This window comes from Amblyomma americanum, chromosome 10 (genome assembly GCF_052857255.1).
Source record: "Amblyomma americanum isolate KBUSLIRL-KWMA chromosome 10, ASM5285725v1, whole genome shotgun sequence".
Classification (NCBI taxonomy): domain Eukaryota; kingdom Metazoa; phylum Arthropoda; class Arachnida; order Ixodida; family Ixodidae; genus Amblyomma; species Amblyomma americanum.
Window position 1 is genome coordinate 111559482 of NC_135506.1, and position 144179 is coordinate 111703660.

A 144179-nucleotide genomic window follows, 5' to 3' on the forward strand; every position below is an offset into this window, starting at 1 on the left:
CCTGCTACTGAACATGCGTTCCTCAGGCGCAGCGAAGGCTTCACGCCGCATTGATAGTTTTTTTTCGCCCACAAAGCCCTACTTGCTCCTTCCTCCTCCTACAGTGTGTAATCCGAACAATGGTTAACCGCCCAACCCAACCCCGCAGCATTGCGCCCTCCCATCTGCCTGCGTGCGGCTATGCGAGGCAGGAAAGGAGAAAAGAAAAGAGAAAGAAGGAGTTCAGTGTGAAGCAGCCCGTGGTGGCAGTTTGCCGAACTAAACGGCCATGCCCCTGAAAGCTGGGCTTGAGGCAGCAGAAAACTTGCGGCAGAAAAAAGTTCATTATCCCAGCATCATCCACGAGCTGTTGTGGCACGGCTCCAACGCTGGATTCGGAGGCGTCGGTCATGAGGCGCAGGGGTGCATCACGGCGCGGATGGGCAAGGAGAGCGAGGTTGGATAGTTTCGCTTTAGCAGCCTGGAAAGAGTTCAGAGCAGCTGAAGACCATGTCAGTTGTGCGGAGTTTGTTTTCTTGCCTTGAAGCATGCCTGTAAATGGTTTGAGGAGTGCAGTACAGTGAGGGAAGAAACCTCGAGAAAAATTGATAAGGCCGAGAAATTCACGGAGCTGCGGATTGAGGCAGGCTGCGGAAAGACTTGAATGGCCTGGACTTTTGATGGGAGAGGCCGGATGCCGGAGTTGTTGACACGGTGACGAAGGAAGTCGAGCTCCGACTTGCCTAATTCACATTTTGCTCTTTTGGTGATCAGGCCATAACCAGAGAGACGTTGAAAAAGCTGCCGGAGGCGGTGCAAGGGCTGCTCCGTATCGCGGCTGAGTACGAGGAGGTCATCGATGTAGACCATGCAGAAAGGGAGACCCCTTGTAATTGTGTCCAAGAAGAGTTGAAATGTCTGACCAGAATTACGGAGGCGAAATGCTGTTTGGGCAGTAAGTTGGAAGGACAGAGAAGAGAAGGGTATTCTTCCGGGACGATCTCTTAGGCCGACTGGTGTGGGCTGTGTATACTGGCAAGCGGTTCTCGAAGACGCATGCCCTGAACAGAGAGGTTCGTCGTCCCATACACGAGACACTTGCTGTGCATGTTGACCAGCAGATTGTAGTGGCGCAGGAAATCAGCTCCCAGGATAGGGTAACCTGTGTCCGCGACGTGGAAAACCCATCGGAATACACGCCGGATGCCCAAATTGAGTGTGAGAGCATGTTCGCCGTACGAAGCGATAGGGGCGAGGTTTGAGGCTTGTGGCGATATGCCATTGCGGCGAGAAGGTGAGGATGTAATTCTGCAGGGGAGGACGATCACCTCTGCTCCGGTGTCGACGAGAAAACGGAGGCCCGAGATGTGGTCGCGAGTGAAAAGAACCGGCTGGTCTTCGGGGTGACACCACTTGCCGCTTCTAGTGGTGTCGTGAGAAGTTTCACTGGAAGCGAGAGGGAGGTGTACACAGGCGCATTGCTTCGCCAAAGCTGCGGTGATAACAGCACTCGCTGGCTTGAAAAGGTGGTGTAGCACTACGTCGGCGAGGTGAGGTCGTGCGACGGAAAGGGAAGAGATAGCGGGAAGTCGACAGTGCGGTGATTTGGCTGGAGAGACGTGTGATCTGGGCGTGGAACTCGTCACGGAGGCTCTGAAGGTCCACTCGGGAGGGAAGAGATTATGGCTGGGTGGGAGGCTGGGATACTGCGCCGAGATAAATTGTGGAGCAGGAAACGTCCACGACGGAGTCCGCCAGCTTAGCGATCTTCTCCAAAGATAACCCCTGGGCGGCAATAGCACCGTGCGGACCGACGGCGGAAAGCGCTGAAGGAAAAACTCACGCCGGAAGGCTTGGTCGAAGGCCTGTCACCTTGTCACCCTGGGGTAGCAGTAGCCGCCGCAGTAACTGTGCAGGCTTGCGGTCCCCCGGTTCTTCGGAGGTGAGCTGCTGCAGGCGGCGATGTTCAGAGACAGCTGTTCGCTTGATTGGCTCAGCAGCCAACGTGTCAAACGGGGACGAGGCAGAGTTATGTGGAGGTCGCGGACTTCCGCGGCAATCTCAGGTGGGAGCGACGCAGCGACGTGATGAAACTGCTGCGTCTGGGAGTCGATGCGGCCAATAGTGAAATGCCTGTGGACCTCAGAGAGCCAGTGCTGAGGGTCGGCTGCCGAGAACTGTGGAAGGCAAAGGGACAGCGCAGAGACGGCGCTGGAGGGTCTGTCACCGGGCATGGCGGAGGCGTTGTCGTTGGCGTTGGCCATGGTGGGAGCGGGTGTTCCAGCGAACGTCCGGAGTCGCCAGTTTGTTGCAACAGTCAGTAAGAGGCCGGCACGATGAAGGAGAATGATTTACTGGCTGTAGTGCTAGAACGTCTGATGGCGCACAGCCGAGCGGCGCGTGACGCCGGCACATGGTAGGTAGGTATGCCTCAATCAATGCTGGCACATACCCACTATGGGGGAGGAGCCAAGACACAGGCGATTAATATCTTGATACAGGAACGTTTTGACGGAAAAAGGAGTGGTAATAGCATGCAGGCTGATAGATTGGAATACGCAAGGACAGGGGTCCTGTTAACTTAGAGATCGAAGACGGGACAGTGGCTTAATGTGCAGAATAGTATACAGTGCCTGTAATGTTTCAGTGTCGTACTGACTGAAAGCGGGAAACAGAAATTATAATGGGAGTCGGTGTGTTTCTTGAAGGAAATTTTGCACAGCAGAGAGCACACTCCTGTCGCTTCGCCCAGGCAAAGAAGCGCCAATGGAACGAACAACCGCGGAGGACACAGGCAAGCCCAGTTGATGAAATAGAATTTGCTAAAGACGCTTCCTCAAATGAGAGAAGCGGCGGCAGAGCAGCAGGAAGTGATCTATTGTCTTAGGTTTGGCACAAAAAGGGCACAATGGGGAAGCCGCCAAGCCAGATCTGTGAAGGTGGGAGGGAGCTCAATCCGGCTGCATTTCGGCGTCTTCATCTTCGGCGACTGGTGCTGCTCCTGCGGCCGGTGTTGCTGCTACAGATCTATGAATGTGAAGGGGAGAATGACCTCCTGTATATATGGGAATTAACTCATTACGCTATCGCGTCATGCTCTTAACGCGGAGCTTAAGAGTTTCCTCCAATTTTTTTTCTTTTACAGCTCTCGCTGTGAAAAAATCCTTACGTGAGCACGCCGTATGTGACCTTGTTCGCGAAGGAAAGACAGTGCACGGCTCTCTGTTTACGCCCCTGCTTTTCTTCTTCTGGCTGCAGATACGCCGCTTCGTGATCCCGCTGGACGACAAGGTGTTCAGGCGGGTGGGCTGGGCCTTGTTCGACCTCGCCTACGAAGTCTACAACAGCAGCGTCTGCAAAGTCAAGAATGCCATCCGTAATAACTTCCCGCGGTTAGTGGCCGCACAAGCGGTTTTGCAAGAAAACAGAAACCGAAAATTTAATGGTTGAGAACAGCAGGCGCTCTGCTATGCTTAAGGGATGGAAGCAGTTGTTTATACGATGGTAACAATGACTGAAATGTATGTCAATAAATGAACAACGTTGTCCCCGCACCACGTTCTTTCCAAAATAAGGCCAAGAGACTCAGCGAAAAAGCTCCGAAATGTAGTATCGAATGACTTTTTGGAAGAGCAAAATACGTTTAACGAAGCCTAGCATGGCTCCCGTTGAGCTTCATAATGCCACACAAGTGATAATTACACCGACGAGATCGCTAAGTAGTTATAAGACGGCTTCGAGATTCCGTTATACTAATGAAGTTTTCATACCCAGAAATTCGGACACACGCATTTTTCAATGGGAAATAGTTTATGAACATAATTTTTTCTTAGTGTATGATTCGACTACAACAATCAATATATACACAGATCTCTTCCGCCGGCTTGAATTTTTTGTGCTTTTAATGTTTTCGTTGTCCTCAAAAACATTCCCATTGGTTTTCTCTGGCGTTCTTAACTGTTAGTTGCCAGCAGTGGGAAAAGTTTAAAAGAAAGGCATTACTACGCATCGGAAGATTGTAGAATTACCTTCAATATTTCCATAACTCAACCATACAATATTTCTCAGCGGTTTCACAATTAAAAACGATGTTCGAAAATCACGAACTTTCAAAACTAACTTGCAGCATTTTTCAAACAAGGTTACCAGCAGAGTGATAGTTTTCGCTTTTCCTTTTATATCAGTTTCGGTGGACTTTTTTTGGCGTTATGAATATAGTTTTTGTTGTTTTCGGCGAATAGTTCCTATTACGTGTGAATTACTTGCATTTCTCGGTGATTAAACGTCATATTCCTGCGCTCTAAAAACTCTCTTAGAGTTTCATTATCATCATCTCACTGGAGGAGAAAGGCCTCTCCCGTATCACTAATTAACCCGGTCCTATGTTAACTGCGGCCACCTTAACCCTCCCCGCCAACTTCTAACTCTTTTCTGCCCACCTAATTTCCTACTGTCCTGCCTTCCCTTTCTTGGAATCCTCTCCGTTACCTTTAGGACCATGGATTATCTTGTCTTCTCATTAAGTGCCCTGTGCAAGCCCATTTCTTCTTTTTGATTTCGAGTAGGATGTCATTAACTTAATTTCGTTCTTTGTCCCGCTCTGGTCTCTTTATTTTAACGTTACACCTGCCATTTTTTTTTCTTTCCATAGCTCGCTGCGATGACCTCAGTTAAAGTTGGGCCCTTTCCGTTAGCCTCCATGCTTCTGCCCCTCGGAGCTGACGTTGTCCTCTTTGTCGGCACGAGCGGTCGATTTAGAAGAAATTAACGTACATAATACAGTACTTACAGCTGTGCGTATTGAAGGACGTGCTGTCGCCAATTAAAAAAATAACCTTGCTTAAGTGGTGGAGCCGTCAGACAAGAAAAAATTCCGGATAATTCCTGCATTCAGCACAAATGCGAAAAACTTGCTCTAACACTTCGGTTTCACGTCGGTTCCGCTGCTCCGATCTATTGTTGACGGGTGAAAGTTGTTCGAATAGCAGTTGTGGATGAATGCCCATATATGCGAAATTGGCCATTCTGTACTTTCATAGATCGCTGAGAGTGTCCTCATATCCCTCCTGGCGCAGTCGTTAAGCAATGCGCTACTGCCTTGCGATGGCAGGTGTTGTCATCGGTGGGCCTTGTGAGACACAGGTCGCTCTTGCCGAGCACCTGTCTGAGAAAAATGTGATGAAGCAGCCCGCTAACAATTGGCATTTATTTGTTTTATACAACCTCTCGTGACACCAATCGTTAATATATATATATATATATATATATATATATATATACATCAAGGAAGCCAACAGTCACCAAACACAAGGTGCATAGGGGAATGTATGTTCCTATTTTTTCTATCGATAGCCACAATACGGTGGCATTTCGAGCCTTCAGCGTGGCGGCGGTGCCACATTGTGGCTGCGCCGCCACGTGATTAGTCACGTGGTGCGGAGCAGCTGCCGGCGGCGTGGTACCGTGGCTGATTACGTGGTGCGTCACGTGGTTGGTCATGTCACCAAGTTCCACTCGGCCAGCTGTAGCTATCGCGTCACTCGAGGTTTAACGAGAGCTAAACCCCCGCCAATTGTTTTTTTTGTAGGCTTCCTTCATATGTTTGTCAAACGAACCGCTCATTTCCTATATATATATATATATATATATATATATATATATATATATATATATATATATATATATATATATATATATATATATATATATATATATATATATATATATATATGTGTAATATTATAAGGCGGGGGTTTATTTAAAAGGGCTGGGAGGAAGGGAGCAGCGGCGAGAACAATCCGAGGGCAACCAGGTCGGGCACAGACACACGTGGCGATCGCAATACGGCTGACGCGCAGGGCCATCTTCGTTTTCACGATTTATCTGCTTTGTCTGGGTCATCATCTTCACAATCACCCCCGTGGCTAAGAGGAGCCATCCTGGCGACTTACGACGACTGCAATATGGAGGGGTTGTAGTAAGGCTTGAGACGCTGGATGTGAAGTGTCTCGCGGCCGCGGCGGCGGAGATCGGGAGATGGCGTGAGGGGTTCGACGACGTAATTAACTGGAGATGTGCGCTCGAGGACGCGGTAGTGGCCGTGATACATGGCGAGAAATTTCGAAGAGAGTCCAGGTGTACTTGATGGTATCCACAGCCACACAAGCGCACCAGGAGAGAAGTGCGATGTGGTGTGAGCGTTGTCGTGGCGGAATTTCATCATCATCATCATCATCATTTATTTACCCTTAAGGGCCCCAGGGGGCATTACATAAGGGGGGGGGGGCGAACAGTAATCATGTCACAAAGAACAAAATTGGAACATAAACTTAACACATGTAGATACAACTGTGAACACTTCAAAAGAAAAACAAGCAAGTAAGTGAATAAACAAAAAAAAGAAAAAAGGGCCTTCAACAGGAATTAGTTGGGGAATAAATCAATTAACATCTGTTTAAATTTTAGGGAATTAACTTCATTCACAACACTGTCTGGAAGGACATTCCACTCGGCTATGGCAGCTGGCAAGAACGAGGAATTGAACGCATTGGTTGAACCATGAATGCGTTGAATACTACGGCAATTATGCAAACGTCGCGATGATCTTAAAGGGGGCATAATTAGGCTCTCACGCAGTTGGGGAAAATTATAATAAAGTTTACGAAATAGACAGAGTCTTGCTATCTTACGACGGGATGCCAAGGAAGGTAAACCAACAGAAGATTTGATATTAGTAACACTCGACCGAGAATCATAATTTGATATTATAAACCGAGCGGCTCGATTTTGAATCGCCTCTAACATATGTGTTAAATACTTTTGATGAGGATTCCAAATGCTCGATGCATATTCAAGTTTAGTGCGGATGAAAGTTTCGTATGCGATTAGTCTAACCTTAGCGGGAGAAAAAGTGAGCGATCGTCTGATTAATCCTAGTGATCTAGAAACGCTAGCAGCAAGGGACGTTATGTGCTTCGACCAGTTAAGATCACTTGTTATTTCTATGCCGAGGTATCTGTAGGATTCAACTTCAGATAGCGCGGTCCTGTTTAGCGTGTAAGAAAAGTGCAGGTTAGATCGTTTACGGGACACGTGCATAAACTTGCATTTAGTTTCGTTCAGTTTCATGAGCCAGGTCGAGCACCAACTTTGTATCAAGTTCAGGTCGTCCTGCAGCAATGACTGGTCGTTCGTAGTGCTAACACGGCGGTAAAGAACGCAATCATCTGCGAACAAACGGATGGATGATGAAATGCCGACAGGAAGGTCATTGATAAAGACAAGAAACAGGAGCGGCCCAAGAACTGAGCCCTGAGGTACTCCAGAGGTGACTTTAGTTACGGTAGAAGGATGGTTGTTGATGACGGTGTATTGCGAGCGATTAGTTAGGAAACTGCAAATCCATGATAATATCAGCGGGTGCAGTGAAAGGGAGGAAAGTTTAGCCAAGAGGCGCTGGTGAGGAACTCGGTCGAAAGCTTTCGAAAAATCGAGGTAGATAATATCTGTTTGAAACAAGGAGTCAAGGTTTAGGTGGAGGTCAGTCGTAAATTCGAAAAGTTGAGTTTCACATGAGTAGCCTGAACGGAATCCGTGTTGGTTTGGAAAGAAAAAAGAATTTCTATCGAGGTGATTAGCTACTTGGGAGTAAATAATATGTTCAAGTAGTTTGCACGCAATGCATGTTAGCGAGATGGGACGATAATTTGATGGATCAGAGCGGTTACCTGCCTTAAAGCAAGGCACGACTCGGCTAATCTTCCACTCAGACGGGATTTGGCCACTAGAAATGAATTGCGTAAAAATGATTTGCAGGAAATAACTGGATATTACTTTGGTACCTTTAAGAATTTTCGCAGAAATGTTGTCGGGCCCAGGAGCACTTGATACCTTTAAATCTTCAATAAGTCTACATATTCCTTCGGCTGAGATACTAACAGGTGGCATTTCAGATACATTTAGGCTCTGTGATGTAGGAATGTTTACGGCTGGTTCGTTGGTGAAAACAGATGAGAAGTACGCATTCATTACGTCCGAGCGAAGCTCATTTGGAACATGACAACCATCTTGATCTAATAAAGATATATTATGTGAACCGCTACGACCTGGAGTTAAATTAGTCCAAAACTTTTTTGGGTTGTTTCGAAGGATATCGAGTAGGTCATTGTTGTAAAAGTTTTGTTTAGTGCTCTTAAGCAACTTGGTATAATTTCTCAGACAGCTAAAGTATTTCTCCCATTTAGACGCTAAGTTGGAGCTCTTAGCTTCTCTAAATAATCGTTTTTTCTTATTGCACAGACTTCTTAAAGAGTTGGTAAACCATGGTTTTACGGCATCACCACGAATGCAAACGAGGGGCACATAAGATTCAGTTAAAGAGGTGATTTTTTCTTTATACATGGACCAGTTGTCATCAATAGACCTGAAAGAAGCAGTCTGTTCGAAGTAGAGAACAAATTTGGCTAGTTCCTCATTGATTGTAGAAAAATTGGCTTTTTTGTAGTCACGTATGTGTTTCACTGAGCGTTGTCGTGAAGTAATGCGAACTGAAAAGTTGAAACACACTATGCTATGATCGCTAAGACCGGCGATGGATGACAAAGACTGGATTAAATCAGGATTAGATGCAAGAGCAAGATCTAGGATGTTGGTTCCCCGAATCGGTATTTTCACTGCTTGAGAGAGGTCAAACGAAAGAATAAGGTCCAAAAATTCTCTGGAATGGCGGGAAGATGCGGTTAGATTATCCCAGTCGATGTCTGGGAAATTAAAATCGCCGCTAACTATGAGGTTGGCATTGGGAAACTGTTTATTTATGTCGAGCAGAATGATACTTAAGTCGTCGATGAAGGAATGATCGGTGTCAGGTGCTCGGTAACATGCAATTATTATATTAGTGCAATGAGCAAGAGAAACGTTCACGCAAATGATTTCGCTTTTACTATTGACTGCGATAGCAGAAGAGACCAGAATACTTTTAACAAGAACCATCACGCCGCCTCCCCTACGCCCTGGTCTGTCACGACGGAAACAAGTGAAGGATTGCTTATCTTGGAAAAGTTCGTCATTCAGTATATCAGGTGTGAGCCACGTTTCAGTAAAGATGGCAATATCTGTGCTGTTGTCTTGCAATATAGCTTCAACGGCTTCTTTCTTTGGAAAATAACTTCGGATATTTGTTAGTAAAACGGAAACTGATTTATCGGTTGGGGCAGGGGCCGCACGCGTGCGATTCTGGAAACATTGGTGCATAAAGGACCTGTGTGCCTGCGGTGAGCGCTATAAATTTAATTCAACCACAGAATCTTTAACAGCATCGTACACAAACTGTTTGTTGTTCATGATGAGCTTATCAAAACGGATTTTAAATAACCCACCTCGTTGCTGACCATACGAAAAAAGTTTCTTCCTTGCCATGCGAACGCGTGCAGAGTAGTCCTCACGGACAGAAAAGGAAGAATTCTTAAGCTTGGAACTGGCAAAAAGGATACGCCCTTTGTCTTTAAATCTCATAAAATTTACAATGATAGGGCGGTTTTTTTCTTGTTGGAAACGGCCAAGTCTGTGAACACGCTCAATATCATGGCTATCAATTGTGACATCGAGCTCGTCCGCGCAGAATGAAATAATCCGCGATTCAGACTCGGACCATGATTCATCTTGTGGATCTGTGATTCCAAAAAACAGCAAATTGGACCGTCGGAGACGGTTCTCAGCGTCATCACATTTATCTGAAAGTAGCTTAATGTCGGATGAAAGTTTAGCCATATCCGGATCGGCTGATAAACTCGGGCTACTTAACTGATTAGAGCTCGTGATTTGTTCCAGGGCGTCAACTCGCACCGAAAGGCTGGATATTGAATCCTCGACCTTCGACTGAGCAGCCCGAATCAACGCTAGTTCACTAAGCATAGTTTTTTGAGAGCATTCAATGCGGGATATAGCCAAGGCAATTGACTCGAGGGAGGGTTAGGGGCGTTATTCTCTGGGGGTCCTGGGTTCAATTCCACATCCCCGGCTAGCACAAGCATTAGGCAAACGACATAGGCGTTTATACACTGGAAACATGAAGTGCACAAGAACTTTCGCAGACTGCAGTCAGCGTCGATGGGGCACGACACCGCAACCAAAAACGCGTTATCAGAGCGAATGCAAATTGAATTTGGTAAGTAACCAACCTGCATGAAAAAGGGCATTCGTGTGACCTGCATCGTTGCGGTGGCGTGCCCCGAGTGATCGCAGTGTGATGGCGGTATTTGTACTCCAATCAATGCGGTGGCGCTGAGCGCAGTTCCTGGTTGCCAGATGCGGAAACGGTTCGCCAGATGGGGAAAGGTTGAAACAAGCGGGTACTGCACGGCGTCGCTTTCGTTGTCCATGAAGTCAGCTTGCTGCCAAATGTCGGAATCCATGTCCAGGTTGTAACAGCTGCCTTGACAGCCCGGCAGCGTGGTAATCCATGTGAGTAAGGCCTGCATGAAAAAGGGCATTCGTGTGACCTGCATCGTTGCGGTGGCGTGCCCCTCTGGCGATACTGAGCGTCAGTTGTGAGTGACCGGGCGATTTGGCGACAATAGTCTGCGTGTTGCGCGGCTTCGGAAACAGGGGTATAATCGGAGGCGTCAGGTTGGTAAGGCAGAATGGTGTCTATGGTAGCAGATGGATGACGGCCGTAAAGAAAAAAGAAGGGAGAGAAGCCAGTAGTAGACTGCTGGGTGGTGTTGTAGGCGAAAGTCACATAAGGGAGGATGAGATCCCAATTCGAGTCGTTGGATGCGACGTACATAGAGAGCATGTCCCCGAGGGTGCAGTTAAATCGCTCGGTGAGGCCGTTGGTCTGCGGATGATAGGAAGAGGTGGTACGATGGATTATGTTGCACTGGCGGAGCAAGGCGGTGACGACATCGGACAAAAAGGCGCGTCCGCGGTCGCTAAGCAGTTCTCGAGGTGCACCGTGACGAAGGACGAAACGTTGCAAAAGGAAGGAGGCAACGTCTGTCGCTGTGGCAGACGGAAGAGCGGCGGTTTCGGCATATCTCGTGAGATGATCAACCGCAACGATAGCCCAACGGTTGCCGGCCACAGTGTACGGAAGCCGGCAGTAGAAATCAATTCAGATACGGTCGAAAGGGCGTGGTGGGCAAGGGAGTGGCTGCAACTCTCCAGCAGAACGATGAGGAGATGGCTTGCGACGTTGACAGGCAAGACAGGCGCGCACGTATTTAAGTACGAAGGTGTACATGCCGCGCCAGTAATAGCGCAGCCGGATGCGGGTGTATGTCTTGAAAACTTCCGCGTGACCGGATTGTGGGTCAGCGTGGAAATAGGCGCATATGGTCGTGCGCAGGTGGCGAGGAACAACTACTAACCACTTGCGGCCGCCGGTGCTGTAGTTCCGGCGATAGAGGAGGTTATCGCGAATCACGAAGTGGGAAGCATGGCGGTGGAGAGCACGGGATGGAAAAGCAGCCGTGGGGTTGGAGAGAAAGTCGAGAAGAGAAGCGATCCAGGGGTCGGTACGTTGCGCTGAGGGCATGTCGCTAATGTGAAGGGACGACGGGGAGACGTCAGAGGTGGAAAGGCTGGCGATCTCGGCTGGAAGTGGGCAGCGGGACAGGGCATCAGCGTCTTGATGCTTGCGGCCGGAACGATAGACGACGCGGATGTCATATTCTTGCAGACGAAGAGCCCACCTGGCAAGGCGGCCGGAAGGGTCTTTCAAGGAAGAAAGCCAACAAAGCGCATGATGGTCCGTCACAACGTCAAAAGAGCGGCCATGGAGGTACGGGTGGAATTTGGCAAGGGCCCATACGATGGTCAAACACTCTTTTTCGCTTACGGAGTAATTAGTTTCAGCCTTCGTAAGTGTGCGGCTTGCGTAGGCAACAACGTATTCATCAAAACCACAGATGCGCTGGGCGAGTACGGCGCCGAGGCCGACACCACTGGCGTCCGTGTGGACCTCGGTAGGAGCGGTAGAGTCGAAATGGCGCAGTATGGGCGGGGCTGTGAGGAGGCGGCGCAAGGTGTTATACGCATCGTCGCACGCCGGAGACCACATCGATAAGTCGGAACTGCCGGACAGTTGTGTTAAAGGCCCTGCAATCGAAGCAAAGTTGCGAATAAACCTCCGAAAGTAAGAGCACAGACCTAAGAAGCTGCGCAAGTCTTTGATGGAAGTGGGTTTGGGAAAGTCTGCGACAGCGCGAAGTTTAGCTGGGTCGGGACGAACGCCTTGCTTAGAGACAACGTGTCGTAAATTTGTCAGCTGACGCCCAGCGAAACGGCATTTCTTCAAGTTGAGCTGCAGGCCAGAGTCAGAAAGGCAGGTCAAAACGTGCTTCAGGCGGGATAGATGGGTTTCAAATTCGGGGGAAAAGACGACAATGTCGTCGAGATAGCATAGACACATTTTCCACTTGAGTCCACGCAAAATGGTGTCCATCATCTGTTCGAAGGTTGCAGGGGCATTACAAAGGCCGAATGGCATCACAGTAAATTCTTACAATCCGTCGGGTGTCACAAAAGCAGTTTTGGGACGATCAGCCGCTTCCATGGGTACCTGCCAGTACCCAGGAAGTAAATCGAGGGAGGAAAAGAGCTCCGCCCCTTGCAAACAGTCCAGAGCGTCATCTATGCGGGGGAGCGGATACACATCCTTGCGCGTTATCTTATTAAGGCGGCGCTAATCGGCTCAGAAGTGTATGGAGCCATCTTTCTTTTTCACAAGGACAACAGGCGATGCCCAAGGGCTACTTGAGGGCTGAATGACGCCGTTTTGAAGCATTTGGTCGACTTGCTCTGTAATAGTCTGGCGCTCGGTTGGAGACACACGATAGGGGCACTGCCGCAGCGGCGCGTGGGCACCAGTGTCGATGCGATGGGTGACGGTGGAAGTTCGGCCCAAGGAAGTCTGGTGAGCGTCGAAGGAGGAGCGAAATTTTTGAAGGAGGTCGAGAAGCTGTGTTCTATGCGGCGGGGGAAGATCGGCGTCGATGGAGCGCAAGAACAATTCGGTAGAAGAGCGATCTGGCGTACAGGCAGGAGGGCTGAGCGCGTTCATGGCGAGGAGCGGTGTATTATCGGTCTCCTCGCAGATGAGCAGAGGTGCGATGGGCTGCACACTGCCGAGGCATTCACCAAAGCGCAGAGCGGTAGGGCAGGAAAACGGGTTAGAAACCAAAAGTATCGAAAGGCAGCGGACACATTCAGTACGGCGTATAGCAGAGGGAGACACTTGCGGTGCAGAAAAGTATGGCCTGGAGTAAAGTGGACAGTGTCATCACCGATAGAGTCGCAAGACAAGTGTACAAGAACGGAAGAGCACGGGGGAATGTCGATGTCTTCGGCGGCTTTAACACAGGCAACAGGAGGAGTAGCGTCCAGAAAAGGATTGGGCAGAGAAGAGAACGCGACTTCCGCTCGAGCACAGTCGATGATAGCTTCATGGACGGAAAGGAAATCCCAGCCCAGAATAACAGGATGGGAACAGGAAGGCAGCACGACGAATTCTATCGTGTAGAGGGAGTCCTGAATCACAACTCGAGCGGTACACGCTGCGGACGGCTTGATGTGCTAAGCGCTGGCCGTACGCAGCTACAGTCCAGCAACCGGCGTCTTTACCTCCTTCAACGAGCTACAAAACTTTTCGTCCATAACAGAAATAGCAGCACCGGTGTCCACAAGGGCCAAGACAAAATGCCCTCGACAGAAATTTCGATCAGATTAGCAGGGGATATGTGAGGCCTTGGAAAGTTCGACGGGGATGCAGTTCTCGCCTCAGGAACTGCGGCACCTAGTTTTCCTCCTGAGGGAGATTGGGGCGACGTCGCATAGGAGAAACGGAGCGGCGCCTCGGTGAAGGTGAACGGCGTCTAGAAAGGGCTGAACGGTCAGGAGAAAAAGGATGACTAGACAGCGGCTCAGCAGATCCGGAGTACTGACTCGTGGAAGGCCAGTACGCGGGAGCTGGAGGAGGTGGCGCGTAGACTGGGAGACGGTGGCGGCAAAGCCGGGCCACATGACCAGGCAAGCCGCAATTGCAGCAGATAGGCCGGTTGTCGATGGTGCGCCAGGGATCGCTGAGTCGCGGAGCCGGCCGAAGAGAAGGAGCCACCGCTCGCGCAGGTGTTGGAGGCAAAGCATAGGTAGGCGGTCGAGGTCTGGCGACGACGTCCGCGTATGTCAGCGGAACGGCCATAGGGGGCGGTGTCTGGGCGACAACGTCCGCGTATGTCAGCGGAGCGGCGACAGGTGGTGGCGGATGGGCGGGCGGAAGAGCCTCGGCAACCTGCTCTTGGATGGCGTGTCGAAGGGCCGGAGCCAAATCTGGAGCTTGCCCTGTAGGGTTCGGCAGAAGAGAAAGCTGACGCGCCACTTCTTCCCGAACAGTCTTTGATTTGTTGCAGCAGCGATGAGGTGTCAGGTGCTGGTGTCAGTCCAGCAAGCGACTCAACCTGTCGAGGGTGCTATCGAGTCAGGAGCCTCTGCTACCGCAGCTCCTCGAAGCTTTGGCAGAGGGTGACGATTTCAGCAACGGTGCGCAAGTCGCGCGCTACCAGCATCTGAAAGGCGTCGTCGTCAACACACTTAAAAATGTGTTTGATCTTGTCAACTTCTGACATGTTGAGGTTGACACGCTTGCATAGGTCAATGACGTCTTCGATGTAACTGGTAAAGCTTTCGCCTACCTGCTGAGACCGTTCACGCAAGCGTTGTTCGGCGCGGAGTTTCCGAACAGCAGGACGACCAAACACTTCGGAGAAGGTTGTCTTGAAAGCAGACCAGGTGCGAATGTCCACCTCGTGGTTCCGATACCACAGGTTAGCCACGCCGGCGAGATAAAAAATTACGTTATTTAGTTTGGTGGCATCGTCCCATTTGTTGTGAAGGCTCACCCTCTCGTGAGAAGTGAGCCAATCTTCGACATCCTGCTCATCGGTCCCACTGAAGATGGCCGGGTCCCGTTGGCGAAGGGAGCCGGCGCAGGTAACAGCTGGGCCCACTTGCACGACTTCATGTTCAACGTCGTGAGGCATCGCAGGTGGCGGGAGAGTGCGGTTGCGCAATTCCAGGGCTTGTACCCGGCTCCTCCACCAAATGTAAGGCGGGGCTTTATTTAAAAGAGCTGGGAGGAAGGGAGCAGCGGCGAGAACAATCCGAAGGCAACCAGGTCGGGCACAGGCACACGTGGCGATCGGAATACGGCTGACGCGCAGGGCCATCTTAGTTTTCACGAGTTATCTGCTTTTTCTGGGTGATCTTCTTCACAATGTGTGTGTGTGTGTGTGTGTGTGTGTGTGTGTGTGTGTGTGTGTGTGTGTGTGTGTGTGTGTGTGTGTGTGTGTGTGTGTGTGTGTGTGTGTGTGTGTGTGTGTGTGTGTGTGTGTGTGTGTGTGTGTGTGTGTGTGTGTGTGTGTGTGTGTGTGTGTGTGTGTGTGTGTGTGTGTGTGTGTGTGTGTGTGTGTGTGTGTGTGTGTGTGTGTGTGTGTGTGTGTGTGTGTGTGTGTGTGTGTGTGTGTGTGTGTGTGTGTGTGTGTGTGTGTGTGTGTGTGTGTGTGTGTGTGTGTGTGTGTGTGTGTGTGTGTGTGTGTGTGTGTGTGTGTGTGTGTGTGTGTGTGTGTGTGTGTGTGTGTGTGTGTGTGTGTGTGTGTGTGTGTGTGTGTGTGTGTGTGTGTGTGTGTGTGTGTGTGTGTGTGTGTGTGTGTGTGTGTGTGTGTGTGTGTGTGTGTGTGTGTGTGTGTGTGTGTGTGTGTGTGTGTGTGTGTGTGTGTGTGTGAGAGAGAGAGGCAAAACATACATACTCACGCGAGCAGCAGATTGGACAGGCGTCGCCGTAGCTCAGTTGGTATAGCACCGGACGCGGTATTCGGAGGTCGTGGGTTCGGATCCCATCGGCGGCATGGTTGTTCTTTCTGCTGGTTAGTAAGGAATTTTCTTTAAGCGACAGATTAATCCAAATGTTAGCCTCCAATTGACCAGCGCTACAAATTAAAAGAATAATATAAACATTCCCCTGTGCACCTTGGTGCCGGTGACTGTTGGCTTCCTTCATATATATATATATATATATATATATATATATATATATATATATATATATATATATATAGTGAAAAGGTCACAACAAGTACGATTATCTGGTTTATTTACCATCGGTTTCAGACGGCGGACCGTCCTTCATCAGGGTTTTCATCATCATCATCATCATCAGCCTTACTATGCCCACTGCAGGGCAAAGGCCTCTCCCATGTCTCTCCAATTAACCCTATCCTTTGCCAGCTGCATCCACCCTTTGCCTGCAAACTTCTTAATCTCATCCGCCCACCTAACCTTCTGCCGCCCCCTGCTAGGCTTACTTTCTCTTGGAATCCACTCCGTTACCCTTAAGGACCAGCGGTTATCTTGCCTTCGCATCACATGCCCTGCCCAAGCCCATTTCTTTCACTTGATTTCGACTAGGATGTCATTAACCCGTGTTTGTTCCCTCACCCACTCTGCCCGCTTCCGATCTCTTAACGTTACACCTATCATTTTTCTTTCTATGGCTCGCTGCGTTGTCCTTAACTTAAGCTGAACTCTTTTCGTTAGCCTCCACGTTTCTGCCCCGTAGGTGAGTACCGGTAAGATTATGCTGTTGTACACTTTCCTCTTGAGGGAAATTGGTAAACTGCCACTCATGATCGGCGAGAATTTTCCATATGCGCTCCACCCCATTCTTATCCTTCTAGTTATCTCCCTCTCATGATCCGGATCAGCTGTCACTACCTGCCCTAAGTAGAAGTATTCCGTCACAATTTCTAGGCTCTCGCTGCCAATTGGGAACTGTTGTTCCCTTGCTAGGCTGTTGGACATTACCTTGGTTTTCTGCATGTTAATTTTTAGACCCATCAATCTGCTCTGCCTGTCTAACTCATTGATCATGATTTGCAGTTCACCTCCTGAGTGACTCAGCAAGGCAATGTCATCAGCAAATCGCAGATTATTTAGGTATTCTCCATTTATTCTTATTCCCAACTGTTCCCAATTCAGGCCTCGAAATACCTCCTGTAAACATGCGGTGAACAGCATTGGCGAGATCGTGTCTCCTTGCCTGACGCCCTTCCTTATTGGAATTTTATTGCTGACTTTATGGAGGACTATAGTAGCTGTGCAGTTGCTATATATATCTTCCAGTATTTTGACATAAGGCTCTTCTACCCCCTGATTACGCAATGCCTGTATGACTGCTGAGGTTTCCACTGAGTCGAATGCTTTCTCGTAATCAATGAAAGCTATATATAGAGGTTGGTTATATTCTGCGCATTTCTCTATCACCTGATTGATAGTGTGAATATGATCTATTGTGGAATATCCTTTACGAAACCCTGCCTGATCATTTGGTTGCTTGAAGTCTAACGTTGCCCTGACTCTATTAGCGATTACCTTAGTAAATATTTTGTAGGCAACGGATAGTAAGCTGATTGGCCTGTAATTTTTCAAGTCCTTGGCGTCTCCCTTCTTATGAATTAAGATAATGTTTGCATTCTTCCAAGATTCTCGTACAGTCGAAGTCATAAGGCATTGCGTATACAGGGTGGCTAGTTTTTCTAGCACGATGTCCCCTCCATCCTTCAACAGATCTGCTGTTACCTGATCCTCCCCAGCTGTTTTTTCCCTTTGCATTGCTTCTAAGGCTTTCTTTACTTCATCTTTCGTTACTGGCGGGATGACACATTGCTGTGCACTGATGTCTTTCTCATTAACGCTCTGATTACATTGGCTACTGTACAGGTCTGTGTAGAACTCTTCGGCTACGTTAACTATCTTATCCATGTTGCTAATGACATTTCCCTGCTTGTCTCTTAATGCATACATCTGGTTTTTACCTATGCCTAGTTTCCTCTTCACTGTTTTTAGGCTACCTCCGTTCTTTATAGCATGCTCGATTCTCTCCATATTAAACTTCCTTATGTCGGCTACCTTGCGCTTATTTATTAACTTTGATAGCTCCGTAAGTTCTATTCTATTGGTAGGGTTAGTTGCCCTCATGTTTTGGCGCTTCTTAATCAGATCTTTCGTCACCTCAGATAGCTTCCCGGCATCTTTTCGAACTGTCCAACCGCCTACTTCTACTGCGCACTCCGTATTTATTTATTTATTTATTTATTTATTTATTTACTTATTTATTTCAGTACCCTCAGGGCCCGAGGGCATTACAGAGGGGAGTGGGGTACAATTGACAAAATAACAAAGGAACAGCAGTCACAAGTAACACAAAAATGTGAACAAAAATATGGCTCGCGCAAATCAGTAGGTTACAGCAAATACAATCAAACAAATTAACAGTCATTTAACACGAAATTATGAGCAAAGAATAAAAGTAAGCATAAAAGTAAGCATACCACGCAAACAAGCATACCAGGAACACCAGGTCTGTTTGAACTACCACATAAGCTGAAAAGAATAAACGGCAGGGCGCAAGAATTACATGTACTATGTCACCATCAAGTTTGTTAAAGCCGATTTAAACACAGAATGGTCACTTATTTCGACGACCGATCGGGGAAGGTGATTCCGTTGTGCCGATGTGCTGGGGATGAATGAGTTGTAAAAGTGGTTTGTTTGGCATGAAAGAATACCAACTTTATGACAATGATCGATCCGAGCTGAAACGTAGCAAGGTGGCGTTATAAATTTTCTCTTACGGATGGGGTTATCGTAGTAAATCTTATGGAATAGACAAAGGCAGGATATATTTCTACGTTGCGACAGTAGTGGGAGTGATAAGCTTGATTTGATGGCACTGACACTAGAGTTACGGTGATAATTCGAGAGAATGAAGTGATAATTCGAAGAGAATGATGTCAGATTATCGTGCATTGAATGAACATCAAGATCATCTTCCTCAGTTAAAGCCGAATATCTGTTTTGCAGCGCTATCCTAAACTCCTGTGCTTTCCCTCTTACGGCTAACTCGTTAATGGTCTTCTTCTTCACTAGATTCTTCCGTTCCCTCTTCAAGTCTAAGCTAATTCTAGACCTTACCATTCTGTGGCCGCTACAACGCACCTTTCCGAGGACGGCCACATCCTGAATGATGCCAGGTTTAGCGCATAGTATGGGGCACTGGGGCTCTTCCAGGTCCACTTCCTGTTTTCTCGTTTGCGGAAGGTGTTCATGATCCGTAAATTATTTATATCCGCGAATTCGACTAATAACTCTCCCCTGCTATTTCTAGAGCCTATCCCATAGTCACCTACCGCGTGGTCGTCAGCCTGCTTCTTGCCCACCTTCGCATTGAAGTCGCCCATCAGTACAGTGTACTGCGATTTTACTGTATTCATTGCCGATTCTACGTCCTCATAGAAACTTCCAATGGTCTGGTCATCATGGCTGGATGTGGCTGCGTAGGCCTGCACCACTTTCAGCTTGTACCTCCTATTCAGCCTAATTACTATAGCTGCTACCCTCTCGTTAATACTGTAGAGCTCCTCTGCGTTGTCAGCTATATCCTTATTAATGAGGAATCCCACACCTAGTTCTCGCCTATCCTCTAACCCGCGATAGCACAGTATGTGTCCGTCCTTTAGTGCTGTATACGCCTCACCTGTCCTCCTAACTTCGCTAGGCCCTATCACATCCCATTTAATTCCCGCTAGTTCCTCAAACAGCACTGCTAGTGCTAGCCTCACTAGCTAAAGTTCTAGCGTTAAACGCTGCCAGGTTCAGATTCCAATGGCGGCCTGTACGGAGCCAGAGATTCTTAGCACCCTCCGCTGCGTCACAGGTCTGACCGCCGCCGTGGTCAGTTGCTCTGCAGCCGCTGCGGACTGAGGGCCGAGGGTTAATTGGTTTGATCATAGAATGTTGTGGCCAAGTGCTACACCAGGGTGGCCAAATCCTGCTCTGGTGAGAGAGTGGGTTGTCGCTTCTGGTCACCGAGATCAGGCCGCACTCCAGGCCTGGTTATGCAATTCCATCGACACGCGGATTTTTTTTTAAACCTGTGGAGAATTGCGCGGCACCAGGATTTGAGCCCCGGTCCTCTTGCACGCGAGGCGGATGTTCTACCTCTACGCCATCGCTGCATCTTTTTCTCTTCCTTTTCTTTGAGGAGAAACACTTACACATGTTTTTCTGCTCAAAGAAAAGAAAGAGAGAGTTCCTCCTCTCCCTCTGGATTTAGGTCCGTAAATACGCACATCTCGGTATTCAGTCAACTTAAAACCCTGATGAAGGACGGTCCGCCGTCTGAGAGAGAGAGAGAGAACAACTTTATTGAAAATGCCTACAGAATCGGTTAGGCTCCCTTCAAGCAGGGAGGGCAAGCTTTTACCGCGACGCGGCCACTACGTCAATCTCGTGCGCTGTACTCCTCGAGGTCTTGGTCCCTCGCTACTTCCGCGGGTACGAGAGGGCCGCCGCCCCCTTCCTGGGGGTACTGCTCCCCTTCTCCGCGGTTTCGCTCGGTCGCTGCCTTTCTAGAGCTGCCGACACCTGCTGGACGGCCTTGAGTTGTGTCTCTTGATCATAGCTCCTTGTTGCAGCCTCTAGCTGCAACAAGCGTCGTCTTCTCGCTGGCTTCTCGCGGATTTACACTACAGTCCCAAAAGTTGTGAGCCGCCGTGGCTCTCCTTCGCGCACAGTCTACACACGTCACTCGCGTACACACTCGGACACACGTGCTTAGCTAGCACCGGGTTGAGAAGGGATCCCGTCTGTAACTGTCTGTATAACACTGCCTCCTACCGGGTAAGCCCCGGGTGAGGTGGCGGCATAGTCTGTTCAGTCTGTACCATTTCACTATTTCGTTGAAGGTGGTCATCTTGTCTTTGGCACTGCACCGCGGCCGACACTCCGAGTCGCCCGTGCTTGCAGCCGCGCGGTTGGTTAGTCCTCGCACGGCCGAGTTGGCCGTCTCGTTGTGATTCACGTTCCCGCGTTCCGACACGTCACTGCCCATGTGGGCCGGAAACCACTTGATCACCACAGCACTTTTGCGCCCGATGTCTTCGGCCTTGCGCAGTATGTGCGCGGCCTCACTACATACCCTACCCTTGGCTTAGTTCTTCACTGCCGTTCTAAAGTCACACAACACTGTAGTGCATCCGAGGTCGGAGACGGCCAAGGCGATGGCCACATCCTCCGCCCGGTGCGCTTCTCGAGTCCGGACGCTCGCCGCGGTCTTCGTTGCACCCGTCGATGCCCCGACAACCACCGCCGCGTATGCGTCGCTGCTCCTTCGATACTCCGCCGCGTCCACGTAGACGGCGCCTTCTTCTCCAGCGCGGAGGTCCACGAGAGCCCTGGCCCTCGCCCGCCTCCGCTTCTTGTTGTGCTCGGGGTTCACGTTCCTCGGGATCGGGCAGACCCTGAGCTTTCTGTTCATGCTATCCGGTATAGGTACATATTTCTGCTGCGTGCCTTCCCTCGGCTCGAGGCCAAGGTCCCGCATTATCTGTATTCCGGTTCTCGTTTCAGAGAGGCGCTCGAGATGCGCCGTTCTCTGTGCTTCGGCTATTTCGTCCAGTGTGTTGTGGACACCCAGCGTCATGAATTTTTCGGTGCTCGTGCTCCCGAGGAGACCGAGTGCCGCCTTATACGCCTTGTGTATGTTACGTTCGCTCGGCCTCCAGTTGTGGAAGGCGGCCACGTACGTTATGTGGCTAACTGCGAAGGATTGAAGGAGCCTAGTCAGGCTCTCCTCCTTCATCCCCGCTTTTCTGTTGGACACCCTCCTGATGAGTCTCATTGCCGCGGTCGCTTTGACCGCGAGCTTGTTGACCGTTTCACCGTTGACTCGGTTTCGCTGGATGAGCAGCCCGAACACTCGAATCTTCTCGACCTCCGGTATTACCTCGCTTCCCGCCGTCTTGACCGTGATCTTGGGACGCTCGTACTTAACTTCCATATTCTTTCTTTTCCTGCCCGCTCCTTTCGGTGGAATCACCAGCAGTTCTGACTTGGCCGGAGAGCAAATGAGTCCAGACCCGTCCAACTGCTCCTCGATGGCGTTGACCGCTTCTTGCAGCGTTGTCTCGCTGTGTCCGTCGCTTCCTCCCGGTACCCATAGCGTAACGTCGTCGGCGTAGATGGTGTGCCGTTGAAGAGTAGCGGGGAGATCACCGAGCCCTGCGGAGTTCCGACGCTGCCCAGCTGCTTCTCTTCGAGCTGCAGGTCTCCCGCGCAGATTTCGGTGGTCCGTTTCATCAGGAAGTCTTTGATGCACTGGTGTGTCCTCCTGCCCATGTTTAGCCTGGATACTTGGGCCAGGATAGCCGAGTGCCTCACTTTATCGAAGGCGCTCTGCAAGTTCAGCCCGAGTATGGCTCTGTTGTCCTTGGTACCCGTCGTATTGTCGATGATCTCGTTCTTCAGTAAAATCATAGCGTCTTGCGTCCCGAGCTTGTTCTGAAACCCGATGATGGAATTTGAGTAAAGCTCCGATTCCTCCAGGTAACGCTGCCACCTGTTCATGAGAACGGGCTCGAGGACCTTTCCCACGCACGAAGTGAGCGAGATCGGCCTGAGGTTCTCTATGTTGGGCGGCCTGCCGGGCTTGGGGATGAGGAGCGTCTTGGCTGCTTTCCATTGCTTGGGCAGCCTTCCTTCTTGCCAGCACTTGTTGTAGAAGTTCGTGAGCGTTTCGATGGCCGCTTCGTCGAGCTTCTTGAGCGCTCTGTTGGTCACTTGATCGAGACCCGCGGTGGACCTGCCATTGAGATCCTGCAGGGCAACTCTTACTTCCCACGTCTGGATGTCTCGATGTAGTGATCGTTGCCCAGCTCTTGGCCCGTGTTTCTCCATTTCGCTTCTCTCGATCCTCCGTCGGTTTTGACGAAGGTAAGGTCCAGAGTGGTGTCTCTCGTAACCGATGTGCCGATCCTGGTGGGAAAGGCCGGGTCCGTGACTAGGTTCAGTCCCACGTCAGTGGCGTCGTGCATCAGCTCTCTCCCCTTGACCGTCGCTCTGTGGTAGCCCGAGTCTTGGCTCGGAGCATTAAAGTCTCCGCACACTAGGAGTGTATTGCTCCCCGCGACTGAAGTCGCCTTGTGGAATAGTACCTTGAACCACTGTTTGTTGTCCGTGGGACGGATTGCTGTAGACGTTCACCAGGAAAGTGCTCTCCTTCCTACTCTTGCCCGTGATTATTTCCACCGCGCAGTGTTCGATGGCGCTTCTGCAGATCATTTCGTGTTTCATGAAGGTGATCCCCTTGCTGACGAAGGTGCAGACCCCTCTGCCCTTGCCCTTGGACGTGTTCCTTTTGCTCGGCGGGCTGTCGTGCGACCGGTAGCCCGGTAATCTCGGCGTCTCTTCGCTTTGTGTTTCTTGAATCATTATGACGTCTGATTTCCTCGTTAGTTGCTGCAAGTGTAGCTGCAGCACCGCTCTCTTGCCGGTAAAGCCGTTGCAGTTCCAGTGCCAGACCAAGAGGTCTCTCACTGGCGGTGTGGATGGTGCTGTACGTGCTGTCCCGTCCATGATGGCTGCAGTTTGGCGATTATCTGTGTTTCCATACCTTGTATTTGTGCCTGTATCTGCGTCTGCAGCTGTGCCTGCATCTGCGCCATCATGTTCTGGATCGTGCTCGGTATGTTCGTTGTCATCTGCTGAAGCTTTTGCGCTAGCGCAGTGAGGCGTTCGTTTGTTACCTTGCTGGTTGCCTCAAGGCGGTCGAGTCTGTCGTCCTGTTTTTCGGTTCTCTCCATTATCATTCGTTCCTTGGCGCCCTCTATGGCTCTCCTCTTGGGAGCCAGTCCCGCCGCTTTCGTTGCTTTCGGGTCCACCTCGACCTTTGGTTCGTCCTCGGTTATCTCTTCTTGTTTCCTCTCTTGTGCGGGCTTCGGCAGCAGCTGCTGCTGTTGCTGCATCACAGTTAATGTCGTTAGCTTCTCGCTGATTTTCTTGATAGTTGACCGCAGTTTCCACGGCGCATACCATCTTTTTTATGTCCAACTCTGGTCCCAAATTGAAATTGAGACCGAGGCTCAACACTGACACGTCAGCGTGCTGACCTACTACCTCGTCGCTTGGACATTTCCAGAACTGCTGACCGCACCACTGTGCACAACCTTTCGTCACAGAAACTGGACGACGCGGAGCTCTCAGTGTTGAGCCTCGGTCTCAATTTCAATTTGGGACCAGAGTTGGACATAAAAAAGATGGTATGCGCCGTGGAAACTGCGGTCAAGAATGTGGAGCCTTCCCGTCGCGACGAGGCACGCACCCGTGTCGTCAGCGTGCTGTCCAAGCTGAACCGGCATCAAGTACTTAATCCTCTTTTGCCCGAAGAAAGAAAGGCACTAAAAAAATTGCGCGGCAATGAGAACATCGTGATCCTGCCCGCGGACAAGGGAAACGCAACTGTGTTCTTGGACAAACGAGAGTACGTGAACAAGATGACGAGCATGCTGGAAGATGAGACAACCTACTTGCCACTTAATCGGGACCCCACTTCAAAGGTGCAAAGGGACTTGCAGAAACTTTTGGCTGACGTCTTCTCCTTTGTCCCGCCACAATACAAGTCCCTCTACTACTTCCTCCTCTGCCACAATGGTTCTGCTCCCGCTCTGTATGGACTGCCAAAGATCCACAAAGAAGGCAACCCAATGCGCCCAATCGTCTATTTCACCCGCTCCCCGCTTCACAAGCTGTCGAACTATTTGCATCGTGTTATCTCACCTTTGGTCGGTAAAAGCGAAACACACGTGCACAACTCACACGACTTCATTGAAAAGGTTCGCAACATGGTTATAGAAGACGACGAAATTTTAGTGTCATTTGACGTTTACGAGCGTGCCCACTGACCTGGCCGTGAAGGTTTGCACAGATGCGCTACAGGCGGATGCAACCCTACCGGAAAGAACACCAATTGAAGTTCCAGACCTCAGCAGACTTCTTCAGTTCTGTTTGTCCAACACCTACTTCACGTTCCAGGAGAGCATATATAAACAGGTTCATGGTACGGCTATGGGAGCATCAATTTCTGTCACCTCTGCGAACTTGACAATGGGCTCACTGGAGTCCCTCGCCCTTTCATGCTTCACGCCGCGCCCGAAAGTCTTTCTTCGTTATGTGGACGACTGTTTCTGCATAATCAAGAAATCGGCTGTTAGTACATTCCTTTTGCACCTGAACAGCATGGAACCGGCCATACAGTTTACCACGGAAGAGGAAGTAGATGGCCGTCTGCCTTTTTTGGACGTTCTGGTGAAACGCGACGGCCCTGGAATATCATTCAGTATATTCCGGAAGAACACGCACACTGGCATGTACCTCAACTTCAGTTCCGTACACCCGACCTGTCACAAGAAGTCCGTTGTTGCCTCGCTTGTTTGCCGATCGGAGAACCTCTGCTCTACGCTGGAAGAAAAAAAGACAGATCTGGACACCATTCGCCGCGACCTGATGGCTTCGGGCTATCCCAGTTCTTTTATTTAAAAATCCGAGAATCACCTAGCTCACCCGCCGCCACAGCAACCCCAGCGAGAGAAGAAAAGGATTCCGATACCCTACGTCCCCGGAGTAAGTGAAAGTTTATCCCGCATATTCCAGTCGTACGAAGTCGACATCGCACATGTACCCACGCAGAAGCTGCGACACGCGTTGGTTACAGTGAAAGACAAGATAAAGAAGGAGAAGTTCCCGGGCATCGTGTATAGGGTTCCCTGCGCTGATTGTGAGCATGTCTATATCGGTGAAACAGGTGATTTTCGGAAAAGATTGCAGCAGCACCAAAATGATGTCAAGAACAAGCGCGTGGCAACAAACGCACTGGCTGATCATGCTATCTCCGAGGGCCATGACATCGACTGGGACGGCGCGAAGATAATCGGAAAAGAAAAGAGCAAGACGACAAGGCTTTACCTAGAATCTTTTTATATTCAGACGACGGCAAACACGCTTAATCGCAACGAAGGCAGTCTACCCCCGATATACTCCCGCTGCTTGCGTCATACCATGAAACCTATATAACCTACCTTCACTCCTGTCTTTCTTTCATTGTGAACAAGGCCCCCGTAAGCCGGGGCCGAAACGTCATCCTTTTTAACGATTGGTCGGCGCTTGAAGATTTTCCGCCATCTCCTTCGGGGTGTCGTCTACGGCTATGCCTCGGATGACTCCCTTGACCGTGCCGTCCAGCGCCGTTCGGTAGGCGCTGATTTCGTATGTCCTGTCTCCTATGTTAAGAGCTTTGACCTTAGAATATAGCGTGGCACGCCTCTCGTCCGGGGTGCTGACCACGATGATGTTTTGCTGCGCGTTCGTGCAGATGGTGTCTGCTTTGGCATCTTCCTTCGTTACTCGAGCCGCCGTCATGACGGCCGACATAATTATTGAAACCTCAGTTCTCGCTACGTTGAGACCTCCACGAGGTCTCATGACTATCTTGGTGTCTTCTTTCGGCATGTCTATCGGCATCCTCGCCGCTTTCGTTACCGAGGCTGCAACTCTCTTAGCAAAGCTGGGCCTAGTCTTGGGTCTAGACTGGCGAGTAGTGGCGGTGGACTCACCGTTTTCCTTGTCGGCCATGATCTGCTTGATGCGCTTGCCGGCCCGTCGCCACCGGTGGCCGTACTCGTGGTAAGCGTTCGTTAGGCTTAGCGAAAAGTCCGCACCGCACCAGAGAAAAGTCCTCGTAAATCGAGAGAATCACGTACCGCTTGGTCAAAACTGGTACCAGTCGATGCCCCACACCTTCGCGCACACTTTGGTACCAATTATATCGCGGTAACTGTAAATTAACACTGCGTTAATTGGCATAATAGCAGGAGCCGATGAGAAGCGCGCGTCCGCTCCGTGTGTATATATATATATATATATATATATATATAGATCCTGTTATGTTTTTTTTCTAATTTCTCGTATGTTTTTTTACGTTTTACAAATGGCAGGCTGGTGGTGGTGGTAGTGGTTTTTATTAAAATTATAATAAAAAGGAAGGAAAAGATTTTTGCTAGCCCCAGCATCTGCCGTCGATACTGAAGCACCTCAGCAGGGGAAGCGGAAATAAAGGATAGTAGGCATAATGGAGAAATGAAATGAAAGAGGTGAGGAGACAGGAAGAGAGGATAGGGGAGAAGTAATATATACAAACTATTTACAAATAACAAATGTGTCCAGGTTATGAACGTGATTAGTTCCTTTTAGAGGAATTAAAGCACACGCGCACAGCACTGTGTTGGCTACAACTGGAGTGGGGCGTCCAGTTATTAATCGTTCAAGGTAGCGCTCGCGGAGCGTTCGGTCACTCCGTGTAACTACCTGACGGAGAACAGACGGGACGTCAAGCCCGTGTGTTCGAGGAATGCACAGAGGTTCACCAAACTTCGCTCACGAGTTCGCGCACTACCCTGCGGCCACAATAGCGTCTTGATGGAGTCGGGTAGTATGCCCTGCGCCCTATAGGCCGCAAGCATATAGCGACGAGCGTCGGCGAACCCGGCAAAATGAAAGAGCAGGTGTTCTAGTAGAGGCAGGCTGAGCACAACCCGGTTTGCATCCTGCCTCGAAGCAGGCTTCGGACAAAGACAGACAAGCAGAAAACGGCAGAAAGCGGGGAACAACCTTTATAAGTGATATCTCACTAAAACAAACGCAAGTCAGTTGCTTATAAAACTGCGTTGTCATATTATAGTTTGGTTGCTCCGCTGGGATGAGCGAGGGGGCAGGGCATCAAATGGCCGGCGTGTTGATTGCAGTCATATAACAGCGACTGAGCCATCGCGACAGCCAGACCATGACATGCTTTCGAGACTAATGCGTGGTTTCGCGTCAGTAGCTTGTATGATGAGGAGAAACCTGCCTACTGTCCTAAATGCGCGATCACGGCGAATCAAAAGCCCTTCGCTGGAAACTAGTATGCCGCTGCGGCGTATAAAGTAGCCGAGTAATGCCTCTCAAAGCGCAGAACTGCGCTTATCAGTGCAGATCAAAGATCCCCAGGTGGTTAAATTATTCCGAAGACCTCCACTATAGCACCCCTTTCTGCCTTTCTTACTCCTCATTCATCCCTTCCCTTAAACGTGGTTCAGATGTCCGCCGATATATGTGAGACAGTTACTGCCTCATTTCCTTTCCCCAAAAACGACGTTTCAATGATCTAATCCTACACTACGGACCTCTTTCTTTCCTTCTTCTCTCAGTCCCTGCTTTATCTTTTTCTTTACGGCGCGGTTAAGGTGTCGCCGATATGTGAGACAGATACTGCGCCATTTCCTTTCCCCCAAAACCAATTTTATTATTAATAATCCTTCCGGAATTCCCGAGTTCGAACCCGACCGCGGCGGCTGCGTTTTTATGGAGGAAAAACGCTAAGGCGCCCGTGTGCAGTGCGATGTCAGTGCACATGAAATAATAATAATAATAATTGGTTTTTGGCGAAAGGAAATGGCGCAGTATCTGTCTCATATATCGTTGGACACCTGAACCGCGCCGTAAGGGATGGGATAAAGGAGGGAATGAAAGAAGAAAGGAAGAAGAGGAGCCGTAGTGGAGGGCTCCGGAATAATTTCGACCACCTGGGGATCTCTAACGTGCACTGACATCGCACAGCACACGGGCGCCTTAGCGTTTTTCCTCCATAAAAACGCAGCCGCCGCGGTCGGGTTCGAACCCGGGAACTCCGGATCAGTAGTCGAGCGCCCTAACCACTGAGCCACCGCGGCGGGTCACATGAAATACCCCCGGTAGTCGAAATTATTCCGGAGCCCTCCACTACGGCACCTCTTTCTTCCTTCTTTCACTCCCTCCTTTATCCATTCCCTTACGGCGCGGTTCAGGTGTCCAACGATATATGAGACAGATACTGCGCCATTTCTTGTCCGAAAAAACAATTATTATTATAATTAATCCGGACTGTACCACCGTCTTGCCGCGCTCCTGTATTGCGTAATTTCTTAATTTTTCGTCATTACCGAGTGTAACTGGTACTCTGTATTGAGCTAGCCTCGGCCTGCATTTCAATGATACGGACCTTTTCACGCGAATAGCGGTAAATAACTCGCACCGCGGAAAATCTGACGTCGCCATCGGCGATCGTGAGCGAAAAAGGTAGGCTGTGGATTTGTTCAGTCTATTCAGGATGCACAAAGCAAAAGCTGTCTGCGTTCATTGTGTTCATTGGCGTTGGCGTTGACAAAGTTCCAGACTCCGTGATTTCGAGGAAAGGAAGGGCGCATAACTGGCTCCCTGGGCCAGTGGACGCCTTAATAGTGCGTTGAACTGCGTGGCGGTGGTGAGGGAGAAATGTGGGCGGCATGCATTAGCGCTGACAACGTTGGGGCATACACGCGGCACTGCAGCCACACCAATATGGCGAGGGCTCCTTGTCACCGGGTGTATCCGTTGCTAAACCGCCGTCGTCGTAACGGTTGACGCGGTTGTTGTGACGCGCGTTTTGTCTTTTAAGCTTTCATAACTCTCCCACTCTCTGCACGCTGCAATTGTGGCCCAGCTTGACCCAGTGGGCAGGCTCAATGCACTTTAATTTTCATTCTTCCTTCAGTCGCAACAAAGACAACACAACAGCAGCAATAGGCCGCATCGTTCATTGGATGACCAACCTCTCGCGATCAACCATTGGTTAGAGGCCTCGTCAGGTGCCACCAGCCTTTAGCTTCTGTCCCTTCATTAGGCTTTGTGTTTCTCCTGATCCTAAAATAAAAGAATAAAAAAACTGCCACCTGCCAGGGTGGCAACTTGGGTGTGCTACGTATCCACTGTGCGGAACGCACTCAACGTTGCACACGCCAAGCCATGTCTACTTGCCCGATACGACACAGCTTTCGCTCTCTAACCGGATTCAGCAGTAGTTAAACCACAGTTAATTTTTGAGGAAAGGAAATGGCGCAGTAACTCTAACATATCTCGGTGGACAGCCGAACCGCGCCGTAAAGCTCGGCTATATCACGTGGTCAGGCTGCAGCCTCTCCTCGGCTGTGGAGCCCCGGCGCAGCGACGGCGAAGACTCACGCCGCGATGCGTTGCTATGGCAGAGGCGAAGCAAGGACGTACAAGGTCAAAAGTGACGCGACGTCGAAATCACTCCTACGAAAGCAGCAAAAGCTATCGCTTTTAAAATACATACAATTTCTCCTGAGAAGCAACCTATAGGAGGCAGGTGAGTCACCTAGGCCGCGTAGCCGTGTGGCGCCGTCACAGAGTGCCCTGCGGATTGTGAGCAAACTGCGCACAGTGATAGGTGAAAGTTATATTAATGTTTCGACGCTACAGGCTGCTCGGAGAGAGCAACCTGGGTCGCACAAGCGCCACCGGTGGCAGTCAGCCATCGCAAGGCAGTGGCACATTGCTTAACCACTGCATTACTACGCCAAGGGTCATATGGGGACTGCCGGCTATCTATGAAAAAATTGCCGGCGGTTTAGGTCTGGTTAAGCCTAGCGTGACGCGATAGCTACAGCTGGCAGAGTGGAACTTGGTCACGTGACCAACCATGTGATCAGCCATGGCGCCGCACCGCCGGCAGCTGCTCCGCACCACGTGACAGCGTGGCGGCGGCGCCACGCTGAAAGCTCAGAATGCTACCGTAATGTAGCTATCGCTACAAAACAGTAAATGACCGATTCTGCATATATGGGCACAAACACATAAAGCTTTCGCGTCGTACCCTTAAGCCGGAGCCCGTGTGTCCCTTCCAAAGAAATAACCTCTCGTAACGCAGTGGTGCTGCGATTAAGCGATAAGCCACTGCCACAGATAGAGAGAGACACAACGTTATTGCCACAGGTATCGGGAATTAGGGCAGGTGGGTCCTGTGTGGTCCCCAGGTGGGGGTGACATCATGGGCCCACGAAATCAGTGCAAGTTGAGTAGCCTTGAGTAGCTGAGTTGGTTCCAGCTTTCCTCAGAGGGAGGTGGCAGAAGGGCTTGTGGGGGCGGATTATTTTCGCATCCCCAGAGGATGTCCGCCTGAGAGGCGGGTTCTCCGTGCTTGCAGTCATAGCATGGGGTGGCGAGGTCCGGCACTTTGCCGGTGGGCAGTTTGCTCACAATCCGGTAGAAAATGAAAATTGGTTTTTGGGGAAAGGAAATGACGCAGTATCTGTCTCACATCTCGGCTGACACCTGAACCGTGCCGTAAGGGAAGAGATAAAGGAACGAGTGAAAGAAGAAAGGAAGAAAGAGGGGCCGTAGTGGAGGGCTGCGAAATAATTTTGACCACCTGCGGATCTGTGACGTGCACGGAAATCGCACAGAACACGAGCGCCTCTGCGTTTCGCTTCCGTCGAAATGCTGCGGTGGCGGTCGGGTTTGAACCCGGGTACACTGTATCAGTAGCCGAGCGCTCTAACCACTGAGCCACCGCGGCGAGTTCAACGTAAGGCTACCTGCAGAGTCTGGTGCAGTCAGGTGGGCAGGTTGCAGTTACACCACAAGGTTTCGTGATGTAGGTGGCTCACCTGCCTCCTAGGTAGCTTCTCTTGGAATTTTTCCCTTACGGTCAACGACGACGCGGCGATGGAGGCGAAACGCTGATGCGCCCATCTGCCGTGCGATGCCAGCGCACGTTAAAGATCCCCAAAAGGTCGAAATTTTTCCGGAGACCTCCACTGCGGCAACTCTATTTTCTTTCTTCTTTGACTCCTACCATCCTTCCTTCATTCACGCCGCGGTTCCAGTGTCCACCGACATGTGACAATTACTATGCCATTTCCTTTCCAACCCGGCGAGGTGACTCAGTGATTAGGGCGCTGGGCTACTAATCAGGAGTACCCGGGTTCGATCCCGACAGCGACGGCCGCGTTTCGATGGAGGCGAACCACTAAGGCGCCGTGTTGTGTGCGACGTCAGTGCACGTTAACGATCCCCAGGTGTTCGAAATTATAACGGAGCCCTGTACCACCGCAACCCTTTTATTCCTTTCTTCTCTTAGTCCCTCCTTTATCCCTTCACTAAGGCCGCGGTTCAGGCGTCCGCCGATATGTGACACAGATACTGCTCCATTTTCTTTCCCCTAAAACCAATGTTCAAATTTCAAGTGTGGTTATTTCCATATCCTCTAGTTGTACATAATTTATAATTCCGCCCAACCCCTATTTTTTCTTACTATCGCTCCCCCTTTCTTTCTCTCTCCCTGTCCTCTTGCTGTCCTTTTATTTCGGCTTATCGTAGCTCAGGTTCTTCAGGTTTCGATGGTAGATGCCGTGGCTATAACCTCCTGTTCTCTTTTTATTGTTATTTTATTAATTAATAACCACTAACAACCACACCCGTGTGCTGTGTAATGTCGGTGCACAATTAAAATGGTCAGGTGGTCGAAATTAAACCCTCCACTACGGCACCTCTCTCTTTAAGTCGTGGCAGCCGAGCAGGGTCGCCTCCCAGTCCTCCCTGGTTGGGTTGAGAATGGGGGGAATAGCCAGGTTTGAGGGGCAGGAACAGACCATGTGGTAGGTGTCAGAAGAAACCGCTCCACTGGGGTCCCAAACTAGGGACCTCCACCTAGTGCCTTACGGGCTGATCCAAACATACCTCCTGTCCCTTCCTAATAAATGTTTTGACAACCATCACCTATTTCTGTTTTTCTTCTTTCACTCCCACCTTCCTCTCTTCCTTTACGAGATGGGAGACAATTACTGAGCCATTTTCTTTCTTCAAAAACTAATTTTAAAGTTCACATGTAAGATAGCAGCAAAGTACCCTTCAGTAAACTATACTTTGTGTCGTTATTGTGTCGAGGGATCCACGCGAGGCGGATGCGCACGTTGCATGATGAGAGGGTTCTGATTATAGAAGTAATGTGCTATGCAATTGGATGGGACGATGTGAATCAGAAAATATGTCAACGGCAACCAGACCGGGAGAGTGTCTCGGGAGAGTGTCTCGTTCCTACCTCCACTGGAACACCCCGCCGTTACCGACGGCCCTGCTGGTAAGTCCAACAACTTTTCTGTCCTAACGTGCAGACTAGAGCGCGCCAAACAGAATAGCCGTGCTCGACTTACGGCCGTTACAACACCGGATTGCCTTAATACCTCGGCTGCTCTCACACGGCATGAGCAGATCTTCATTAATAAGATCATCGCCGATGCCGCCTACACGCCAAACATCATCCGTGAACGGCTTCCCGGCCCTCCCTGGCATCAAGGGGGCTGTATGCGCCGGACTGACCTTTACCACCTAGTTTGGCATTGTTAAGAGTTCCGCAAGGATCGCGACGACCTCGTCGACAAGCAGGGTTTTCCCACCGATGGCAAGGAATTTCGTGCATTGACCAGAGCCGGAGCAAAGGGGATCTGGAAAGATATTGGCAAATATTCGCCAACAAACGGCTTTGACCCTCCCTTTCTAAATAAACAGCTCATTCATTCATTCATTCATTCATTCTTTCATTCATTTATTCATTCATTCATTCATTCATACTTTGTGGTTGATCTGCCAGGCATCCCAGCTAATGGTAACGAGTGTCCTAACCGTGTGAAAGCGAGACCTTTTGACTGTCGCTTGATCTAGTCTGCTATATTTTCCACTCCAAAATTAAATAGAATAATTAGCTAACGTTTTAAATATATCTTCAGGAAAAAATTTTCAACTCCGAAGCTGTAGATGCCTTGAAAAACTGCTGGCTGACATCTTTCCACCGAGGTTCGATTTACGCAGTTTTATTTACCTGACTTAAAATAATGCTGCCGCGAGACAGATGCTGGCGCACAGTTCTTGCTTGTACACACGAAAGGCCCCGCCGGGAACAGTGCTCCAGAGGAAAGTGAATTTTAGAGCGAGAGCTCTATTACTACTTGTCTCCCAAAGCCAAACTTGATGCGCGTTTGACCTTGAGGCCCCGGAGCACAGGCAAACCACGTGACTCGCAAAGCAGAGGCGCTCCTGCACGCGCTCGCTGGATCCGCCGCTGTGATACCACGTGACTTAGGAGAGGGTATGCTGAGAGAGGTGCAGCTGCGCACGCTAGCTCGCTTCGCTCTTGTGGTACTTGTGACCAGCAGAGTGTGTAACAGTTGCTGCGTCGGCGGTTTCTGCTTCAGTTTCGCCATGGATGAGGCGCGCTCTGGAACGAGTGTGTCAACTCTTCGGTGTCGCCGTTAAGCCGCGTTTGACCATCCAGTCGATATAGCTCGCCGAGAATGTCTAGTGCAAAAGACGCAAGCTGAACGAGCCGCTGGAACAGAGGAGCAACGAGAAGCTAAACTTGCGAAGCAGCGGAACAGGGCTTTCGCTCTCTAAAACTAGGTTTAGAAGAGTTAAACCTCACCAAATTTTCTTTTTTTTTCTGAGACGCGTCTTGGGACGCTGAAACGGCACCACTGCCACGTTCAAAGTTTTGTAGGATTGGAGAATTTTTCATCTAAAAAGGGAAACGCAAACCAGACGACCACAAAGATCGAAGACGAGAAAGCGCTCTTTCAAAAATAAATTGTTTTATTAAAAAAACGCACTTCCATGTCAAGAAACTAACAACAAAGAGCAAAACAAGACTGCAAAAAAAACTACTGTTGAATCCGGTTAGACAGCGACTGACTGAAAACTTTATTGAAAAGCTCTGGTGCATCGGGCAACTATAGGCGCGACCTTGGCGTCGTTAAAGTTGACTGTGTTCTGGACAACTGCCAGCACTGGAGCTCGTCGAAGCGACTGCGTATTCTTTCTTGTCCATGTCTCCACCGTCTGTGGCTAAAGCAGCCTCGGTAGGCGCCTTTTGAACGCCACGATTGACGTCATGCTAAGTCACTGACTCACATAGCGTTATACAGTACATGACTTCAACCATTCACCCACTCTTTTTAATGCGAAAGCATTATTGGTTGTGTCGCGTCAGCAAAAGTGTCCGCAAATTTTGTCCGCACAAGGCGATCGTCCTACATTGAGCAATGTGAAAATGTTTTGTTTTAGGTAGTGCGTGAGTACACCTATAAACTGTAAAAATTTGGTAGGCTGACTGTTTTTAGTTTAATAATTTGGTTTATGTAATTAACTGCTGCCTCTGAAGCGGTGTTTTGTGGGAATTTGCTGATGAAAAAAACGTAGTTAAAAACAAAATGAAAAGATAAATAAATAAAAATAGAAACATAACAAAATTTAAATAAAAATAAACAAGATAAAACAATTCAAACAATTAATACAACGAAATTTCAGATAACAATGAAAAATTAATAAATCACAACTAGAGGAACAAAAAGAAGAAGAAAGGCCTTCGCATTTCAGCTCTGAAGCAGACATGTGCAATCCTCTAATTTTTCTTACATTTCGCTAAATTCTTTTTCAAGGTCGAGCTGAAGGTCGCGTCACGTGTTCAGCACTTGTAGTTATCCGTTCCTATAGTAACATACATATAGAATGAGTAAGTACGTTAATTAATCTAATTAGTCTCACTTAAAGTTCCTCTCTACAAAGGTTAGAGCATGTGGACATCCGAAAGTTTACTACTAATTATGCCCGTTACTATACTACGACGTCATCATGGTTAACCTCACTAACTAGAGCACGCCTATAGACTATACACTAACTTAGTATGCCGCCGCGGTGACTCCGCGGTTATGGTGCTCGACTGCTGACCCCAGCGACGCGGGTTCGATTCCGGCCGCGGTGGTCGAATTTCGATGAAGGCTAAATTCTAGAGGTGCGTGTACCGTGTGATGTCAGTGAACGTTAACGCACCTCAGGTGGTAGAAATTTCCGGAGCCATTCACTACGTCGTCCCTCATAGCCTGAGTCGCTTTGGGATGTTAAACCCCCACAAACCATAAAGCAAACCAGCGGAGCTAAGCTGCGCCGAAGCGCGGAGCTCTGCGCAGCGACGCAGATCCGGTTGCTAGGGGCACCGTTGCTACTCCGTTCGAGGCTCCGGCAGCACGCAGCGAAACCTTAGTTCAGACTAGCGTAATAAAGTTCGCTCTCAAATTTCGGTAGAGATACTTGAGACTGCTTACGTGTGGAAGTGGGAGAACATTCGGGCCCCCTGGTGAACTGACACCCTGCGACCAAGACGACACCATTACTTCGGGGGTGGGCCCACTTGTTCAGATTTCATTGGACTTTGAGGCTCCGACCACGTCGGACCGTTAAACCTAGCGTTCGGGCTGGCCGGCTCGGCGGCCTGCGGGCCCAAAAATAATGGTTGTAGGGCCCCTTGAGGGCCAGACCGAAGCATCGGAAATGGAAGCGGAAGACGAGGGAACCTCCGCGGAAGAAGAGTACGAGCTAGAAGGCTGGTATAAGGTCAAAAAAGGAGGAAAAGCTGTACTGCTGAAACACGAAGAGCAGAAACCGGAAGTTAGTGGCACAGCCATGCGCGAGTGGCCGAATCATTTCAAACGCGCCACGGGGAAGAAGCTGGCAGAAAAATCGATTGGAAAACAGCACGTGCGCATCCAAGATGGCGACACACGAATAATTTTGCGACCGCAAGAGGGCCTCGCTCCCTGTTTTATTAAGGGGCTTTATATAAGGCTCGGCGCCGCCAGGCTGCTGTATACTACGCTTGCAAGGAGACTGGAACCTCCTACAGAGACTCTCGGAGGGACATTCTCTTGCCAAACGAACCCCAGCACACCCTTTTAATCGCTACAGGAGACGAAGAAAGGGCCACAAAATACCGGCAAATAACTTCCATCAGCACAGAAGAAGAAAACAAGACGGAAATTAAGGCACATATCACATTTCCGGACCGCAGGAGTAAAGGCGTGATTCACAATTTGCACCTCAACATCTCTGACGCCGACCTGGTTGAAGAACTCAAGGTTAACGCGAGGCAGGGAATTAACCCAAAAGTCCTCGTGGTCAGAAGACTTAGCTTCAAGTCGGCCACGATCCTCCTCGTCTTCGAAGAGGAGCGGGTCCCACGGACTATAAAGCTCTTCGGCGTCTACGAGAGATGTTGCCAGTACAGGAAACTCTACGAAGTATGCTATCAATGCGGGGACCTGGGACACCGGAAGAATGGGTGCATGAACACCAACATGATCAAGAGATGCAGAAACTGCGGGGAAAAAGACACCAAGAAGGAGCACAGCTGTAAGCATACTCGATGCGCCCTGTGTGGCATACTCGATGCGCCCTTGGCGACAAGAAGTGCAAGGCCATGTATCGAACGCCATACCTGGTGAAAAATTTCTGGGAAAGGAAGCTTGCGGTCGAAATGTTCAAAAAAGAAGAGAATTCCAAATTGGCGCAAATTCTGAAGACCTATTTACAGGAGAGGAAGGCCAGGATCAGGATCAAATCCCAATCCCACTTCCCAGCTCTATTCCTCTCCCCCTCTCTTTCGACTTCCAGGTCCAGATCACGGCCCGCGTCAGGGGCCAATCCAGTTCCACCCAGGCAGAGAAGAACCAGAGAACGGCCGGGTACCCCTAGGGCCTCAAGAAGGAATCGGACGGAGAAAACAAAGGTGAGCTTCGATAGGAAAGACTCCCAGTGTCGGGCGCGCGGCCGCGTCGCATCCGAGCTTAGCCAGAAGAAACGGCTGGCGCGTTGTGTTTATGTGTGTGTGCTTGACGCTCAGCTGCGACGGACGAGAGCACCCCCCCCCCCTCCCGAAAAGCAGTTACAGGGACATCGTGGGTGGGTGTGTGCGCGCGCGGGCCGGTCCTGCGTGCCACAGAACCGACCGTATGCACTGCCCGAGGTGGCAGCAAGTTGGCGCCGGAGATATGGCTCGAGGCCGCGGAGAGATGCTGGGCCCTGTGAAGTACGCCGGAGAAGGGTGTCGCCCGATAAGGACAAGGTCTGCGCCTGGGAGAGGCGGCACCTCCGTAACGACCGTCGGATTCCGGGAACGAGTCAAGATGCCTTCACAAGGGGCCGACCGAAGGGAACAACGGGGAAGCAAGGACGAGAGCGAGCAAGCTGGAAAGGAGGACCGGGAATAGAGGAGAGGAACTGGACAGACGAGTGGTGGATGCCGAGACGAGAGGCCGCATCTCGACGGCAGAGTGGTGGCACCGCAGTTGTGAATACGTGTGAATAAATTAGGCGCTGTGTAATCGGAATGTTTGGTGTGGTCTGGCTGAACCGGGAGTTTATATTATAATTGGTTTTTTGGGCGGGAGAGGAAATGGCGCAGTATCTGTCTCATATATCGTTGGACACCTGAACCGCGCCGTAAGGGAAGGGATAAAGGAGGGAGTGAAAGAAGAAAGGAAGAGAGAGGTGCCGTAGTGGAGGGCTCCGGAATAATTTCGACCACCTGGGGATCTTTAACGTGCACTGACATCGCACAGCACACGGGCGCCTTAGCGTTTTTCCTCCATAAAAACGCAGCCGCCGCGGTCGGGTTCGAACCCGGGAACTCCGGATCAGTAGTCGAGCGCCCTAACCACTGAGCCACCGCGGCGGGTCATGGAAAACGAAATAGAGGAGGGAGGAAGAAACCTGCCTGACTGGCGCAGTCGACAGGATGTCCCGACAGAAAGAGGACCGGCCATGGGACTCATCGAGACGGCAACAAGGGGCCAGGCCTGAGCGACCATCTCGGGCGTGAACCAGCAGGCCAAGCCATCTTCTGCAGTGAAGCAGGTTGGTGTCTTGTGGGTCCTCACACTGGGCACTGTGACAGTTGTGTGAGCGGGGAGGATGGGAACAGGCGATTAGGAGGTAGGCAGATGGATATGGTTGTGAACGCCGAGGTAGCACGCGTCAGCGGAAGGTCGGGGTTGTCTTTCGCCGATTAGATGGCGCTGCTGAAATTGAAACTGAAAATTCCAGAAGCCGAATTGGCAAAGGAAAAATTGCGGTACAATAGAGAGGTCAGGGAAGCGGTGGCTGGTGTAAAACAAGAGGCGGTGCGTCCGGAGAATGGGGCGGGCATCGCGGAACATTTCGAGGTAGGCCAGAGAGCGTAGAGGCAGTCCGCAGACTGGAAAGCTCGAGTGGCTGCACTAGGTCGCATTTGTGAGACAGGAGGTAGGCCAGAGAGTGATACTGGAAAGCTCCAGTGGTGACACGGCGGCCGCGATCGAAAAACAGGAGGCAGGTGTCAACGTGTCAGAGGAGCGCTCTGAAGATTTGAAGGAAATTGATGAAGACAAGTTTGGCAGTGGAAATCTCTGTGCTGCGGCGAGCAGGCTAGCATCTGGGAAAGATGCGGTCATCGAGGATGTCAGACCTCCGGAGCGTTTGGAAGTGGTAGCCGCAGTGGCAGAAGTGGTGACCGCGCTGAAGGAGGATAGTAAAAACAAACAGGAATGCGCAAACGCAGCTGCGGCTGTAACGGCCACCGCAGTAGAGCAGACTGGTAGCGCTGGCGCTGAAAGAGGGTACGGCAGGAATACGAATGCTCCAGAGCGCGAAGAGTCCAGGCGCGAGAAAACAGGCTGCGCTACGTCGAAGGGAGACCGGCGAGCGCGCTAGAGTGCACGCTCATGATGCGGTAGCAGGTGAAATTTTGTTTTTTAGTGGCGGCAAGATCGCAGGCCAACCGTGTGTGTGAATGTCGTCACGGGAGTCGCAACAAGTGAAAACGACTCGACTGGCCAATGAGCCAGAGGGGGTAAGTCAACAGGGTGCGGAAAGACTAAGCTGCGCTTCACAGAAAGGTCCATGGAGAGAACGCGCTGTCAAAATTGTAACAAGTGTCAGATGGCGCCTGTCAGAGGCCGTACGACAGGGGACGGCCAATTGCACTAATCGTCAGGAGGTACGCGCTGTGGCAGATGACCATTAAAGGCGATTGTATTGAACCGACTGACCGCCCTCCGTCGCAGGGGGTTTAGAGCACACCGTGGCGTTCGAGATGGCAACTGTGCGCCGAAGGAAGCGACGACAACGCTCACAAGCTGCTTAGGCTTATATTACCAGCTCAATTGGTAAGGGGAGCGGGGTGAAAGGGGTAACGCTGTTCCTTCGCCGTTTGTTTAATGTTGTCGCAGTGCCCGGGGAAAGGATCGCAGGACACCAGCCGCGCGCGGTTTGGGTGTGAGGTGGGATGCGTTCCGTGGAGGCACGCATCACAGTGGCGGTGTAGGTGTCGCGCGAAGCCGCGTCGCATCCGAACGTAGCCAGAAGGAACAGCTGGCGCGTTGTGTTTGTGTGTGTGTTTGCCGCTCAGTTGGGGCGGACGAGAGACGCCCCCCGAAAAGGAGTTACGGGGTATCGTGGGTGTGTGCGTGGGCGCGCGGGGCCGGTCCTGCGTGCCACAGAACCAACCGTATATGCACTGCCCGAGGTGGCGGCAAGTTGGCGTCGGAGAGACGGCTCGAAGCCGCGGAGAGATGCTGGGCCCTGAGAAGTACGCCGGAGAAGGGTGTCGCCCGATAAGACCAAGGTCTGTGCCTGGGAGAGGCGGCGCCTCCGTAACGACCGTCGGATTCCAGGAACCAGTCAAGATGCCGTCACAAGGGGCCGACCGAAGAAAACAACGGGGAAGCAAGGACGAGAGAGAGCAAGCTGGAAAGGAGGACCGGGAAGTGAGGAGAGAGTAACGACAGGAATGGACAGACGGATGGTGTATGCCGAGACGAGAGGCCGCATCCCGACGGCAGAGTGGTGGCACCGCAATTGAGAATAGATGTGAATAAATTAGGCACCGTGCAATCGGAATGTTTGGTGTGGTCTGGCTGAATCGGGAGGAGAGGAAAACGAAATATAAGAGGGAGGAAGAAACCTGCCTGACTCCTAGCCTAACCAGCAGATACAAAAGAGAGAGAAGGAAAATCAAGAGATCACAGAAACAGGTAAGGAGCCTAAGGATGTCATTATGACATTCATACAGGAAATGCAAACACTTAAACACCGCGGCGACACACTACACTACACCGCAAACACAAACTGCCGAACCTAAAATAATAAAGACGCTAACAGAATTGGCAGGGAGCCGCCAAGAGGCACAGTCCCCTCCTAGCAAGCGCAAATGCACCGAAAAGTTGGAAGACATTATATGCCTAAAGCCTCAGGAGCGAACGAACAAGACCACGGCTGCGGACCGACACCAGAACAGAACTGCGAGCCGTGGCTGCACAACCCACGGCCAGGTGCCGTCTTTATTTTCTTCGCCGGGTGGCGCGCGCTATCTAGGTTCCCGGCGCCACCCGAGAGGGCGCTACAGAGACCCCCCCGCCTTGACTGGAAATGGAAACGAACGGAGGGCTGGCGATGGCACTGGAGCACTAGGTCAGGCGGCGATGCGAGACTTTCCATTGCGGTCTCCACGTAAGCCGGCTTAAGGCAATCTAGGCTGACGGTCTCTTCGCGGCCGTTCTGTAGAAAAGTGGCGGTTTTCGGGGTGTGGTGGAGAACGCGGAAAGGTCCGTCGTAGGCCGGTGTTAGTGGGGCTCGGGCAGCGTCGCGGCGCACAAAAACGCGGGTCGAAGTGGTCAAGTCACGGTGCACGAAAATGGTATGGTGGCGGCACGTTCGCGGTGGAGTAGGCCGGAGGTCTTTAACGCAGTCCAACAGACGTTGAAGGAATTCTTGGGGCTGGGCTAGGAGCTGCTGTGAGGTAAAAAAGTCTCCTGGAAGGCGAAGATCACTACCATACACCAGCTCTGCAGCTGGGCACTGTACGTCTGCCCGGATGACGGACCTTAGACCAAGGAGCACAGTAAAAAAGTGTCATGGAAGATGAAGATCCCTACCATGCACCAGATCCGCCGCTGAGCACTGCAAGTCTTCCCGGATGACGGCCCTTAGAACAAGGAGCACCCGGGCAAGGAGTCGACCCAAGTGGCGCAATTGAGGCGGGCAGCTAGGGCGGCCTTCAATTGGCGATGAAGGCGTTCCACCATGCCGTTGGCACACGGGTGATATGCAGTGGTACGGCAATGCCTGGCGCCGAGAATAATGATTAAGGGAAGCAAACAGGGAGGACTCAAACTGGCGTCCATGGTCGGTTGTCACGGTGCCAGGACAACCAAAACGAGATGCCCACGCAAAAATGAAGGCAAGGGAAACAGTCTCTGCGGTGATGTCAGGAATGGGGAGTGCCTCCGGCCAGCGAGTGAAGCGGTCGACCATGGTCAGGGCATAACGCTGAGGACATAACTGTATCCTCGAGGCACGGGTAGAGGGCCCTCGATGTCGAGATGTACATGGTCGAAACGACGTGCAGGTGGGAGGAAGGCTTGGGAAGGCATCTTGCTATCTCGGCAGACCTTGGTCGTCTTGCAGGGCAGACAGAGGCGCGTCCAAGCGCGCCCATCAGCGTTGATTCCGGGCCAAACATAGCGCCAGGTCAGAAGGCACTGAGTAGCCCGAATGGCTGGGCGGCATATGTCATGTGCAGAATAAAATATGGGGTGACGTAGGGAAGCCGGAGCAAAAGGGCGGGGAAGGTTTGTTGACACATCGCACCACAAGGGCTCAGGCGAGCAGGGATGGGGCACAAGCCGTAGTCGGAGAGAACGGGGTTCCCTCGAAAAGCGGCGAGCTCACCGTCATTCTGCTGCGCGGAAGAGAATGCGGCCCACTCGACGGTGGGAGATGGACATGTTTACCGCGGCTGTACTAGAGAGGGCATCAGCGGCGGTGTTGGCGGCACCTTTCACATGACGGATGTTGCTAGTAAACTCCGAGATATAAGCGAGCTGACGGAGTTCGCGTGACACGTACTTCGATGAGTTGGTGCTGAACACATAGGCCAGTGGCTTATGATCAGTCAGCACGTGAAACTGGCATTCTTCTACAAAATTTCAGCAGTGCTGCATCGCGGAGTAGATGGCTAGTAGCTCTCAGCCGAAGACGCTGTAGCGGGTCTCAGCAGGAAGCAGCTTCTGAGACTGAAAAGACAATGGTCTCCACTCGGGGTTAATGTACTGCTGTAAGACGGCTCCGACGGCCACGCTGGAGGCATCCACCATCAATCTCGTAGGGGCGTTGCTGCACGGATGAACAAGAAGCACTGCGTTCGCGGCTGCTTGCTTTGCGGCAGTAAAGGCGGCCCGAGCTTCTGATGACCAAGAGATGGCGGAGGACGGGCTAGCGGTTGACCTGAGGAGGCCGGTGAGCTGGCGAAGCAGCTCTGCACAGTGCGGCCTGGAAAACTTCACCAGCCCCAGGAATTGTCGTAAGTGGCGCAGTGTTGTAGGCTGGGGATAATTCTCGATGGTGTGGACGTGGGAAGCGAGAGGGCGGATACCCTCGGAGGATATGTGATGACCCAAAAATTCGAGCTCAGATGCACCAAGAACACACTTTGAGGTGTTCACAAGCAGGCCGTACTGCTGTATACACTTGAACAAAGCATACAGGTGTTGCTCATGATCTTCAGGCGTATGGCTGGCGATGAGGACATTATAAAGGTATGCGAATACAGTCGGAAGGTCAACTTTGCTAAAAATGATGCAGCCGGCGAGGCGCGACGCAAAGTCTTGAATGTGGGGCCGCGGATAGCTGTCGTGGACAGTCTTGGCATTCAACGCCCGAAAGTCGCCACAGGGACGCCAGTCACCGGGATCACGCTTGGGCACTAGATGCAGTGGAGACGCACACGCGCTGGACGAAGGGCGTATAATGCCGAGCTGCAGCATATGGTAGAACTCACGCTTGGCGATAGCGAGACGGTCTCCAAACAAGCGGCGTGATCGAGCTGCTGCGGGTGGACTCCAGGTGACGATGTGGTGTGTCACGATATGTTTAGGCGCCTGAGTGAGGTTGCGCGGCTTGGTCAGCTCTGGGAAATCCGCCAACACTTTTTCGAACTTAGAGGAAGGTATCAGCGTGCGGATGCCCATCGCAGGAAGGTCGGACAAGACTCCCGAGATGGAGACACGAGTCAGACCGTCGGTAAGGCGACGATGCCGCACGCTGATGTCCAAGTCGAAGTATGAGGGGAACTCCGAGCCGATGATCGGGTGAGCCACGTCTGCGATGACGAAGACCCATCGAAAAGTGCGGCGACGCCCGAAGTCGAGGGGGAGAGATCGTAGCCTGTACGTGGCTATAGACGAGGCGTTGGCAGCACGGAGCGACTGCCCTGATGACTTCGAACAATAAGCCTTAGTCGGTGGAACCATGCCTATTTGCGCACGTGTCTAAAGGAACCGGGTGCTGGAGAACTTGTTAGTTACCATAAAGAAACGGCTCGGACGACTGGCGGGACCACGCGCTGCCGTTAGTGATCCCGGCGGGCGTTTCCCGGCCATGAACACCGGTGTACACTTCGTGGCCCGGTGTCGAAAACGCCGGTGGTACCAACAGAAAAACGGAGTGCTGGGTCTCCGAGCTTGAGGTGTCTGCGAAAGAGCGCGATGATCGAGACGAGGTGGCCGGGTCTCCTGGAGTGGGCTGCGCAGTGCGACGACTGAGGCGGCGAGCTCATCGAGACGGGCCTCAAAGCGCGAAATCGCCGGGTCTTCAGGCGGCAAAACAGAAGTGACGACGCCGCCGCAAGGACGAGGCGGATGGGCTGGGGAAGGCGTTGGAGGAAAAGCTCTCGAAGCAACGCTGAGTGGTTGGGGATATCGCGCTCCCCGAGAAGCTGTCGCATACGGCGCAGAAGCTGGGAAGGGCGCCGGTCGCCAAGGTCTTCCTCGGTAAGAAGCTGCTAGAGGCGGATGTGTTCCGACGGCGTAAATCTCCAGCACCATGGTTTTCAGGTCCTGATATGATGTAACGCCCATGGGGGCGGAGAGAACGTCGGAGAGCTCGCCGGCAACGTCAGGAGGAAGGCTCGAGGTGACATGGTAGTAGCGCGTCGTCTCCCAGCTGATGCGGGAAAGGCAAAATTGCGCCTCGATCTGGTGGAACCAAACTTGCGGGTTCTGGGGCCAGAAAGGCGGGAGGCGAACCTGCAGTTACGAGACGTCCGGCGGACAAGAGTCCTGCTCCGTCGATGCTGCGGGATCAGTCATTGCTCGTCCTAGGTCAGCATTTGTAAGCTTAACGCCTCAGGAGCGAAGGAACAAGACCGCTGCTGCCGACCGACACAAGAACAGAACTGCGAGCCATGGCTGCACAGGCCACAAACAGGTGCCGTCTTTATTTTCTTCGCCGGGTGGCGCGCGCTACCCGGGTTCCCGGCGACACCCAAGAGAGGGCGCTACAACATCTTCGCTACGAAGGTACAATTTGAAGCCGTCATGAGGGGAATCACCAACAACCTAGAAAGCAACGTAGATGAAATAAAAAAGGCCATGGAGGCAATGTCTGCGGAAATGCAGTGCATGGCCAGCGAAATCAAGGGAATCCAGGATAAGATCGGGTGTGGAGCGGCAGAACGTCTGGAAGGCTCATACTGGCTAGCCACGTCAACAACAATCTCCCACACCATTTCAAGCTAAGCACTCGCACCCCCAAAGCCATTCTACAATGAAACTGCAGGAGTTAACAGGAAAAAAAGAGCGCTGCTAGAACACTACATTTGTTTACTTGGCGAGGTTACTTTAGCCATCGCACTTCAAGAAAACAACTGCTATTAGCCGGCGGCTGGAGTCGACAATTAAGGAGATGAAAGAACAAAATTCTGACTTTTACTTCCACTAGAGTTGTCTCCAGCCTCCAGCTAATAGCAAAGATACCAGCTATGTTTAAAGAACACATGATCCAGAGACTTTTGCCCCCGACTGTACATCTGTTCTCTTGTACATCACTCGGCTCATGCTCCTTGTGGTGTCAAGGAAAGCCATAGAATTCTCTACCTGCCCCGTACTAGCAGGGCGCGTTTTGTCTGGAGCCAAGTAGCCTTCACCAAATATCACAATTTCTGCACAGAAGATTCTCGACAAATTCGGTGCGTGATTAGAAGTGGAAAGTTCCTGAAATATGTTTTCTTTAACCTAAAGCACTGGTGCATCAGCTGTCACTCTGCGATCAGATTCGAATGATGCAAAGTCGGCGTGTATATTTATCTCCGTCTGGTCGAATTGAATTTCGTGAAGTGAACACAGGAAAGACCCTGCGCCGTTATCAGTGCATTGATTACATTGCTCTGAATATTTGTAATTCTAGTTAGTTCTTGCCCCTAGTACGGACCTTTATAACTGTGACCCACAGCTCGGCCATCTCGAATTATCGAAGCCTGCGCGGTACTTCTCCTACGTCGTGCGTGATACTAGCCGTTGCTTTTTGCACGTTACCTCTTAAGTTCATTCGTCAGTTTTAAATTTAGCGCGGCCGAGAACAGCGGTCATTGTGGTCTTAGACGACCGCAAAATGCGCTGGTTGCTGTCGCTGCCGCCAGACTGCTTAGTGCTGTCGCGACCAAATTCTTCAATAGTGATCCTACGGGCGCTCTATATGATGTCACTTTAACTCCGAACTGCGCATGCGACGTCCTGCGGTAATCATCGGCTACAAAGTCGTTTTTTCAACTGCCCCAGCACAGTGGGTGCTGCAGCATTCCCCGCGGTCCGAGATACAGGGCTGCGTGATATGCGGGTCCCGGGGGCTGCAAAGAGTAATGCTGGCTGAGTTTCCAGGATTCTTCACCGCGGAGAAAGCATGACGATAGCGCATTCCACTACGACACCACCGCACATGAAGTTGAGCTCGAAAGTTACGCCAGGCCAGCATCAAACGACGCGAACCACAAAAACAATAACGACATCCTCAAACAACATTTCGCGAAGCGACGGAGCGCTGACCCAACTCACAGACCAACGTCCGTTCGAAGACAACCGTCGACCCTGAAGTGGTATTTTATGAAAGCAAGGTTTCCGACCTGGTTGACAATAGTGACAAGAAAGACGATACTGTGAAAAGAGAACTCTCTGCAGCCATCATGAATAAAGTCATGTTCATTCAGGACGGCCCATAAATCAGCACCGCTGGAAAGCACCTTATTTCGTAATCAGGACAATGCACTGCTCTAGTGGTGTTGAACCGACGAAGTTACTTGCCCTGCACCATTGTGGTCTTGCGGCTGTGGTGTTTCCAGGACATCATCGTGGGCATAGGCGTCCTGACAGAACAGAAAAACATAAACCACCCTAGGTCCATGCAGATTGCCTTTTGGACAAGCTAGGAGATGTCCTCGCAGGCAACCCTGCAAAGTACATTACCCAAGTGTGCTCATAAATGACACAGCAGACACCTGTCACCAAACGTCTCATCATAAGTGAAGAAAACGCGAGCGATCTGTCTCTCAGTGGCTGTAGCGAGTGCATCCTACTGCGCATCCTCGTCTCTGCCTAGCAGCGTGCCCGGCTGCTGGTTTATGGTTTATGGGTGTTTTAACGTCCCGAAGCGACTCAGGCTATGATGGACGCCGTAGTGAGGGGCTCCGGAAATTTCGACCACCTGGGGTTCTTTAACGTGCACTGACATTGCACAGTACACGGGCCTCTAACATTTCGCCTCCATTGAAATCCGACCGCCGCGGCCTGGATCGAACCCGCGTCTTTCGGGCCAGCAGCCGAGCGCCATAACCACTCAGCCACCGCGGCGGCTTCTGGGATGATTTATGCACAGCATTGGGTTTAAGTACAGTGGAGAAAAAAATAATTTTAAACGGGTAAATTAATAGAGTAATGGTTATCTGATTGGCGGCTAAAATTAAGAACATAGTGACATTTTACGAGTCACGACTAGGTGGCGTGAGCTGCCACCTGATTTAAGGGCTTCAACCTCATCCGTCTATCCATCCGCACGTAAGTACATACATACATACATACATACATACATACATACATACATACATACATACATACATACATACATACATACATACATACATACACACATACATACATACATACATACATACATACATACATACATACATACATACATACATACATACATACATACATACATACATACATACATACATACAGTCACGTAGTGGTGACGGCAGTCGAAGCAGCGATGAAGACGGACGAAAGGGTCTTCTAAAAGAACTGTTTATTGGGCTGACTTGCACCCAAAATGGACTGAATCACTCGGCGGCGGCGAAGCGACAAGCGTGCTCGGCGGTTGTCGAACAGGAATGCCCGCCGCTGTCGGCTGTGCTCAATTTGAAGCTGATAGCGAACATTCGAGATAAAGGGCGCAAAGTTACTAGAACATTCCGGAACAACGTAGAATCAGCTTTGCCTGGCTGCGATCAATCGAGATAAATCTAGTCGCGTCTTGTGTCGCAAACAAAGCGATAAGGTGGTGTCGCGCCAGATTTGAAAAACGAACAAACACTGCAAATATTGGCGGCATTACTCCCCTCTCAAAGAAGCATCGACCCGATGCATTAAAACAAATAATGCGACTAGTAAGGGAAAAAAACGGATCTTGCGAAAATAGAGCATGGAAATGCAGCGGCCTTTAGCGCGCATAATACGGCTTCAGACGGACTACATGGACAACTTCTGGTCGTACGCGGCGTCGCTGGGATGCAGTCATTGCGTCAGGGATGACTTCATAATCCAGTTCACCCAGCCCACGAAGAACCTTGTACGGGCCGAAATAGCGGCGCAAAAGCTTTTCACTCAATCCACGGCGGCGAATGGGCGTCCACACCCAGACTTGGTCTCCTGGCTTGTATTCCGCGTTGCGTCTTCGTAGGTTGTAGCGTCTGGCGTCGGACCGCTGCTGATCTTTGATCCGTAATCGGGCAAGCCTTCGAGCTTCTTCTGCGCGTTGAAGATAGGCGGCAACGTCGACGTTCTCTTCTTCTGTAACGTTGGGCAGCATGGCGTCTAGCGTGGTCGTGGCATCCCTGCCATGGACGAGCCTAAAAGGCGTCATCTGGGTGGTCTCCTGCACTGCGGTGTTGTAGGCGAAGACGACGTAAGGCAGGATGACATCCCAGGTTTTATGTTCGGCATCGACATGCACTCCACGAAAAATTTGGCCACTTCTGCTGCTGTTCCGTTCGGTAGGGTTTTCGCCTCGGCGTAGCGGGTCAGGTAGTCGGTCGCTATGATTATACACTTATTTCCAGATGTTGACGTTGGAAAAGGGCCAAGCAAGTCCATGCCAATCTGCTGAAAGGGTCTTGCGGGAGGTTCAATGAGGTTCAGAAATCCTGCTGGTCGTGTGGGAGGAGTCTTTCGTCGCTGACAATCTCGGCATGTTTTCACATAGTGTGCGACATCGGCAGACAGTCGGGGCCAGTAATACTTGTCTTGAATGCGGCGGAGGGTGCGAGTGAACCCGAGATGTCCAGCTGTCGGCTCGTCGTGTGAAGCCTGTAGAAGTTCTTCGCGGAGACAAGTAGGTACCACAAGGAGGTAGGCTGTTTTGTTCGCTGTAAAGTTCTTCACAAGGACCTCATTCTGCACACAGAAAGAAGACAGTCCTCGCTTGAATGAAGCGGGAGGTGAAGAAACCTTGCCTTCCAGGTACTCGATGAGGCCTTTTAGTTTGGGGTCCGAGCGTTGCTGCTGAGCAAAAGAGCTTGCGCTGATGGGTCCCAGGAAGGCGTCCTCATCGTCGTCCAGCGGCGGTGCATCTACAGGGGCTCGTGAGAGGCAATCGGCGTCAGTGTGCTTGCGTCCGGACTTGTAAACGACGGTGACGTCAAACTTCTGGAGACGCAGACTCCATCGAGCGAGTCGGCCAGAGGGATCCTTCAAATTGGCAAGCCAGCAGAGCGCGTGGTGGTCGCTGACCACCTTGAACGGCCGTCCGTAGAGGTAGGGGCGGAATTTCGACGTAGCTCAGATGATGGCAAGGCACTCCTTCTCAGTGGTCGAATAGTTAGCCTCGGCCTTGGAAAGGGAACGGCTAGCGTATGCGATGACTTTCTCCAGCCCGTCACGTTTTTGAACGAGAACGGCGCCTAGTCCCACGCTGCTTGCGTCGGTATGAACTTCAGTATCGGCGTTTTCATCAAAATGCGCAAGGATCGGTGGGGACTGTAAACGACGCTGAAGTTCCTTGAAGGCTTCTGCTTGCGGCGCTTCCCATTTAAACGGCACGTCTGCCTTCGTCAGTTGGGTCAGGGGCTCGGCGATGCGCGAAAAGTTTTTCACAAATCGTCGGTAATATGCGCATAGTCCGAGAAATCTGCGCACTGCTTTCTTATCGGCCGGCGGATGAAACTGTTCAATAGCAGCTGTTTTCTGCGGGTCTGGGCGTACTCCTTCCTTGCTAACGATGTGGCCTAGAAACAGCAGCTCTTCGTAGGCAAAGTGGCATTTCTCTGCTTTCAAGGTTAGGCCAGACGACTTGATTGCGTCTAGTACTGTTCGAAGTCTTTTGAGGTGCTCTTCAAAGTTCGAGGCGAAGACAACGACGTCATCTAAATATACCAGACAAATCTGCCACTTCAGGCCTGCCCGCACTGTATCCATTACTCGCTGAAACGTCGCTGGTGCGGAACAGAGACCAAATGGCATCACCTTGAACTCAAACAGCCCATCTGGAGTTATGAATGCTCTCTTCTCGCGATCTCTTTCGTCGACCTCAATTTGCCAGTAGCCGCTCTTAAGGTCCATCGATGAGAAATATTCGGCGTTGCAGAGGCGGTCCAGTGTGTCGTCGTTGCGGGGGAGGGGGTAGACGTCATTCCTTGTTATGTTGTTCAAGCGGCGGTAATCCACGCAGAATCGAAGTGCGCCGTCTTTCTTTCTCACTAGAACAACCGGTGCCGCCCATGGGCTGTTTGAAGGCTGGATGACGTCGTCGCGAAGCATTTCTTCGACTTGGTCCCGGATGGCTTGTCGTTCTCGCGGAGACACACGGTAGGGGCTTTGACGGAGAGGTCGGACGTGTTGATCCGTTATAATGCGATGCTTGGCAATTGGCGTCTGTCCCACCTTCGGCGATGTCGAAAAGCACTCACTGTAGTTTTGAAGCAGATTGCGGATCTGGTCTTGTCTGTTCCGGTGCAGGGCTGGGTTGATGTCGAAAGTGGGCGAGTTCTCTTGGTCAGGCGGATCTTCTGCGGAGGGGTCGGAGAGGGCGAAGGAATCTCGTACGTCCGATATTTCGTTGTAGAAAGCAATCGTCGTTCCTCTGTTAATATGCCGGTATTCTTCGCTGAAGTTAGTCAGCAGTACTTCGGCCTGGCCATTGCGGAAATGTGCGATGCCTCTTGCGATGCTGATTCCTCGGTCTAGTAGCAACTGCATGTTCCCCTCGATGATGGCTTCAGTGTTTATGGCTTTCGTGGCGCCTACGGTCACGATAACGCTTGAACAGGGTGGGACGCTCACTTCTTCCTCCAGGACACTTAGGGCAACGTGATTTTCCCGAGTTTTCATCGAAGCGATGGCTTCGTCCGTCGAAAGCGTGATCAGCTTGGATCGCAGGTCGATGATCGCCTGATGCTCATTAAGGAAATCCATAACCAAGATCACTTCGCGGGAGCATTGCGGTAGCACAACAAAGGTCGCAGGATAGGTATGTCCTTTGACAGCCACTCGCGCTGTGCATCGTCCGGATGGCGTAATGAGGTGGCCCCCAGCGGTGCGAATTTGTGGGCCGTCCCAAGCCGTTGTGACTTTTCTGAGCTGCGCGGCGAATGTTCCATTCATCACCGAGTAATCGGCTCCTGTGTCGACTAGAGCGGTAACTTTCCGGCCGTCGATAGTCACTTCTAGGTCGGAGGTCCTGGCTCTTGCATTGCATGTCGCTCTCGGCGTCGGGTCAAGGCTTCGTCGCGTATGCGAGTCACGGGTTGGGCGTGTGGTCGAAGCTCCTCTGGGTGGCGGCGTCGATTTCAAGGTAGCTTGCGTCGTGGTCGAGGTTCTCATTGTGTGCGGCGTCGGTGCAGCGAGTGTCGGTTCTTCATGCGGCGTCGCGGGTGCAGCGTCTTCATGGGGCGTGGTCGGTGGAGGATCTTCGGCGTTTAGCTCGTGAGCAACCTCACCTCCAGAGGTTGCTGCCTTTAGTTTCCCCTACGGGGGCTGGGCGACCTTCCTCGTACCGCGGCTGCGTAGCTGCGGCGTGGCGACGCAAAGCGCGAGGTTGACGGCGATGGTGAGCGCGAAAAGCGGTTCGGCGTGTACTCTTCTCGACGCAGGTACTCGTCGATTTCGTGCGGACGTTGTCCGAAGCGTGGTCGTGGGGCGTTAACGGCAAATCCTCGAAGACCGATACGTCGGTACGGGCAGTGACGAAGAATGTGGCCGGCCTCACCGCAATGGAAGCACAACGGCCGGTTGTCGGAAGTCCTCCAGGCGTCGCATTTCCTGAGGCTTGAGCGTCGGTCATAGGCTGGGCGGGCGGGGGCTGGGAGGCGGCGTTGTGGAACGATTGGCTCATCTCGGGGAGGACGTGGGGGTTGTCGCTGGGGCTGAGCAGTACTTACTGCAGCGGCGTAGGTCATGGCCTGGGGTTCTGTGGCCGTCGGGGTGCCAAGTGCCTGTTGCACTTCTTCCCGTACCACATCCATCAGAGTCGCTGCTTGTGGCTGTGGGGAAGATGGCAGTAATCGGCGTAGCTCCTCTCGGACGATTTCGCGGATAACTTCCCGCAAGCTGTCGCTGGTGGTGGCCGGCGTGTCCGAACGGATTGCACAGGCAGAGGAAGGGCGATTGTACTGCCGAGCTCGAAAGTCGAGGGTATTCTCAATCGTGCGTGCTTCTTTCATAAACTCCTCGACTGTTTTTGGCGGCTGGCGGACGAGGCTTGCAAAGAGTTGTTCTTTTACGCCGCGCATTAAAAACTGAACTTTCTTTTCCTCGGTCATCCCGGGATCGGCGCGGGGAAATAGGCGCTTCATCTCCTCGACGTAACTGCGGACGGGCTCATTCGGAAGCTGGATCCTGGACTCGAGGAGTCGTTCGGCTCTTTCTTTCCTCACGACACTGGTGAATACCTTCAATAGTTCTCTCTTGAATAGCTCCCATGTCGTAAGGGACGACTCGTAGTTTTCGTACCACGCGCGTGCGGAGCCATCCAATGAGAAAAAAAACGTGTCCAATCTTTGCCGCATCATCCCACTTGTTGAATGACGCCACGCGCTCAAATTGGTCCAACCATTCTTCAGGGTCTTCGCCTAGGGATCCATTGAAAGTTGGCGGCACCCGCGGCTGCTGCAGTATGATCGGTGTCGACATCTTTGGCGAGGTTGCAGTGCTGGTAGCAGCGTCTTTTCGCTGTCTGGTGCGGTCCGGCAGTTTCCCGAACTCAGGCTCCTCTCCCTGGACACGTCGGCTGGCTCGCTGAGCTGCTGCTTCGTCCTCGGGTGTGAAGCGCTTAGGGCTGGGTTCACGACTTGAAGGGGGCGTCCGGAACATGGAAGTTACCCAGCACCTCCACCAGATGTCACGTAGTGGTGACGGCAGTCGAAGCAGCGATGAAGACGGACGAAAGGGTCTTCTTAATGAACTGTTTATTGGGCTGACTTGCACCCAAAATGGACTGAATCACTCGGCGGCGGCGAAGCGACAAGCGTACTCGGCGGTCGTCGAACAGGAATGCCCGCCGCTGTCGGCCGTGCTCAATTTAAAGCTGATAGCGAACATTCGAGATAAAGGGCGCAAAGTTACTAGAACATTCCGGAACAACGTAGAATCAGCTTTGCCTGGCTGCGATCAATCGAGATAAATCTAGTCGCGTCTTGCGTCGCAAACAAAGCGATAAGGTGGTGTCGCGGCACATTTGAAAAAAGAACAAACACTCCAAATATTGGCGGCAATACATACATACATACATACATACATACATACATACATACATACATACATACATACATACATACATACATACATACATACATACATACATACATACATACATACATACATACATACATACATACATACATACATACATACATACATACATACTGTGACGATTCTCCAAGGCAGCGGACGCCAAGAACACCGCAGGTGCCTTTTCAGCGGCACCTAGCTGCACGGGGAAAAAAAAGAAAGGGAAAAGATAATAAAAGTTTCAAGGAGAGGAGCCAGTCTCCCTCCCGCCAGCAACGTGTACTGTCGGTCTACGGGGCGCCTCTTCCCGCGCCCTTCTCAGGGCACGTGGTGACCCGTTTCGGCATTCGCTTCCAAGCTCGCCCCCTTGCAATGCTATAACAATTCTAGCGATGAGGTAAAAGTTTTCGAACATAGCATTATCTGCAACCATGTCGACCTACGGAGCATTGGAGCCATTCCACGGGGAAGGAGGATCTTGGACGGAGTTCTTGGAGCCAGCCAAGCTGCTCTTCGACGCCAAAAGCGTTCCAGAATAGAAGAAAACGTCCGTGTTCCTGACATGTTTGCGGGTCCAGTAGCTACTCCTTAATACAGAGCCTGCTGCCGCCTAAAAGTCCAGATCAATTCTCTATCGACGAGATATTCTCCGCGCTTTCGGGCTACTATATTCCCAAGCGTTCCGTGGTGGTCTGCCGCTTGAGATTCAATAGTCGCTCTCGCCAACCGAAGTAATGTGTCAGTGACTACATCGCATCGCTGAAAAAGCTTTCAGCAAACTGTGAGTACAGCACCTTTCTTCCCTGACATGCTGCGAGTTAGACTCCTTTGCGGCATTAATGACGCGTCAATGCAACGACGTCTGTTTGAAGAGCTAATCCTGACGTTCGAGTGAGCAGTCAAGCTCCTAGTTGCAATCTAGACGACTAAAAAAGACTCAAGCATGTTGATGCAAGCTCAGGGCATTACCGAAGCGCAGACCGAGCGCAGCACAGTACGATGACAGCGCAAATCAAACAGACGATAAGTTGTTATCGCTGTGGAGAACCGCACAACGCAACAGTATGCCAGCACGCCAAATCCAGGTGCAATGCATGCAGTAAGATAAGGCAGCTGGCCGGAGTATGGCGTTCAAAGGCTACCGACACGAAGCAAAAGAACGTGGCAAGGAACCACAACACTCAAAAGCAACAAAAGCAGCCAGTTCACAGCCTTGCGGACAGTGGAAATCTTCCTGAAATCCAGTCACAGGCCTACGAGACGGGGCAGATGAACAGCGAGCAAACAATTCCTCTGTTTGGAGCAGTTTTGAAAGTCGCAGGCAGGCCTCTTAGAATGGAGCTAGACACGGAAGCCAATGTCTCCGTAATAGGGGAGACCGCATTCCAGCAGTGGTTTCCCGAGCTCTCAGTAGACCCATCAGACGTAATTCTGAAGAGTTATTGCGGAAGACTGACACCCGTGAGGGGCAAGGTTACTGTTTCAGTCCAGTTCTGACGAAGAGAGGCAACCCTGCTTTTTTTTAGTTTCGGACCAGTGACCAACCCTTCTCGGACGAAACTGGATCACTGCGCTGCAGCTCGACCTCAGTGATGTCAGATCCGTTGACTCACGAGCGTTGACAAGTTGCTGACTTGCTACAAAGAAGTATTTTCATTCGGACTAGAAGCATTCAAAGGTGTGAAAGCCAAAATTGTTGTCAAGCAAGATTCAGCTCCTAAATTCTTGAAACCATGAACAATTCCTTTCGCATTACAAGACAAAGTTGCAGAAGAATTGCAAAGAATGCAACGAGAAAGGGTACTTACACATGTCAGAACGTCTGGCTGGGGCAGCCCCAGATGTTCCTGTGCTCAAGCAAGACGGCCACGTGCGCATATGTGGCGACTTCAAGGTCGCAATGAATGGTTCCACAGTGCTGGAAAAATATCCTTTGCCGAGAGTCCAGAACCTTTGGGCGAAGCTTTCAGGTGGCAAAAAGTTTTCTAGGCTGGACCTGAAAGACACTTACCAGCAGGTAGAACTTGGCACGAGCTCACAGAAGCTAGTGACCATCAATACGCCTCAAGGCCTTTTTCAGTACACCAGACTACATTTCGGAGTAGCTTCAGGGCCTGCCATATTACGAAGAGAAATGGGAAGACTTGCTACAGGACACGCGCCATGTCACCGTGTACTTCGACGACATCTTGGTAACGGGACTGGACGACGCAGATCACCTGAGTAACGTAGCCAGTGTGCTACAGCGTCTACAGGAAGCAGGCCTCAAGCTCAAGCCACGTTCATTTCTAGGGACAGAAGTTGAGTACCTGGGCCATGTCATAAGCGCTGACGGACTGAGGCCAATACCAAAGAAAATCGAAGCTGCCTTGAATGCTCCAAGTACCAAGGATGTCAAGCAACCTCAAAGCGAACTAGGACTGATTAATTTCTACAGGCATTTTCTGCCTAACCTTTCGACAGTTTTCAGGCCCTTGAATCTGCTACTTAGAAAAGAAACTCCATGAAAGTGGATAAGTGCTTGGGATTGACTGTTAAGGATTGCCTGGTCATGTGGACCGGCTTTGCCGTCATCGTGTGCCAATCTCCCAAGTTTCTGGTTACTGGCCTCCCATCAATGGATACTCACCGCCAGCCGAGCCGCCACAGAGTCGCCCTCTTTCACCTGATCGCACTACCTTCTCCACAAGGCGTTCACCGTCTCCTCGTCGCCGCTCCCTTTCTCCCATGCGTCGGTGCCCGGACATTTCGCAAGAGGAAAGCTAGATGCCGCAGTTCGTGAGGAGAGAACTGCGCCCCCAGCGAAATACCCAAGGCCTCAATTATCTCCCGAAAATCTGATCGCCGTTTCCGTTGAGGGTGTGTCTTGATGATGATGATGATGATGAATTTTTATGGCGCAAGGGAAGCTTTGGTCAAAGAGCGCCATGGCACAAGTAGTTTTTCATTGCACAAGGTGGGGTCAGAGACCCATTTCCCAAGGTTTTCACTGTTAAGAATCCGAGCATTAGGCAGGGGAAATCTTGTACCCATTGTATCACCGGTGGGTACCCGGCAGCACAGGGGATCGAACCCTGCACATCCCGCATGCTAGGCGGAAGCTCAAACCAATAGGCCGCCGCTGTGGTGTAGAGGGTGTTTCTGTTATGACGCTTGTCGGCAGCAGTGCTGCTCTTTCTGCCATGGCCGCCACCTTTTGCCGCTCCTTGAGAAAAGTGACGACCCCACTTTATGGATTCTCGCTGCGCACCGCAAGCGCGCAGGCTATTGCACCGTTAGCCAAGTGCACGGCTGACGTCGTTATTAGCGGGATCCTCTACGCGATTGCATTCATCATTCTGACAGCTTGTTCTTAGGAAATAATTTTGGGTTGGGACTTCCTGTCGCGCCATAACGCAGTCATCGGTTGTGCTTGTGCTGATCTCGAGTTCCTTGCGCTCAGCAGTTCCTCGTCGTCCGATGCCCCTTCTGCTGCTCCTGCCACAGCCGTCGTTGACGAAGACACTGAACTGCCTGCCTGCTCTTCTGTTCTTGTGCCCATCACTTCTGACCTTGCTTGCGACTGCAACGTACTTTTTGCCCCATCGCCCCTCTTTCTGTCCTGCAAGTACCTATCCATGCATTACGCCGTCCTCGCCCTGTCAGCTGGCGTTGTTCGTCACCAATCCCTTTAAGTATTCTTCCGCTGTGCGTCGTGGTGAGTGCCTCGGTACCGTTCAGATCATTGATTTCATTCTCTATCGCAATGAGACTGACGGTTCACCGTGCCCGGACGCAGATGCCCTCAGCCCGCCGGTTCCTGCACTCGACACTTCGGCTGCAGACGTGTTCCTTCCCTTTATCGACGCCTCTCTCCCTGCACCGTAACGCACTCAATTTCTCGCGCAGCTTCACCAGTTTCGTTCCTCCTTCAATTCACACCCACCCGCTTTGACCCTCACGTTGACTGTTGCCCACCACATCGACACTGGTGACCAAGCCCCTCTGCGTCAGAACCCATATCGTGTCGCCGCCATTGAGCGCCAAGCTATTCAAGAACAAGTTGATACCATGCTTCAGTGCGGCGTGATTCAGGCCTCACACAGTCCCTGGGCCTCACCCGTGGTACTCGTGAGGAAGAAAGATGGCTGTATTTGTTTGTATTTTGATTACCGCCACCTGAATAAGATCATGTGAAAGGATGTTTACTCTCTTCCCCGCATTGATGATGCTCTGAACTGCCTTCAAGGAGCGGAACTCTTCTCTTCTCTTGATTTACACTCCGTGTACTAGCAGGTCCCCATGGGAGCCGGCGATCGTCCTGAAACCGCATTTGTGACCCCTGACGGCCTGTATGAATTTTACGTCATGTCTTTTGGCCTCTGTAATGCTCCGGCTACTTTCGAGCGCATGATGGACACCATTCTGCATGGCCTGAAATGGAAATCGTGCTTCTGTTATCTCGACGACATCGTAATCTTTTCGCCCGACTTTGCGACTCATCTGTCCCGGCTGAAGCACGTCTACACCTGCCTTACGGACGCCAGCCTTCAGCTGAACTTGTAAAAAAAAGTGTTGATTTGCTGCCCGTGAACAGCCCACGTTATGTCGAAAGAGGGCATACGCCCCAACACTACCAAACTTCGTGCTGTCTTTGCGTTTACAAACCCTACTTGGTTTAAGGTACTGCGCAGCTTCCTGGGCCTCTGTTACCATTTCGCTCTTTTATTCGCAACTTGCGGCCATTGTTGCCCCTTTAAATCAGCTTCTCGACTGCAATGTGAATTTTTCGAGTTGGTCGCCTGCCTGCGACGGCACTTACAGCACCTTGCGCAGTCTCCTCACGGCATCACGAATCTTGGAACACTTCGACCCGCAAGTCCCAACCAAAGTACACACGAACGCCAGTGCCATTGGCCTCGGGGCTGTGCTCGCAAAACGCAAGTCTAGATTCGAAGAATGTCTGGTTGCTTACGCCAGCCGGACCCTCACAAAAGCTGAATTCAATTACTCCGTGACGTAAAAGAGTGCTTTGGCACGTTTGGCAAGTTTCAACCTCATCTCTATGTCCAACCCTTTGACGTGGTCACCGACCACCATGCCCTATCTTCAGTTTTGTCGCTAAAAGATCCTTCCGGTCGCCTGGCTCGATGGGCTCTCCCTCTATAATAGTATAACATACGCGTCGTATATCAATCAAGCCGCAACCATCAGGATGCTGATGCCCTGTCCCGCTCCCCGCTACCGGCCAAGCTTGCCAGCCTCTCCGCCCTCGAATCCGCGGCGCCTTCGCTCACCTCAAGCGACTTGCTTTCTGAGCCGCGTAAAGATCAATAGATTCCCTCTCTTCTTGACGTTTTCTCCGACCTATCTACGGCTCCCGCGTCCCGCGCCCTTCGTCGGCAAGCTTCACGTTTTGCAATTCGTGATGATCTGCTTTATCGGCGAAACTATAATTCTGATGGACAGAAACGGCTTCTCGTCATTCCCCGACATCTCCGGTCTCAAATCTGCCCCTGTTTCTTCGCAGACCCGCAATGCGGCCACGCGGGAGTACTCAAGACGTACACTCGCATCCGTCTTTGGTACTACTGGCGTGGCATGTATAACTTCATCGTGAAGTACGTCCGGTCCTGCCTGTCCTGCCAACGCCGCAAGCAACTGCCTCATCCCTCTGCTGGAGAGTTGCAGCCACTACATTGTCCGCCACGCCCCGTCGACCGTGTTGGCATAGATTTATATGGCCCTCTGCCATACACCGCTCCTGGCAAACGCTGGGTCATTGTTGCCGTTGATCACATGACCCGGTATGCAGAAACCGCCACGCTCCCAGCGGCTACAGCTCGTGAAGTGGCGTCCATTTTGCAGCGCTTTAAACTTGGCCACGGTGCTCCTCGTGAATTCCTGTGACAGAGTACGCATCTTCTTGTCTGATGTCGTTGAAACTACTAACCGAGTGCACCCGCTAGAATACATACATACATACATACATACATACATACATACATACATACATACATACATACATACATACATACATACATACATACATACATACATACATACATACATACATACATACATACATACATACATACATACATACATACATACATACATACATACATACATACATACATACATACATACATACATACATACATACATACATACATACATACATACATACATACATACATACATACATACATACATACATACATACATACATACATACATACGTCCGCCCGTCCGTCCGTCCATCCGTCCGTCCGTCCGTCCATCCATCCGTCCTGCCATCCATCCACTAACCAACAATCCAGCCACCCGTACTCCCATCCATCCATCTACCCACCCACCCACCCACCCACCCATCCATCCATCCATCCATCCATCCATCCAACCATCCGCCCGTCCGTCCGTCCGTCCGTCCGTCCGTCCATCCATCCATCCATCCATCCATCCGTCCGTCCGTCCGTCCATCCATCCATCCATCCATCCATCCACTCATTCGTCCGTCTATCCATCCGTCCGTCCGTCCGTTCATCCATCCATCCATCCATCCATCCACTCATCCGTCCATCACTCAGTCCGTCCGTCCGTCTCTCCGTCCATCCATCCATCCATCCATACATCCATCCCATCCAATCCATTCCTTAAATTCTATACCGTCCGTCCGTCCGTCCCTTTCTGCCTTCTTACCCCCTCTTTACGCCCGGCCTTCCGCTCCGAGTTGGGCGGCAGCGGAGACTGACAGCGCACCGTCATTCGTCGTGTTTTGAATGCTTTTCAGAAAGAGCAGGTGTATTCGATCGACGATAAAATCGAAGAAGACGAAAAGCAAAATAATCATTACCCAGTCATTAGCTTGTCTAATTCATCTGCACTCCGATGGCATTGTGCGACACACCGTATCGTTTGTAGAGAACAGCCTTGTATTTACGCAGTGTCGATGGGCGGACGTTTGTCAGCAGAGGGCTTGATTTTTGTGGCGCCCCATATAACTGCTACGAAGTTCTCGTTACGAATGCATCAGTCATGCCCTACTCAAGAGAAGGGAAGGCGAAGATCGTCCAAGCGGTGGGAGTGGCGGGAGGCAATAAGAGAAAGGTTGCCAAAGGTTTACCGAATGTGACATAGCAACGATAAACGTAATAGAAGCATAATAACGAGGAATAACTTCACGATGAGACTGGAAGCTTCACTAAGACGCGCAACGGAAAGGACACCATCAGCGAAGAGGCCCAAACAGACATTCTAGCTTTCGTCGCAGCTAACCCTCATGGTAGCGTGCGAGAAGTGCCTGCTGAGGTGGGCACTTTCTAGTCTCCAGTGTCACGAATTGTAAGGCATTCATAAATGCACTCGGATCACCACTATCTGCTCCAGGCATTAGAAGGCACACACCCACCACGTCGGTTTCTCTTCGGCAACGGGATATTGGTGAAGACTGACGAAATACTAGAGTTTATTGGCAAGGTGCTTTTGACTGATGACGCTAGCTTCTCCGGAAATGCCGTCAACTTTCCTTTAATAAGTTCTATTGTAGGACCAATACGAACCCACACTGTTTGGAACAAAAAACATCCAGTTGCAGTGGTCATTTCGTGTTTATTGTGGGATCTTTGACAGAAGAAGAATTGGGCCAATACTTTGTTACCATATGCTCATTGCCCTGCTGTATTTGACCATCTTGCGAGGCTCAGCTGAAGATTTTTGCTTCAACCTCCGTCTTGCGTTTCCAGTGACCGCTTATTTTTAGGCCCATGGGAACCTGCCCGGATCAAAGCAACGACCTTGTTCGAGCGGGTCTTCACGGAGCTCTCAAAAACCAGATGATCTGGCTTAATGAAATATTGGCCTGGCCAGCAAAGTTATCTCCCTTAAATCTTTTCAACTTCTGTGGGGTTATGTCTACTGCATTCTCACAACTACGCCACAAGCACTGAAGGCAGAAATTGCGAAAGTATGCAGCGAGATACCTAGCAGTCTCGTCGGCAACGCTACAGCCAACGTGCTGAAAAGGTAGCAGTGTTGACTGCCTCAAAATGCGGGTGATTCATGCGCGAATATCGCTTTACGCGGATATCGCTGCTTAGGACTGTTTGGAACGCCTGTCAGAGACGGTTGTGCAAAGACGCCTACAATAAAATTAAAAGTATTCTACCCATGAGAATGTACACCAAACGCCCAGCCGTCGGTATGTCTCCTTTTTATTTTTTCTTTGGGGCTAACGCCGCTTTTAATGATTATTTTTTGGCGTGAATATATATCGCTTCTCGTTACGTGCACGCTGTTCTATTGCAAACACATGGTACTGGCATTCATTCTCATGCGTTCTGCCTGCGTAAGTGACCATTTATCACCGATCATACGGGCTTCGCGCAGCCTTTCCTCTGCTAAGGCTACTTAGTCGGAAGAACCTGGGTCGGATCACTTTGATGGTTCTGGACAGATTTCCTATGAACGCCTGTGCGTTTAAATTGGTATTTAGGAAGTTAAATAATAATTGTTCAGTAATTATCAATATAGGTCAAACGAAAAAACTACTAGCAGCTAATGTACAGAGCTCCAGAAAAGATTCACTGGATTTCAGCTTGGAAGAAAGGGTTGGTTTTTTCAAAATCTTGGTCCATTTTAGCCAGGATATTTTTGATATAGTTGTGCTTTTTAATCGTATGGTACGCAGAGCTTTGCACCCTGAGTTCACACATGGTTGACAGGGGAGCCGTAGTGTAGGCTTCGGAATAAATGAAACTTCATAAGGATCTTTAACGTGCGGTAACACAACACAGTCAATAGGTGTCATCGCATTTAGCCTTCGACTAAATGCGGGGGGTGTATCTGCAAATTTTCCCTTGCACATGGGATCAACAGCCGAGCACCAGAGCCCCGAATTCAGGTGGGCTTTGTTTTTGTGAGCAGTACATATCTGAAGTTGCATGTACTAAACGCTTTAGTTAAGTTAGTTTTGCTTGTGCCAATTATGCGGTAGTATTTGGGCTGTTGTTGAGGGAAAATTCTGGCCTTCTATCACGAAATTCAGTGGTTGGGCGAGAGAGCTGTGACATCGTCAAGGTCACGTGGGATCAAAGAAACCATCGGAGGAAAGCGCCAAATTTAAAAATGCATCACCTCAGACGGAGCTTGGACGTGGGGGAAGTACCGAAATCAATATCGGAGAGGGCAAGCTTAGCGGGGGCGTCAGAATGTCATGTGGAGGGAGGAGGTCATAAACAATTAAAAACAATTAGCTGCGGTGTAACTACTGCTGAACCTGGTTAGACAGTGAAAGCTCTGGTGTGTATGGGGAAACTAGCGCTAGGTTTGTTTCGCAGACTGGATAGGCAGCGCGTCCGCCCTGCCACCGTGGCAAGTGGCAGTTAAATTAATGGTTAATCGCGAGAGGTTGGCCACTTAATGAACGCTGCGGCCAATTTCTGCAGTTTCGCGTGTCTGCCACAACTTTGGCCACGCTAATGCATGCAGCCCATATCTCTCTCTCTCCCCCCACCGTCACGTACCTCAAAATTGGATTTAAGCGTCCACTCACCTTGGGAGCCAGTTATACGCCCTTGCTTTCCTGGCAATCATCGGAGTCTAGAACGTTGTCAACGCCAACGCCAATGAACACGATGAACGCGGAAGGTCTATCGCTTCAGTGCCGCTTTTCTGATGGCGATGATGAAAGTGTCCACTGTGTCAGGGGTCCAGTTATGCCCCTTTTCTTTGGTTTCGAAGCTCCGGCTCTTTAACGCTTTCGGCACAGCTGCGGCTCGACTTCGTCACGTAGCTCGCCATATGGAACACACGCCGAACAAACTACGGAAAGGAATAGTAACGCTTTCGCTGCCATAAAATCTTCATCGCTACGAATGAGCTTCGAACCTTCTACGGCATTTACAGATCAGCTTCGCCGGCTCCTGCATCATACCACTACGCCATCACCGCAGCAGCACATCCCTCGTGTCTGACAATCTCATGTGCTGTGCGTGCTTTGAATATCGCAGTCGTCATCCACTTTATGGGTTGAATTAGGGTTTAAATACGTTCTCTCCGCTGAACCGTAGCTGACACAGTTGAGCACCACCGACAGCACCACGTGATCGCGAGTGCTCCCGTGCGCATGCCGACCACGGCGGGCCTTGCTCGGAGGTAACAAAGGAAGGACATCTGGATGGCACAAACAAGGCATTTATTGCAGCGACAAAGATAACACCGATAGTTAACCAGAAAACAACGATAGCTAGATAGAATAAACGATACCTAGCTAGAAAATGCGCTAAGGAACCAAGGTCGTCCGACTCACCAGCAAGGTTGCGAGCGAACGTTCGCCCGCGTCAACCCAATAGAGAAGCTCCAAGGCTGGAAGGGTCAATCGCGCGGAAGACGTTCCCCCTACGATGCCTCGCATCGCTGGCACAGAGCGGAGCGCAGGACCGTCCGCGCGTGTCGAGTTTTCGAGCCGAAAAGAGCTGTCTCCGAGGCGCGCCCGGCAATCAGGCCATCCGTGGCGCTCGTGTCGCTGCGATGCCGGCACCCCGCCTTGTTAGTTGAGGTAACCAGGGAGAGGGAGGACATATCCTGGGAGAGCAAACCCATGGGAACGGAACGGTGCGAGTCGCCACATCCGCCATTTTCAAATAGACTCACGCGACTGCAACTAAATGCTACGGAGGAGTCTCCTGGTCTTTATAAACCTGAGGCAGGTATTACAGCGGAGGTCGTGCCGATGACGTCTACGCGCACTTCCGCGCTTTTCCGAAGGCGGCGTGGTGTCCGCAGGGAGGGCTCTCTTCTGACGGTGACGTACTGTCGGTGACGTAACGTGACGTACTTAACGGTGACGTACTGTGAGCAGTTAGTCAAGAATTCTTCTATCCATTTAAAGATATTAGAGGGGAGGTTCAAATATGAAAGTTTTAGTAGTAAGCGCTTGTGAGGAACCTTGTCGAACGCTTTTGCATAGTCCAGAAATATAGCATCGGTCTGTAGGTTAGAGTCAAGATTAGCATGCAGATCATGAATAAAAACGGCCAGCTGAGTTTCGCATTAAAGGCCTTTTCGAAAACCGTGTTGCGCAGGATGAAAGTTGTGACAGTCGAGGAAGCTCATGACATTGGAGTAGATGACATGTTCCATGAGCTTGCAGGGTACGCTGGTAAGGGAAATGAGACGGTAGTTAAGCGGTGATTTTCTTTACCCGATTTGAAGACTGGAACGACCTTACCGCTTTTCCAATCACGTGGCAGTTGACCTGATAACAGTGACTGTGAAAAAAGTAAACATAAAAATTGCACACAAATATCATTTTTCAAAAGCTTTGAGTTAATATTGTCAATACCGGATGAAGATGAAATTTTCATTGTTTCAGTTAGGGACGAAATGCCAGATGACGTCAAGACAACTGAAGGCATATAATAATTTATTATTGAGGGTGGTGCTGAAAATGATGGCGGTACATCAGTTTATTTCGTAAATACAGATGAGAAGGCAGAGTTAAACATGGCAGCGCACTCAGCATCAGTGAAAACTGTGCCTGACTCATCGGTGAGGGTTATTTCTGGTGCTTGATGCGGATTGATAACTTTCCAGAACTTTCTGGAGTTACTAGTTAGCATATTCGGCAAGTCCGAGTGAAAAAAGGTGTGCTTGGCATTAGAAATAGCGGCGAGATATGATCTTTCAGTTTCGCGATATGTTGCCCATGCGCTATGCGTCCCCTGAGACTTGGCTGAACGGTAAAGGCGCTTCTCCTTGTTCTCCAAATGTTTCAGTGTTTTAGTAAACCATGGCTATTGTGAATTAGAACCAAAACTAATTTGGGCGATGAATCTAATAATTAGACTTTCTAGTTTCTTTGAACAGCAACCAATTTTCTTGAACACTGCGGAAATGAAAACGTGCCGAGAAAACTTGGACAAACGCGTTTAGTTCATTATTTATGACGTTATAATTCCCTTTGTCATAAAGACGGATGGTTTTATGGTATTTGCGGCGCGGGTTTGGCGTAAGGAGAAGGTTAGCGTGAATTACTTTGTGGTCGCTTATTTCAGGTAGGTAAGTAATGGGCTGTACGCTGTCTGGGTGATTGGTTAATAAGAGATCTAAAATATTTGCGCAGTTCTGTGTTACGCGGGTGAGTTCAAGTATTACCTGATTAAGGTTGAGGTTGTTTCAAAAATCTAGTAATTCCCTTGTTTTTCCATTGTTAGCTATAGGTGCGGGCTGGTTATGCCTGTAAATCTTCGCAAAATTGACATCGCCGAAGAGGAAGATATGTGAATTAGGATGTTTTGTGGACAGTTGACTTAGTACGTCATTAAGCTGACGGCAAAAATCCTGGATACTATGTGGGGGCCTATAACCAACGCCTAGTAAAACTGTTTTAGGTGCTGCGTGAAAGATTAGCCACATTTCAAGGTCGGATGAATCTTGTATTAGGGAACATGATAAATCTTGGCTGACAGCAATGAGTACACCCCCTCCTCGTGAATCTTTACGGTCTTTCCGAAAAAGTTGAAAGTTTGATAGATCAGTCTGTACTTCGTTGTCTGTTATGTCACTGCTCAGCCAACTCTCAGTTAGTATATGTAGGTTGCTGCTTGATGAAGAAACAAGGCTAGAAATAAGTTCACGCTTAGGAAAAAAACTACGAATGTTAGTGTATATAACGCAGAGCGAGAGGCTAGATAAAGAAGCGTTCTTGGTACGGTTTAGAGACGGTTCGTGATGAAGTGATTGCTAATCTGATTGTGAGGGACGAGTTACTATTTCTTTAACTGTTTTTGTGGTTTCATCGAACACGTAGCGCTTGGAACCAATATGCAATGTCTTAAAGTTCAGAGCAAATTTTGTTGTCCTTTCTTTAACGAACGCGACTAGGTGCTTTCGCGCATTTCGTACTTTGAGGTAAAAGTCCTCGCCCACGCTGAAGTTAGTTTCCTTAAACTTATGACCATTCGATAATATGCCATCTTTAATTTTAGATGAAGTAAACTTGACGATGATTGGACGAGTGTGATTAGATTTGTAACGCCCAAGGCGATGGGCGCGTTCAATGTTCTCAGGGTTAATTGTTGTATTCAAGTTCTGACAATGGTTGATGACTGTTTCCTCAGAGCCTGCAAATTTTCGGATGGGTTAGTGTCGGGAATGCCATAGAATATAAGATTATTGCGACGCGAGCGATTTTCTGCATCCTCAATTCGCGCATCTAGAATGTCTAAATGTCCAGCAATCCTAGCACTCTCAGACTTCATTGCTTCTAAATCGGTTTGAAGATCTGAAAAAGCTTGGAAATGGGCCTCTAGATCGGTCATTCGCTTAGTCAACTTAGGCAACTTCAGTGGAATTGACCTGAGTTTTGAGGTCTTGTATTTTGGAAATGAGCATGGTTTGATCGGTTGATATATTTTTTAGTTCAGCGAGCACATCCTCGATAGTGTTAGGGCCTGGGTTAGATTCGACATCACCTGCCAAGAGCAACAAGGCACGCAAAACATTGCCGCAATCGGCTACAAGAAACACGCAGCACTGCGGGCTCGGCAGCTGCACTAAGAAATAGTTGTAATTTTTTTTCAAACAGAGAAAATTGTTACAAACCTGCATGACAAATATCAGAGGATTAGTGATTTGTGCGGGAGCACAGCCACCGAGCCCGCAGAGCGGCGAAGGTGGTTGCAGCACTTTTATATCGGCTGGTGATGACTATGGTGATGCGGCTTTCCATTGAACATCCAGGAGTAGAAATCCGGGTAGTGGCGCTGCCGGACAGGATGAAGCGTTGATGTCGGGCGGAAGCAGGAATTGGATGCCGTTATCACAGTAGCTGGGTGCTGCAGTCGACACCGTGGAGGGGGGGGGGGGGGGGGGGAGAAGGGTGAGCAGAGCAGCGAAGAGCGCGTTGGCAGCGAAGGTAAACACCTGCATGACCAATACCAGAGAATTAGTGACTTGTGCGGGAGCTCAGCCACCGAGCGGCGAAGGTGGTTGCAGCACTTTTATATCGGCGGGTGACGATGACTGTGGTGATGCGTCTTTCTATTGAGCATCCAGGAATAGAATAAAACTTTTGGCCGCCGTCGCGAGCAGGCAAATCGACTCTCGGGAGGCGTCGCAATTCTCGTTCAAAGCGGCGTCCCTGCTCAAGAATTCAAACTGAAAACAGAACTTGAGGCGGTTGCAGTCAGCATCGTCAGCTGAAAAACTCTAACAATCTGTTCCGTATACATTCCTCCACAATTTACATTAACAGTCCATGATCAACAAGAACTGGTAGATGAACTTCAAAGGTCATATCTGGTAGTTGGGGATTTTAACGCTCATTCCCCTCTTTGGTGAAGTGAGCAGTGCGACTCTAGATGCAAACAATGGAAGGTTTTATTCTCACAAACAATATATGTCTTTTAAAGATGAAAAAGGCCACATACTGCTAAGCAACCTCGGGAAATATGAGCTGTTTAGATATGTATCTTAGCTCACGAACTGTTTTTAACGTTTTTGAATGGGATGTCATCGACAACCCATATGGCAGCGATCACCTTCCTGTATTAATAGGTTTGGCATCACGAGAAATTATCCCATCGGAACCACGGAGTTTAAAGCAGCAATTAGCGGACTGAGAAATTTTTACAACACAACCAATTTAGAAAATATAGTTTTAGAAATCTTTTGCATTGACGAGATAAACGAAATGTTCACGAATTGAATAATTACTGCCGCGCACTTAGCTATTCCTCAGCCTTCATGAGCGCTGCGGCAAAAACACAATGTGTGGTGGACAAAATAATGCAAGGAAGAAAAAAAACAACAAAATAGAGCTTCGGGTAACTTTAGCACGTACCCAGCACAAGAGCACCTCGTGCATTTTAAAAAGGCAAGAGCCAGAGCTCGGTACGTTCGTCGCAGTGCCGAGAAGGCCTCTTGGCCGAGTAATGTTTCATCTCTAAAAACAGTCAAATCACGTCGAAAAAAATGTGGGAGCCGGTTCGAAAATTGAATGGCAACTTCTCACCGTTCACAGTTCCTTTTCTGACAACACCTGGCACACAACCAAGCATGAGGAAAAAGGCAGACATTTTGGGGGAACACTCGCTGCTGTTTCCAGTTCGTCTCACGGTCGTTTCTGAAACAAGAATGTAGCATAAAAACAAAAACTACCAAAAAGTGGAGGTGGAAAGGAACAATACAACAATGTAATTACTCTGCAAGAAGTAGAGTACTGTCTGCCGGAAGAAGAAAAAACCACCACGACCCGACCAGTCACACAATGAAATGCTTGCCCTTCTTTCTCAGCCTGCCATAGAGGCTCTCTTGAATTTGTTTAACAAATTGTACATAGAAGTAACAATGCCTAAGGCGTGGAAAACTGCCGTGATAGTGCCTTTCCTGAAACCTGGAAAACCAACAACTTCCCTTTGTAGCTATAGGTCAATTGCCCTTACAAGCTGTCTGGCCAATTAATTTGAAAGTGTCCTGATTATGAGACAAACACTTGTCCTTGAATCCCGCAAACTCCGTCATGTCCATCAATGCGGTTATATAAAGGAATGATCAACAACAGACCATTTAGTTCACCTCGAAAACACAATAAGAGAAGTTTTTATACACAAACAGAACTCTTGCAGTTTTATTCAACATGGAGAAAGCGTATAATACAATCTGGAGGTTTGTGATCCTCCGCGACCAAGGGGACCTAGGTGCACGCGGCAGAATGTTGAACTTCCTGAATGATTTCCTTTACGACCACTCATTTCAAGTATGCCTAGGAACAACCCTGTCCCGGAGCTTCATTCAAGAGAACGGGGTTCCTCAGGGGTGTATTTTAAGCCCAATGTTTATTATACAAATGAATTCTATAAGTAAAATAATCCCAACGTCCATTCTGTATCCAGTGTACGTTGATGATCTTCAAGTAGCCTGCACATCCTCAAACGTAGCAACATGCGAGAGGCGAATACAGTTCACGATGAACAAACTAGGGACATGGGTAGATCAGAGCGGTTTCTAGTTTTCAACACAGAAAACAGCAGCCTTTCTTTTCTCACTTAAACGAGGCACACAAGCCGGCCCATTCATACAGATAAACGGAATACAGATACCCGTCAAAAATTTGCACAAAATTTCTAGGCCTAACCTCTGACAAAAAATTTACTTTCCTTCCTCACATAAACGCACTGAAAAAGAAAGCCACCGGATCCCTAAATATACTCAAAGTACTGTCACGTAAACGATGCAATGCTGACAGGACATGTCTTTTACAAAGTTATCGCGCTGTGGTTCGCTCCACCTGAGATTACGGAGGTATAATATATGGGTCAGCGAGAGTATCGTATTCTAAACGACTGGATGCAGTGCATAATTTAGGTTTACGTTTTGATATTGGTGCATACAGGACATCACCCATAAACAGCCTACATGTAGAAACTAATGAACTATCATTTACGGACAGAAGAACTATGCTTACATGCTCTTACATACTAAAAATTCATTACCTGCAAAAACATCTATGTTACCCTATAGCTACGAAGTGCCCATCTCGAACGCTCTGTAACAACTAACCGCAAGCTACCAGGCCACAGCTCTTGAGGTTTGAAGAGATGTGCTAGAATCTTGGCGTCCTAAACACGTTACCTGGTATTGCGCAAAGATGAGACGCACTACCTTCATGGTACAATTTCCCTGAATCTGCGATTTCACTCTTACACACTTCTGGAAGAAACAAACTCGACAACAACATATAATACAAGAATGTCTTGCAGAGGAGGAAAGTGCAGTACTTTCAGAGCTTTTTATACACATGGTTCAAAAAGCAGGTGCTTATGTAGGAAGCGCACTGGTACAAGAGAATTGGAACGAAATAGTAAGGCTTCCCCAGTGTGCCTCCATTTCCACTGCCGAGTGTTACGCGATAGCTCTGTAGCCGTACAAAAAAGAGTGAATCGGAACCTCGCAAACAGTATCATATACGAAGACTCGCTAAGCGTGCTCACAGCCCTTCACTCTAGAAATGCAGTCACTCATGTACTTCGTGATATCATACACAACATTGTAATAGCCACAGCTAAAGGACAAAACCTAATACTCTGCTGGGTACTAACCCATACCGGAATTAAAGGCAACGAAAGTGCATATCTCTGCGCTGCTCAAGCTCGTTATCATCAAATAAAGAGTACATATACCGTCCAAAGATTGCATCCACATAATTCATCATAAAATAAGACATATATGGCAGTCCGCGTGGAACAACGATCTAAATAACAAATTACACAATGTAAAACCAGTTATAGATGGATGGAAGTCCTGCACCCACCAGGAACCTTTTAAGGAAGTGATTATTCGCCGTCTTCGTATGGGACACACGCACCTCACAATTTCCTACTGACAAAACAAGATAAACCTCTTAGCGATAAATGCGGAGACGAAGTTACAGTTAACCATATTTTATTCTCAAGTGTGAAACCGGAAGACGTAAGGAAGAAGCACTTGACACAGTTTTATAACCAATACATTCCTTTTCATCCTACGCTTCTTTTAGAAGATAATGAAATTTTTCATATGTCGTGTTTTTAGTTTTCTTAGCGAAACGGGATTTTTCGAAAAACTCTAAAATTTTACCTACTGGACTGTTGAATTTTAATACACTTCAGCCACATTCTCAGCCCTGAGAAGAAGGCTGAGGTCAGATAAGTTGGGAGCCTCGAGATCCTTGCCAGGGAAAGGATGGCTGCTGAGGTTATCGTATGCCTTTTAAAAAGTTTTAATAGTGCCCATTTCTAAAATTGAGGCGGCTGCGTTTTTATGGAGGAAAAACGCTAAGGCGCCCGTGTGCTGTGCGATGTCAGTGCACGTTAAAGATCCCCAGGTGGTCGAAATTATTCCGGAGCCCTCCACTACGGACCTATTTGTTCCTCTCTTCTTTCACTCCCTCCTTTATCCCTTCCCTTACGGCGCGGTTCAGGTGTCCAACGATATATGAGACAGATACTGCGCCAATTCCTTTCCACCAAAAACCAATTATTATTATTATTATTATTATTCCCTTTGTCACCACGGAGTAGTTCTAACTTTTTAAGCTATCTAAACCACCGAAAATGATTTATATTTCTTTTAAACCATCCAGAAAATTTCTCCATGCCTTGAGATTGGCGCTAGATGGCCTTAGTTTGCCTGTGTGCCATAAAACCCAACACAGCACACGCACACACGAGAACACACGCACACACATGCGCACACTCACGCACACAGACGCACAGACACACCTGACGCTAATTTCTACTGACGAGCCAAACAAACCTCTTTGCGAGTGATGTGGATACAAGCTCGTAATAAACCATATTTTGCTGTTATGCTCAAAACTAGAAAAACTAAGAAAAATACATTGCTCTATTCATTAATGAACACATACCATTTCATCCATTGCTGCTCTTAGATTGTAATGCAATTCTTACATACTTTATATTTATAAGCTTTTTAAGAGAAGCTAGATTTCTTAATGAACTGCAAATTCTAACAAACAGCTCGCTGGTTTTTTATACTCCTCAGCCATTTTCTCATTTCTGGGAAAAAGGCTGAGGTGTCTATTTTATTGGTTGGGAGCCTCGAGATCCTTCCTCAACCAAAGATAGCCGTTGAAGTTGCCAGACGTTTTTAAAGCTTTTATCATTGGCCATTTCTAAAATTTTTGTCGTTTATCTTCTGTACGTAGTAAGAAATAAATTTTTAGGCCCGTTGCACCGCCCTTCTTTCACACTTTTATTACAAAATTCTACACAACAACTTCTTATGCCTTGTGTTTGGCGCTTGGTAGCCTTATACCTGTGCTACACGGACACGTTCGAATGATATCTGAGGCGAATGGCATTCCAGACTTGGAATGACATTCGGACTCCTCGGACTCCCGCGCTGCTACACGACACTTTCCGAACACATTTGAAATTTGCTCAGCTCGTTTTCAGTGTACAACGACGATGACGATGGCGGTGGTCACTGCGGTCACACTGGTGCGACAATGACACTGTCACGGTCAACAGCAGCATATGATTGTAGTGGGACAAGTTTTCTAGGCCAACGACACCGACGAATCCGATCGGCGGGCGGTCAGCCATGATTCGTGTGCTCTGCAGGCCGGGGCTGAGCGAAAACACGCTGATGAGCAGACGGTGTGAATATATTCGCGCTTCTACCTTATTCGTATTGAAAATGAGCGAAACGAGCGGGTATATTTCACATGGGCACACTTGAACACTCACCAGCGATAAGCGCTTGCCATATTAATTTTAATCGACGGCGACTCCCCTCCCTTCCGCGACAACTAGGCCTAGCGAGTCCGCAGGGTTACGTCTGTGAATTCGGCGGTTGTGAACAGCGAATTCACAAGTTTAAGCGAATTCAAATTATCAACGAGTGCAGTTTTGACAACAGTGATCTGAAATCAACTATTGCTCACATCGCAGGGCGTGCATACGATGAACGGGAAGCGCCAGTGTTACCCAAAACGCCGAGCACTGCTTTACGGCCAGCAGCAGTCGTCGCCGTTGCTATTTTGTGGATAGCAAGTTATGCGCTTCAAAAAGCACGAATGGGCCCCAATCATACTTCTGGATAAAGCCGGTTAAAATAAAGTACTGGTCACACCGGAAAAAGTCGGGACAACTAGCGAAAAGCGCCGGTCGTACGCGATGTCAGCCGCCCGGCTGTCAAGCATTTCTCAGGCGAGCGATCGTATCGGCGCTTCCAAGAGATTGTCGCACTGCGTTAATAAGCACGGGCACAATCAGTACAAACGAAAAGAGATTATTTAGTAGAACTAAAGCGCAGAATGTGTTTTATGTAATGCAAACGAGCGCTAGCTGTTCGTACGCATGAGTGCAACCAACCGTCCTCGTCTGCGCACTCTTGGGGAAATTTCATGCTCACGTGGTAAATGTTCATTGGTGTACTATTACCTGCAAGCACTTACTTAGACGGAAGAGGTGCAATTTGCTAAACAAACAGTAAGAAAAAGTGAACAGCGGGTATAGAGATGAGCAGCCACGGAGCCGAAAGCAGTTGCGCGGCTGTGGGTGGGGCGAAGTGATGACGGCGGTGACGCCTATTGGTCGGTTCGGACTGTGTTCGCGTTTCGAAGACGTTCCAAATTCTGGAATGTCTCCGCGGAGCTCCTTCTGCTCGAATGTCATCTGAACCGAATGTCGTTGAAAAACTTCATGTAGCAGCGGAAGTTCGACAGTCGAGCCGAATGACATTCGGTTCGAAGGCATTCGAAACGCCCATGTAGCGTGGGTATTAGATGCTTAAGCGCCGCTAAACCCCACAAAACACACTCAAGGCTTGCCAGAGCACATGTACAACTCATTGCTTCAACCTTTAAGGGCTAAAGCGCTACAAATGACGTCAACATGCAACTCGACCACGTACTGTGGCACTATACTACGGGCACTGATTTGAAGGTTTTCAAGAATACATTCCTTATTGGTTGCGATGTTGTTTATGGGGTTCGTTTCATAAAATTGTCCGCGTCCTGTGTGTTATTTAAGCATCAATCTTTGCGGTACTTTTTTTTGCATGCATCCAACAAACTGGCAAGCTTGAACCATTGCAAAAAAAAATTGCTGACGGAGTAAACGCAAAAAAATAAAAAACTCATTTTCTCTAACGCCACACATTCTGCGAAATTTATTTTCAGAAGTGATGTGCTTTCCGGACTACCACGACACAAGTTGTGTTCTGTGCTCATCGGCGGACAATGACCAGCACGAAAGGGCGGTGAACACTACCAGCAAAGAGCCCTAGCCCCTATGTTCCCTGATGGAAGAAAATTCATTTCATCGGCAGCCACTTGCAGTGAATGGAGATCTGTACAGCTGCCCCTCCTGCACCCACGTTTCAGCGAACTTTGCCGATTTTACGGGACATGTGCACCTTGAGACAGGAGGAAAGCAATTTAAATGCGCCGAAGACCCAGCAGTGTTTGCGAAGTGTGACGGTGAGTGTGATATGCGATGTCACACAGAGGGACCCCCGTGTAAGTGCATTCCATGCCCTTCTACAACTGCAGATCCTACAACCTTAGCTCGGCACGAGCCTATGCCCACTGGTGAACGTCCCTTGAATCGCAATTGTCCTGTTACAGCTTCAGACTCGAGAAACCTCACTCCACAGGATAGTACGGACATCGACGAGAAACCCTCAGAGTGCGATATGGAACCTCTTACAACTGCAGACTCTTCAGTCTTAACTCGACACAAGCGTGCCCACGCTGGGAAAAAGTCCTACAAGTGCGATATGTTCCCTTTTACCGCTGCACACTTTTGAGCTTTTACTCGACGCAAACGTACGCACACTGGAGAAAAACCATTCCAATGCGATATGTGCCCCTTTTACAACTGGAGACTCTTCAGCTTTAACTCGACATATACGTACGCACACTGAGGAAAGGCCCATCAAGTGCGATGTGTGCCCGTTTACAACTGAAGACTCTGCAGCCTTAATACGGCACAAACGTACGTACACGGGAGAAAAATCGTTCAAGTGTGATATCTGCCTGTTTACAACTGCACACCATTCAGATTTAACTCGACACAAACGTGCGCACACTGGCGAAAAACCGTTCAAGTGCGATATGTGCCCTTTAAAAGTGCACCGTCCTCAGCCTTAATTCAGCACAAACGTAAGCACACTCGAGAAAAAGAGTTCAAGTGCGATATGTGCCATTTTACAACTGCAATGTTTTCAACCTTAATTGGGCACAAGTGAATTCGCAGTGCGGAAAGACCATTCAAGTGTGATATATGCGCTTTTACAGCGTCTGAGCGACAGAACTTAAAGCGCCATATGCTGTCACGTGCTAGCGCAGAGGGCTATCGCGGTACCCTGGGCTCATTCGTGTGTTTAAGTAGACAGGGCCTCAGAGAGCACGTGTCCAGTCACGGGCAATGAAATCTTCACCTGGGCGCGCCGATGTCATGAGTATGTTGATGCCGCTGTAGCCCAGTCCCCACACGCCTTACTAGATAAATAAGCGTCCCCGATGAGTCATGACGTGAGACGTATTGTTCTTGAAATCTGACGGGCATCCGTACTGTTCGACTTGGTTCCTAATGGAGGGAGGTAAATGCAAGATTTTCGCGCTTTTTATTAAGGTGAAAGCGTATATGGCTGAGTTCAAGGTCATTTGTCCGCAAAACCTTCCCGCAGAAAATGGCGCAAGGTGACGTCACGAGTCAAGGTCATACAAAGTTAGGTGACAACGATGTCAGATGATGTCAAGTCACTTGACACCAATTTATTGTGACGTCATACAATGTCACGTGAGATTATTGCAAAATGCTCAGGCCACTGGACAAGTAAGCTACAGAAAATTGTAAGAACGTGCCCCAATCTCCTCACTATAATCCTGGGCCGCATGGGTGGCTCGGTATTTGCGGTGCTCGGCTGCTGACACGCAAGACGAGGGTTCGATCCTGGCTTCGGGGGATGAATTTCGATGGATGCAAAATTCTAGACGCCCGTGTACTGTGCGACGTCAGTGCACGTTAAAGAACCCCAGGTGGTCGAAATTTCCGGAGCCCTTCAATGCGGCGTCCCTCATAGCATCGCGTCGCTTTGGGAGATTAAACCTCATAACCAACCACACCAACCAACCTCCCCCTCTTTCCTGAAGGTGTTGTGGTTATGGTTATGGTAGTGTTTATGGCGATCGGCTGCTGACCCGAACTACGCCGGTTCGATCCCGGCCGCGGTGGTTGAATTTCGATGGAGGCGAAATTCTAAAGGCCCGCGTACTCTGCGAAGTCATTGCACGTTAAAGAGCCCGAGGTGGTCGAAGTTTACAGAGCCCTTTACTACGGCGTCCCTTACAGACTGATGTCGTTTTGGAACGTCAAACCCCAGTTACTAACCATACCAACCGCCCCCCTCACCCATGAAGGTGTAGTGCTTATGGCAGTGGTATGGTGCTTGACTGATGAACCAAAAGACGTGGATTCGATCCCGGCCGCGAAGATTGAATTTTGATGCAGGTAAAATTCTAGAGGCCCGTGTACTGTGCGAGGTCAGTGCACTTCAAAGCACCCGAGTAGGTCGAAATTTCCGGAGCCCTTCACTACGGTGTCTCTTATTGCCTGATGTTACTTTGGGACATTCTCACATATATAAAGGAGCCTAAATTAAATTTTAAAGGAAAAAGGTGTGAAGAAGACGACGCGAATTAACCGAAGAATAAAGAAGCGCAAGAAGAAGCATTCGTTGAGGTGGAGAGAGATGATTGGTGGAGTAGCATTCGGTGAGGTGGAGAGAGATGATTGGTGGAGAAGAGAAGACGACGACAAGTCTTGCGTGGACTAACACCGAGGCTATAAAAGGGCGAGTGAGAGCGAGGCACAGGGGGGGAACAGCAGAGAAACGGAGGCTCCGGCAGTTCAGGGACACATCGGCTGGAAGAGAGCGACGCCGGCTACTGCTCCGGTGAGGTCGCGTTCTACGACATCGCATCGTGGACTTCCTGCCGTGCCTGAGCCCGTTCTGGGGAGTCAACAGAGGACGCTACCACCTGCTACGGCCAGGGGTGTCTCCAGCACTGTTGCCACTCATCCGGGTGGTGCCCCCAAAGCCAACAACACCGGCATCACCTCCACGGGAGCTTGGACCTGGAGCTTGTACGACCGCAGCCAGCGATGCCGCCAGCGACGCCAGCCCAAGTACGTCGAACCCCGCCAGCGAAGCCAGCCCAAGCACGGCGAACGCCGCCTCGACGCCGCCTACTGGATCCATACAACGCCGCAGTCACACCAAACCAACCGTGAGCACGAACTCCGACCGCTAATATTAGAACACAAGTAGTAGACGCTAGTAGCAGTGTGCCCAGGTCGTGTGTATTTATAGTCTTTGTGTTTGTTAGCTTTGTGTTCTAGCGTGTGTGTCACGTAGGGTATTTTAAATGTTGCGTTTGTCTGGGTACACCCATCGCCTAGTCCATTCTTTCGGTCCGAGTGTTCTCCGGGTAGATCCGTGACAGACATTAAACACTATAACCAACCAAACCAACCAACCTTCCCCTCATCTATTAAGGTGTACTGGTTATGGTTATGGTAGTGGTTACGGCGTTTGGCTGCTGACCCGAAAGACGCCAATCCGATCACGGCCGCGTTGGTTGAAATTTGATGAAGGCGAAATTCTAAAGGCCCGTGTACTGTGCGAAGTCAGTGCACGTTAAAGAGCCCGAGGTGGTCGAAATTTTCAGAGCCCTTCACTCTGACGTCCCACATAGCCTGATATAGCTTTGGGACGTTAAACCTCATAACCAACCAAAACAACCAACCTCCCCCTCATCTATGAAGGTGTAGATAAAATCCCATATTACTGTCATACCTCAATGCTCTGGCAGTATTCAAGACTACATTCGCACCAGACTTCTGAGCAACCGTACGTCGTACAGCGTTCCGAGCGGTGTTATAGCGTTTCTCATTATATTCCCTTGTTTGTGATTCTAATCTACACATATATCCTACGTATTGAATATGCCATCGTGTCAACAACTTTTGGTACATCTTGACGATCTAATTGCTGTAATCTCCGCAGGGGGGCGTCTGCAGCTTGCAAGGGTTGATTAATAGCGACACCACGGGTTCCCGAGCAACCGGAGGGTCCCCGCAGGGGGATTATGGTGAACAGTGCATCACAACGGACCCGTGCACCCGCGCTTTGCTGTGCGTGGCATCGCCGTGTCCGGGGAAAAGGGGATCCTTGTGGTTGAGTCGATGCCGAGCGTTTCAACCTTTAACGCCCCTGGGCGGAGGCAACACACCACTTTGGCCCTTGCTTCCTGTAGACGGCACATCCGGCCTGACACAAGGGGGGGGGGAATCGGCAGTGGCCTTTTCCTATCCTCCTCTCCCTCTTTTGCTTTCCTATCTTCTTTCACAACTGTTCTGTCTCCTACTCCTTGTTTCTTTCTTTTTTACTGGCGGCGAGGGTTAACCTTGTGTGGCCAACCACTCTGAGCTGCGTGATATTTGGCTACAGTCGGGGTGTACAGATAGCGTGAGCAGGACTTGCTTAAAAGTACCTGCCCCGTCCCCTCGTTGGGCTCCATGATGGGTGGCTGGCACCGTAGCCGAAAAACATACATATTTCGTGGCTAACCTTCTCTCACTAACTGATCGTCCTCTCATGAAAGTGCAGACTAAAGTAACCCAACAAGTCCTTCCGAAAATGGAGCAACGTTTTCCGAAATTTCATGTCATACATAGTCAACAGATTCATCAGATCGAAATATTTCCCCATTCATTGCCAAAAACTGCCTCACGGGAGCCTTGGACTTAGGCTAGAGAGTTACAAAAATGGCCAGTGAAGACCTCGTGATCGAACTCCGAGGAAATATCCATAACTCAAAAATCTTTAACATTATGTCCATGGGTGACATACCTGTCTCCACTGCCCATCGATCCCTCAACACTGTCCGTGGTGTAATTTCAGAGTATGATTTCCTCCAACTCACTGAACAAGAAATCAAAGATGCGCTTGCTGAACAAAACGTAGTCGATGTCGACAGTAAGGAAGTATGAAAAGAGGGCAAAGAAATCGCAACAAAGCACATAGTTTTGACATTTGCACGTAGTACACTCCCAGACTCAATGAAGTGGGTTATCTCAAAATAATGTGAGACCCGACATTCCCAACACTCGACAATGCTTTAACTGCCAGTGGTTCGGCCATGGTTCACAGAGTTGACGTGGTCGCAGAACTTGCGCGAAATGTGCTTCTAAAGATCACTCTTCTGATGACTAGGACGGCGCCCCGCGCCGCGCAGACTGTGAAAGACCATGCTGCATATTCCAGGGCGTGTCCGTCATGGAATAAATAGAAAGAAATAATCACACTCAAAACTACTGAAAACATTTCTTTCAAAGAAGCAAGAAGGCGATGCACACAAACAAGCACATTCTCCTTAACAGCAAAACCAAACTTTGCCGATGTGGTGCGTGGGCGCGGCGCACCACAACAGGTTTCGGCACCTGCCCAGGCCACTCGCAGTGAGCCTGTGGCGGGGCCATCGGCGCCCCCAGGTGGAGTAGGTGACACTACACCGCCGAACCAAAAAGAGGCATCGCAGAACCTCGGGTCAGTTCCCCCAAGGCCTCCTCCCACAAGCCTAGGTCCTACTCTAACGTCCACGTGTCCTCTGCACAGTCGTCCAGCGCATCTGCAGAGGCGATGGACACGACCCAGAGCAGCCCCGTGCCGTCCAGGTCGGGTGGTAGGCGGAGCTCCCTGGATCGGTCAAAAAAGACATCTCCGCAGGAGGGCGTCCGCAGCTTGCAGGCGTTGGTGAGCGGCGACACCACGGTTTCCCGAGCATCGGCAGGGACATCCTCGCAATGGGATGATGGTGAACAGTGCATCACCACGGACCAGAGCGCCTGCGCCTAGCCGTGCGTGGCACTGCCGTGTCCGGGGAAAAGGAGATCCTGGTTGTTGAGCCGAAGCCGAGCGTTTCGACCTTTAAGGCCCCTCGGCGCAGGCAACACACCACTTTGGCCCCAGCTTTCTGTAGACGGAACCTCCGGCCTGACCCGACAGGGGGAAATCGGCTGTCGCCTTTTCCTGTCCTCCCCTCTATCTTTCACTTTCCTATCTTCTTCCTCACAACTCTCCTGTCTTCTCCTCTCTTAATTACTTTTTCCTTCTTCCTGGCGGCAAGGGTTAACATTGTGTGACAAACTACCCTGAGTTGTGTCATATTGAGTTATAGTTGGGGTGTACAGCTGGCGTGGGCAAGACTTACTTGCAAGTTCCTGTCCCGTCCCCAAGTTGGGCTCCATGGTGGGTGGCTGGCATCATGACCGAACATTCAACACACTTTATGGCTTTCCCTTCCTCACAAAATGATCGCGCTCTAAAAAGAGTGCGGACCGAAGACTTAACTGCCCAGTGTTTCCAAAAAACAAAAGAACATCTCCCTAGGTATCAAGCTGTACATAGTCAAGATGCAGAGCAACCAGCTATAAAAATCTCTCCATTCCTTGTTTCCAAATCTCTTACTGACGCCCTGGGCCTTGGCTACAAGGTGACGAAGTTAGCCAGTGGTGACCTCCTCCTCCAAAACCGCGACAAAGCACAATACTCAAAACTCCCAACCTTAGTGTCCTTCGGAGACATCCGTGTAACCGTAACTTCCCACCGATCACTGAACACAGCCAAAGGAGTAATATCTGAACATGATTTCCTGAACCTGTCTGAAGAAGAGATGTTGGAGTGTCTGACAGACCAGAACGTCACAGAAGTCCTTCGTACCAAAATCCGCAAAGACGACAAGGAAATAGCAACAAAACACATTTTCCTGACCTTTACCTCCAGCCAACTTCCCGAAACCATAGAAGTAGGATATCTTAAAATAAATGTAAGACCATACATCCCAAACCCCAGACGCTGCTTCAAATGTCAAGGATTTGGCCATGGCTCACAGAGATGTCGTGGCCGCCAAACATGTGCCAAATGTTCTTCAAACAATCACGTATCCATGGACATCAATGCTGCACTACTGTGCGCGAACTGCGAAGGGGATCATCCCGCGTACTCGAGGTAGTGCCCGACCTGGAAGAGAGAGAAGGAACTAATAACCATCAATACAAAGGAAAACATAACTTATCAAGAAGCACGAAAAAGACACCCCTCAGCCTTCCAGTTCACAGCAAAAACAAATTTCGCCGATGTGGTCCGCAGGGGCGGCACACCACATCAGGCTTCGGCCACAGCCCAGGCAATGCCTGAGGCAAGGCCACCCCCGCCCCCGGCAGACACAGCAAAGGCTGCCCTGCCACCTCTGAACAAGGGCCCGCCGGCCCTGGGAGAAGCCCACGAATTGTACACCCGCGGGTTCACCGCGGAAGTCGAGAGCCTCTAGTGAGGCCATGGACACAACTCAGAACTCGCCTTTGCTGCAGCAGAGGCACAGCTCCCTGGAGCGAAAAAGAAAAAAGACCCCAGCATTGGCACCCCAAAAACCGGTATCCTAAGTTTTAACTACACCCATCAAACATGGCGTTCCTTATAAAGTGGAACTGCCGAGGACTAATCAATAACTACGATGACATAAAAGAACTTTTAAACACGATTTCCCCGGTGGCTTTATGCTTACAGGAGACCAACTTAGGTCCAAAACAAAAAAATATTTTAAACAAGTACAATGTCTTTCGGTGTGACCGAGAGCAAGCAAGCAAACTGTCTGGAGGTGATGCTATTGTCATCCAGAATGGTGTAGCAACCCGCGAGATCAAACTTAAAACCAAATACGAAGCCGTCGCAGTCACCATCGTTCATTTTAAAACACTCACAATAAGTACAATATATTTTGAGCCACGCCTAACAGTAACACTTAGAACAGCTACCAGAACCATATCTGCTAGTTGGTGATTTTAATGCCCACTCCGGTTTTTGGGGAAGTGCACACACTAATGGAAGAGGTCACATTTTAGAAGGTTTTATTGTAAGTAATAATGCTTGCCTCCTAAACACCGGCAAAGATACATACTGCTCTCCGAGCACGGGAAAAATGAGTTCCATAGATTTATCTTTTAGTTCACCCTCTCTCTTTTGTGATTGTAAATGGGATGTCATCGATAACCTGTACGGCAGCGATCACCTACCCGTAATAATAAGCCTAACATCCCCACCGCAAGTCACCCCAACGAAACCCCGACAGTGGAAGATACATTTAGCCGACTGGGCATTTTTTAGAGAAAGGGCCAGCTTAGCTAAAATAGTTTCAAACGATCTCAGCAGAGATGAACTGAATGAAGCTATCACAAACTGCATTTTAACCGCTGCACACATAGCAATGCCTTGGTCATCTGGAGTAGTACAACAGAATCACAAAATTTGGTATACACAAGAATGCGGAGATGCAAAAAAGAAGCACTACAAAGCTTGGGGAATTTTTCGTAGGTACCCAACGCAGGAGAATTTTATAAAGTTCAAAAAGTTCAGAGAAAAAGCTCGATATATTCGCCGTAATGCAGAAAAAGTTCATGGCAAAGTTAAGTGTCGTCAATAAACAGGCCTATTGCGTCAAAACAAATGTGGGAGATGGTAAAAAAAAATAAATGGCAGCTACTCCCCACTCACAGTTCTGTCTCTATCAACCCTTGGAATACAGACACATTTCGAAGAACAGGCAGAAATTTTAGGTGAATATTTTTCCGCAGTTTCCAGTTCACCTCAATATAGACAATCATTCCTCAAATACAAAAACACAGCTGAAAAACGACTCCCGACAAGTGGCAGTTCAAATGAACCCTATAATAAACTACTTACTATCCAAGAAATTTATAAAGTACTGCCGCTGGTAAGCAAACTGCACCTGGCCCAGATGAAATACATTACCAAATGCTGGCTCATCTCTCTGAACCAGCTGTGGAGGCACTTTTAATTTTTTTTAACAAAGTTTGGGTATCGGGAAAACTTCCCGAAGCCTGGAAGATGGCCGTTATTGTTCCACTATTAAAACCCGAAAAACCCTCTACCCTTCCCAGCAGCTATAGGCCCATAGCTCTGACTAGCTGTCTAGCAAAATCTTTTGAATGTGTATTGAATATCAGACTATCATTCGTGTTAGAAGACCAGGAGCTTCTGGGTGTCCATCAATGCGGTTTTAAAAAGGCTTGCTCCACCACCGACAACCTCTTTCGTCTTGAAAACACTGTTCATGAGGCTTTTATACACATACAGCATTGTCTCGCTGTATTCTTCGATTTAGAGAAGGCGTAGTACACAACGTGGAGGTTTGGGATTATTCAGGACGTGGCTGAACTGGACATCCGCGGGAAGATGTTGAACTACCTTAAAGACTTTTTGTCTAACCGTACATTTCATGTCCGCCTAAGCTCAACCCTTTCATATAACTTTAACCAAGAAACCGGAGTACCTCAAGGATGTATTCTGAGCACAACTCTTTATTGTAAAAATGAATTCTATCAGGAAAATAATCCCAAGGCCCGTTATGTATTCTGTCTATGTAGATGATCTCCAGACAGCTTACACATCCTCGAATACATCAATATGAGAACGACAGATACAGCTAACAATAAATAAACTGGCAACATGGGCAGAGCAAAATGGCTTCCGCTTTTCTGAACAGAAATCGGTGTCCATTCTTTTCTCTCTCGCACGAGGCATGCAGATAGATCCCACCCTACACCTGAACGAAATAGATATGTCCGTGAAAAAAGAACACAAATATCTAGGTATAACATTTGACAGAAAGCTCCCCTTCCTGCCTCACATAAATGCGTTGAAAAAGAACGCAAAGTGCTGCCGAGAAAACACTGGGGAGCCGATAGAATATGTCTCTTACAAAAATACCGCTCTGTAGTACGCTCTACCCTGGATTACGGATGCATAGTGTATGGGTTAGCGTGACCATCGTACCTCAAACGGATAGATCCAGTACATAATTTAGGTTTGCGTCTCTCCCATGGTGCATATAGGACATCACCCATAAACAGTCTCCATGTAGAAACCAATGAACCATCGCTTACAGAAAGAAGAGCCATACTCACATGCTCATACATTCTAAAAATCCGTTCCCTGGCTAAGAATTTATGTTACCCTATCGCCACAAAGTGCCTTTCTAGAACACTCTTCAACAACAAGCCGCAAGCTACTCGGCCTCTCCTCTTGCGATTGGAAGATATGTGCCGGAACCTTGGCATACTAGACGTGTTGCCAAACATTGCCCGAAGCGAGGTCTGCAGCCGCCATGGCACAATTTCTCTGAAATCTGTGATTTAACTCTTACGCAGTTCCGTAAGAAACAAATTCCGCAACAACATATGATACAAGAATTCCTCACACTTGAGGAAAAGTACACAACAGTGTGCTCTGTATATATCGAGCCACAGCGCAAAAAAATACTCCTTGACTAAGAGGGTCTTTTGGAGCAGCTACCAGAGCCTCACGTGGTAGTTGGCGATTTTAACGCACATTCTCGTTTCAGCGAAAGCGCGAAAACTGACGCAAGTGGGCAGCTCATCGAGGGTTTTATTCTTTCCACTAATGTCTGTTTGCAGAACTCGGGTAAACTCACATACTGTTGTTCATTCTCGGGGAAAAATTAGTGTTTTAGATTTGTCTTTTACTTCACCATCTGTTTTTCGTGATTTTAACAGGAGTGTTTAAGACAATCCATATATATAAGCGATCATCTCCCTGTAATATTGTCTGTCTTCCTCGCCAACAGTTATTCCAACAAAACCGTGGCGTTTGAAACAATATTTACCTGATTGGGCATTGTTTACAAAAAAAACCTGTTTACAGGATAAAATTTCAGAAATCCAAGCATAGATGAGATATATCAAACGTTAACAACATGCATTCTCTCTGCTACACATATATCATTTCCAAAATACACAGGAATGGTGCACCCGAACAACAAATTTTGGTACACAAGAGAATGTAAGGCGTCCAAAAAACAACAGAATAAAGCTTGGGGAGCCTTTCGCCGATACCCAACTCATGAGAGCCTTTTTTTTTTCAAAAAAGCGAGAGCACAAGCGAGGGGTATCCAGCGCAAGGCCGAGAAAACATCATGGCAAACTTATGTCTCTTCTATAAACAACTCGACCACATAAAAGGATGTCGGAGCAAGTTCAAAAATTAAATGGCCGCTACTCACCTTTCACAATTCCTCTTTTCACAACACCTGGTACACAATCAAGTGTCCCCGTAGAGGTGGCGTCTGCAGCTTGCAGGCGTTGGTGAGTGGTGACACCGCGGGTTCCCGAGCATCCGCAGGAACATCCTCGCAGAGGGATGATGGTGAACCGTCCATCACCATGGACCCGAGCACCCGCGCCTAACCGTGCGTGGCAATGCCGTGTCCGGGAAAAAGGATATCCTGGTGGTTGAACTGATGCCGAGCGTTTGGACCTTTCAGACATCTCGGCGGAGGAAAGACACCATTTTGGTCCCAGGCTCACGTAGACGGCACCTCCGGCCTGACCCGACTGGGGAAAATCGGCAGTCGCCTTGTCCTATCCTCCCCTCCATCTTTCACTTTCCTATTTTCTTTCTTACAACTCTCCAATCTTCTGCTCACTTCGTTTTTTTTTTCTGGCGGCTAGGGTTAACCTTGTGTGGCGAACTACCCTGGATTTCGTCATATTTGGTTATAGTTGAGGTGCACAGCTGGCGTGGGCAGGACTTGCAAGTTCCTGTCCCGTTCCCAGGTTGGGCTCCGTGATGGGTGGCTTATTTTTTATGGCACCACATGATTCCAAACCTGATGGCTCTCTAAAGACGGGGCTTAACGAGGCAAAAAACTTTTTCAAAAAAGATAGATATCATTTCTGAAGTTTCATGTGATCCATGGCCATGCAGAAGAAAAGCCAGGAAAACAAATTCCCGTTTTTGGTAGCAAAGTGCCTGACAGATATCTTGGGCCTTGAGTACAAGGTATCAAAACTGGCTAGCGGCGACTTGCTGCCCGAACTACGTGACACCGTCCAGCATTCAAAGCTTGCAAACATTGTATCTATGGTGGAGATATTTGCCTACATCACGTCGCACCGATCTCTAAACACAGTCCGAAAAGTCATATAAGAAATCGATTTTATCCACTTTTCTGAAAAAGAAATGCTTGATGGCCTTGCCCGCAAAGATGTCATAAATGTTTAGCGTATAATTATCTGGAGGGATAACAAGGAAATAAACACGACACACATGACCCTTACTTTCAACACCAGCACACTGCCTTAAAGCATTAAAGTCGGCTACTTGAAAATAAAAGTAAGACCATATATACTCAACCCACGCAGACGTTTTAATTTCCAGTGGTTCGGCCGCGGCTTAAAGAGATGTCGCGGCCGCGAACCTTGCGCAAAATGTGCTTCGAGGGTAACCAGTCTGATGGATGTGACGCAGCCCCGCGCGGCGTAAACTGTGAAGGAGACCATGCTCCATACTCCAGGGCGTGTCCGTCCTGGAAAAAGAAAAAAGAAATAATCACCATGAAGACCAAGAAAAACATTCCGCTCAAAAAAGCGAAGAGGCGTTTTGCGCTTACCAACACATTCTCATTTACAGCAAATCACAACTTTGCTGTGACGGGGCGCAGGGGCGTAGCACCACACAGCAATTCGACACCTGCCGAGGTCGCTGCTACCGAGCCGACGACAGGGCCATCCACGCCCCAGGCAGGGACAGCGAACGCTGCTCTGCCACCCCCAAAGCAGGGAGCGCCGGTCCATGGTTCGGCATCCCGCGCGACTTCACCCCGTCGAGGGACGTTTCAAACGCACACACCCGCGGCGAAGCCGCGGTCCTCCAGCACTTCTCGTGAGGTGATGGACACAACTCCCCCGTCACCCCCTTTGTTGCGGCGGAAAAGTTTTCTTCAGCACAAGAAAAGGAATAAAGTCCTTATAACAGGTCCAAAAGACCCATCAGCCTAGTTTCTAAAACTTATCCCCTACTAGTCTACAATCATGGCATTTCTAGTTCAATGGAACTGTCGTGGATTTTTAAACAACTACACTGACGTAAAGGATATCTCAGCTTCATTCTCCTCGGTAGCTCTCCGTCTCCAGGAGACTAACAGAGGACCACAGAAAAAAACATATATTTTTAAAAAGTACCAAGTCTTTCGCTGCGACCGAGCAAACTCAGGCAGGCTGTCTGGAAGTGCAGCTTTCTGGTTCAGGCAGATGTTGCAACTCGAAGAATCGACCTTAAAACCTCATATGAAACGGTTGGTGTCACCGTCCTTGATTTTAAAACAAAAGTATGTTTCATATACATTGAACCTCACCTAGCCATCACACTTCACGATTTAGAAAGTCTTTTCATACAATATCCGAAACCATCTCTTTTAGTTGGTTATTTTAATGCTCACTCTTCGTTTTGGGAAAGTGAGCAAACGGCCGGATGTCAGAGGGCGGATTTTGATTTTATCCTCTGCAACAATGTCTGCCTCCTGAACACAGACAAACACACTTACTGTTTTCCAAGCTGTGGGAAAATGAGTTTCCTAGATTTATCTTTTTGTTACCAAGTGTTTTTACCGATTTTAAATGGGATGTTCTTGACAAGCTGTATGGGAGCGATCACTTTCCTGTCATAAGAAGCCTGTCATCCTCACCAACAGTCATCCCGACAAAACTACGCCGTTGGAAGTTACGTTTAGCTAACTGGGAAATGTTTAGAGGAAAGGCCAGTTTAGAGAATATTGCCTTATAAAATCTCGGCATAGACGAAATACATGAAGCATTCACATCATGCATCCTTACGGCCGCACACTTAACAATCCCAAAATCATCAGGAGTGGTGCAACAGAACCACAAAATGTGATACACATGTGTATGCAAAGAGGCAAAAAAGAAAAAATAAAGCGTGGGGAGTATTTCGCAGATACCCAACACACGAGAACCTTATCCTTTCCAAAAAGGCGAGAGCACAAGCACAGTATATTCGGCGCAATGCCGAAAAAACAACTTGGAGAGCTCATGTGTCTTCTATAAATAGTTCAACCCGATCGAAGAAAATGTGGGAGCAAGTTCGAAAATTAAATGGTGGCTACTCACCCTTCACAGTTCTTTTTTTGACAACACCCGGTACACAAGTAAATATAGGAGAACAAGCAGACATATTTTGGGAGCACTTTGCTGCAGTTTCAAGTTCATCACACTATAGCCAGTCATTTCTGAAACACAACATCACGGCCGAAAAGCACAGGCTTCAAGAAGTGGAGATATAAATGAAAAATAAAATTGTCTAAATGCCCTCCAAGAAATAAATAAAGTACTGTATGTCAGCAAAAAAAAAAAACTGCTCCAGGACACGACTAGATACACTACGAAATGCTTGCGCATCCTCCCAGCCTGCCATAGAGGCACTCTTGAATTTTTTTTAAACAAAATATTCGCAGAAGAAAAAATACCTAAGGAGTGGAAGGAAGCCGTTATAGTGCCACTCCTGAAACCTGGGAAACCACGAACTTCCCCAAGTAGCTATAGGCCGATAGCCCTCCCATGCTGTCTCGCGAAATCTTTTGAAAGAGTCTTTAATATCAGACTAACATTTGTCCTTGAGTCCCGCGAAGTTCTTAATGTCAATCAATGCAGTTATAAAAAGCGATGCCCAACAACAGACCACTTAGTCCCCCTCGGAAACACAATAAGAGAAGCTTTTATGCACAAACAGCATTGTCTTCTCGTTTTATTCGTTATGGAGAAAGCGTATGATACAACCTGACTGTTTGGAATCCTCCGCGACGCAGGGGACCTAGGTATCCGCGGCAGGATGCTGAACTGCCTGAATGACTTCCTTTCCGACCGCTCATATCAAGTACGTCTCGGATCAACCCTTTCCAGAAATTTCGTTCAAGAGAACGGGGTTCCTCAGGGGTGTATTTTAAGCACAACACTCTTTTTTGTAAAGGTGAATTCCATAAGCAAAATATTCCCGAAGTCCATAATGTACTCAGTCTATGTCGACGACCTTCAAATAGCTTGTACATTATCCAATGTAGCAACATGCGAGAGACTAACACAGTTTACAATAAACAAACTAGAGATATGGGCCAACAAAAATGGATTCCAGTTCTCCACACAGAAAACAGTGGCCTTGCTGTTCTCACTAAAATGAGGTCTGCAATGAAGCTCCACCTTATATCTAAACAAAATCAAACCGCCTATAGGAAATGAGGTAAAATTTCTGGGCATTACCTTTGACAAAAAGCTGACATTCCTACCTCATATTAATGCTCTAAAAACGAAAGCCTCCCAGCCATTGAACATACCTAATGTACTTTCCCAAAAACGCTTGGGTTCTAATAGGATATGCATTTTACAAATTTATCGGTCTCTTTTTCGTTATACCTTAGATTACGGATGTATAGTTTATGGGTCAGCAACGCCATCGTATATCAAACAACTGGATTCACTACATATTTTAAGTTTGCGTCTTTCCACTGGTGCATATAGGACGTCACCCATGAACACTCTGTATGTAGAGACTAACAAAGCATTACTTACAGACAGAAGAACGATGCTAACGTGTTCATAGATTCTAAAACTCCGGAGCCCTTCAATACGGCGTCCCTCATAGCCTGAGTTGCTTTGGGACGTTAAACCCCCATAAACCAAACCAAATAACAATAAATAAACTGGCAACATGGGCGGACAGAAATGGTTTCCGGTTTTCCCCACAGAAATCAGTGGCGATTCCGTTCACTCAGACGAGACATACACACAGATCCCACCCTACACCTGAACGAAGTAGTCTTACCTGTGAAGAATGAACATACATTTCTTGGTTTAACATTTGACGGAAAGCTCACTTTCTAACCTCACATAAATGCGTTGAAAAAGAAAGCTCCTGGACCCCTAAATATACTCAAAGTGCCCTCGAGAAAACACTGCGGAGCCGATAGGCCATGTCTCTCACAAATTTGCCGCTCGGTAGTACGCTCTACCCTGGATTACGTATGTATAGTGTATGGGTCAACGAGACCGTCTAGATCCAGCAAATAATTTAGGCTTGCGTCTTTCGACTGGTGCATACAGAACGTTGCCCATAAACAGTCTGTATGCAGAAACGAACGAACCATCACTTACACACAGAAGAACGGCACTCACGTGTTCCTACATTCTAAAAATTTGTTCACTACCTAAACAGATCTGTCTCCAAATAGTCATAAAGTGCCCATTCAGAATACCGTTTAACAACAAACCGCAAAGTACCAGGCCACTGCTCTTGCGTTTTGAAGAGATGTGCGAAAATCTCGGCGTACAGGACACATTGCCTGGCATTGCTGGAAGACGCGATCCGCGGCCGTCATGGTATCATTTTTCCTACAATCTGCGATATTACTCTTACACTGTTCTGTAAAAAATAAACCCACAAAAACATACACTTCAAAAATTTCTTGGAGTCGAGGAAATATACAATACCTTCAGAGCTTTTTACGCAGATGGCTCAAAAATAGATGCTTACGTTCGAAGTGCAGTGGTACAAGCGAATTGCAATCACATAGCAAGGCTTCCACAGTGTGCATCAATCTTCACTGCCGAATGAATGGTACGCCGTCTATGTAGCCATTAAATAAATAATAAAAGTGAACCTCAGAAACAGTATTATTTACACCGACTCGCTAAGTTGACTGACAGCTCTCCACTCTTGAAATGCTGTCACGCCTATACTTGGTGATATCATACACAACACAGAAACAGCCACAGCTGTAGGACAAAACATTAAACTCTCCTGGGGCGCGATTACGGATCAGTCTCAATCGAAACTTTCTCAAAAAGTGTCTCATTTGCCTCTCTCCTATTGGTCGGCCGTGGGCGGCGGCCATTTTGATTTTTTTCGTCACTGACTGACGTCGTAAATGGCGCAGAAGTGGTGACGTTGGCCATCTAATTATGCGGGCAGATTGAGACGATTTTTTGAGACTGGAAAAGGTAGTATCAACACGTTTGAGACAGAAAATGGCGGCGGTTTACATCGTCGTATACGCGGGTGACCGCGCGAGCAACGGTGTCGGAGGGTGCATGAAGGCGACTTTGACGCGCGGGAGAGTTATTTCGAGGAGACTGCGCAGTGTCTGTGCGACGAACTCGCCGTTGAACTGGGAGGAGCGCGGGTGAGTGCGCTGTCAGTGGAGCGGCAGGTGCTGTACGCGCTGCGCTTCTTCGCCTCCGGTGGGTTTCAAGGCGCCGTTGGAAATGAAGAAAACGTCGGCGCAGCCCAACCGACTGTGAACAAGCCTTTGCGGCGGGCAGCGGAGACCAATGTCAACGTTGGGTCACAGAAGGGGTGTGTTCGCTTTCCGAGGAGACCCGAGGAGAAGGCGGCGGCGAAGGAGGGCGTCCTTTGCCTAAACGTTCGCCGCGGCAGCATCTCCGGCGTCGTCGGGTGTGTCGATTGGGCACTCATCACTATCAAGGAGTCTGGGGGCAGTGCTGCGAACGAGCCGCAAGCGGTTCTACGCTGCGGACGTAATAGTGAGTATACCTCGGCCACTGTTTTTGAGCGCATGAGTTCAAGTGCTACAAGTGCATGAGCTACAAGTGCGGGCCTCGGCAGCGGGAGTGAGTACGGGCTGTGCTTGTTTTTTCTCAGATCTGTGGCGCGAACATGTGCATCCTGGCCGTGGACTCGCGCTGACCCGGATCCTTCCGCGACGCGTTTGTCTGGCGGCATTCCGAGGCGGAGGAAGGCCTGCTGGACGACGGTGATTTTTTTTTCTTTGTAAGCAGTAAAATAGCCGTGTCACCCGTCGGGCGAACTCAGTCACATCTATTGAGCTCCAGCACTATGCATTTGACTGGATCTGCTAAAGCTACAAGAATCAGTCTGGACAGTTACACAAATGCAGACACTTTACACTATGATACAGTGTATTGCCACCCTTTCCTTTTGTTAAATATAATTGCAGCAGAAACACAGGACACATATTACATTGTTGAAATGCATAGCCGTTCCTGTTGAAGAAACCGAAGCAAAATGCACCTGACAGCGCTTGTGTTTTGTAGGAAATCATAGTGCATCATTTATATGAATATGGTGGTAAAAGACTGACCTTACATTAGCTCACTTATACATCTAAATCCTGCATGTATGTATGCTCTTGAATGTCATATTCAGCAAAGCCTGGATGTGGGCTACTTGGCATGAGTCTTCTACTTTATAGCAGAGTGTCCTGTAATGCTGTTGAGATCACTGAGAAGGGACATGCTTAGCTGCGTCATTTTTTTGTTATGCAGGAGACTATGTCTACCCACTGGAGCCATGGCTGCCTGCACCAGTTGTGTGGCATCACAGACCTGACTCAGCAGAAGGCCTGTACAACACGCCACATGCTTTCACACAATTTGTGGCTGAGCGCTGCATTGGTGTGCCGAAGAGCTGCTTCCGTTGCTTTCAAGGGCACCGGATGCACCACTGCCAGTGGAAGTGGACAGTGCGCATCATCACCGCACGTGCTGCACTTCACAGCCTCTGTTTGGATGTGCCCATATCAGCAGAGGGTGCAGGCGACACTGCCTCTGACCCAGATAATAACGGGCCACCTCTAAGTGGTGGCTACCTCGTACAGACAGGATGCTGTACTTTTGGCCTCTCTAGGACGACCCGTCTCCAGAGGAAGGCGTACCGAGGGATGGTGCAGCGGCAGTTGCGATGGAAAATCTAGCGTCCAGAGACGACTCACCATGCTGGCGTAGAGAGCCATGTCAGCCACTCTTCCCCTGTTGCCACTGTCATTTCCTTGTGTCAGTGCACAACACACATCTGCAAGTGTGTGAGCAACTGTGTGATGTGGTTCTGCCCTTGACCAACCTGTGTGCAGCCAGAAGCCAGCAGTGACAAACAAGTGCCACCGGCTGCCACTTCATTTTCAGTGTGTTTGCTGGTATATCTTCCAGTCCCTCAGCAGCATGTTGCAGTCTCTTCCTGAAGACGGAAAAGGTGTTGAAGCAGCTCGCCCGATTTCTGGAAAGCATCATTTTGAACTGTCTTTTGTCAATACTTATGTCAGCCCACCTGCCCCTTCTCTGCTGTCTCCTTTCCAGCTTGGTGAAGTGCCTGTGGTCATTACCTGTGTGACGAACATGCATGAACCAAACGTGCAGTGCTGGAATAAGGCATGAAATATTTGTGATGCTCTTTGCAATCAAAAAGCTGTTTTTTATTGCATCATACATTCAGTAAGCGCGTTTATTTTTTTAGGCACAGCATTTGACACGAGTGTTTCTATTGCAGAAAAGGCAGTGTACATACAAGCATACTTTACCTTGATGTACAATTACCATATGGCATTTCTGAGTGCAGTTAAGAAAAAAAAATTCTATAAAATTGAGTTCAAAGTGCATGTTTTCTTTCATACAGAGGCTACCTGTACAATAAATATGGCATAGTACAGTGTACATAATGCTTTTTCCGGACTACAAAACATTTTGGCACATATAAGTAGTGTAAATACCAAAGCTAAGCTTTACCTTAATGGTGTGTGGCTAGGGGTTTCACTGTGCTAAAAGCTGTACCTACTGCAAAGAGACCGCTGTACAACAATGCATAATAAAGATTGTAAGGTGCAGTGGCTACAATGACTGCTGAATTACTAGGACATCTTCACTGATACACAAAGATGATGTAAACATCACAGACACATCATCAAGGAGATGGTGTGTGAGTAGAGGTTAGTTTACAATCACAAATCTGCAACACCGTTACTGGAAATGCTCTACAGCTCTAAGAATATACAGGCTATACAGGCAGCTCCATTATGGGAAATTTTGAGCACTCGGTTATTGCCCCATAACTGACACCTAGCTTGGTTTGCGTAACACAGGGCTATGAAGTTTTGTCCATGATGACACGAGACGATGAAAATGCCGAATGGCCGGACAAGCTCCTTATGCTATCGCATAATATGTGTGATGAGTGCAACTGCTTTCAAGCTACTTTTCGCCTAGGCATTTAACATCCTAGTCATTTTCAACTGGCTGTTTCCTTTCAAACTGGAGTGGCCTGTATACAGGGTGCCTCAGATATGATGGAGCATAATTTTTAAAAAAAACCAAGTGGTCTTGTGACCTGAAAGGAAGTGCATGTTAGAAGCTACGCAAAGTATTTAAAGCCCTTCAAACACTGCCCTCACCAAACCCAGTTATAGCAACATCACTCCTCCTGCTGAGCAAAATACAATAACATATTACACATCACTGCCCTGTCCTACATACCTCAATGCCCTGGATCATATGCAATTCAAGCGCTGTGTACCAGCAAACATGAACAAACTTGCTCAACTTTCTGCCCAGTTGCAATTAGCCTCTATACAAGCAAACTACTTCTTTCCTGGTTGACCCTGGATCTACTACATGATCAGTAATTAACGTTAATGGAACAAGCTCGTTCTCTCCTCGGTGGCAATAGCAAAGTTATCAAGTGCTTCCTTTCTCTCCAAACAATGTGGAGCATAAACATCACAATTTCTGCATCTTGCACAGGAAAAAAAAAACTACGGCAACAACTGAACATAAACCGAACGGAGCCACAAAAATACAAACGGAACATCAAGTGCTTAGCCCGATGTGGGCGGCAACACTTGGTTACAAGGCAGAAGAGTGATTGCTGCCACAGAGGCAGGCCGTGTCGGCTCATTTCCCGCACCGAGATTGCAAGCTATCAGCAGCTGCACCTGCCTGCTCCCGTCTGTCGGCAGTTGCTTCTATGTGATGATTCGTGGTTTTCTGGTACTTTCTAAAGAAAATAAACAGAACCACACGTCACTCGGTGATCGATAGGCGCCGACCGAGAACACAGACTAAAGTTGTCTTCGTCGATTTTCGAGCCGAGCGCTGCTTGTAAGTTGATCTCGACAGACCCGTAGCATTCACTGCCTTCAATCAGATTTTTCTGCGCACTTAGGACATCCGCAAAGTACCTTGATTTTAGACGACACGCGAAAAAACAGGAACTAGCCATGGAATCAGCTGTTTTCTTGCAGGCCGCCATGTTCACGTTATGCCACTGCCAGCGCGTCCTCATGGCAAGAGAAGTTAACCGGCAGCAAAATTAATTGCAAAACTGAGAATGCTTCTAATTTTCCCTCGTGTTGTTGAGATTGCAACACAGTTTACTACCAAAATAAAACATTACTTGTTTTCTTCATTGCGTTTTTGTTCATTTTCAGACTAACATGTTCACGCTATACCGCTGACAGCACACCTTGGCGGCAAAAGAAGTGACTGAACAGCAAACTTAATTGCAAAAATGAAAACACTGCTTCTTTTGCTTGGTGCTGTTGGGTTTGAAATACAGTTTCTTAGCAAAAAAAACATTACTCGTTTTTATTCACTGCGTCTTTACTGCAAAACATTAGTCTACGGTCCCTTGTCGTGCGAATAGTGGTTTCGGGGCGGAGCCCACCGCCTCCTTGCTCCGCATTGGCCGATTCGGCGGTCGGCATTACTCGGTGTCGTCATTTTGACGTCACTGTCTCAATATTGAGACAGTTTTTTGAGACCGATCCGTAATCGCGCCCCTGGTTAACGAGAACAGAAAACTGGGCAAGTTGCAATGCATTCATCTTTAAACGTTTCTTCCATTGCCTCCTGTATTTCACGCTGCTTAAAGATGAAACTCTGCTGGGTCCCGAGTCATGTTGGAATAAAACGCAACGAGAGCGCAGAATTCTGTGCTGCTCAAGCTCGTGTAAAGGAAATAAAAAAAGTTAATATTTCGTTAAAACATTGCATTAACTAATACATTGTAACATTAGACAAAAATGGCAGTCTACGTGAAACAACGAAGTAAAAAACAAACTACACAATGTCAAACCCGTTATAAATGAACGGAAGTTCTGCGCCGACCAGGAACGTTGTAAGGAAGTTATCTGCCGTCTTCGTATAGGACACACGCACCTCACACACATACTCCTACTGACAAAACAAGATCAACCTGTATGCGAATAATCCGCAGACGAAATTACGGTTAACCACATTTTATTTTCTTTTGCGAAACTACAAAAACTAAGGAAAGAGTACTTTACTCAATTCTATACTGAATGCATTCCTTTTCATCCTCCACTGCTTTTAGGAGATGATGCAATTAGTGATATATCATGTGTTTTTAGCTTTCTTACAGAAACCGGATTTCTCAAGAGACTCTAAAATTTTTTAACCCATTGGTCTGTATGTATTTATTACACCTGAAGCACTTTCTCATTCCGGAGAAAAAGGCTGAGGTTGCTTTATTTTGTTTGCTTGGGGGCCTCCAGTCCTTGCCCAGCCAAGGACGGCCGATGAGGTTACCCGACCTCCTTTGCAACTTTTAATGTTAGCCATTTATAAATCTTGTTTTTTCACTGAATACTTGGTAGAATGAAATACCTTTTCACGCTTTCTACACCGCCATAATGTTTTTATCCTTGTAAAAATCTGCAAAAAACAATTCCTTATACCTTGAGCTTGGCGCATGATAGCCTTAGATGCTTATGCGCCATTAAACCCAACACCACAACAACACAAGCAAGTTTAGGGGAACAGGCACATATGTTGGGAGAGCACGTCACTGTAGTTTCCGGGTTCAACAAACTATACGCAGTCATTTCTAAAACACAGAAATATAGCCGAAAAACAAAGGCTCCCAACCAGTGGGTGGTAATGAAAAATACAGTAGTCTTATTAAACTCCAAGAAATCAACACTGTACTGTCTGCCGGCAAGAACACTGCTCGAGGACCCGACCAAATACGCTATGAAATTCCTGCCTATCTTCCTAAGCATGCTGTAGAGGCACATTTAAGATTCTTTAACAAAGTATGGGTTTCGGGGAAAATACCAGAAGCCTGGAAAAAAGCTATTATTGTACCGTTCCTTTAACCTGGCAAACCCCCTACCTCTCCTAGCAGATATAGACCCATAGCGCTTTCTAGTTGCCTCGCACTATGCCTTGAAAGTGTCCTTAATATCAGATTAACGTTTGTCCTCAAATCCTGTGAACTTCTTGATGCACATCAGTGTGGTTTTAAAAAGGAATGCTGCACGATAGACTACCTAGTTCGTCTTGAAAATACTGATCGAAAAGTTTTCGTTCATAAGCAACACTGCCTTGATGTATTTTTCGATTTAAAAAGGGAATACGATATATCCTGGCGGTTCGGGATTCTTCAAGACCTTGCCGAGCTTGGCCTCCAAGGAAGAATGTTGAACTGCCTAAAAGACTTCTTATCTAACTGTCCATTTTATGTCCGCCTGAGTACCACTCTGTCGAGAAATTTCATTCCGGAAAACGGAGTACCCCAGGGGTGTATTTAAGCCCAACTCTCTTCGTTGTAAAAATGAACTCACGAAAATAATCCCAAGGTCTGTTATGTACTCAGTCTGTGTGGAAAACCTTCAAATAGCTGGTACATCCTCCAATGTATCAACATGTGAAAGACAAATACAAATAATAAATAAAGCTGCCATGGTGGCTCAGTGGTTATGGCGCTCGGCTGTTGACCCGAAAGACGCGGGTTTGATCCCGGCCGCGGCAGTTGAATTTCGATGAAGGCGAAATTCTAGAGGCCCGTGCACTGTGTGATGTCAGTGCACGTGAGAGAACCCCATGTGGTCGAAATTTCCGGAGCCCTTCACTACGGCATCCCTCATAGCCTGAGTCGCTTTCGGACGTTTAACCCCCATAAACCAAACTAAATAACAATAAATAAACTGGCAACATGGGCGGACAGAAAGGGTTTCCGGTTTTCCCCACAGAAATCGGTGGCAATTCCGTTCACTCAGACGACACATACACACAGATCCCACCCTACACCTGAACGAAGTAGTGTTACCTGTGAAAAATGAACATACATTTCTTGGTATAACATTTGACGGAAAGCTCACTTTCCTACCTCACATAAATGCGTTGAAAAAGAAATCTTCTCGACCCCTAAACATACTCAAAGTGCAATCGAGAAAACACTGGGAAGCCGATATGCCATGTCTCTCACAAATTTACCGCTCGGTAGTACGCTCTACCCTGGATTACGTATGTATAGTGCATGGTTCAGCGAGACCATCGTACTTTTAACGCCTAGATCCAGCAAATAATTTAGGCTTGCGTCTTTCGACTGGTGCATACAGGACGTTGCCCATAAACAGTGTGTATGTAGAAACGAACGAACCGTCACTTACACACAGAAGAATGGTGCTCACATGTTCCTACATTCTAAAGATCCGTTCACTACATAAACACATCTGTCTCCAAATAGTCACAAAGTGCCCATCCAGAATACTGCTTAAAAACAAAACCGCAAAGTGCCAGTCCACTGCTCTTGCGTTTTGAAGAAATGTGCGAACATCTCGGCGTACAGGACACATTGCCTGGCATTGCTGGAAGACGAGATCCACTGCCGCCATGGCAGAATTTTTTGGAAAACTGTGATCTCACTCTTACACATTTCAGCAAGAAACAAACTCCACAACACCATATAATACAAGAATCTATTGCACTCCAGGAAAAAGACAGTACATGCACAGCTTTTCATACAGATTGCTCGAAAACAGATTTTTACGTTGGAAGTGCTGTGGTACAAGGGAGTTGCAATCATATAGAGAGCCTACCACAGTATGCATCAAACTTCACTGGCGAATGTTACGCCGTGTCTGTCGCGATTGTACAAATAGCAAATGAGAATCTCACAAACAGTATTATTTTTACAGACTCCCTATGTTTACTTACAGCTCTCCACTCTAGAAATGCAGTAACTCCTATAGTTGGTGATATCATACACAACATATTTATAGTCACAGCTAAAGGAGAAAACCTAAAACTCTGCTGGGTACCGAGTCATATCGGAATTAGAGGCAACGAGAGAGTAGACTCATGCGCTACTCAAGAACGTGACAAGAAAATCAAGAAAGTAAATAATCCGTTAAAACATTCCATTAACTAATACATTGTAACATAAGACAGAAATGGTAGTCCCCGTGGGACATCGAAGTAAAAAACAAACTACACAATATAAAACCAGTTATAAGTGCACCTTCGGAAGAAATGCTACTTTTCTGTGTATGCCACGGTGACGTCATCCTGCAGTTTTGTGACCTCTGCTGCTGGCCTAAAGGCGACGTCACGTTTCCTTCCCAGTGAGCTATATAATTTCGCATTCATCAACTGGAGATTAAAGCTGGCTTGGCTGCTCAGCGCTCGCCCATTTTCTGAGAGAGCGTCACTTGATGTAAAAGATCCATGACAACTGCAGCCTAAAGCAGAGTGGCAACGCAGCGCTTTTCTTCCGAATATTGTTTACAGGGTTACTGAGAAAGTCGGGCACCGGATATTCTGCATGTGGGGATAAAATTACTGCAGCAGTTCGTCAGGAGGCAAGTGGGTGGAGTTCGGCCTGTGGGGTCTGCTCCTGTAAATGCGCTGCTCACTTTCGTTCCGACATACAAATAAAGAAGAAATTTTTGTCCACGTGTCAAGAATGCGTTACAAGAAAATCGTCTGACTACTTGACTATGGTTGGATATAGAGCACAGTTCTTAAACTTCCTTCAACCGACTACATATATCCAGCACATCTATCTGCTAGCTTATGCGGTGAGCTAGCTGAAAGTGTACAAGCTAATCACTGTTGATGCTAAACGAAGAAAACCACAACAAAGCAGGTTGACCATAATTCCTTAGGCGTTCCTGGCTTTGCTTGGGAATATTTGCAACATGGCAGGAAATTGAGCGAGTTGGTACATGTTCATAGTGGAAAATTCAACCGCTACAAGAACAATCCCCCTCTTTGTCGTTGTTCTTGTAGCGCTTGAATTTTCCACTCTGATTGATTGGAACCAAGCGTTTTGTAAAGCGCTCCGAAGTAGTCAAGCATCACCAATGAGCCTTCGCAAGGACTCTGCCGTGTGAGTCACATCAGTAAGATAATGTTAATATTTTTTTCTTGTTAAATGTGAACAACCCGAACATTGGCAGTAAATGTCTGACGTTTTAAACTTCTCAGTTATCGTTCATTGCAAGGAATAGTGTTTTTTTTTTATTCCGGGTCGATTCAATGAAACTTTCAAACATTTATACGAGCCAACATGTATGGTTGCAAGCATTTTATGGTTTTCCTGGCTGGCACTGAGGATAATCCTGCCGAGTATTTTGCCAGGTCTCGGTTTGACTTCGAAGCAGCCTTTATTCTAAGGTATATACCGTCAACACAAATTCCATGGGACCTTTCACGTGGTACTGACAATTCGCTGCGAACAGTGGACAAGCAGACTGAAGCGGCGCTGAAAGGAATTCTTTATTTGGCTAACAATTGGGCCCACAAAGAACTCAAACAATAGTTGGCAGCTATAGCAAAAAACGTGCTCCGCAGGCGTCCAAGAACTGAATCACGCGTTCTTGTCCTTGCTCCGTTTGAAGCGGGGACAGAGCTTTCTAGTCTAGGAACCATGGAAAACTACAACATCGAACAACCTAGAAGGAGTTAAGTGTGGCTGCGATCATTCGAGACAATCCTGATTGCATCTCGCGTCATGCATAGTGCGAAAGCCACGTGCCGCCGTGTATGAGCGTAGACGATGAAACAGTAAAATTAATGCTTGGCTGCAATATAAACGCGCTCGTCCGCTGTCTTTGAAAAAGTCCCTCGTTTGAGCTCATACGAGGTATATTTGTGACGGATGTTACTCGTGAGCAGTAAAATAAATTTTTACGAGGCACATTTGTTGCAATTATAACTTGCATGCAGCGTGCATATATTCAAACGAGTCAGCAATTCATTCGAGATTTTTCGATACTGGCATTAAGTACCAGAAAGATTATGATCACGCGCACTGTGTCGTTACGCGTTGTGGTCAAAAGCGCAATACGTCAGGAGAATAAGCGTGTTCTGTCGACCAAGTGAGCAACGTTAAGTGCACGCTCTCGGGACGCAGCGACACGGTTTTAAGGTATTTGCATCAATGCTTCCAATCTGTAGATGATACGGTGTCATCGTAGTCGGCGTTGTGAGCGGAAAATTCCTGTAGAAGCAACCTAGGTGGCCCACCTATGTCATAGCATGACCGTGTGGCGTCGTTGTACCACCAGCCCATCGAGTTATGAGCAAACTGACCACCGTGGTAGGTGGCAGTTAAATTATTGCTCGCGAGAGGTTGCTCAGGCAGAGCAACCTGGGTCTCACAAGCCCCACCAGTGGGAGCTCCTGCCATCGCAGGGCAGTGACGCATCGTTTAACTGCAGCACCCTTGCTCCAAAAGTGGTATGAGAACTCTCAGGGAGCTAGGACTACGTGATGCAGGCAGCTCCAAAAATCCTTAAGCCTAACTTCCACTCTGGCAACGACTGTCAACAAAACAAGGACCCGTAAAGGGCTGTGTCTGCGCAGTCGCGAGGAGACGTCTGCTCTGTGGGGTAGTGCTCATCGCACGAAGCAGCATCTGAGCGGTCGACGCCCATCGTATCGAACAGTGTCGGAGCGCACGATATCGAACTGCAAAACCAGCGAGCTCGTAGCTTCCCCCCTAGGTCCAAAGCCGGCCGGTGTCCGGAGCCACGAATCCATGACTCGAAACAGAGATTGTAGAAAATATATATATAGAGTAGAACTCGGAATACCCATGCGGCTTCCTTACTCGCTTCGGGCTTAGCAACTCAGCGGCGCCTAGGCCTCGCGCACCCTCAAAGCCAGTCAACTTTATTTTCAGCATCCAACGTCCACTGGACAGTAGTGATGTTGAGGGGGGGGGGGGGGGGGGGAGCAAAAACTTTAAAAAAAGTTTGACAAGGCCCGCACCCCGCGCAGATGACAGCGATACAGTGCTGACATAAAAAGGTGTATGCAAATTAAATGATAAAAATAGAACATGAAACAAAATACACATCTAAGAAAAAATTAAACTCACAGCGAGAACAATTTCACTTCATGCACGAAAAAGAAACGATATATGGAGACAAGGGTTTACACTACAAAAATCTAGGAGAAATTAGTGCTCGTTTTTGCTCACTAATAACAAACAAAGAAAAATGTCAAGGCAATAACAGTGCAAGGAGAAAAAAAACACAAGCAACAAGCAACAGGCGCGGTTAAAATTAGCTAACAAGTAAGTTTACTTATGCAAACTAGGAGGCTGTAGGCTCAATAAAAAGCAATAATATACATGAAAAAGACAAAACATTGCACAAGTCACGTGTGGAATGTGCAAGAAAATCAAAATTTAACACAGTCGGCAAGGTGTACCGCAGCATCCGGCGACCCCAATTTGTTCGCGTGTACAGTAGCTGCCCCTGCTCCGAGTTCCTTGTGTCATAGACAGTGTGACGTAATTTCAGGGCCGCAAGTTCATTGAGATAAGGGTCATTTTCATTCATCGAGGTTTGATAGCATGAGGTAAGCAGGGAATTGTAAAGATTAAGAAGTGGAGCTAGACAATCTAGTTTCTCAAAAATTGGCCCGATATGTGCATCGTAACCAGCATTAAATATGGTTAGCACAACTCTCTTTTGCTACTCATGTATTTTGAAGATATTGCAGAGAAGAGAAAGTTGAAGCGCGATCGCCGCGTGCCGACGACGACGCTGCTGCTGGCGGACCTTCCTGTTCCTGTGTTCTTGTGCTCCTGCTATCGCCACCTGTGCTCACCGCCGGCCTCTGCGTGAAGCAAGCCGTGACATTTGATGAGCTAGGTGCTGGGTTACGCATCTCAACAACGCACCCCACCTCGCAATTCGAGCCCGGTACTAAGTCGTGGACGTCGGGTTTTCCTGGAGCCCTCGGGAGAGGCTCCAGGAATAGCGTCGGAATTCGGACTCTTGGCCCAGGGATCGAGGACATCTAGGACCAACGCCACCATGCCATCCCATACACAACAAACAGACCCCGCGATTGCGCCAAGAATCGCCTACTTGCTTGTCACCACAAGATCTGTCGCCCCGTTCCATGGCGATGGACTCGATGATGTTGAAGACTGAGTCCAGAACTATGAACGGATAGCTTGACATAATGGGTGGACACCCGACCAATTTCTGCAGAACCTGTACTTCTCATTAGATGCAACAGCAAAATAGTGGTTCGAGAACCACGAGGCTTCGCTAACATCATGGAATACGTGCAAGAGCGAACTAGTACGCAAATTCGCAAACCAGAACCGGCGACAGCATGCTGAAGATGTGCTCCACGCTCGTATCCAGGCTCCCACCGAGAGCGAGAGAAGTTTCGTCGAAGACGTACTGCGTCTGAGTGCCCGCGCTGACCCTCGGACTACTGAAGAAAAGGAGGTGCGGGAATTGATGAGGGGTGTGCGGAATAACATCTTTGGAGGCCTCATCCGCAATCCTCCTACCACAGTGGCCGAATTCGTCGCTGAAGCTACCAACACCGAGCATGCATTGGCGACAAGAACCAGTCAGTTTCAGGGACTGAGCGGCCTTCCTGTCGTCTCAAGTCTTGCTTCGTCTGGCGGCCTGGGCGGTGTTGGCCTCGCCGATGTTCGCGAAATTATCTGCGACGTCGTCCGAGAGGAGCTGAAAAGGCTGTTCCCAACTCCTGAACACCATGCATCTGTCTCCATCGCGACGGCTGTTCGGGACGAACTGCGACACGCGCTGGCGTCCGAAGACGTACCCATTGTGGTTGCAGCCGACCAACCATCTCTGAGCTACGCCGCCGCCGTCCGTCGTCCACCTCCCGTACATCGTCAGTACCAGGCCGCTGCCGATTCCGGCTCTCGACGCCACGAGTTCGTGCCCCCGTCTGATGCAAGCTGGAACCGCTGGGCCGCAGGAAAACCGACATCTGGAGGACTGCAGACTGGAGGCCGGCCGCTGTGTTTCCACTGCGGTGAGCCTGACCACATGTGCCGCTACTGTCCGTACCGCGCACTCAACCTTCGAGGTTTTAACCGACAGACCCACGCCCCCGCCACAGTGAACAGCCCCGCGAGATACAGGACTAACTTCGATGCTCTCCATCGCCAGTGTCAGCTCCATCTCGCACCTCCCGGTCGCCGCCGCGGATCTCGTCATGAGAGCCTTTCGCCACGTCGGGAAAGCTAAGTACGGCGACGCCTGGAGGTGGCGTTGCCGGTGTTGCACGCAGTAAAGAACCTCCGCCTACGTTGGAATGTCCCCACTCGCCTAGTGGCACCCTTGGCCTCTAGCAATGTACAGGTTTTAATCGACGGTTGTGACGTAACAGCGCTTGTCGACATCGGTGCCGATTACTCGGTCTTGAGCGGCAACTTCTCTCGGCGTCTTCGCAAGGTTACCACTCAGTGGGACGGCCCGCCCGTACGTACCGCGGGAGGTCACCTCGTAAACCCTGTTGGCAAGTGCACTGCCCGCATTGAGATTCACGGTGAGACGTGCCCAGCCACATTCGTGATCTTGGAGAATTGTTCCAAAGTTGTTATGCTTGGCATGGATTTCTCCATGAGTATGGAGCTGTAATCCACGTAGGGAGGGACAAGTTAACCCTCCGTGCACGTTCTTCATCGCCAACACCTCCTCGGGCCCCTCGCGCTCCGATGAAATTTGATGCCGACCATGTACACTGGCCGCCGTTGTCGACAGTTTCTCTTCCTGTCCGAGCCGATTAAACCCTATGGGGCTAAGGCGTTCTCGAAGGAAGTGTCCAGATGCTACTTACGCACGGCATTGGTGTAGCGCGAGGGATAGCCAATGTTCAACGTGGGCGTGCCAACATTTTAGTGACCAACTTCAAGAACGAGCCGCAGCACCTGTCGAAAAGGGTAGTTATAGCCGAACTGGATGAACTTAGCGACGTTCGCGGGGACGAGGCCCCGCCCAGGTCATGTAATCCTACAACGTTGCCCCTGGACATCAATCCCTAGCTTGAGACTTCCCACACACGCGAACTGCTCGCTTTTTTGCGTCGGTACCACAACTCTTTCGCGACGACATCCCCGGTTCGCCGGACGCCGGTCGCCAAGCATAGAATTATTGTCGATACTGCGACGCCCCCAATTCGCCAACCGCCGTACCGCGTTTCCTTGAAGGAGAGGGAAACTACACAAGAGCAAGTGCGCGAAATGATCAACGACGACGTCATCCAGCCATCCAACAGTCCGTGGGCCGCATCTGTAGTACTGGTCGAAAAAAAAGACGGGACCCTTCGATGTTGCGTCGACTACAGGCGACTGAATAAGGTGACCAAGAATGACGTGTATCCACTATCTCGCATCGACGACACTCTCGACCGTCTCCGTCATGCCCGCTATTTTTCGACCATCTACTTGAAGAGTGGATACTGGCAAATTGAAGTGGGTGAGCGCGACCGTGAGAAGACCGCAGTTATAACACCGGATAGACTCTACGAGTTTATGGTCATGCCGTTTGCTCGGTGTACAGCGCCCGCGACATTTCAACAAATCATGGATACTGTGCTCGCCGGACTGAAGTGGCAGACGTGTCTCGTGTATCTGGATGATGTTTAAATCTTCTCCAGCACTTTCGCTAACCATCTTGTGCGCCTTGAAGCGGTTCTTCAAGCTCTTCTGACTGCCGGTCTCCAGCTCAAGCCTTCGAAGTGCCGCTTCGCATGCAGTGAGCTGAAGTTTCTAGGCCATGTCGTCAGCCAAATGGGTGTGAAGCCAGATCCAGAGAAAACGGTTGCCGTAGAGTCCTTCTCTCCACCATCCGACAAGAAGACTGTCCGCAGCTTTCTCGGCCTCCGCGCGTACTTCAGACGCTTCGTTCGCAACTTTGTCCAGATTGGAGCGCCACTTTACCGCCTTACAAAGGATTGCGTCGCCTTTGAGTAGACCGAGGAGCAGCAATCAGCATTCCGCCAATTAAAGCCCGCCCTTGTAGCGCCTCGCGTACTAGGCCATTTCGATCAAGACGCCGACACTGAAGTCCACACGGACGCCAGCAACCAAGGACTAGGGGCAGTGCTTGTGCAATTCCAGGACGGCGCCGAGCGGGTTGTTGCCTACGCCAGCCGAGCTCTTTCGAAGGAGGAGGGCAATTACTCGACAACTGAAAAAGTGTCTCGCTGTCATCTGGGCGATCACCAAATTCCGGCCCTATCTGAGCGGTCGCCCTTTTCGCGTCGTTACAGACCACCATTCGCTGTGCTGGCTCGCCAATCTCAAGGACCCGCAGGTCGCCTTACTCGGTGGAGCCTGCGGCTACAGGAGTACGACGCCACCATCATCTACAAATCCGGCCGCAAACATAATCATGCTGGCTGTTTGTCTCGAGCCCCGTGAATCCGGCGCCAGAAGGCGATATGACAACGAGGACGGCTTCCTTGGGGCATTGGACACGGCAGATATGGCTACTCGGCAATGCAATAATCCTCAGATTCGTCAGCTGAAAGCACACTCGAAGTCCACGAAGACGTATTGCCCCGAGTTTTCCTGCGTATTCTGCCGACGTTCCGGATTCTACATGGCGTATTGTACAAGCAGAATTTCGACAGCAGCCCGAAGTCGTGGCTCCTTGTTGTGCCAGAAGACTTGCGCGCCGAGGTGGCCGAAGCTTGTCACGGTGATCCTACAGCTGGTCACTTTGGCTAGAGCCGAACACTTGCACGTATTTGAGAAAAGTATTATTGGCCGCAACTTCCTAAGAAACCTCCGTCACTACGTAAAAAAAATTGTCAAGAGTGTCAAAGGCGAAAAAGACCTTCTACACGGCCAGCTGGACTTCTCCAGCCGCTCGACCCACCGCATGCTCCGTTCCTCACAAACGGAATGGATTTTCTCAGCCCATTTTCAACGTAGAAGTCGGGTAACAGGTACATTATCATAGCCACCGACTACCTAACCAGATACGCCCAGTCCCGAGCACTTCCTTCTGCGACGGCTGCTGAGACCGCCCAGTTTTTTATTTAGTGTATTTACCTCCATCATGGTGCCCCTGCCGTTTTTATCAATGACCGGGGTGCCGCGTTTCTGGCACAGCTCACACAGGAGATCCTCCGTCTGAGCTTCACCAGCCACCGCCGAACAAGTTTCTTCGTCGGCTAGGTGAACTGGATTATAAGTCATCCCTAACGCAATGACTGCATACCAGCGACTCCGCGTACGACCAGAAGTTGTTCATGTAGTCCGTGTGAAGCCGTTTTATGCGCGCTAAAGGCCGCTGTATTTCCATGCTCTTTTTTCGCAAGATCCGTTTTTTTCTCCTATTAGTCGCATTATTTGTTTTAATGCATCGGGTCGATGCTTCCTTGAGAGGGGAGTAATGCCGCGAATATATGCAGTATTTGTTCATTTTTGAAATCTGCCGCCATACCACTTTATCGCTTTGTTTGCGACGCAAGACATCACTAGATTTACCTCGATTGATCGCAGCCAGGCAGAGCTGCTTCTACGTTGTTCCGGAATGTTCTAATAACTTTACACGCTTTATCTCGAAAGTTCGCTATCAGCTTTAAATTGAGCACGGCCGATAGCGGCGGGCATTCTGTTCGACGACCGCCGAGCATGATTGTCGCTTCGCCGCCGCCAAGTGATTCAGTCTATTTTGGGTGCAAGTCAGCCCAATAAACAGTTTTCATTTAGAAGACCCTTTCGTCCGTCTTCAACGCTGCTTCGACTGCCGTCACCACTACGTGACAATATGATCACTTCCGATCTCTCCGCAGACTAAGCACAGGCACTTGCCCATTTACTGGCATTTTTTCAGAACATATTTGACTTCAATGACCGCTCTTTAGCTCGTACGAGTTTTGTGCAGCATCGTATCAACACCGGTGACGCCGCTCCTCTGCACCGCCGGCCTTACACAGTGTCCCGTTCCGAACGACAAGTGATACAAAAGGAAGTCGAAAAGATGCTCACCAAGGATATCATCGAACTGTCGTCTAGTCCTTGCGCCTCTCCCATCGTCCTTATCAAAAACAAAAACGGCAGTTGGCCTTTCTGCGTTGATTACCGCCACCTGAACCGCATCACAAGAAGAGACGTGTACCCACTCCAAAGGATCGATGGCGCTCTCGACTGCCTCCACGGATCTCAATACTTTTCTTCCACCGATCTTCGTTCCGGTTATTGGCAAATCGCCGTTGATGAGCAGGACCGCGAAAAAACAGCGTTTCTCACACCTGACGGTTTATACCAGTTCAAAGTCATGCCGTTCGGACTTTGTAATGCTACAGCTACCTTTGAAATGATGATGGACTCGCTCCTTTGCGGATTTAATTGGACTACGTGTATGTGCTACCTCGACGATGTTGTTGTCTTCTCGCCTACCTTTGCCTCCAACCTTGAACGTCTCAGGATTATCCTGACTGTTTTTCGTACGGCTTGGCTACAGCTCAACTCGTCCAAATGCCACTTCGGCCGCCGGCAACTCACCATTCTTGCACATCTCGTCGATGCCTCCGGCGTACGTCCTGATCCCGCTAAAATTGAAACGGGGCAACACTTTCCTCATCCATAGTCTCGGAAAGACGTGCGCAGTTTTATTGGGCTGTGTTCCTACTTTCGCCGTTTTATTCAAGATTTTTCCCTTATCTCTAGTCCCCTCACTGACCTACTGAAGACCGACACCGACTTTACCTGGGGCCCTGATCAACAAAATGTGTTTTCCACGCTTGTCCGCCTACTGACATCATAACGTTTCTGGCACATTTTGATCCCGCAGCTCCTACTGAACTCCGCACAGACGCCTGCGGCTACGGGATCAGAGCAGTGCTCGCACAACGCTCCCGGAATCCAGACCGCGTCGTTGCATATGGTAGCCCTCTGCTTTCAGCTGCCGAGCGAAATTACTCGATTACCGAACGGCAGTGCCTCGCCCTGGTTTGGGCTGTAGCTAAACTGCGGCCATACTTGTTCGGGCGTACTTTTCTGTTGTCACGGACCACCATGCCCTTTGCTGGCTCTCCTCGCTTAAATACCCTCCCGGGCGTCTTGGCCGTTGGGCGCTACGCCTTTAAGAGTATTCGTACACTGTTGTATACAAGTCTGGACGTCTTCGTCGAGACGCTGGCTGCCTGTCTCGGTACCCTGTCGAGCCACCTGATCTCAGTGACACTGAGGATATCCCTTCCCTGTTGCGCATTTCTGATCTACACAACATCGCCGAGGAGCACCCCCAAACCAATGGGCCGACGGAGAGCTGAACAAGACAATAGCTGACATGATCGCCATGTATGTGGACGTCGCCCACCGCAGTTGGGACAAGGTATTGCCTTACGTTACATTCGCGTATAATACCACTATCCAGAAGACGACAGGTATGTCTCCTTTGGTGCACTGGTGCAGGGCAGACAACACATCACGATGCCTGATGCTATGTTGCCACACGAGCCGTCTGTCGACGTAGTCATGATTCCCGTCTAGTCTGCGAGCGCGCGGAGGAAGCTCGGCAAATCGCTCGACTCCGCCTCCAGCATCAAGAGCATACAGACGCTCGTCGGTACAATCTCCGTCGACGTGACGTCCATTTTTACCCTGGGGACAACGTCTGGGTGTGGACGCCGGTACGCCGTCGAGGTGTCTCTGAGAAACTCATGAAGCGCGACTTTTACCCATATGCGGTTCTTCGTCGCATCGGTGACTTGAACTACGAGGTGCTGCCCGAAGGAATGCGACCGTCATCTCGTCGTCCCCCCCCCCCTTGAAATTGTGCACGTTGTCCGGCTTAAACCGTATTACGCACGATAATCGCCTGCATTTCCCACAGCATTCTACATCGGCCAGCAAGATTTCTGGGCTCCTGTGTGGTTTTTCGCCAAGTGTTTTTGCTTTCGGGTTAGCATCGGGACGATGCTTCTTTATAGGGGGAGGTAGTGTAGCGAAGAGAAAGTTGAAGCGCGATTGCCGCGTGCCGACGACGACGCTGCTGCTGGCGGATTTGCCTGTTGATGTGTTCTTGTGCTCCTGCTGTCACCACCTGTGCTCGCCGCCGGTCTCTACGTCAAGCAAGCCGTGACAATATTGTTACGGGGAAATACTATTTACATTTATTTATAAGCGTTGGCGGTTAGAATGAAGAGTTCCTAGCAGGGAGCACCAACACGAACAAGGAGCCACATTAACCTCCTCTTCGTTCGTCCTTTCACTTCGTCTTCCACTGCCATTCGTCGTAACATGACTCCCGGCCACACGAGCGCCGTCTCGGCGCTAGGCCGGTGGTCGAGAAGCGACGTGGTAGGGCTTGCGGCGCAAGACGTGAAAAATGTCGGTGGGTGGTCTACAAGATGAGGATAGAGGCACATGAGGAGCAACTTCATATGTGACGTCGGTGACCTGGCGCACCACACGATAAGGGTCATGGTAGGGGGACAAACGTTTCTCAGAGAGACCGACGCGGCGGGAAGGAGTCCACAGAAGAACGAGCGAACCGGTTCGTAGGTTACGTGGCGATGGCGATGGTCGTGCAAAGACTTCTGTGCTTGCTGGGACGCTTGGAGCCCACTACAGGCGATTTGGCGAGCGTTTTCAGCTTGAGCAATGGCGTCACGGGCGTAGGCGGTGACGGGGTGGTCAGCGGATGGGACAAGTCTGTTCAAAGGCAGGACGGCGTGTCTCCCATATAAGATATATAAAACGGAAAGTAACCAGTTGTGTCATGCCTGGAGGTGTGGTAAGCCAACGTCACATAGGGCAAGGCGAGATCCCAGTCTTTGTGGTCGGGGCAGACGTATATGGACAACATGTCTGTTATTATGTCCGGTTCAAACGCTCGGTTAGCCCGTTTGTCTGCGTTTGGCATGCAGTGGCAATCTTGTGCTTGGTTGAACATGAGCGCATTATGTCAACAGCTGGAGACATGAAATAGCGTCCGCGGTCCATGAGTAATTGACGAGGGGCACAATATTGCAGAGTAAGATTGTGCAAAAGGATGTCAGCGATATCGGTCGCGCAGCTCGTAGGCAGTGCACGGGTGATAGCGTACCGCGTGGCATAGTCGGTGGCTACTGCGACGCACCTGTTTCCGGATTCCGAGGTTGGGAATGGTCCAAGGAGTTCGAGCCCTACACTGTAGAACGGCTCCACTGGCTCGTCTATAGGGTGCAGAAGACCAGAAGGTGGTGCCGAAGGCTTCTGCCTGTGTTAACAGGGGTTGCAAATGGTGACGTATCGCTGAACTGTACGGTATAAGCCAGGCCAAAAGAAGCGGCGCTGTATCCGGTCGTAGGTTCTTGCCATACCAAGGTTTCCAGCTGCAGGCAGGCCGTAGAGTTCAGCGATTATATAAGAGCGCAGCTGCTGGGGAATGACTAGAAGGATGGAGGGCCCGTCAGGGCGGAAGTTGCGGCGATATAGGATGCCATTTTTGGTATCGAAAAGCTGCAGGGCGCTCTTCGAGCTTCCAGAGCTGAGGCCATTGATGATGGTTTGCAAATATGGGCCCTTGCGCTGCTCATCGGCGATGTTGCGTAGATAAGAAATGCCAAACAGGTAAAGGATATCGTCAGTGTCACTGAGACCAGGTGGCTCGACAGGGTGCCGAGACAGGCAGTCAGCGTTTTGATGAAGACGTCCAGATTTGTATACAACAGTGTACGAATACTCTTAAAGGCGTAGCGCCCAACGGCCAAGACGCCCGGGAGGGTCTTTAAGCGAGGAGAGCCAGCAAAAGGCATGGTGGTCCATGACAACAGAAATGTACGCCCGAACAAGTATGGCCGCAGTTTAGCTACAGCCCAAACCAGGGCGAGGCACTGCCGTTCGGTAATCGATTAATTTCGCTCGGCAGCTGAAAGCAGAGGGCTAGCATATGCAACGACGCGGTCTGGACTCCGGGAGCGTTGTGCGAGCACTGCTCTGATCCCGTAGCCGCAGGCGTCCGTGCGGAGTTCAGTAGGAACTGTGGGATCAAAATGTGCCAGAAACGTTATGATGTCAGTAGGCGGACAAGCGTGGAAAACACATTTTGTTGATCAGGGCCCCAGGTAAAGTCGGTGTCGGTCTTCAGTAGGTCAGTGAGGGGACTAGAGATAAGGGAAAAATCTTGAATAAAACGGCGAAAGTAGGAACACAGCCCAATAAAACTGCGCACGTCTTTCCGAGACTATGGATGAGGAAAGTGTTGCCCCGTTTCAATTTTAGCGGGATCAGGACGTACGCCGGAGGCATCGACGAGATGTGCAAGAATGGTGAGTTGCCGGCGGCCGAAGTGGCATTTGGACGAGTTGAGCTGTAGCCAAGCCGTACGAAAAACAGTCAGGATACTGCAGAGACGTTCAAGGTGCGAGGCAAAGGTAGGCGAGAAGGCAACAACATCGTCGAGGTAGCACATACACGTAGTCCAATTAAATCCGCGAAGGAGCGAGTCCATCATCATTTCAAAGGTAGCTGTAGCATTACTAAGTCCGAACGGCATGACTTTGATCTGGTATAAACCATCAGGTGTGAGAAACGCTGTTTTTTCGCGGTCCTGCTCATCAACGGCGATTTTTCAATAACCGGAACGAAGATCGGTGGAAGAAAAGTATTGAGATCCGTGGAGGCAGTCGAGAGCGCCATTGATCCTTTGGAGTGGGTACACGTCACTTCTTGTGATGCGGTTCAGGTGGCGGTAATCAACGCAGAAACGCCAACTGCCGTCTTTCTTTTTGACAAGGACGATGGGAGAGGCCCAAAGACTAGACGACGGTTCGATGATGTCCTTGGTGAGCATCTTTTCGACTTCCTTTTGTATCACTTGTCGTTCGGAACGGGACACTGTGTAAGGCCGGCGGTGCAGAGGAGCGGCGTCACCGGTGTTGATACGATGCTGCACAATAGTCGCACGAGCAAACGAGCTGTCATTGAAACCAAATATGTCCTGAAAAAATGCCAGTAAATGGGCAAGTGCCTGTGCTTGGTATGCGGAGAGATCAGCAGCGATCATATTGTCACGTAGTGGTGACGGCAGTCGAAGCAGCGTTGAAGACGGACGAAAGGGTCTTCTAAATGAAAACTGTTTATTGGGCTGACTTGCACCCAAAATAGACTGAATCACTCGGCGGCGGCGAAGCGACAATCATGCCCAGCGGTCGTCGAACAGAGTGGCCGCCGCTGTCGGCCGTGCTCAATTTAAAGCTGATAACGAACTTTTCAGATAAGGCGTGCAAAGTTACTAGAAAATGCCGGAACAACGCAGAATCAGCTCTGCCTGGCTGCGATCAATCGAGGTAAATCTAGTCATGTCTTGCGTCGCAAACAAAGCGATAAAGTGGTATGGCAGCAGATTTCAAGAACGAACTAACACTGCAAATATTCACGGCATTACTCCCCTCTCAAAGAAGCATCGACCCGATGCATTAAAACAAATATTGCGACTAGTAAGAGAAAAAACGGATCTTGCGAAAATAGAGCATGGAAATGCAGCGGCCTTAAGCGCGCATAATACGGCTTCAGACGGACTACATGAACAACTTCTGGAAGTACGCGGTGTCGCTGGGATGCAGTCATTGCGTCGGGGATGACTTCATAATCCAGTTCACCTAGCCGACGAAGAACCTTGTACGGGCCGAAATAGCGGCGCAAAAGCTTTTCACTCAATCCACGGCGGCGAATAGGCGGCCGCACCCAGACTTGGTCTCCTGGCTTGTATTCTGCGTTGCGTCTTCGTAGGTTGTAGCGTCTGGCGTCGGACCACTGCTGATCTTTGATCGGTAATCGTGCAAGCCTTCGAGCTTCTTCTGCGCGTTGAAGACAGGCGGCAACGCCGACGTTCTCTTCTGTAACGTTGGGCAGCATGGAGTCTAGCGTGGTCGCGGCCTCCCTGCCATGGACGAGCCTAAAAGGCGTCATCTGGGTGGTCTCCTGCACTGCGGTGTTGTAGGCGAAGATGACGTAAGGCAGGATGACATCCCAGGTTTTGTGTTCGGCATCGACATACATGGCGAGCATATCGGCGATGGTTTTGTTCAGGCGCTAGGTCCGTCCGTTGTTCTGCGGATGGTATGCAGTGGTCCTCCGGTGGCTGGTTTGGCTGTGACGCAGATGGCTTGCGTTAGTTTCGTCGTGAATGCTGTTCCTCTATCCGTGATGAGCACATCGGGGGCGCCGTGTCGAAGAAGAATGCATTCCACGAAAAATTTGGCGACTTCTGCTGCTGTTCCGTTCGGTAGGGCTTTCGCCTCGGCGTAGCGGGTCAGGTAGTCGGTCGCTATGATGATCCACTTATTTCCAGATGTTGACGTTGGAAAAGGGCCAAGCAAGTCCATGCCGATCTGCTGAAAGGGCCTTGAGGGGGGTTCAATGGGGTTCAGAAATCCTGCTGGACGTGTGGGAGGGGTCTTTCGTCGCTGACAATCTCGGCAGCATTTCAGTGTGCGACATCGGCAGACAGTCCGGGAGAGTAATACTTGTCTTGAATGCGGCGGAGGGTGCGAGTAAACCCGAGATGTCCAGCTGTCGGCTCGTCGTGTGAAGCCTTTAGAATTTCTTCGCGGAGACAAACAGGTACAACAAGGAGATAGGCTAGGCTGTTTTACTCGCTGCAATGTTCTTCTTTACGAGGACCTCATTCTGCACACAGAAGGAAGACAGTCCTCGCTTGAATGAAGCGAGGGGTGAAGAAACCTTGCCTCCCAGGTACTCGATGAGGCGTATTAGGTCGAGGTCCGAGCGTTGCTGCTGGGCAAAAGAGCTAGGGCTGATGGGTCCCAGGAAGGCGTCCTCATCGTAGTCCAGCGGCGGCGCACCTACTGGGGCCCGTGAGAGGCAATCGGCGTAAGAGTTCTTGCGTCCGGACTTGTAAACGACGGTGACGTCAAACTCCTGGAGACGCAGACTCCATCGAGCGAGTCGGCCAGAGGGGTCCTTCAAATTGGCAAGCCAGCACAGCGCGTGGTGATCGCTGACCACATTGAATAGTCGTCCGTACAGGTAGGGGCGGAATTTTGACGTGGCCCAGATGATGGCAATGCACTTCTCAGTTGTCGAATAGTTAGCCTCGGCCTTGGAAAGGGAACGGCTAGCGTATGTGATGACCTTCTCCAGCTTGTCGCTTTTTTGAACGAGAACGGCACCTAGGCCCGCGCTGCTTGCGTCGGAATGAACTTCAGTATCGGCGTTTTCATCAAAATGCGCGAGGATTGGTGGGGACTGTAAACGACGCTGAAGTTCCTTGAAGGCTTCTGCTTGCGGCGCTTCCCATTTAAACGGTACGTCTGTTTTCGTCAGTTGGGTCAGGGGCTCGGCGATGCGCGAAAAGTTTTTCACAAATCGTCGATAATATGCGCACAGTCCGAGAAATCTGCGCACTGCTTTCTTATCCGCCGGCGGTGGAAACTCTTCAATAGCAGCTGTTTTCTGGGGGTCCGGGTGTACTCCCTCCTTGCTAACGATGTGGCCTAGAAATAGTAGCTCTTCCTAGGCAAAGTGGCACTTCTCTGCCTTCAAGGTTAGGCCAGACGACTTGATCCCAAGCAGCACAAGTGATTGGCCCAACATTGGAACCGTATTGGCAAAGGCCGGCCCTACAAAGTGCCAGGATGGGACCATCCTGTTGGAATATTGGGCCGATGACCTGTGCTGCTTGGGATGGCATCTAGTACTGTTCGAAGTCTTTTGAGGTGCTCTTCAAAATTCGAGGCGAAGACAACGACGTCATCCAAATATAGCAGACAAATTTGCCACTTCAGGCCTGCCAGCACTGCATCCATTTCTCGCTGAAACGTGGCTGGTGCGGAACAGAGGCCAAATGGCATCACCTTGAACTCAAATAGCCCATCCGGAGTGATGAATGCTGTCTTCTCGCGATCTTTTTCGTCGACCTCAATTTGCCAATAGCCGCTCTTGAGGTCCATGGATGAGAAATATTTGGCGTTGCAGAGGCGGTCCAGTGTGTCGTCGATGCGGGGGAGGGGGTAGACGTCTTTCTTTGTTATGTTGTTCAAGCGGCTGTAATCCACGCAGATTCGAAGTGCGGCGTCTTTCTTTCTCACTAGAACAACCGGTGCCACCCATGGGCTGTTTGAAGGCTGGATGACGTCGTCGCGAAGCATTTCTTCGACTTGATCCCGGATGGCTTGTCGTTCTCGCGGCGACACACGGTAGGGTCTTTGCGGATCTGGTCTTGTCTGTTGCGGTGCAGAGCTGGGTTGATGTCGAAAGTGGGCGAGTTCTCTTGGTCAGGCGAATCTTCTGCGGAGGGGTCGGAGAGGGCGAAGGAGTCTCGTACGTCGGATATTTCGTCGAAGAAAGCAATCGTCGTTCCTCTCTTAATTTGCCGGTATTCTTCGCTGAAGTTAGTCAGCAGTACTTCGGCCTGGCCATTGCGGAAATGTGCGATGCCTCTTGCGATGCTGATTCCTCGGTCATCTCGGGGTTGGCGCGGCGAAATAGAAACTTCATCTCTTCGATATAACCGCGGACGGGCTCATTCGGAAGCTGGATCCTGGACTCGAGGAGTCGTTCGGCTCTTTCTTTCCTCACGACACTGGTGAATACCTTCAATAGTTCTCTCTTGAATAGCTCCCATGTCGTAATGGACGACTCTTAGTTTTCGTACCACGTGCGTGCGCAGCCATCTAATGAGAAAAACACGGGTTCAATTTTTGCCGCATCATCCCACTTGTTGAATGACGCCACGCGCTCAAATTGGTCCGACCATTCTTCAGGGTCTTCGCCTAGGGATCCATTGAAAGTTGGCGGCACCCGCGGCTGCTGCAGTATGATCGGTGTCGACATCTTCGGCGAAGTTGCGGTGCTCGTAGCAGCGTCTTTTCGCTGTCTGGTGCGGTCCGGCAGTTTCCCGAACTCAGGCTCCTCTCCCTGGAGACGTCGGCTGGCTCGCTGAGCTGCTGGCTCGCTGAGCTGCTGGCTCGTCCTCGGGTGCGAAGCGCTGAGAGCTGGCTTCACGACTTGAAGGGGGCGTCCGGAACATGGAAGGCCACCCCGCACCTCCACCAGATGTCACGTAGTGGTGACGGTAGTTGAAGCAGCCATGAAGGCGGACAAAAGGGTCTTCTAAATGAAAACTGTTTATTGGAATGACTTGCACCCAAAATGGACTGAATCACTCGGTGGCGGCGAAGCGACAATCGTGCTCGGTGGTCGTCGAACAGAATGCCGGCCGCTGTCGGCCGTGCTCAATTTAAAGCTGATAGCGAACTTTCGAGATAAAGCGCGCAAAGTTACTAGAACATTCCGGAACAACGTAGAATCAGCTCTGCCTGGCTGCGATCAATCGAGATAAATCGAGTCGTTTCTTTCGTCGCAAACAAAGCGATAAAGCGGTATGGCGGCAGATTTGAAAAACGAACACTGCAAATATTCGCGGCAGTATTGTCATAGTGGTCAGGTCTCGAAATAGCTGTGAAATCACCGTCCGAAGAGGGCGATACACAGTTTGCGACTGCGGAGATCACGTATTCTTCGTTCGGGGACAGCGTGGCGAGACACATGCCTTGAGGAAGCCTCTGGACGTGCTTACTGAAGTTGAGAACAGGTAGACATGCGCTGTTTGCCGAGACTGTGACAACTGTGTGTGCAAGGGCAGTAGTCTTTGTGACGGGCAAATTAAGGTCAGGAGTGATGACATACTGGCCGTTGTGAAGAGGTGGAACAGATTTAAACAATACGTAAGTAGCGGCTGCAGGCGGTAAGCGGGTGAACTCGGCAGTGCAGAGACAGTGCACAACTGGGTCAGGTGGTTCTAAGAGGAACGGTAGGTCCAAGTCAACAACACTTGTAGCACAGTCAATAAGGGCTGCGTGCTCACTAAGGAAATCAAGGCCGAGTATGATTTCATGAGGGCGGCAGTTGAGAGCGGTAAAGAGCACGGTGGTTTGGCGATCAGAAATCGTCACACGAGCAGCACACAGGCCGAGGAGTAGGGACGTTGTGTAATCGGCAACTCGAACAACAGCGGCAGGAGCAGTTGTCAGTACTTTGCAGAGGCGGCGACGTAGATCGGAACTCATCACAGAAATGTGGGCGCCCGTGTCAACCAAAGCGGAGACGGCAACTCCATCGACTTGTATGGTCAGTAAAATCCGCGGGGCACGAGGATTTTGGGGCCGGGTCGTCACTGCAGCATCACCTCTAGACGCTGCAGAAGCTAGTTTTCCGCCTGTGATCGTCCGTAGGGGCAAGGCGAGGAAACGCATGGTCGTTGCGGCGAATGGGTCTGACGGCGCTGTGGGGGTGGTGAGCGGTAGCGGGGCGGCGAGACGTCGGTGGTGGGGCTTGATGGGCCCAAGGGTCGCGAGAAAGAGCTTGAGCGGGCAGCGTCGGGGCGATAAGGGGAAGTCGAGGAACGGGTCCGCTGGGTGGACTACCAACGACTACGGCAATGACGGGTGTTGCAAATGGGTCGCAAGCCCCAAGGGTAGCGTTGGCCTGGCGGCCTGGGGCACAGCTGGAAACATCCGAAGGTCCTGGCAAAGGATGAGTCGACTGCCAACAGAACAACTTGTTTATTCTAGCATCGCAAAAGAGCAGCCGGTCAGGGCGACCACGTTACTCAACGGAAGAAATCGAAGTCTCTTCTTGGCGTCCGGGGCAGCTGCCTTTATACCCTCGGAGTCGAGGGCAAGAAGGAACGGCTCGGGATGAGGCGCACGAGACGGCGACGCACGGACACGTTGAGACGTGACGTGACGCGTCCGCCGGGCCGGCGCCGGTCAGACCTCCTCGCCTCCCAGTTGGGGAGCTCCTCTCCCCGGCTGCCGCGCTTTGACAAGCGTGGGCACCAACATGCAGACACACACGCACACCCGAAGACACGTGGCATTGAAACCTGCCTGGACGCGATTGGCGGGAGGCGTTGCGGCAGCACTGAACGGGCCAAAATGACCACCACTTTGAACGAAGCCCCGGCGTCCGTTGCATCCGCGCCGGCTATACCGCGCGTCGTAGGCGAAACGTAACAGACCGCCCCGCCGGGAGAAGGAGATCCCGATGGTCAGGGGACTGCATCCGCTGTCCGGAGGGATGTCGCTCGATGATGCTCGTAATCGAAATCGGTCGTCCCTCGGCGTTGCTTGAGCGCAGCGCACAGAGAAGGCCTCGTTCGCAGGTTCAGGTTCACACAGAACACTGGAAAGTGACTTCGGGAGAGTTGCCATTTTTGTTCTCGTTCCCAGCTAGCGTTAGAACTACGCCGAAACGCAACCGCTCAGTCAACAAGCACGAGACAACCCTCACTATGCTCTGCCATGCTCTTTCCCCTTTTATACTACTGCCTAGTTCCTTACAGTAGTCAAGCAGCACTCAGAACGCGTCCACAAATGGGAAAATTGCATTAGAAAGCACGTCATCACTTTGAAACACTAAACAAAAGCAATATGTTAAAAATCCTGCCTCAGGAAGAAAACATCAGTAACAAACAACTTTGAGGCGGATTCCTACGTTAGGGGCTTCGACTTAAGCCATCGGCGTTACCGTTGAGACTCCCCTTTTTGTAACGCACCTCAAAGGAATATTGTTGCAAAGCGAGGCTCCAGCGCAGGAGGCGGCCATTTTTGGGAGAGATGGTCTGCAGCCATTGGAGAGGGCAGTGATCCGTCTCAATGATAAACCTCGAGCCGGCTAGGTAGCATGACAATTTCTGAACGGCCCACACGAGACACGCACACTCTTTCTCGGTGGCGCTGTACGCCTGCTCACGACAGGTCAGCTTACGACTAGCATACAGGACGCGGTGTTCCACTTCTCCATTTTCCCGTTGGCACAGTACAACGCCCATGCCTCGCTCACTAGCATCGCACTGAACAACGAACCCTTTTGTGTAGTCTGGCGATCGTAGCACAGGCTGGCTTGTTAGGGCGCTCTTTAGGGCGCTAAAAGCTCTTTCCTTTGTCTCGCCCCAGACGACTGTTTTGGGCTCTGTTTTTCTTAGAACATCCGTCAGGGGAGCCGCGATATTGGAGTACCTGGGGATGTATCTCTGATAGTAGCCGGCGACACCTAAGAACGACCGAATATCGGTCTTCGTGCGCGGTTGCGGGAAGTCTCGCACAGCGGCCACCTTTATTTCAGAGGGGCGGCGACGACCCTGTCCAATCACGTGACCGAGGTAGACAACCTCGGCCTGTGCTAATTGGCACTTGGGAGCCTTGACTGTCAAGCCCGCTTCGCGCAGGCGGGTTAGCACTGCCCGCAAGTGTGCCATATGCTCAGACCAGGATGCGGAGAATATCGCTACGTCGTCTACATACGGTAAAGCGAATTCTTCCTGTCCCCGCAACACTTTGTCCATGAGGCTTGAAAAGCACTATGGTGCGTTCTTCAAACCAAAACTCAAAACTTTAGGACGGAATGTTCCCATTGGTGAACGCCGCATACCTACTAGCCTCTTCTGTAAGTGGAACCTGCCAATAACCCCTGACAAGATCTAGGGTGGAAATAAACTGAACGCTACTAACTTTCTCAAGGCGCTCCTCGATGTTAGGGATCGGATAAATTTGATCCTTAGTGATGGAATTAAGCCTGCGGTAGTCGACGCAAGGACGAGGTTCCTTGCCCGGTACCTCAACTAAAATCAAAGGGGAGGTATAATCACTCTCACCCGCCTCAATAACACCGAGCTGTAGCATTTTCTTTACCTCAGCCTCCATAATATCGCGCTGGCGGGGTGACACCCGGTACGCCTTGGATCGTACTGGCTCTGGGGAGGTAAGTTCTATTTCATGAGTAAGGACAGAAGTCCTACCAGGCCTCTCAGAGAACTGACCTTGAAACTCTTGTAAGAGTTGGTGTAGTTCGGTTTTCTGCTCAGGCGACAGCGGTGCTTTAATGATTAAGTCACTAATGACCTGATCAGTGTCTTCCCTGTTCGTCACTGAGCCTAGTCCCGAAGCTCGACCGGAAGCTCTTCGGGAACGTTTACCATCATACACACCACTGCTTCCCGTTGTCTATAGGGTTTGAGCAGATTACAGTGGTAAACTTGCTGTGCTTTCCGTTTTCCTGGCAGACTCACCACGTAGTTAACGTCCGACAGTTTTTGAACAATCCGTGCTGGGCCCTCCCACTGCACGTCGTGTTTGTTTTTTAGCGATGTGCGCAATATCATTACCTCATCGCCCACCTCAAAACGACGGGCCCTGGCTGTCCGATCATAATAAACCTTGGCCCTCTGCTGGGCCTTGGCCATTGCTTCACCTGACAACTCCTGTGCCCTTCTTAAGCGTTCGAGAAGCCTGAGCACGTACTCGACCACGACTGGGTCGTCGCCCCTGCCTTCCCACGAATCTCGAAGCATGCGAAGCGGAGACCGCAGCGAGCGACCGTACACCAGCTCAGCTGGCGAAAACCCCGTAGCCGCATGCGGCGTGGTCCTTAATGCAAACATCACCCCAGGCAGACACAGCTCTCAATAACTTTGTTGTTCAAAACACAATGCTCTCAACACGCGCTTCCTGACGGAGTGGAGCTTCTCAACGGAATTCGACTGTGGGTGGTACACTGAGCTGTGTAACAGCTTCACCCCACACCTTTCTAGAAAGGCTGTCGTCAAAGCGCTAGTAAACACTGTGCCCTGATCTGACTGGATTTCCGCAGGAAAACCAACTCGCGCAAATATGGACAGTAGTGCATTGACTATCTCAACTGAGCTGAGTTCTTTAAGCGGCACTTCTTCAGGGAACTTTGTCGCTGGGCAGATCACAGTCAAAATGTGTCTGTACCCCGTGGCTGTTACCGGCAGAGGTCCCACTGTATCCATAACGAGCCGTCTAAAAGGCTCCGTAATGATAGGTACCAACTTCAACGGCGCCCTCGATTTGTCCCCTGGTTTGCCAACCCGCTGACAGGTGTCACATGTCCTCACAAAGTGTTCTGCGTCACGAAAACACCCTGGCCAATAGTACTCTTGCAAGAGACGGTCCTTAGTCTTCTTAACTCCTAGGTGTCCGGACCACGAACCGCCACGCGACAAGCGCAACAGATCCTGACGGTAGCACTGAGGCACGATCAGCTGATCGAACTCCACTCCCGTGCGGTCTAGATACTTCCGGTACAGGACCCCACCTCTTTCCACAAAACGAGCATTTTTCTTGGCGATACCTTCCTTGACATTGCAGCGCATGTTTTCTAGGCTGCCATCCTTTTTTTTCTCGGCTATCAAAGCCGACCGGCTGACTTTTAGCAACCTATTAAGTCCATCTGACGTAGGCGCGATGAGCAAATCTGCAGATAGCTCTTCTAACTTTCCCGTGTCTGGCGTTTCCTCTCCAGTACCTGGTGCCTTCAACGCTACAGGCTCAATTTTATTCAGTTCGGACGTGCTCTGAATATCAGCTTGCTGCGCCGCCGACCCTTTCTCATTGTTCGACAACGTCGGCCCCGCAACTACCGCCTTTGCAGCGAGCTCCCGAACTCTCGATCTGGTTAAGGCCTGAACGCTAGCCTCACCAAACAAAAGCCCCTTCTCGCGCAGGAGGTGATCGGACCTGTTCGAAAATAGGTACGGGTACTGGGGGGGCAGCATAGATGACACTGCGGCCTCCGTCTCAATTGCTCCGAAATGTCCTTCAATAAGCACTTTTGCTACGGGCAGACACACGCTATGAGCTTCCACGGCTTGCTTGATCCATGCGCACTCGCCCGTGAACATATCGGGTTCTACGTAAGAGGGGTGAACTACATCCATTGTAGCTGCGGAATCACGAAGTACTCGGCACTCTTTCCCGTTCACGAGGAAGTCTCACATGTAAGGCTCGAGAAGCTTCATGTTCTCGTCAGTGCTGCATAATGACAAAAACACGACTTTTATTTTTGTTTCTGGACACTGCGCCGAAAAGTGACCCGGCTTCTGGCACGTATAACACACGCGCGCTTGCCTCGTCTCAAACCGCTTTCTGCGTTCGGCTTCGGCTGCCGCCGTCTCCTTACGTTCGGTCGGACTGCTTTCACTCGCATCCGCACTACGTGTGTCCCCCCTTGCTCTCATGGGTGTGAACTTCGGCCTCTCAGACTTGGAGAAAAATTCACCATTTTGACCGTCCTTAGCTCCGCGAGCCCGACGCGTCACAAACTCCTCGGCTAGCTCGGCGGCTTTAGCCACTGTACTAACGTCTGGCCTATCCAAGACCCAGTACCGCACGTTCTCAGCTAACCGACTATAAAACTGTTCCAGCCCGAAACACTGCAGAATTTTCTCGTGGTCACCAAACGCTTTCTCTTCTTTGAGCCACTCCTGCATGTTTGACATAAGCCTGTAGGCAAACTCTGTATATGACTCACTTCTGCCTTTTTCATTTTCCCGAAACTTCCGACGGAACGCCTCCGCTGACAGCTTGTACTTTTTTAGCAGACTCGATTTCACTTGGTCGAAATCCTCTGCCTCCTCTCTCTTCAAGCGAGCGACTACGTCGGCTGCCTCGCCGGGTAACAAAGTGAGCAAGCGCTGTGGCCACGTTTCCCGAGAGAACCCCTGCTTCTCGCACGTTCGCTCAAAGTTAACCAGGAACAAACCAATGTCCTCTCCAAGCTTAAACGGCCGCATCAGGTCAGTCATTTTGAACGATACTCGTTCTCCTGCACCGTGTCCCTGACTTCCATTACGAGCGCGTTCCATCTCTACCTCGAGACGCTTCATTTCCAAAGCGTGCTGACGGTCGCGCTCTTCTTTATCTTTTTGTTCTTTACGTTCGCGCTCGTCTTTCTCTTTTTGCTCTTTACGTTCGTGCTCGTCTTTCTGTTTTTGCTCTTTACGTTCGCGCTCGTCTTTCTCTTTTTGCTCCCTCTCCTCAATGGTCTCAAGGCATTCCGACAGCTCGTCATCCTCAGCCTCCAACTCAAGAATAGCCCTTAGCAGTTCTTATTTTTGTGAGTTTGTCTGAGACATCCAGACCCAACTCTCTTGCAAGCTCCAGCAATTTCGGTTTGCGCAACGACTTCAAATCCATGGCTGCTCCGAATGCTGCTTTCTCTACTGCCTACTATTGTCTTGCCGCAAACTAACCCGGCAGAAACGACAACCACAATTACCAGCTCTGTTTCTGACACTAACAAAAGCCTGGCAAAACTCAGAAGAAGAAAGTCCCGCACTCACCAAACCTCGCAGCCAAGAATTCAGCGCAGTCGTTCCGCTGCAGGCAACCAGACATCACACAGGGCTCGTTGCACTGCTCCCGGATGGTCGTTGTGCTGCTCAGCATACAGTTGACCGCATATCTTTGCCGCTGGCCTCCGTTGTCGCTATCTCACCGCTGGCGACCAGTTGTTGCAAATGGGTCGCAAGCCTTAAGGGTAGCGTTGGCCTGGCGGCCTGGGGCACACCCGGAAACATCCGAAGGCCCTGGCAAAGGATGAGTCGACTGCCAACAGAACAACTTGTTTATTCTAGCATCGCAAAAGAGCAGCCGGTCAGGGCGACGACGTTACTCGACGGAAGAAATCGAAGTCTCTTTGGCGTCCGGGGCAGCTGCCTTTATACCCTCGGAGTCGAGGGCAAGAAGGAACGGCTCGGGATGAGGCGCACGAGACGGCGACGCCCGGACATGTTGAGACGTGACGTGACGCGTCCGCCGGGCCGGCGCCGGTCAGACCTCCTCGCCTCCCAGTTGGGGAGCTCCTCTCCCCGGCTGCCGCGCTTTGACAAGCGTGGGCACCAACATGCACACACACACGCACACACGAAGACACGTGGCATTGAAACCTGCCTGGACGCGCTTGGCGGGAGGCGTTGCGGCAGCACTGAACGGGCCAAAATGACCGCCACTTTGAACGAAGCCCCAGCGTCCGTTGCATCCGCGCCGGCTATACCGCGCGTCGTAGGCGAAACGTAACACGGGCGATGTGGCCTACACGGGAACAATCGAAGAATATAGGCTTGTCGTCAGGCGTCCGCCACTCGGAGGAATTGCGCCGTCTAGGAGTAGCGTAAACAGGCTGGACAGGATAAAGAGGAGGGACTTCGGGTACTTGGGGGGGGGGGGGGGGGATGAATAGCGGCGACTGAGTTGAAACCAAAGTTAGCAATTTCCTGTCGCACGACGGCTTGAATAAGTGGAACGGTGAACGGCTGGTCGGCCACAGGAGTTGCTAAGGGAGCCGGACCAATTGCTACAAGCTCACGGCGCACAGTACTGGTCACGTGCTCAGTGGAGGTCGTCTGGTTTCAAGAAAAAAGATCTTGGCGGGAGGAAGGCTCAGCCGTGTTGGGCAGGCGTGCGATATGCTGGGTGATCCGTCGGCTTTTGACGACCTCGAAGCGGCGGCATTCTTTTATGATGTCGGCAATCTTGTCGCAGTTTTTGTAGATGAGCACATTGAAGGCGTCGTCTGCGATGCCCCTGAGCACATGTCGGACTTTGTAAGCCTCGCTCATCTTTGTATCCACTGTGTAGCACAGAGACACCACATCTTGAATATAAGAGACGTAGGACTCCGTGGATGACGGCGCGACTGGCAAGATCTCTTTTAGCGGCAAGCTGCCGGCCGAATAGTTTTCCGAAAAGGTCGATAAGCTTCTGCTTGCAGTCAACCCAACTGGCCAGTGTTTCTTCGTTGGTATCATACCATTTGAACGCCGTGCACTTAAGGTAAAAAAATACGTTCGCAAGCATGAAAGTTTGGTCCCAGCGGTTGTTAGCGCTGCACCGTTCATACCTGCGAAGCCAAGTCTCGACGTCGGTGTCGTCGTCGCCAGAGAAGGGTCCAGGATCACGAGTGTGAGTGAGGACGACGGAGGACACCGATGCTGCCGAACCTTGGGGGGATGCTTCCGTCATTGTTGGTCGCGGTTGGTATCGTCAGCTACGTAGTTCCGTCTTGGCGCACCTAAACCAAGGATGTTACGGCGAAATACTATTTACATTTATTTACAAGCGTTGGCGGTTAGAATAGAGTTCCTAGTAGGGAGCACCAACTCGAACAGGGAGTCACATTAACCTCCTCTTCTTCGTCCTTTCATGCGAGAGACCACTTCGCCTTCCACTGCCACTTTGTCGTAACCATATTCGTAGCAGTGGTAGCACCCTAGACTAATTAGCATTATCTTAGTGTTGAGAAAGGCAGGTAATGATAAAGCAATAATTTTATGTTTTGCGGCCAAACAAAACGTAAGCGCGATATTATTCCGACGCTACGAGATATTTTGGAGCAAGACATTTGAACGTGAGCGTCCCACGACAGGCTTTCCTGCAAAAAAAGCTCCGAGACTTGACAACGGACACCATTTCAACGTTTGATCCAGCAATGCTAAGATTCAAGGTTACGTTGCCGGTTTGTTTTTCGGACCGAATAAAACTGCTTTCGTTTTCGAAACGTTTATAAGTAGCGAGCTTACCACGCTCCAGTTTGTTAAAAACGGAAGTACATGGTTTGCTTTATATTTAAGTTCGGTTATGCTAGCTCCAGGAAAAAAAGAACTCGTGTCATCGGCATATACGATAAATCTAGTATGAACACTAATGTTTATTAGGTCATTCACGTAAATGTTAAATAATATTGGGCCGAGAATGCTGCCTTGAGGAGCACCGCTCCGGATACGTGTAAAATTAGAAGTGTAGCTGTTTACTTGTACATGCTGCTGTTGATTTCTTAAGCAACTTTGCAAAACCATCATAAATATACCTAAAAAACTGTAGTGTTCAAGTTTAGCTGAAAGAGTGGTATGGTTAATTCGATCGAATGCCTTCGAGAAGTCCACGAAAATAACCAGGACGCAGTGTTCTCGCTCAAAAAAGTCTAAATTGATTTCCATTTGTGTTAGTAACGCGGTCTCAGCTTGAATGCTGATTTGTAAACCGAGATTGCAGAGGCTTTAATATACTGCGGTTAGCGAGAAAACTGTTCATTCTTTTATCCATCAATTTTCCAGTGCCCTTTGAGAAGACTGGTAGGATTGGTTTATGGGGTTTCTTATGTCCCAAAGCGACTCAAGCTCTGAGAGATGCCGTATTGAAGGGCTCCGGAAATTTCGACCACCTGAGGTTCTTTAACGTGCACTGCCATCACACAGTACACGGGCCTCAGAATTTCGCCTCCATTTAAATTCGACCACCGCGGCCGGAATCGAACCCGCGTCTTTCGGGCCAGCAGCCGAGCGCCATAACCACTCAGGAACCACGGCGGCTGGGTATGATTTGTAACAAAAGAACTGTAAGACAACCAAGACGAACACAAGAAAGAGGCAGACAGGACTAGCGCTAAAGTAGGATTTATATCGGTCTGTAATTGGACATGCTGGTCTTGTCTCCTCCTTTAAAAATGACAAACTTTTGCCATTTGTCAGGGACATAGAAAATGCCCTGTCGAAAACGAAACGCTGATAACATGCTCCATCTGGGGCGCTAAAATACTAATGGCATGCTTAATCGCTTGAATCTGCAATTCATCAACATCGACGCACCTACTTGTTTTCACGGATACGAACACTTCTTTGATTTCAGGCACAGTCACCGGTAACAAAAATGCACTTTCGGGTATTGTGTTCTTCAGATAACTCATGCAATTGTGGTGATGCTTACTGCACGCACAGACACAAAAAAAAATGTTAAATTCTTCAGCAAGTTCGTGACCGACAAGGGTTTTGTCGTTGACAGTCAACTGAATTGGGCAGTCACTGTGGTCTGAACGGCGATTTAAAACAGAGTTCAAGCGCTTCCAACTGAGGTCAGATTGGTTGTATCAGGGCTGAACAGGTTTTCAAAGCATTGCGTTTCACTTCTACGCAAAAGCTTGTTCGTTTTATTTCGTTGTTTCTTGACCGACCTAAGGTCTTCCAAATCCTAGTCTTAAAAAAACGCTCAAGGAGAGTGTTTTTTTCTCACGAATAGCCCTGAGACATTCGAGTGTAACCCAAGGCTTGTGGGCTAAACGCGGACGCGTTTTCGTCACATATGGAAAACAACTGTTGTAGCGCGCTATAATTTTTTCTATGAACTGTTCATATGCCTCTTCAGTATCTTTAGAACGAAAGACCTCATGCCAATAAGTTTTAGACAGGCAGTTACAAACTAATTCAATCGTTCTACTATTTATATCTCCAAATCTGGTAACACGGGTATCTGGACCATGTGGTTCTCGTAGTGATGCCCCTGGCAAAAACACTAAAACATGCTGGGCATGCCAGGACCCTTCAATATGCTGCAGGAGGAATCCACCTCGTACTCAAGAAAGCAGCCGCAGATCCCATAAATCAAAATTCATTCTAGGCTTAGCAGTTGTCAAGTCCAGAAAAAGAGTATTACTAGAACTCAAAAAAGCATTGATCCAACGTCACTGGAATGGGCCGCAAGATACAAAGAGCAAATAGCCGAACACTGGCAGAGCAGCAGAATAAACTGCAAAATTTTACTCCCAAGAGAGGTACCTACTTTGGGCTGCCAGATGTGGGTTTGTAATTGAGAAATAAATACGATCTCACCGTTGAATCACGGCGGACACACTTCAAAACCGCCGACACCACTTCGTGATCGCGAGAGCTGCCTAGAGCATACCGACCGCGGCACGCTTTGTTCTGAGCGGGAACAAAGGAAGGACACTCTGGATGACACAAACAAGGCATTTATTGCTGCGACATAAATAACGCCAGCTAGTAACTAAATACGCAAAGGAATCGAGGTCTTCGGACCTGCCATCAGTGGTACGAGTGAACGTTCGCACACGCCAAGGGCAGAAGCTCCGAGGCCGGGCGGAACGAACTCGCGGGAAACGTTCTCCCCACCATGCCTTACCTCGCTAGCAGAGAGGAGAGCGCTGCGCCGGAACGTCAGCACGCGTAGAGTTCCCTAGCCAAACAAAGAGAGAGAGAGAGAGCTGCCTTCCTCTCACGCGCCATAATCGCGCCGTCTGTGGCGATCGCTTCCCTGCGGCGCCAGTGCCCTCCCTTCTTATTTAAGATTAATATGAAAAAAGAGGACGCATCGCGGGGAAGCAAGCAAAAGGGTTCGAGGCGGGGCGAGTCCCGACAACCTACATCCGTGCGCAATGTATCCAGAACGCCCCCATCGGACTGCCCTCCTAACATGCGTTAAGCGACACCATAGTATTTATCTTCGTCCTGACAATACTTTTTGTATTGTTTGCAGAAAGGATATTGGTTGTGTCTAGAGTATTTACCTGCGCTCAGCACTCTGTACACGTAATACGTGACCCGCACGTGAGAAGAGAACGTACATTATATGTATTAGGGGGGGGGGGGAGGGAAGGGAAGGAAGATTACACTGATTTATATACTTCCCATACAGAAGAGAACTATGGGTATGAGATCTTCTGAGCCACTCCGGTTTGCCCACCTTAGAACCTCGTCGAAAAATTAATTCTTTGCTAGTGTTGTTCGCCATCATCAATTATCATACCGAAATAGATTTGAAGCCTTATGTGGAGTACAACAGAGCAGGACAGACTCGACACAAACATGATATAAACAATATAAAAGCCTTAGTGCAAAAGCAATGCGTACAAGCCATCGTTCATTCCAAGAAAGATAGCCGACTGGAATTAGTAACCTTGCGATGTGGCTACCTTGTCATCATGAGATACATTTTTTATCTGCAGTCAGATCATGCCACTAAGTTTTGTCTCCTTGGTTTCATTATTCGGGAGTATCTTTTTGATGCTTTTGACACTTACATGGAAATGAGGCGCTTTTTATTTACTTTATGAGCACTTTTGTTGCGCAGAAGCTTGACAGCATGCTTATGTGCTTTTTTTTCTTTTCTTTTGTCTGTGATAGACCAAGCATTTTTGCACGTCACATGCCCACTCCTGCCTTGGCCACCAAAAGGCAAGGTGCAAGATTGAATAAAGAAAAAGAATAAAAAGGTCACCAGGAATTCTTGTTCCTCGTGGTGTCAGCATGGTGGCGCCACATATCAAATTAAGAGAGTGCGGGCGTGATGCTCCGACAAACAGTACGGAGCGTAACGAGAATCATCAAAGTTTTTGGCACTTTCAGCGGTGTCTATTTGCTTCTCAGGCTGGTTAGTTGTAGAGATGCAGTTGGAGGGTGCAGTGTACCGTCCACGTCACGCTGAATGACCAAGCAGGACTAGAACGCCGATGACCCAGCTCTAGAGAGACGCTTTGTAAGTAAAAATGTTCTTTTATGTATTGCACGTCTCCTGTTTTTTTTTGTGCGCGAGTCACGTTACAGCTGTTTTTAGTGCCAGTATGCAATCAATCAATCAATCAATCAATCGATCAATCAATCAATCAATCAATCTTTATTTTGCATTTTTAGTACAAATAAAAATGCAGGGAGTGGGGACAAAAAGCTGCTCTAAGGCAAGCTTGACTGGGTCCCCACCCCCTTTACATGGGAGTTTGTGCAGCAGTTATGCATGAAATGTTGAATGTCTAAAAGAGAACAATTCACAGCACATGCGATTTTCGCGCAGGAAATAAATAATGTTACAAATGCAGTCTTGTTACAATATAAAAAAATACAACAAAAATGCAACAAACACTCGCGTGATAGCAGACCTGAAAAATGACAATGTTAATAAACAAACTCGCCTGAATATAAAGGAAAAGAAATAGTAAAGACAAATACAAACAACTACAGTACTCTGGGATGAAATGAAGTGTTACAAAAAGCTCTGTTTTTGGTTATGAAGATGGTTGACACTGTTAAACGCCATGAAACTGGTTGATGAAATGAAGTTTTATATTACATTTAGTGGCTGTTTGCAGGTCGATTTCCATCATTAATAATTTGTTCAATAGTCTCGGAAGGCGATTTTCGACGCTATCTAGCCCGTGTGTTAGCCTAGTGAATGGCACGTGCCATGTTCCTTTATTCCGAAATACGTACCCCCTGTCAGGAAGGCTTTTTAAACTACATAACGACAAAAATGCATTGCTATTAGTTTTTAACCTATGTTTATGTCTCATCGACAGGTTAGTCATATAATACTGGAAAGGGTATAATTTTGTATTCATAATAGGTATTATGTAATGGGCTTTCACTTGGAATGTTGACTACGTGACGAAGGGCTTTCTTCTGCAGAGAAAAAATCTTATTTATGTTTTCTTTTGATGTTGTGCCCCATACAAGTCCGCAGTAATTTAGTTGAGCATAGAACAACGCGTTATATATTAATAGCTTAAATTTCAGTGGTAAAATATAACGAAGCCTCCAGAGTACTCCTGATATTTTGGCAAGATGGGTTAATATATGCTGCACGTGTGAGTTCCATGATAAGTGCTGATGAAATGTCACACCAAGTGTCTTTGCTTGTGAAGCCACTTCAATAGGATTATTGCCGATATGAATGTTAAAGTTGTAGATAATTGGCTTTTGATAGGGTGTAAATAACAAAGCTTTGGTTTTTGCACTGTTGATCTGCAGGGAATTTCTATTGCTCCATTCGTATAAGTTTTGTAGTGTCGAATTTACGTTATTGCACAAATCACTGGGATTATCTGACTGAACGAAAATACTTGTGTCATCGGCATAAAGAATAAGTTGTGATTTCTCGGCTATATTCCCTATATCATTTATATACAAGTTAAAAAGCTGTGACCCCAATATGCTGCCCTGAGGAACGCCTGCATTCAAGTTCATTAGAGAAGAAAATTTGTTATTTATAGCAACGCATTGTTTTCTGTTTGAAAGATATGACTTGAGAAATTCCAAGGCAATGCCTCGAAACCCATAAACTTCTAATTTTGCTATCAGCGTTTGGTGATTTAAGCTGTCGAATGCTTTTGTGAAATCTATGAAAATGCCCATTATTAACTTCTTATTCAAAAATGACTTAAGGATTATTTCTTTTTGTGTTAGTAAGGCTAACTCTGTGGACATACCTTTCCGGAAGCCAAACTGGAAAGGGGAAATTAATGAATGCTTATTGCAGAATGAGTCCAGCCTCAGCAATACTAACTTCTCAAGCGGTTTTGAGAGAACGGGAAGGACAGATATGGGGCGATAGTTTGAAAATGCGTTTTTATCGCCTGATTTATAAATAAGTCACTTTAGCACGTTTCATGCTATCGGGAAATACACCTCATGACAAACATAAGTTGTATATGTGATTGAGCACAGGCAAAATGTAGTCTAAGACAAATTTGATCGGTGTAATTCTAAGACCATCAATATCTCTTGTGTTGCTATTGCTTAGTGATGTAAAGACCAAACGTATTTGATTCTCAGATGTTGGATAAAAAAAGCGGTATGTTCGTTACGATTACGCAAGTAGCTCGTCACACGTTCATCATGACCACTTTTTACTAAGTTAACAAAATAGGAGTTAAATGCGTCTGCGAGTTGAAGGCCCTCGAGAGTTTTTCCGTTTTGTGTTACTTGAATATCGTCATTTCTCGATTTATTGCGGTTCATGATGGTATTTAGAGCGCGCCATAGCTCATCGGTGCGATTATTTGCCCTGCCAAGTAAGCTGTTAAAATAAACCTGTTTTGCATTTCGAAGAAAGCGCGTCACAAAATTTCTGTACTTTTAAAAATTAGCGAGGTCTGCTGGGTTCCTATTTTTTATGAATTGCGCATACATGGATGTCTTCTTACGGATCATAGCAAGGCATTCGGCCGTAATCCAAGGCTTCCGTACTCTTTTAGGTTTTTTAATATTTTTAATTTTGAAGCAATCTCTGTAAACGCGCTTGAAAATATTGAGGAAAATATCATATGCCTCATTTGCTTGGCGAGATTCGAACACGGCGTCCCAGTTTGTTAAGGAAATTTGAGTCCGAAAATTGTCAAGCGCATTAGGAGATATGTCCTGAACTGTGAACGTTTCTAAAATAGCTTTTCTTTTATTCTGAGTATCAGCATTCCAAAACATATATACTGGCAAGTGGTCGCTTATACTAGTCGCAATGACACCAGCCTTTATATCGTCTATGTAACGGTGGGTGATGAACATATCTACTAGTGATTCTGATTCTACTGTAATGCGCGTTGACTCTGTAATGACGTTCTTGAAGTCGTGTGACTCAAGGAGTAATGTGAAATCCTGTGATGCCGTACTATGTTTAAGGAGATTAATATTTAGGTCCCCACCTATAACTAGTTTTAATTGGTTGCTATGGACAAAAGAGAACATGTTTTCCAGGAACTGGTAAAAGGCATCTAGATTTCCAGAAGGTGGGCGGTATATAACTGTAAACATATTGCAGCCACAAACGACAGAAAGTGCCTCATAATTCTCATTTGAGATTGAAAAATCTGATAGTAAGCTAGCGGGCAAGCCGGCTTCCACTAGTTGTAGTACTCCTCCACCGCGTTTGCTTTGCCTATTTAAATAATAGGTAGTGTACCCAGGTAGGGTCAAGACATCATATTCAGTTGTAAACGAAGTTTCAGTTAACATTACAATCTGAAATTTAAAAGAGAATTCATTAAGAAATTGCGATATGTCATCGTGCTTATTTCTTGCTGATGGTACATTACAATGGAAAAAACCAAAGTTCCCCCCTACCTGAGGAAAAACAACGTCATGTGGTTCAATCATGGCGGGCTTAGGAATAATGCACGTTTTGTTGCCGCGAGAAACAGATATACGGTGGTAGGAATATCGGGCACACGAACACTTTTCATCCTGTGATCAATTTTGGGGGGCGTATTCAGGTTGCCAAAAATGGCTTCTATTGAGTGGAAGCCTGAATGATTAGGATGGGCTGAATGGTATTCATGAAGCAAAAGAGTGACGTTGCCGGACAAGCTTGCGCATGTAACTTTGGGAGTGATAATTGCATCTGCTCTTCGGACAAGAAGTGGCCTTCCCGTCATGAGACCATGATAAGGGTAACAAGAAAATTCCGAAAACACGGCAGCATAATCGCGCAGAAATGTTTCCATGACTGATAAGACTGAACTCCGAAATCGCTTTGTGGCACCCGGAAGTTGTTTAAATGATCTTGGACAGGTCAGACATACGAAAAATTTTAAGCAATGGCGAGTTTTCAGCTTTTCGTGCAAAAATGCGGCCGTTTCGAACCCAAACAAATTTCCACCCAACCTCGCGTTTTCGCTCCACCGCGCTTCCGAGGAGCCTTTTCACCTGAGGACACAGATGCTCATTGACATATACGGTGTCAGAAGTGTCTAGACCAAGGTCAGTTCCCACAATGTTAGCTTTACGAGCCTTTTCCAAGACTGCGTCACGTTTCTTGCGGTGTACAAACTGGACGACAATGTTTTTATGGCTAGAATTTTTGGCAACTGGCACACGGTGCACAATTTCGACGTCTGATGCATCGATTGGCTCTCCGGCCTTTTCGCCAATCTTGCCGAGAATGTCTGCAAGATTTTCGCTTTGTCGCACAGGGACACCTTTGATTTCTAAGTTGCAATTTCGGGAGTATTGCTCACACTGAGTCAGCCTGTCCTCATCAGTTTCCAGTTTCGTTTCGAAGGCCTCATGCTTTGCGTTCAGGGATTGATTTTCTTCTCACAGTCTTTCGTTTTCTGCTTGCGTAGACTCCAGCAATGTTTTACTTTCCTCGTACTTTTCACTGAGGAATTCCACTGTTGCTTTAAGCTCCGCTATTTTATCTTCCATTTCCTGTTTACACTGTGCAAGGTTTTCCTCGAATTCAAGCCTTAACTCTGCAATAGCAGCCTTCGACATATCAGAGGTCTACAGCAGGTAAGAAAGTTTCACACAACACTGTCAAGAGTTTGATGTGCCTGGAGGCTGCTAAAGGCTATGCACAGAAAGTAACAGGGAAGCACAATCAGGCAGCAGCAGCAGCAGGGGCGAAGGTGCACTAAAACAGACAGAGTAAATATAAGGTCACAAACCTGCGATGTGCAGAGTGAATTGGTCAGATATACAGCACAAGAGCTGTGCCCGCTGCCACTGCTGCCAAGAAGCGTTGACGGTAGATTTTCCGGTTATATAGCCGTAGTCCAAGATGCCACCTACTGCAAGGGCCAATGGGCGTTTCAGCTGCCGGGTGGCAGCGCCGCAGGACGGTTGAGAGCTACCGCTGGCCACGGGCAGAAACAATCGGCGTTCCGTGGGATAGTTCCGTGATACGGTGATGCTTCGCTATCAGGAATCCAAACAACCTGCGATGTGCAGAGTGAATGGGTCAGATATACAGCGCAAGAGCTGTGCCCGCTGCCACTGCTGCCAAGGTTACATGAAATGAATGGTGTCGTCTAACTTAGTATGGCTTCTGTCTATTTGTATCCCGGTTGTTTTTCGCTCTGTTTTATGAAGAAATAACAGCTCGATCTTCTGCAAAATATACATCTGCAATACGAGCTGTGGCTTAAAACACGTTCAACAGTGTTGTTTCATATTTATTGGTTTAGGTTTTTCACCACACAAATAATTAGGAGAGCATAAGCATGCTCATAAGACAACGCACGGGATTCAGCAGACAAACAGTGAACATTTACGCCCTTGCAAATTTTCTACACACTTCACAGGCAGCCAACTCAAGCAGTTCTACCTCGTTGTGCAGCGTCCATTTTACCTTGAACGACTGATTGAGACCGGGACGCCGACAGCGCAACTCTGCGGATACGCCACCAGAGTACTGTCGGGGATAAAGTCTCTAAACCGTACGTTCGTCAAACGAAGCCGAGAGCTCTATACAACCACCAAAACAGAGGCACTTCAGGGCTTATGGAAGCAACATAGGGGACGACACCAGGGTATTAGCACTAATCGGAATGGACGCCACTGCCATATGGCACGATACCTCCTTTCAAGATATGGGATCGGTATTGGTGAAAATCGTCACTGGGGACAAACACACACCAAGAATCTTTATCCTTAACGTATACAGCCCTCAAAAAAACTACAAGGATCGCTTCAGGCCGCTCTTTAAGAGCGCAATTCAAGCCGCTGCCGAGTGCCCACTGCTTATTATGGGAGTCTCTAACGCCAAGCATCAGTGCTAATGATACGACAAACTAGACGCGAAGGGCACAAGGCTTTGTGAGGATGTACACGCCCTCAATCTCACTCTCCACACAGACCCAACTTCCCCAACTACGCACGGCAACATTGTCAATAGGACACTTTGCCAGACTTCACGTTCAGTAGAAACCTTAATGAGTTTACTTGTGGGAATATCAGATGTAACCTGGATAGCGATCAGTACGTACTAAGTCACACTCTCTCTTTCACCAAAACGCTTGGATCGAACAGGAGACAGTCGCAACGAATCACGGATTGGGTCAAATTCAGAAACGAGAGCACAACTTCACAGCCAGAAGACTCGATCCAACGCATAGAGAAATAGATCGAAGAAATGCGAACGAGAGTCAAGAATAACACTAAAATGGTCAAGGACGAAGACGTCCCTGCCCTGATGGGCTCACGCTTCGTCCATATGTGGAAAGCCAAGAGGAGCATGGAAAAGAGACTGAAAGGAAAGAGATGAAACAGGAATCTTAGGGGGCTAATACACAGGCCCAACAAGGAAATGGAAAAATACGCTTTCAATGTATGCGAACAAAATTTGCTCCAGGTATATGACAACATAGAGAAACGAATGAGCGTCCCCAAAACGTGGAACATACTCCGGCACTTGCACTTCCCTGGGAAGAATAAAACTCAGGTGAAAGTAAACCAGCGAAAGATTAAGCACACCTACCAAGGCTCCGAATAAGGTTTTTCCGAGGAACTCAGAAACACCTACATTGGCGGCAGTGTGGACGAGGCCCTTCCACCTGGCACTGGGGCTACCTACCGGAACTGGACAGACCTCTAACGGAAGCGGAAGTGAGAGCTGAAATTCCCAGCCTGAAACGCAACACTGCTCCAGGACCAGATGGCATAACCAATCTGATTCTCAGAAATCTCGACGACAATTCTATGAACAAACTCGCGGACTACATGCAGCTAGTCTAGGAACGAGGGAAACTCCCGTTGCAATGGGGAACAGTGAACGTCATTATCATCCCCAAGACTGGCAAACCGTAAAAACTCGAAAACTTGAGACCCATATTCCTCACATCCTGCGTTGGAAAACTCATGGAAAAGTTGATGCAAACGAGGCTTTCTAACTGCACGGAGTCGAAAGGGCTCTGGCCCCACGAAATGGTCGGCTTCAGGAAGCACATCAACAAGCAGGATGTAATGCTGCGGCTATAGCACGACATCATGGACAAGTTGCAGTCAGGTGACACGAAAGCTATTCTGGGGCTTGACCTCAAGAAGGCCTTCGACAACGTGCACCACGCGGCCATTCTTGAAACCTCGGAGACATGGACGTTGCAGCTAAAACCTTCGCCTGCGTCAAGCAGCTTCATACAGAGAGTACGATTACCGGGCATTCTTGGACGCAGAATCATCGAACATAAAGATAGCAGGGAAGGGCACACATCAGTAATCCGTCTTGTCCCCCTGCTCTCCCAAATTTCGATGATCGAACTTCCGCAAACACTGAAAACCATACAATGCATCAATTTCAGCCTATACTCTGACGATATCAACGTCTGCACCAACCGAGGATCAGACGGAGAAATTGAAGAGAAAATACAACTATCGGTGGACGCTGTGGTCGATTACGCGGCGAAAATCGGCCTCAATTGCTCCCCTAAAAAATCTGAGCTATTGATTTACACCAAGAGCACAAAGAAATCCGATATCGAAGTTAATGTGGAAGGACTAAGGATCCCAGCAGTCAGCCAGATCATGGTGCTCGAACTCATCATCCAGGCCGACGGGAGGAATACGACCATGTTAAATAAACTGCAAGGATTCGTAGCGCATCTGACGGGGCTCATTAGAATAATCTCACTCAAGAACAGAGGCCTGAAGGAAGGGAACTTAGCCAGAATAATGCAGGCTTTCATCTTCTATGAAATCCCCTACCTGAACCTAAACGCGAGGAAAAACGAAAAGATCGAAGCGTCCGTAATAAGAAGGAGTATCAATAACGCACTCAGTTCCCCTCAATCAATCTCGACGACCAGATTACTGGCCATGGAAGTGCACAGCACAGTTGACGAGTTGGCAGAAGCCACACGAACCACACAGATAGAGCGGCTCAGTCTGTCTGACACCGGACGATCAATACTGACATGGGTGGGGCTTCAAAACGACAGGAGCCTCAACTCGAAGGTTAGTCTCGACAACGGGTACAGAGAAAACATCTACATCCCGCCGACGCCAAAAAACATGAGCCCAATTCACCACTAGGAAAGAACGCAAAACAGAGCCAAGGCCACAGCTAACCATATGGACACGAAACCGCCGGAAACATTGGCATACACGGACGCAGCCATCGGAAAATCTGGGGCCGCAGTCGCTGCAGTGGTAGACGGGGCAGGCATCTCTTTAATTACAGTATCGGTTAAACCGAGAAACGCTGACATCGAAGGGGAAGCTGCTATTGCACTCGCGTGCATTGGTTTGCAAGCCAGCACCTTAATTAGGGACAGCAAGACGGCCACCTAGAACCTCGCTAAGGGAAGGGTGGCGGCAGAAACGAAGAAAATACTCGAATCCAGGTGAATTCCCGCGAGATCAAAATTATTTGGACCCCTAGCCCCGAATCAGCACCGGGGAATGAAGCCGCACACGTACTCGCTTGAGACGACTCCTACCGGGCGAACGCAAAGCGGCTCGACGACCCGGTACCCGAGGAGCGGCTGAACATTTTTAGAGATTTTTGAAACTACTTCATACTCAGCAGACAATCCTACGCCACACAGCGCGAAAAACTGGACAACGAACAAGCCAGGAGCCTAAGAAGACTCCAGGCGGGCAACTATCTGAACCACATTGGCTATACGTCATCGGCATAGACGGCAGAGAACACGACAGACTACAGTCCTCTACACGGATGCTGCTGGCCCACACCACGGGGGATGGTATACGGCCGCAGTAATCCATCGAAACACGTACGTTCAGGGACTCACTTTCCGTGCCCCCAACATTACACACGCGGAGGAGGTCGCCATAGCACTCGCCGCTGCGGAACCAGACTCCCGGGTTGTCATTACCGACTCCCGGGAAGACGTTAGAAATCTACAAGGAAGCTTTATCTCAACTCACCGCCAAAATTTTACATCCATGCGAGTGCCGGGATCGCCCCTCAGCCCACGCGTTCACCCACCGGGCATCACCACGACACTCGCCGCCTGAGGTATGAGAACCTAATCCGGCTATCACTTACAAAGAAATTATTCAATTTTATTAAACACAGCATGGCGGCTTTCATCTCCCTGCGAAAGGGTTAACCAAAAGCGAGGAGCGTTGGCTCCTTCGCTTATATACCAATACTGTACTGTGTCCGGCAGTGCTGCAATATTTTAATCCGGCTTTTAACGGGCTGTGCCCGCATTGTGGATGTGCGTTCTCGGACGTGTACCACACGGTGCGAGCATGGCCCTCTAACCCTGCTTACACCCCTTTCCCCCCACCTAGCCGAGAGAGCTGGGAGGCTGCCCTGCTCGGCTGCTCTATGTTAGAGAGCCAAAGAGCCCTCGTCCCTAGGGCCCGAGCTGCCGCTGAAGCCACAGGGGTACCGGACTAGGGACCTCTCCTAGACCTTGTAAGGGGCTTGCTCTTAAGGCCAGTCCCCACTCTTTCCTGTAAATAGTCTTTAATAAATGTTTCCCACCACCATCACCGCCCACAGAGGGACACTAACCCACACAATGTGGCAAGGCCTCCACTCACCTGGGGCTGCCGTAAACATTCGTAATGAGGAAGCTTGGGAGTCTCTCCTGCGAAGCTCGAAACTAGAAGACGAACTCGAAGCCATCGGCCCGAGGCCTCGAAGAACCAAGTGGTTCGCCACACAGGCCTCTAGACGTGAAGCACCCTCCTCCCTCCCTGGTCCGCGTACCCGAGTTGTGAACGTAGGGGTGCCTGGTATATTGGTGGACAGTAAAACTTTTCCTCTCTCTCCCAGAAGCCCATCACATACACGCGCGCATATCACAACGCGGAAAGCTGCATTATTGATTTCCGAAAAAAGGAAATCGAAAAATGAAAATTGGTTTTTGGGGAAAGGCAAGGGCGCGATATCTCTCTCACATATCGGCGGAAACCTGAACCGCGCCGTAGGGGAAGGCAGGAAGGTTGGAGTGAAAGAAGAAAGCAAGATGTGCCATTGTGGAGGGCGACCGCCTGGGGATCTTTAACGTGCCCTGACATCACACAGCACACGGGCGTCTTTTGCGTTCCGCCTCCATCGGATTCCGGCCGCCGCGGTCGGATTCAAACCGGGGTACTCCGGCTCAAGAGCCGAGCTCCTTGACCACAGGGCCACCGCGGCGGATTTCGCCTCCATCGAAAAGCAGCCGCTACTGGCGGCTTTGAACCGGAGTACTCTAGACCCGCCGTGGCCAGGATCGAATTTTGAAGGAGGCGAAATTCTGGAGTCCCGTGTATACTGTGTGATGTCGGTGCACTTTAATGAACACCAGTGGGTCGAAGTTTCCGCAGCCCTTCCGTATACACCGTTCCTCATAGCCTGAGTCGCTTTGGGACGTTAAACCACAATAAACCAAAATAATGTTGATAAATAATAGTAATAATAAAAATATTTGATTTCTGGGGAAAAATGGCGAAGTATCTGTCTCATATATCGTCTTACACATGAACAGCGCTGTAAGGGATACGAAAATTGGTTTTTCAGGAAAGGAAATGGCGCAATATCTCCCTCACATATCAGCTTTTCCCTTACCCCCCCCCCCCGGAAAAAAAATAAATAAGACTGCTGATGGCCTGTATGAATTTAACGTCATGCTTTTTAGTCTCTGTAATGCTCTGGCTACTTTCGAGCGCATGGTTGGCACCATTCTGCGCGGCCCGCGTACCTCTGTAATATCACAAAAGCCGAATCCAACTACTCTGTGGCGGAAAAAGAGTGCTTGCCCGTTGTCTGGGCCCATGGCAACTTTCGACCTTATCTACGACACATACGTGTCGTATATCGGTCACGCCGAGCATCAGGACGCTGATGCCCTGTCCCGCTCCCCGCTACCGCCCGAGCTTGCCAGCCTCTCCGCCCTCGAATCCGCTGCGCCTTCGCTCACCACCTGCGACATGCCTTCTGAGCACCGTAAATATCATTGAATTGCCTCTCTTCATCACCTTCTCTGAGACAAGTTGACGGCTTCAGCCTACCGTGCCCTTCGTCGCCAAGATTCATATTTTGCAATTCGTGATGACCTGCTTTTCGGCGCGACTATAACTCTGCTGGACGGAAATGGATTCTCGTCATTCACCGACATCTGCGTGTCTCAAATCTGCACCTCTTTCTACGCTTACCCGCAATGCGGCGACGCGGAAGTATTCAAGACGTACGCTCGCATTCTTCTCCGGTACTACTAGCGCGGCATGTGTAACTTCATCCTGAAGTACGTCCGGTCCTGCCCGTCTTGCCAGCGCCATAAGCAACTGCCTCATCACTCTGCTGGAGGGTTGCAACCATAACATCACTGGGCTCTCGTGAACTTCGTAGCTACGGATTCATGGCAGCTTTCCCTCGCACCTCGGCATGCCCACATAATTCCTTTTGGAACTGATGCAGTGGCGCGCGGCGCATCGCAAGTCTTTTGCGCAGCTTCACCGCCCTACACCATAATGGCGCTCTTACAGGCGTTGTTCACGGCAGCGGATTTCAAGGCAATGGGCGACTCCTGGCGCTTACTCTGCATCCCTCAGCGAGCTCCGACGACTGTGGCGTGTTGTTCGTGGCAGCGTGGGCGTCCACTGCGGTCATAGGCGGGAGAGAATTCGGAGGCCCACCAGACTCTTGCTGCGAGTGCCCATGGATTAACCTGCTCTACCTACATTTCCGTCCTGTCGCAGTGGTATAGTTTGTGTTGTGTTCACGTCGCTGACTCCCAACCCACCCCCACCGGATTACTTTTGCCTTGATCACCTTGATCTTGCCTCCCACGCTGTATTGTGCCACACGCGCGGTCTGCTGTACCATGGGTGCGGCGTGCCAGGGCTCCTACCTCAAGACGTCCCCCCTTTCCATCCGGCTCCAAGCAGCCTTATCTCCACACTGAGTCACAAGAAAATAAAACGGGGGTGTAATGAGGATGTAACGCGTATGTTTGAGCATTCGCTGTGCCGTGAGAAGGCGCAGGACAAAAGGCTGCGTTGAATTCATATATATAGTTGCAGCATTTTATTTCAACCCCGGGTTTCCGTTGGCAGCGTCGTCAAAGTATGTTGGCTTATGCTCGTTTTTTTTTATTTTTGCCTCGTAGAATTAATTTTCTTTCCTGTTTTGATAACACACCCAAACTTACTCCGAGGCTTGTGCGAGAGGCAAAGCGAGAGGGAGCTTTCACCCTGCAGAATATCCGTGACCTGAAACTGCGTATCTGTATCGCACGCCCATATCGTCTTTTTTTTTTGGCACCCACGTTGCTCTTTACATGCGTTTGCTTTTGCGTGTGCATACATTCTTTTGTGCCCTATAGCATGTTTGATTAAGGTGCATCAACTTTTAGCCTGTATTGTTTTTATTGCTGCGTTTTTTTCAGATTTCTCCGAGCTAAAAAAAAATTTGGCCAATATTATATGCTGGTGCCGTAGTGCTCCGTACATTGTATGTTAAAAGGTGTATACATATGCGTCTCCTGTTTGCATGCATTTATATGCAAAAAGCACATCTAATAAACTGAAATTGTATCTGTAATGCGCTGCTACTTCCTGTTATATGGGCGAGACCGGACGACTTTTTGAATTCATATTTCCTTTGTGTGTAAAATTCTAGCACATTTCATGTTCTTGTGGCGGAAGCAGCGCAGCACGAAACAAATTAGAAAGGCGGGAATCGACGCTGACTAAAAACCAGATTTTTAATGCACCTTCGTCGAATATATACATCTCGCTCGAGCAATAAGGAAAGGACAGAAGAATGACAAACGCATAAGATGTACACATGGTAAAATATTAGGGAAACGCACGCAGATAATCAATTTCGCTAAGGACTAGAAGGACTAGAAGAACTAGGACTAGAGATAACAAGAACTCCCACAAAACAACATTATGCAATTTCTTGACTTCACGCTGGCCTTTCTAGGCGCTCACATATGCTGGCGGTACAAACCACGAAGCTAGAAGGGACTGCTCCCTTACACACCTGCGCACTCCAAGATCATAAGGCGGGGGTAGAAAAAAACAGCAATGAGAGCCGCATTGACGAGATCCTGTCATCATGAAGTTCAAGGCAGTTTTGACACCCAGAACCATCGGCAGAAAGCAGCAGGTTGCCCGACGAGACTGCTATCCAGTGTCGCAGAAGGGATTCTGCAAGCACTTAGAGGCAGAAAACATGTCACAACCACATCAGAATAAAGGAAGCCGTACATGGTCATTCCTTATATTTATGGCATTTCCCACAGTCTCAAAAAGGTAGGAGCAACAGCTGGTGTAAAAGTGCTCATGTCAGCACTCAACAAGTTAAGAAGCATGTGCGCCCAAGTCAACAGCCAGCAAAGAAAAAATCAACGCAAGAAAAAACTCCGGAAAAAATATGTGAAATGTGTGAAAAGCGGGCTTTATGAAATACCTCTGTCATGCGGACGCACCTACATTAGTCAAACAGGGCGCTGTTTGAATAATCGGCTTCGAGAGCACAAAAGATTCCTAAAGGGCGCAATCAGCAGTGAATTAGCAAAACATTGCAGAGAGCATGAATGCGCTCCGCACCTTACATCCCGTCATAGTTTGATCAACGGACCAGGGATATTGAAGAAACCTTCAACATCTGATCAAGGAGCGACGTATGCGTCTGCATACCTTCAATAGCGCTACATGACAGAGAAATTGATTATTTGCGTGCGATGTCTTAATATTTCACCACGTGTACATCTTATGCCATTTTCATGCTTCTTTCTTTTCCTTCTTATACGAGCGAGATGTATATATTCGACGAACGTGCATTAAAAATATGGTTGTTATTCAGCGTCATGTCCCACCTCTCTCTGTCTCGTGCTGCGCTGCTCCGTCACAAGATCATGCACCAACCGGCCCAAATTTTTCCCTTCTTAAAGCACATTTCATGTAAACAGGTAAGTCTGAGTGACCTAGCCAGCAAGCAATCCCGCGAGTGGACAGATGTAATACACCACCTGTAACGTAAGCATGTGCCTGAAATTCGGCACATATATACGCTTAGATGCCTGAAGTCTGCATGAAAAAGAAATGTTTATTGAGCCAGAGCCGATAAATCTAGCATTAACCTTTTGGGGCTGTCCCTGGGACGCACAACTTTTTGGACACGGCTAGTTGTGGGGACGTTTTTTGGATTGCTTCGGGAAAAATGAGCACCTCCTGGGGAGATTCCGAATATCCTGATGGGATATTTCTGGGAACTTTTGAGGAGGTTTTGTGTTTGTTGGGTACAGAGAAACGACGATAGCTAGCTAGAAAATGCGCTAAGGAACCGAGGTCGTCCGACTCACCAGCAAGATTGCGGGCGAACGTTCGCCCGCGTCAACGCAATAGAGAAGCTCCAAGGCTGGAAGGGTTAATCGCGCGGAAAACGTTCCCCCTACAATGCCTCGCATCGCTGGCACAGA

The 144179-nt window shown here is 49.3% G+C and overlaps 1 protein-coding gene and 1 pseudogene across 1 annotated transcript; both read right to left on the bottom strand.

The window, feature by feature from the left end:
- Positions 1-20355: 20355 nt before the first annotated feature.
- LOC144106377 (uncharacterized) lies at positions 20356-22437 on the bottom strand (annotated as a pseudogene).
- Positions 22438-26010: 3573 nt separating this feature from the next.
- Positions 26011-79795, bottom strand: LOC144108634 (uncharacterized). The gene is made up of 2 exons (XM_077641820.1): positions 79563-79795; positions 26011-26563 (listed from the first exon to the last, which is right to left on the bottom strand). The coding sequence occupies exons 1-2, from the start codon at positions 79793-79795 to the stop codon at positions 26011-26013; spliced, it is 786 nt and encodes a 261-aa protein (XP_077497946.1).
- Between the last annotated feature and the right edge of the window lie 64384 nt (positions 79796-144179).

Coding starts and splice junctions, on each gene's coding strand:
- LOC144108634 (XM_077641820.1), bottom strand. CDS start 79,795: ATGCACTGTTCACCATCATCCCATTGCGAGGATGTCCCTGCCGATGCT. Junction 26,564..79,562: donor TGTGCAGAGGACACGTGGAC/GTTAGAGTAGGA, acceptor CTTTTCGCTAAG/CCTAACGAACGCTTACCACG.